This window comes from Plectropomus leopardus, chromosome 8 (genome assembly GCF_008729295.1).
Source record: "Plectropomus leopardus isolate mb chromosome 8, YSFRI_Pleo_2.0, whole genome shotgun sequence".
Classification (NCBI taxonomy): domain Eukaryota; kingdom Metazoa; phylum Chordata; class Actinopteri; order Perciformes; family Serranidae; genus Plectropomus; species Plectropomus leopardus.
Genome location: NC_056470.1, coordinates 29160579 through 29304757, shown reverse-complemented (window position 1 = coordinate 29304757; position 144179 = coordinate 29160579). Strand labels below are relative to the sequence as shown.

The following is a 144179-nucleotide window of genomic DNA, read 5'->3' as shown; positions in this document are numbered from 1 at the left end:
GCATGCATGTTGGTAGAGATAACCTTTCTTTGCAGCATGTGATCTTTTTATTTATGTGTCCTAATGAAATGTTCACTAATCATTTACCACAGTTTGGCATTGTGGAGGAGTGTTGATATTCCTGTCGCTCTTTTGAATCCAGGTGGCTTCCAAAAACAAAAACAGAAATCCTGATGTTTCATTCACAGAGCCCCTCCTCCAGCTTGACTAAACCGCAGATGACTCATTGATTTCCACAAACAAACTAAATTGCCAGGAGTGGTACACTCCAGTGTGACTCCGAGAAAACCTCATCACTCAGCAGTTATATTGTTGTGCACCCGGCGACCTCCTTTTTTCAACCCCAGCTAGTGTGACGATAACGTGCGTGAAATGAGCGCCGAGGCCTGCCAGCGGTGCCTGAGCCCTCGCAGGGCCCGACACCTGCCTCTGCTCAGCTGTTCCTGCCACGCTTGACCGCATGTGGCTAATAAACAGACCTGTCCTTATCACTGGAACTCCATTAACGGGGGTCGCAGTCACCTGAATCCCTCGCTGAGGCGACAGCAAATTACAAGGCAAATGTAATGGGTTTTGCTATATTGCCACACACTGAGATAGTGAATTACACCAAAGGCCTGATGTTATTACATGTCCCCAGGACGCTGGCTCTGTGTTTTATGATGACTACAGTGAAAACCAGGTCAGTGCTCAAATTGTCATGGTCTTCGCCTCCATTGCTCCAGTTCTATCTATCATGTCCATTCAAAGAGGGAACAAAGGCATGCAGCAGGTTACACACTTCACATGTCGGCCACTTCAGACGAGTGTCTCACAGAGACATGAAACTGCTCTCTTCATTATTATCTGTATGAGACAACAATTTGTTGAAAGAGATACAAAAGCAAAGTGATTCATGTGGGATCCAGGGACCTTAAGGTGCTCTCGAATATGAGAAAACCTGATGACAGGACCAGAAAGAAACAGTGTTAATGGGGCTACCAGAGGCTCAGTTGGTAGAGCTGCAATCCCATGTATAGAGGTCCTTGCTGCAGCAGCCGCAGGTTCGATACCAGTCCTCACTCTTTGCTGCATGTCATTTCCTCTCTCTCCCCTTTTCACGTTTGTACTGTCCTATCACAATAAAGGTAAAAGTCTAAAAAAAATCTTTACAAAAAAAAAAAAGATGTTTAGCTAATCAGGCTTGATTGTTGTCAAAAAAAAAACCAACCCAGTCAGCGATTTTAAACCAATACATTTTATTTGTCAAATTCAGCAAATATCCCCTCACAGTCCGCTGTATGTACTGCATGTGCACTGAAAAAAAAATCTGATGTTCAACACACCCATGTTTCTGTAAATGTTAAACCAAACAAACAAAGTGGTTTAATAATACAATTAGCCAACATGTTCGTGCACGGGGAAAGGCAGTGGGGGCAAGTGGGACGGTAATCGCTGAATCACTGACTCTGCCTTGAAGGCTTGGTCACTCTAGCATCAAAACAGAACAAAATTTAATTGTGAAATCATTTTGTTTCAGTGAAAGCACTCATTTTGTAAACTTTTACATATAATATCTCACAACTCTTTTAGCCATCTGGCTTTCAATGGGGTGGTTCTCACTATTGTATATAATATCTTGTACATAGGGTTGCCCCCTAAAAGTTGAAGATTTGAATTATCAGTCAGAGACTCCTTAGTCCACTGAGAATCTTCAACCTGCAAACTTGTTTTTGTAGTTGTTGGGTACTTCTGGGGATGTTCTTGTCCCCAGATTTTGCTGCAGTCTTTTCTGCAAAAGATGTCAATTGTTAGCGTGGTTAACACACATTAACTAAGAGGGCTAACTTGGCTTGATTAGTAGCGGGGAAATCGACACAGCGTAGTATTGTCGTATTTTTGTGTGGCAATATCGTATCATTACAAAGACACCATATATTGGTTATTCTCTCATATAAATGATTGATATTACAAATACAAATTCAAATTCTTGTTTAGATAAGGACAATCTAATGTTGTTTATTTAATGTTTATTTTTTATGATTTTTAATTATATTCATTAAAAAACACTATCTCATATGTAGGTGCCAGCTTTCTATTAAAATCAGCTACCAAATCACAAACACATTAGAGCTGGCCATATGGTACATTGTATATGAAGTAAAAAAAAGCATTAAACTTTTATCCATTGCTTCTTTGATGCATCTTTCCTGTTTGCTGGAGCCAGCAGTTATTAAATGCAGCCTCTCTATGCTCGACAGGAGGAAGGGCAGCATGTAACGGTAACAGTCAAAGACAAGGGGTTTGTTTTTGATTATTGAACCCTGTATCTTTTCTCTGGCCATACATCTTCCTCTGCCAGGCCTCCCAGGGGCTTTAAGCCATCCAACACCGCAGGCCAGCTCTTGAGAAGGAGGCAGGGACAATGGTACCTGCAGGTCCCTATCCAGGCTCAGGAGATACCGCTGGGGCCTCATTGACAAATTGTCCTTGTCTGGCCGCATGAGAGAGTGGGGACTGCGGTAATTGCATATTTCCCTCTAATTGCATTTGTCACATGTGGGGTCCGCTGCTGCGGAGCCAGGTCTGAGGCCCATCTCAGTGATGTGTTAAACCAAACAGCTGAACTCTCACCTGCACCGCAAGAAGGGGATGTGCAGGAAGAGGCCTGCAAAGAGGGCAATAAATTATGCAGTGGCACAAAACATCAGCAGAACAGCAGTGGAGCCGGGCACACAGGCTACTGGCCAGACGGAGACATGCTGCAGGTCCATTAAAGCCTTGGACGTGGCCACGAAGGACTCGACTTGACTTAAGGACAATGAAGGGCTTCTACCTGCATGAAGCCCATAATGCAGTTATACATTTTTTTAAAAAGTCCCCAGAAATTCAGCGTAACATTTTCTTACTTGTATTGTAACACAACTATTTTCATCTTTTAATATGATTGTCAGATAGGTACCCTAATAGAAAATAAATAAATAATAGAAGATAAAACCTTTATATTGCCTATTGCCAAAATTTCTCAAAATGCAATTGTTCTGAAAAATATTGTAGAGGAAAAGGCTTTCTCATCTGAAAATAATAAGATACATTCGATGTTTTTTTCAGCAAGAGTTGCAACTCCTTTTACCCGCAACCAGGGGCTCTGTAGGTTGCTCTGTTGGTTTGTCAGTCGATTGGTCAGTTTGTTGGTTGGAAAAAATGTCGTGTGTGTTTGTGTTTGTGAAGGTGTGTGTTTGATGCAACTTGGTAAAGGGGGTTTAACCTCACAACCAGGGTCCAGCAACCTGGGGCAGGCATGCCACCATTAGCATGCTGTAGCTTGACTCATGGCAATAAGTATGCAAAAGAGTTTTTTTTTGGGGGGGGGGTTATGTTTAAGGGCAGAGTTTCATTTATTCGTGGCAGCCCAGTGTGATAACATCTATCAGCATTGTTGGAATATATATATAGCCTACCATCCGGTTATCTATTATACACGTACTCTGTGCACAGACAGAGCTGCAGAACATTAGGGGACAATAAAAGTGAAACTTAACCGTTTATTCTGTTGGGTCTAAAAGTTTGCTTTCATTCCTTTTGCAGCAGCTGCTCCTCTCTTCCATCGATTGGGTCTGATCAGCTTTGATCTGATCGACAGATCAATTATCCACCCCGTGACTCAAACTCCACCAATTGCTGCAGAGGAAGAGAAAGTCATGAGGAGCTCCGCCAAGGCTGTGTTCACGCACCCGCAAAAAGAATCGGATTTAGAGAGGGAACACACAATCATACAAAGGTACAGACACGCACACGCACACACACAAAAACAAAGTTTGCAAATTTAGCATTGCACTTATTGAGAGCAAGGATGCAAATGACATGCCACAGTTTGCGGTCATAGCAAGATACTGTGATTTGACTTTATAACTTCCTTCAAATCAATACCTCAAACATGAAAAGGTGAGGACATAGCCAAAGTTTTTATGGGGCATTTTTAGAAGGACAATATATTGACATTATATTTATATAACACACTGATTTACAAGAAAATTTATATATGGCACCTCATATCAAAAAGATTGATGCACAAACACAACCAACCTCATAGAGACACACACACAAACACACATATACACACACACACACACACCATTTTGCCATGTTCCCTCATAACTCATGGGCCAGTTGTCATAGAGAAGCATACTTGTACAGATGACAAGTGTTTGTTAGGTGGTGTAAATGGTAAATAGACCTGCACTTATATAGTGCTTTTCTTGTCTTTCGACCACTCATCGCGCTCTTACACCACTTATCACATTCACCTATTTATACAGTGGTGGCCGAGGCTACTGTAAGGTGCCAGTAAATCATTCACACACACTCACACACTGATGTTGTGAGCCATCGGGAGCAATTTGGGGTTCAGTATCTTGCCCAAGAATGCTTTATGCAGACTGGCGGAGCAAGGGATCAAACCACCAATCTTTGGATTAGTGGATTTAACTTTACCTCCTGAGCCACAGCCGCCCCCAGTGTGTCTGAAACCTAGAATTTATAAATAAAAGGTGTGGCTACTGTGACGTCACCCACTGGTTTGTGGACTGCAGTTTTGAAGCCTAGAGTTTGGCATTTTGGCCATCGTCGTCTTAGTTTTTTGGAGCCAGAAGTGACCATATTTGGATCAGAGGCTATGGAAGAGCGAGGAAATAATCTGACTGGAGCCACTATTGGCAGTCTGCCTGTCACTCAAGTGGCCGCACCCTTTAATATGCATAACTTTGGGCCTTAATAGAAGTTAAATAGACATTTGTCATGAGTGTTGAACTGTTTATAGTTGTCATGAGTGTTAAAATAAGCTATAGAGACCAAAACATTTTTTGTACCAAGCTGTGAACATGTTTGTTTCTGCTGCGAAGTTGGGCATTTTAACATGTGGGTCTATGGGGATTGGCTCACTTTTGGAGCCAGCCTCAAATGGCCATTAGAGGAACTGCAGTTATTGGTACTTCCGCACTGGCCTTATCTTTCAGCCTCGGAGGTTGCCACTTGTAACTATTGCAAATTTGCGCTTGTTTGTAATGTCAAAAAATATTGAAATATGCACATGATAATTTCTCAGTTATTCGTGTGACGAGGAGTGATATTATATTGATTCTTTGGATAGCAATACAATATTTGCTGATATCAGGCGCTTGGACGGAAATGGTGAAAAAGATGTGCCATTGGAATTTCAAAATAAAGGCGAATCTTGTATTGATATTTGAATTTGCAATGATAATATTGGATTGGGCATCATCAACCTTGAGACCTGGAGCAACGTCACTTTCTTTGTACTGCTTTCAGGTGCCTTTCACAATATTTACAATTTGAACCCTGAGCAAAATGATGTTGTTTCTTTCAAAAACATGGGGAAAAGGCAAAGAGCAACTTGGTGAAAAATGTTCCCCAAATTGCAAGAAATTAATATATTTAGAAAGTTATTTGTAAAAAGCTAGGAAAAACATCTGTGAAGAAAAGAAAAAAGCCTCAGGAATATTTATGTCATAATAACATATTTAAAATCATGTTATAGAATTTCTGGCATTTTTTCAGTAGTTTTATCAGGTTATTTTCTTGTATGTTTGTTTTTTACTTTCTTTTTTATCTTTTTTTTTTAATAATTCTTGATCGTAATTTCCTAGTACTTTTTACCAATTTCTTGTGAACTTTTGGGTCATTTCTTCTTTCATTGCTCATCACCTTCTTTCCATGTTTTTTAGAGAAATCAAGCTAATTTGCTCAAGCTTTAAAGGGTTAAATAGATAATCAGTACGGAATGTATCGTTACAAACTCAAAGGTGCCATCTTAAAATATCTTGTATTGTCCAATCAGCAGTCCAAATCTCAACGATGTTCAGTAATTAAATATTGAACAGGGAAAAGCAGCTATTTAAGAGCACATTTAAGATGCTGAAACCAGTGAATGTTTGGTATTTTTAGCTTGAAAAAAGGTTCCAGATTAACGTTCTGTCCATCAACTACTCGTTTCATTTCTATTTTCAGGGCTGTTTACATGTTTCAGCCCTGTTTTCTGTGCTTCAGCAAAGTTTTATGTTGTGGGTTGAGGGGTGGGGGCAATAATAACGAGCAGCTCTCATCTTGGCTTCTGGTGCCTCGTGATATGCGGCCAGGCTGCTGCATTATACAGAGGGGTTGTACAACTACATTTTAATCCACTCGTGTTTCTGGCCTGATAAAAGGATTCTCTCCATCTCTTTCTGTTTAATTCACACTATCATCAATCAAATGTGTCCCTGCTCCCCCAACCCCACCCTCCCCTCCTTCTGGGTTTTGGGGGTCTGCAGCAGATAGGTTGGGGGTCCCCCGAGGGGGTTAGGGACATGACGGACTGGTCACAGATGCCACAGAAATTAAAATGCAAGAGTCTGTGCAAGGTGTTACATTTCTCAGACATGCTCATTTGCAGTAATATCTGAGCAACATAAAGAGGCTTATCTGTGATTCCACATACGACTCTCACAAGATTATCTGAATATGATTAAAAAAACACGCTATTTGGGAGCGCTGTCTCCATAGTGTGGCTACAAGTGTGGAAGATTCCCTGTGTGGTAGATGCACGTTTTTGTCCCCCACTATTGTCTGCACATGACAGTCGCCACAGGCTACTTAGTAATGAATATGTGCCTGTAGCATGTGTGCTGCGTGGAGCCTGTGAATAGAGTAAATATGCACATCTCTGCACAACAGGTCAGCTTCTGAACACAGACAGAAGAGAATATGATCAACCGCAGAATGAGCTCCTGAAACTACAAAGGAATTATGTATAAACAACTGCTCAGTCTGTGACTAAAGTGTCACGCAATGATGTCTGATATCCCAGCAAACCCTTTTTGTCTAAATAAGGCTACAGTTCTGTGTTCTTCATTGTCTTTCATGGATAAACCTCTGATGGTAGCTCTCTTTATGTGACACATGAATGTACACTCCTCTGACAGGTAATACAGGCTGTGACAAAAATAGCATGTTTGTAAAAAGCTTATGTTGAACTGTTTCATGACATTTTTATACATGTAATTTTTTCTAGCAGATTTGTGAATGTAACATGTAACTTAGTGTAACAGCTAATTTTGTTTGTAATAAAAGCTAAGCAATAATAATTAAAATGTTTATTTATATAAAACTTATATAAGCAGAAATTACAACATTTTTTTTTTTTAAATGACTTCTGGCAGAAATATGTTGTGTGTTTTTTTTTTTAAAGACTGCTGATTTTGTTCTACAGTTTTGGTGCCCCGATAGTATAAGCTGGATTTCCTTTGGTTTTACACCTTTCTTAACACAGTTTCTCTCTAACCTCTTCAGACTATATGCAGGTTAAAAAGGACACAAATATATTCAGATATATGGTAAGGGGCCAGATTATGAAGTGGTTTAAAGGTAATGGGTCAAATATTTGAATTAATTCTTTAATAAATAGGTAGGCAATGTAAAGACATCAGAGCAGGAGTAAAATCTCTTTTCTTGGTTTGTTGGTTGTCTAGCTGTTGCAGTCCGCACAGTTTGGAGTCTGTGAATTGTTGCCATTACAGTTATCTAAATGTGAGGAAATTAAAGCGTGTATGAAAGAGTTTGTGTCTTTGAAGCTCGGGAATAAATAGATTTGGTCAATATTGCTTAGATGATGAAAAAAAAAACAGCTTCATTAATATGCAGTCCAATATTAAGGTTGGCATTAAACAACAGACAGAGAGCTGGAAATAATATCAAATGAGGACTATAATCTTGTACATAGATTGACAGCCAATGATAAGAATTTGGGATTGATCGGAAATTAAATTGAAGAGCAAATAACCATCCAGTTTTTAATTTCATTCAACAATGTTGTGGTGGTTGTGGTGGCAGAAGTAGTCTGGTGTTAGTTATCAAAATGTGTATCTGTGTATCATCAGCATAAGGGTTGTGAATACCATGCCTATCAAAATATGATTTAGTTGCATCATAAATAATGAAAATAAAATTGCCCCCAGATGGATCCCTGTTGCACTCCAAAAGTGAAATATGGTCACAGATAGAAACAGAGCATTTTCTGTTAAAGAAGCTGAGATAAACTACTTCAAGGGACAGATCATATCACTCTATCTAAAACTGACCTGTGGAAAACCTTCGAATTAGACGTGCATAAATTAATATACAAAAAAGAGAAACCGACCTAAAGGAAGTTATCTTCATGTGTATTAAATTTCAAACATTAATTGTTATGTGTGGGCATGCATGTTTCACATAGGCAGCACAATTCATACATTTAAAATTAATTAGATTATCAGCCCAGTCACCAGAAGAACTTGTTTGCATTGTACGTTCCTGCAAACCACAAATATCTTATATTTGTGTATGTCATTTCATATGAATGTTTCTAACGTGACGTAATATATGAGATAACTTTTGTCATGGGGAGATGGAGGGGATGGTGGATGGCATGTCACTATAGGTGACACGCCGCCCAAGCTGTAAAACACTATTTGAGACCAACAGCACCTGTTGTTTTTATAGAACCTTGGTGGGTTTTTTTGGCACATTGCGGCATTTCTCAGCTGTGTTTGTGGCACCGAAAATGGGTTTTTTATTGGCACATTGCAACATTTTCCAGGAGCGCTTGTGGCAACGAACTTGAATGCTTTTAATGGCACACTGTGGCGTTTCCCATTTTCATTTGTGGCAACAACCATGGGTATTTTTCACTGACACAGGGGCATTACCAAGTGGCTTTTTTGCCACCAAACATCATTAAATTTAATGTGTTAACAAAACACATTAAATTTAAACTTATCTGCTACAAAATAATGTACATTTGTAATTGTGAGGTAAAATATAGAAATAAGGTCTTAAGGTTACAAAGTAATCCACCAGTAATGTTTGTTTGCATGTGGCTTATTGCAGATCCATTCAGATATTAGACATGTTGACACTCAGACCTTAGACCTGTGGCATGAAAACAAGACCCTAACCTGCCTTGACGTAGTATAATTTAACCTGGTCTGATTTGGATATGGGGTCAAGTCTTAGACCCTTGAAGACCTCTACTTCCAGAATTTAAATGGAGTCACTCTCTTGTTCCATCCATAAATTTCCTGACTATCGATCGTGTTTTTCATCCCGTAGTTCAGCTTTGCACTGAGGCTACAGGAGCTTATCACATAAAGGTCCCTGACTGACTTAGTATGCTGTCAACATTTTTATCTGTATGAAAGTGAAACACCTGCGCTACATGGCATTTCTGAAAGGACATGCATGATGTGGTTGTTTAGTTTTACAGGCTGTTTTTCAGCACAGCAGCTCTGTAACAGGACAGCAGGTGGGAGGTGTTGAAAGAAGAGAAAGTGAACATCTTGTCTCCCCTGCTACAATGCTTCTTGAACAGCCCAATTTGAACAAAGGATTAGTTGCCCATCATTAATCATAGGCTAATCTTGTAGATTTAGGCAAGTGGCTCCCAAAAGTCAATACTGCTATAATTTAATCAGAGAATGCCATCACAGTTTATGGAGCAAAGTGGAGAGCTTACAGACAAGGTCTTGTACAATCTGCTTTTAGATGATCACCTCTGTGCACAATAGGCTCAGTTTAAAGACACACAGTGGGTTTACACATTTTATGTTTTATGTTTATAGTTAAATAAATCAGTTTAGTATAAAAGAGAGGCTGGAAATGTTGCATATTGGCTCCAATACAGACTTCAGACAGTTAAAACTGATGCTTATTTTGCACAACAAATAATAAAGTAAGGTAGTGCCTCAACTGTATTGCACACATTATACTGTATAAGGAACAGCTATATGTTTTTGATTTTGTCACATATTATTGTCCTCATTTAAACGGGTTTAAAAGAGATGTAGCTGTGATGGGCAGGTATAGGCGTTATGAAATATGAATTGAAGTCATGTTATTCAAATGTATTATTGATAAATGTCAGTGAAGCATGCATTAAATTTACTATATACATTAACTGAAATACAAATTACCTTTTCCATCTGTATTATGACTTAAAAGGGACAGTTCACCCCAAAATCAAAAATATACATTTCCTCTCATCTGTAGTACTATTTATCAATCTATCTTGTTGTTATATTGTTCACAACAAAGTCTGTGGATTATCTTGAGTAACTGAGTAGTGATTTCTGGAAAGAGACATGGCTATTTTAAACATTTTTTTTTTTTGCACCACAAGCCGAGTGCTATCTGGTTCCATTATTTTCTAAAGAAGCCAAACATCTCTGGCTGATATCTCCAACACTTGGCAGCTCACACCAAGACAGTCTGGATAGATAAAAGGCACTACAGGTGAGAAGAAAAATATGATGTTTTTTTTTTTTGTTTTCGTGTGAACTGTCTTTTTAAGTTAATTCAGGTTCAGTGACTTTAAACAGCGACTTTATATTTTTTCAGTAAAACATTCGTAACACACAGTTAGTATGATTCACTGATATGATTCTTGCTCTCTCTGTCAGTGTAACTGCAGCCCTACTTCATACTTGTAGTTAGTAGTTTGTGGGACAAAAGTATAAATATTTTATCGAGAGTAAATAATTCAGCACCTGTGTATTCCTCTGCGGTTCACTACCAGCTCTGATCCAGTCACTTCAAGACATCTTTTGTGGATGGAGAGCCCTTCAGCCTAAATGACACTTGGCCAAATAGCATTTAAGTACATGCTCAATATTTTAACAGGGCCATGCAAGGAAGCTGTGGAGTGGCTGAGCTGTTCCTGTAAAGTAGAGGAGGTGGATTGTTTTTGGGTGGAGAGGCACAAGCATAAAGCTCTTATTAGTGACTGTAGAGCTTCTCTGCTCAGGTCTAATAATTGACCCAGAAATTCTCTAAGTGCTGTAATGTGGTTACACAAGAAAACTGTTATTTTTATTATGGAACAATAATCTGTGGGCCTAAGCATTTTAAAGAATTCATTTACACTTTTCTTAATGTCAACAATGAAAAAGATTGAAACCAGCAGTATCTTCAATATGTAAAACTTGATTTAAAGCGCAAAATAATGACTTCCATGTGGAAACCATTTATTTATGTAATTATTTAACTATTATCAATTTAATATATTTTGTTGCCTGGTTTCTTTACTGAAACCAGGCAGCTGAATATCTTTGGGTTGTGGTAAAAACAAGACTTTTGTGAAAAGTGATTGACTTCTTTTTTTGTGTGTTTGTTTGTTTTTAAATTTGAGACATTTTATTTATTTTAAACAAATAATCAAGAAAATAACTAAGCGACTCTTTGACAATGGAAATAATTGTTAGTTGCAGACCTGCAATCAACTTGATTTCTGGCAAAGGATATGAAATGTTTACATTGAACTCTTTGTGTGTTCATCCCCTACTAATGACGGAATACTTTAAAAAGGGTAACAATTATGTATTTGAATCCTTTAAACAATCCCATACTACTTTCCTAAAACAGCTGTATTTCTCCAGATCAAACAAGAGTAAATATTGTATTTATTTAGGACTATCAGCAGCAGGATGATGCATGTTGGATTTAGTCAAAATTAACAACAGTTTGTGTCCGTGTTGATGACGGGACATGTCTCCCAGTGCATCAGTGGAGCTCTGGGACAGAGAGGAATAATATATATCAGGCTTTCGATACACAGTTAATGGGATAAATGAATTACTGGTTTCAGGCTACTTCCAGACATAAAAAGTTAAAGGAAGAATTGTAAACAGGTTATTTTTTTTAATAAAAGGTACACTGTACATCAGCAGGTTCAGTTAATCAAATTTACCCAAACAGTTTTGTGAACTATCTCCAGATAAGTGCTGAAACGGCCATTGAGGAACCTCTGATTAACGCTCTTGATGAGAAAATTAACTTATATACACTTCATTATAAACCCGGTAGACCTCAAGGACCCAGACTTTTATGAAGCTGGGACCAGATGTCATCCAGCCACAGCCCCAATTAATCTCCGGGCCTTGTAACACGCCCCTAGAAACAAAAAAAAACCTGATTGGGTGTGGAGGGCAGAGACAGTGAGTAGAAAGCGAGGGTGAGAGATGCTATCCGGGGAGCAGCCGGCCCTGGCGAGTCTGCAGAGGGTAAGATAAGAGGGGGGTGGCTGCGGCGTAGCCCGGGTCTCAGAGAGGAGGCTGAGGTTATTCATTGCTCTGCCGTGAAAGCTTGAGAAGATTACCCAGAGCCTGGTTGGCAGTGATACAAGGGGGACAGGCAGAGGGGGCCCCCCTCTCACCCCTTTGTTCCCCATCCATCTGCTTGAATCTCACAATGGCTCATCAGGACCAAGTAGGGTGGAGGGGTGGAGCAGCAGAGGCTTGCAGAATGGGAGGAAGTGAGCGGGTGGGGTGGGGCTGAAGGGGGTGGGAGGAAACCTGCAAGACACTGGGAGGTAATGCGAGGCGGCGTAGGGAGAGTGAAGCTAAAAGGAGGGAGAGATAGTGCAGGACGGGGAATGAATCCTGGAGCACGGTGCTTGTTGAGATTGAATGAATGGTGCTGCAGCTGACAAGCTCTGACAGACTACATCGGGAAAGGCCAGGGAGGCGGGTGTTCACATTGTTATTTTCTGGGAGGTAATGGGCTGGCAGCTCCTCTTCACTCTGAATAATCAGTACTTTGGTTAGACTCAGACACCACTTCAAACCATGATAAATACACCACTCCAAACCCTCGCCACCAAGAGGATAGCATTTGTCTCTAAATGCCTTGACCACCATATTTATCTTGTTGAGGAATGATCAGATGATGAAGGGTGCTTTCTTCCATTACACAGGTAATTATAGGTGTTTTTACACAGGAAAAAACATCAGCGGCAACTTACCTTTAGAGCAGGGGGCTTTCCAGAAGTCCCAGTGCACTGATGGTGGTGAGAAATGGTGTTAATGGTGAAATAGATCCGGTTTATTGTTGTTGTGTTCTGTGGCTGATGGGGAAATGTTTATGTGCAAATACAGTAAGCATTGGGCTTGGGTGGTATGTTATATTTCATACTGTCATAGCTTTCTGAAATTTCACCTAGTATACGGTATATGACAGTATATATGACCCCCATCCTCAGCCGCGAGTGTGCAACTTATTTTCAGCTTTTCAGACGAATAAATACACAGAACACAGAACAAAAACAGAAAAGTTATATTCTCAGACCTGTTTTCCTTATTAAACAAATAAATACAATTGTACTCCTTTTGAATTAAACTTTCTCTTGGTCATGGAAGACTTAACCTCCTTTAAATTATCATAAAGCACACTTCCTTTAAACTTGACAGAAACAAAATAAAACTCACCCAAAGCTTCTTGGTTACTCTTGTTAGATCTAAACCAGCTCTGGTTTGGTTGAAATAAATCCTTAATTCACCAGGTTAGATGTAAAAGAAAAACATGTGGTTGCCAGCCAACGGCTGTTTACAGTCCTGTAACTTTCCCTCACGCATAAGGTGTTGTGCTTTCTTTTGCCTCAGCTGCCTGTTTCAGCAGCAGAGACTAGAGACTGAGCTCTGGTGGTGCATGCTGTGCACTTCCTACAACAAGTTTTTTACCACCCGTTACATGTTTTTTGGGGGGAGTTTTTCCTTAGTCGATATGAGGGTCTAAGGACAGAGGCATGTTGTACACTGTAAAGCCCTCTGAGGCAAACTGTGATTTGTGATGATGGGCTTTATAAATAAAATTGACTTGACTTGAAATTGACTAATGGAAAGGAGCACCTGTATTCATGACAGTTTTGAAAAACATACCTTTGGGATTTCTAAATACTCTGGTATACAGTAATACTGCGATACCGCCCAAGATTAGTCAACATGTTATTGTGCATGGCATCACAAGCACTCTTGTACTTTAGCATAATTACTTATTTAACATGATAATAATTCACTGTAAGCTGCCACTGTAATTGTTGATTCACTGCATACAGTTCAGAGTGCAAGACTGCTACAGGCCTCTCTCGGGGAAAAGAGGGCAAATCTTTTTATTCAAAGAGCAGCAGGCTCTATAAATGGCAGTTCATCATAATGCAAGAATCACCTCCATCATCCAAGACTGAGCATAATCTAAAGCCTCATTCCCACTGCACAAAAAACCTGTTAACACCCCCTAACGTCAGGCTGGCAAAGGTTACAATTGGCATTCACACCTGGGTCAAATGATTCTGCAGTAGTTACGGGTATTTATCGCCTCCACCTCCAATCGGCATTGATGGAATACAACGCACGGGTGAACAGGCTAATTTCAGCTCCTTAACTGGCTAGATATAATGATGTGCCACCACTAAATACTGTCCACCTCCGCCAAAGCAGTACTCAAACCTTAATCCAAATTAGTCTGCACTGAATTTGAAAGAGAGACTGAACAGGTACAAGATGTATAAAGAAAAGTAACCACTGGAAAGTTTTCCCAGACCTCCGTCCATGCCGCCATCCACTGTTTACCTGTTCTCTGACATGTCCATGACGTCAAATGGACACACACAAAAAAAACCCACTAATTGAGAAGCATACTTGTCTACTGCAGTGTTGTATACACAGCTCTGCTCCACTGGCACTGGAAAAGCAGTCTATAGCTTATTTCTAGCAGTATTTAAAAAAAAAAAAAAAAACTGCATGCACACACCAATTTTGGTGGAATAGGGGTATAACAATGTTTCTGCATCGAAAAAAATAAAAATCTGTAAATCTTATGCTAAATTTTGCAGACTGGAAGTCTTTGCATAATGTTTGACAGATTTAATCAGAAAAGGATCAAACTAGGATAGATTTTCTCTAACTGTTGTTTCAGGGAGCCCTCCTTAAAAACTGACACTTGGGTCACCCCATCTTTTGATTGTTCTCAGTGTAACTAGTTCACGTGTGACTGTATGAATAGCTAGAGGCTATTACACTGCTGAATATGAATAGCAGACCAATTACTTTGGCCCAGATGGAGCTGCATTCTCCTCGGAGAACGCCCCATCCTTGCCCGACACCCTGCACTCTCTTGATAGTGTATGTAAAGGGGACATGAAGAGAACTAATGAGGTACACAAATATAAAATTCAAACTGATATCACATTTTGGATCAACTGACGCTCTCTCACGGTCCCAGCAAAAATGACTCACCAGCTCCAACAACGTTTTGATTGTGATTATCAGCTAATTGCTTAGCGGTGACAGATAACGCTCAGCTAAATTGTCATTTTAATACATCCAAACCTCAGAGGAGACAAGTGCACTGTTTGAGCATTTCAGGCGACCAAAATTGAGTGAATGGATGTTGAATCCCTGTCCGTCCCAGAGGAGCATTTACTGGGACGTTCCCAAATGAATCCTATCTCAAACCAAGCCAGTGTAGCTGGCGCTCACACACACAGTGGACATATGGCCAATCTCCCATCGTCTGCTGTGCTATTTACGGCTCAGTAGCCTGTCATTTGTTTTGCCTCTCAGAAAACAGTATGACACCTGTTTGAATTCTCAATAAAAGGCTTTTTTATGTCTGGGAGAAGGCTGTTGTCACTTAATCTTTCCCTCTATATCACTAATTATTGGTAGTGTGCTTTTCTCAGGAGATTGACAGTAATGTTTCTGTTTTTGTTGATGAAAATTTGGACTCTCAATTACTGTCAAGTCAGCTATCAAAAGTCAGAGAATCAAAGAATTGTTGAGGCATCCATGTGCATCGAGACATTAATTAAAGTAATGCTCCATTTACTCTCTACACAATGACAGCATACTGTTGCTAAAATCAAATTTTTAGTGGCACTATAGAACAGATATCTAGGTGGCAGTATCACCAGTGTGCATCCATTATCTCATCGTCTTGCTACACTAAAGCCTTCACCAGCATGCATCGAGCAAAAGGCAGGGAAACTGCTGCAGTGTCTGTCTGACATCATTTGACATGCACAATGTATAATAACAGAAAATGTATGCTCTTTAAATCACAAAACGTATTAGATTAAAACTACTGCTCATTTAAAGTGCCATATTCGTCCTGTGATTGGTTGGACCTTGTCCAGTGTGTACTCCGCCTCTCGCCAAGTGTGAGCTGGGATACGCTCCAGCCCCCTCTGACTCTGCTGCTTATGATAAGCAGGTATACATAATGGATGGATGGAGAGATGGAAATTAAACGTGGTCTGATTAACACAAGCAGTGATGGCTTTCTCATGGAATATGATTATGTTGTTATTGATTTTATTCAAAACAGGGAAAATGGAAATGATGTCAATTTCAAGGTTGTTCCTTAAATAAGAGCTGCACTACTTAATTTGAACAACCGTTAGAGCGACTTTATATTCTGTTATGTGACATATTTGGAGGCGCGGTAGTTATAGGACAGGGATTTGTTCTCCTCCCTCACACACGTTGTTAGTTCAGGAGGTGAAGGATGAGGAACAAGATTTTTTTTACTTTTATTGCTATTTGTTGATGGTGCAGCAGGAGACAGACAGGAGAGGGAGAGAAGGAGAGAGGGAATGACATGCAGCAAAGTCTTGTGGGTCAGAATCAAATTTGGGCCGCTGCAAAGGCCTCATCCTATGTACGGCACACAATATGCCGTGCTAGAGGTCACCCCAGGGCATGTTAAGCAAGTTTTTTCTGACTGAGGTCAAACACACACCTCTTACCTATAAGGCCTCTCAACAAGGTACCCACTAACTGTCCACTGCAGTTTTGTGCATAAAACAACAAATTTGGCTTTTCTTACCAAATCGCAATTGATTAGATACGTTTTTGTATACATCCCCAGTATTTTGAACAGGAAAAGAAAATAGTTGCCTGACTCCAGACCTTTGAATCTGCTCACTGTTGGATGTAATGTGAGCGTTTGTGAACAGGAAGTGTGTGCAATGCTGCTTCCTGTATCATATAAATGGAGGCAAGATTGTGTTTAGTTGCCTAATTCTCACCTGTAATGTTTTAAGAAACATATCACCCTACTGTTTAACTGTAATACAAGATTGTGTGTTTCCAGCAAACTACCATATTTTCTTTCAGACAAGTAACTTACATTACGTCACCCACCATCGGGAGCATTTATTGGTCCAGTGCAGCACAGTGCATTCTGGTATTTGTAGGGTTTTTTATCTCTTGAGCAAAAGCAAATGCTACTACTCTTTTTCTGTTTTTACTGTAATGTAGCACCAATTTTCATAATTTTGCTGCAAAGACAGCCTAGTTTAAGGAAGAGGCCATCTTTCAAGGAGCGAAATACTTTATAACGCCCAGGAGACCAAATTTTTCTAATACATAAAAAGCATCATGATATGTTTAGTACAAGCGAATACAGCAGTGAAGAACTGTCATTCCCGTATATTTGAGATTTATTGACTGAAATGACAACTGTGATAGAGTTACTTCAGATTTTAATTAGTACATAATCAATGCTTACGGACGCTGAGGTCATGTTCTTTGTATACTTTCTGGGATTTCAAGGGATTTAGCACCCTGGGGGGAATTTAAAATCGGAGGTCAAAAACCTGCAGTTTTTTATTGCTGCTTCCAGTACTTTTTACATTTTAGCATATTTAAATTCCTGGCACTGTGGAGCATTTAAACCTCCATGTAGGGGAATAAAACACTTTATTTTATGGGTCACTAATTTCCTCATAATTTCCTTGAAAGTGTCCTGGAAAGAACAATATAATTTGGTGCTACTTAAAGAGAAAATAGAGAATTTTCTGTGATGGTTATTTTAGTTGGTGCCATTTATGAGCAGTAAATGATAAACATGTAAGAAGAGCTTTATTTAAATAAAACTACTATTTAACATCTAAGTAGATACAGTTTAGTTGAAACATCTAAAAATGAAAAAGACTTTCTTGTTAGTATGTGTTGAATATTGAAGCCCCGCACACAATCTGTACACGTGTGAAAGTGTGCTCAGGTTTAATGGATTCATGGTGGGTCATGCTATCTAATATTTTCTCTGTGACACATATTTTCTCTGAGTTTATATCTAACCTAAAATGCAATTGATCAAATGTGATAAGCTCACCAGCAGAGGCTAAATACATGAATCATCCTTAGCCTCACCTGTACACACCTGATCAATAACAGCAAAACAGACCTCGCTGTTTCACTTTCAGTGTTGGTAATGATCCTTTTCTTGATTATTTCTGACAAAAAGTCTTCGTTCTGAGATCAAAGGTTGTTTCCAGAGACAAACAGATGTTTGCTTAGAGCTCTGTGGACCATAGGAGGTAAATGCACTGGGCCCAGGGGGGCTCCAGTGCCCTGGATGTGAAATCATCTTTTGTAACTGCACTGAAATGCCTTCTTCCTCCACTGGCTATGAATGCAGGAGACAGCCAGAGGCATGATGCACCCAATAGAAAGAGAGGAAGGACAGAAATACACTCTGGAGTAAAGATTTATGTGAGAAATGAGGGTAAATAGATGGAAGGAAAGATGAGTCTGACATGGGCCCAGAGATGTGTGTGGAAAAAGGCATATTTTGTATTTTGTTTGTAATTTCCTGCATGTTAGGATTATTATAATTACAAATTTGCAGTCATGCTACCTCTAGTGTTGCTTTGAGCTAAATGCTAACATCAACACGCTAACAGGTTCACAATGAAAATGCTAATGTGTTGATGTGTAGCAGATATAGTTTCATCATCATAACGTAGTGTGTTAGGTTGGGGTTTGACAAATTATCGGACTAGCAGATTAGCGGGGCCAATATTTGGCATTTTGACGATTATCTGTATTTTATTTTAATGATTGCCGATAAAATTAATTGATTAAAAAATGCAAAAAAAGTGTGAGCATGGGAGGAACTTTTACATTGAGAAGCCTCAGGGAGCTATTTAAATGTTCTCATTTTTATTTAAATTTTCACTTGACTATTAAAAAAGTTGCTGGGAACTTGCTGTATATAATGTTGAAAGTTTCAGTTTTGATTAAACATTCGCTAAAGGCATTTAAACAAGTGATGTGTTTTAGTCTAAATCAAAGTGGTGGACTTACCGACTTTGACAGACACAGAGTCAGTCTGTTGGCGCGGCTAAAAAGTGCTTTGACGACCAACAAACTCTCTTGCGCTGCAGAACTTTTATGGGAGCATAATGATGGGTAGATCCATACTAAACGAAACTTCCTCTCCTCCTCTCCATTTCCTGTGCACTTGGAAGATCATGTGGCCACCAACACAGGAGACATACTGTAGCACCACTACCTGTTATGGAGGGAACAGGATGCGATGCTCGGGTTTAGAGTGTCACCCTCAGGCCACAGAGTGCTGAGTCAGTCGCCACTGACAAGGTCTCCTCGCCCTGCTTTCACCCTGACAGCTGAATTATTCATTAAAGGAGAGAAAAGCACAGGGGACCCTGCTAATTTCTCAATGGGATTGTTGGCTGTCCTCACACTGGGCTGTCCAATGAAAAGAGAAGCGTCAGAGCGTCAGTTTGAAATGATCTGTGAGTATTTTACTCAGTATATTTATGAAATGGACATCACCCGCTCTCCACACAATTAAAAGTGCTCTCAGTGACTCATTGACTTGTGGCAGAGCGGACAGATCTTATGTTTCCTGAACCGATACGGCATTAGCTGCTTTCAAGGACACTGAACGGCAATGTGTGGGAGTCTGATTCAGACCCTTGCAGATTTATTGAGTGCACTCACACCATTGGATACATCCAGAAAGCAGCTCGAGTTGTTTTAAAGGTTGGGAACTTTGCCAGTTGTCGTCATCACAGAGGGTGTGTCTATGTTGGTGTCCTTTCATAACTGGCAGCGTGCCAGTGAGGCATGCAGAGGTTAACTTAGCATATGACATTCTCTCCAGCACCAAATCCCCATAATGAACTAAATCATGTTAAAGTGAGAGCATACAGAGAGGGAGGCTACCGGTTTGAACATGACACATTACTGTTTTTCATCTGCGACTATTCTACTTACAGTGCAGCAGTGCAGGCAACAGAGAGAGATCAATAATCTGCATGAGATAATGAAATAAATCATTAAAGCTTAAGAAACTACACAGGTTACTACCGACCAACTGCTGAATCCTCCGATACCATAAAGGATATGCAAAGAGTACATTGCAAATTGGATATATATTTTAATCAGAATACAGAACAGCGCAACACACATCTTTTCCACTTATCAATGAATCATTTATCCGTTTCTTATGACCAGAACCTGAAGTTCTGGTCAGTCCACATCTATCAAAACTTTTCAGTATCAATCAGTATCTTCAGTATATTCAGTATCTGTTAATGGAATCAAAAATCATGATCTCATGAGATAGATAGTAGAGGCAGATATTCTTCACTGTATATTCAGATACATTATGTTTCATCAAATTCAGACAATAAAGGAAAAGTTTCAGCTTTTATCCTCAAAAAAAAGGTTTAAAAGGACAGGTCAGCCCCAAATCAAAAATACATATTTTTCCTCTTACCTGTAGTGGTATTTATCATTCTAGGTCGTTTTGATGTGAGTTACCAAGTGTTTGAGATATCGGTCATAGATATGTCTGCCTTCTCTTGAGTATAAAGGAAGTAAATGGCACTTCTTGTTGTAAGCAGCTTTATGTAGAAACTATCTTCTGTCCACAAACTACACATGCCAACCCTATCACCATGCAGAAGGAAGAGTGCATCTACTCATGGATGAAAGGCTCGTGCTTTTGACAGTGTGAGATGTAAACATTCAAATAGTGGTTGGTGGGTATAGTTCACTTTAGAAAATAATGCATATAAAGTATAAAGTAAATCTTTTACATTTGCAAACTTGTTGTCCGTTAAAGTCGTGTCGTCGGTGAGGGCCTGTCGCCCAAGTGTTTGCGGCGTGTCCTGCAGCACTGGCACAAGTCGGCCGTTGTCAGCTTTTTTTTTTTTTTTGCCAATTCAGCATGTTGAATCGGCATCAGAGAGGGCGGAGCCCATCCATGAATGAAATCACTGATTGGCAGTTCAGCTCAGCACGCAAGAAGAAAAACAGATGTTAGGTTATTAAACAAATGGTTGAAGTGGGCATGAGATCAACACAAACTTTTTATATGAGGTACGTTTTGGGGTTTTTTCCCCAGAGTTTTTCCTTAGTTGATGTGAGGGTCTAAGGACAGAGGGCTGTCGTATGCTGCAAAGCCCTCTGAGGCAAACTGTGAGTTGCGATAATGGGCTTTATAAATAAAACTGACTTGACTTGACTTTTTTTTTAGCCATTGAGCTCTTAAGCAAAAGTTGTTTGTAATTGTTTTTTATTGTTTGCTAGTGTGCACTAAATATCTTTCTTATATCTTTAAATATCTTCTTTCAACATTGGTTTGTGTTGCTGTTGTGCTAAATGGTACTAGTGTCTTGGATCCATCCTAGTCCTCTGGTTTCCCTTTTTAAATTACAAATACAAACTGCCATACAGACTTCCACACTGTTGGTATGGAGAGTTATTTCCTCTCACGCAGGCGCAGAACATTTGTAGTTGGCCGTTGGCTGTAGTCTTTGCGTTGTGTTCAAGTTCAACTTTTATGCCGAGACAGGCGACGTGAGGCAACACAACAGTTATTTGTTCTTTCAGTTTATAATATAGATATTTTATGGCTTTAGAGACCGTATGAAAATTATTGGGTTGGGGAATGTTATTTTTCACTTGATGAAAAAGCAAGACCCTCTCCAGCATTATTAATATTTTCTTTGGACCCTCTTACAGCTGCAACACTCTCCCACAAATATTTCAAAATAATATGCAATGGTACAATTTGTGGTGACATTTTACAGTACAGCCAGTGTGTTACAGGGTGTATTCATTTAAATCAGACACCAATAAAATACTTCATATTTAAATGAAGGTACTGTGGAATAAAACAAGACTATTCTGAGACAAAATGCCATTTAAAATCAGTCAGTGTTCAAGGACATTTAGTCTCTCTGTCATGATCGTTTACATTTTACCCTCTTCACTGATTCTCTTATTGAATTTCACCGAAATAAGACACTATGGATTGAAAGTCGGCATTTTCACTCACAAACACAAACATACACAGGAGTATTTAACGCTAAAGGCATTCAACACCACCTTCCAAAGCCGTTTTTAATGTTCTCAGTGAAGATAAGGTGTTCCTGAACAGCAGTATAATGCAGACTCAGCAGGAAATAAAAATCTGTTGTTACAGTACGCTAGAGAGACTGCATCTATTTGTCCTTTTTACCCCAGGTTTCTTCACTCTGCGCATATCTTTACATCTGTTTATGGGGAAGATAAAGGGCGCAATATGCTCATTGCATTAGGATGTATGGAAACTCCCCCCCAGCTCCCTAATGCTACCTCTGTTTGTACTAATTACACACCGAGCGTCTTGCCACATTTGTTTGTCACCTCTTTCCGCTTTAAATACCGGTTTCATGACTACAGAGAGAGCTGCACCTCTGGGAGCAGCAGTGTCAACAGGCACAAAACCACAAATCACATATTTTCTGCAACCTCCCACTCCCAACACACACGTGCAGCATCAGATAAATGCCAACCTGTGCACAGGCACATTCACCCACAGCCTTGCAGCAACAGATGGACGGCCTTGAGGCAGAGCCTGAGAGACTTGTGTGAGGGTAGAGCTGCCAATTGATTGCTAAGATCAGGTGTGCGTCTACACAAAGACACCTCCTGCTCTTTTCAAGTATCGGGGCTACACTCGCCTCAGGACAAATGGAGACACAAAACAACAGTGGCATCTGTGGCAGGTAATGATCCCTTCACCAAAAATCTGGATAATGACATACCTCGACCATTTGTTGCAGTTAAAATCACTGTTGCTCACTCTGAGCTCCACGTGTGTCCTCCAGCAACATGTGCCGGAGCTGTGAGAGCGGCTTGGTCCAGTTACAGCCATAGATCAGCAGTCAGCCGGTGTTGGAGTGGAGCCAGTGAGAGCGAGGCCGGATGAAACGGTGTCAGCTTTTATCTGTTGCTGTTCCAACCTGCATCCATAAATTGGACTGCGCACATTGCATAAGGTCAAAGGTGGATGAGAGCACACTACATCAGCTAATGAGCACATTACTCTTTTTCTGAACCCTGTTTCAGTTCTCAAAACAATGAGAGCAAACACCACAGCATTTTATATTCCTAAATTTGTCCTGCAAAAGGCTGTCACTCACTCAAAACATTTAATTTGTGTCAAATGCGCATAGATTAGTCCAATAAAGCTACCAAAATAATGCCCCTTTATCATAGCTGCTATAAAAAAAATATTATTTTAATTGAAAAGATGAAGACATAAATCAAGACAGAAAAACTTAAAAGTACAATCACACACACTCAGACACAGACCCAGACATACACACACATCCAGGAGGAGTAACTATACAGTTCATCATAATCATGTGTCAAAAGGACGCAAGCACCTTTTGTGCACAGGTTTGTGTAGATAAAATGAAAAAAGAAATATAGGATCAGAATACAGAAAGGAAAGTCTTGATCCATACATCCATAAAGGTGGAATCAGACTGAGTCCAAGTGTTGCAAGAAGGAGGATTTAAATGCTAACTCTCTTCCGAGTTTTAGGACTCATTCCTGGAGCACTTAATTGTTTAGCCGTTCAGCCCAAAACTTCACTGTCTATCCTCACTCTCACCGCTCTCAGAAGCTGTTTTCAAAGTAGCAAAGTGGCAGAATAAGTTTTGCGGTGGCCCCCGTTCACATTGCACAACTAACGGTAGATTTGGTTAATCAACGACATGTTACAGTTACGACTGAAATAGAAATCAACAAGCTAGTTGATTTCACATATCTCCTCCACTACCTATTGTCCACCTGGAAGTGATTGTTATAAGCGTAACATCATGCTTATTCGGTCTATAAACCTTTTTTTTTTTTTGCTCTTCTGTTGTACGAGGAACATTTTTCGTCCCTGTTTATTAACTGTCAGCTTATGAATTAACAAACATTTCAACAGGAAATACAAAGGGAATCATTTATAATGCTGTCAGTTAGAAGCAGTGCTTATCTGACTAAAACAGGCGTTTGAATAGTAATCACACCGTACCAAGAAAAAAAAAAAAATTTTAAAAGCACGAGACAAACAAATCATAACACCACCTGTTCACTAAAAGCTCGACTGACATGTTGAAACACAATCTCCACCTGGCTGTGAGTGATCCCATGTCATGTTTCCCCACAATGCCACTGTGGCGTGGCTCAGATGAGCACCCCGCTACCCCTGGACTCAAACATCAACCAACAGGGTCTCCCCTTGATCCCCTCTCGTCTCCTCTTGCTTTAGTAAACACGATAATAGCAGTGCTGTGTTCGTGTGGGCTCCATGTTAACACTGTGGCTGTCAAAGGCCATCATGCCCCTTCAAAGGATGATGGCTCTCTAAAGTGGGCTCTCTCGGTAGCAGCCATTTTCCACTTGACTGGCCCCACACACGAGGGGGACTGGTAGCCCCTAGCAGCTGGGCTAGACTGGTCACTGGGGGTGGGGAGAAAGAGATGAATGGGCTGGGATGTAAGGGGAGGGGGCTAATAGCAAGAAAGGAAGGGCGTCTATGTGCATCAAGAGGTGTGTTTGCTATTTTCTCCTAAAATATACCCTTTATTTTACCCTCCAAAACAGTCCTGATAATGCACTTCATGCTCAGGTGTGTTTACAGCATGAATACTCTGCTTGCTTTGCTTGGGGGCCACTTTCTGCAAAATGACAGGAGGCCAGGGGCCAGTCACAGCAGCCCCATATGTTTATAGGATTTTAGGGCATTTATCTTATTTTAGGATGTTTTAAGGATTTTGGAACGTGTCACTTATTTTAGGGCGTTACCAGGATTTTAGGAGATTTGTTGGATTTTCGGATGTTTTTAGGATTTTTGGACGTCTTTTGAATATTAGGACATTTCTCAGATTTTAGGACTTTTCTAGGATTTTAGGACATTTCAGGGCTTTTAACACTTTCTAGGACTTAAGAATGTTGGGACATGTCTAGCATTTAAAGGACACTTCTAGGATTTTGGGAAGTTTATCTTACTGTAGGAAGTTTCCAGGATTTTAGGACATTTCTTGGATTTTTCAGATGTGCAGGTCACTTCTGTCAGAGGTGCAGGCGATCCTCCACTGGCACTTTTGATAAACAAACTCTATTCTGATGCTGTTTTATGCACTCTGGCACTTTATATATACTAAAAGTACCAAAACAATACTCAGTGTGAATCACTAACTTTTTATTGTGAGTTAGAAAATGGTTTGGGGGCAACCTGGCACCCTGTCAGGGCCCAGATTTGGCCCACAGGCCGTAAGTTGGATACCACTGGCTTACACATTTAGGTCGACCTGCTAGTTACTTTTCATCACATACTCACATCTCTGCTCACTGGCATCAGGGTAAAGCTTGATTTTGTACATCAGCTGAAACATTTTGTTGCTTGGTGAAAACCTTGGCAGATCTCTTGCACTCCTTGATGAGAAACAGACTGCCAATATCTCATCAGGATCTGGGAACAAAAGCCCATTGAGATGTTATGATATGAATGATAATTCGGCGTGTGTGTGTGTGTGTGTGTGTGTGTGTGTGTTTGCTCGGCCATATGGGCTTTGTGTCAACACTCCGGGTCCAGCCAGGTCTCGCTCGGGACCGGCAGAGCAGGATGCATTTTCATAAATCATTTCTTGACACCACATCAAGGTTATGTGGTTGGCAGTCTGTAGCCTGTAAATTGCCTTTGCATTGACAATGCAAAGGAGCTCCGCTGGGATTTGAGTAGTTCAGTAGCTATTTATGGCCTGAAAATTAGGATGACCTTTTCCCAAACTGTGATAATGGTGCCGTTAATATAACCAATTCAATGAAGTGAAATGTATTCTCATTTACTGGAAACCATTTTCGCAGACGCTGTACGTATACAGACAAGCTAGCTTTTGTTACCCATCAATGATGCACTGGCTGCATGCTACTCACAGTGTGGAGGTAATAATTAGCTCACTACAGCAGGGTAACAAGTTAGCACCCCCGTCCTGCTGTGCGGCTCTGTAATTGGTCCCCTCATGTGGCACAGTCGGGCCCCAGAACAAAGGGTTCCCAGAGGGGGAATCTATGCTGACCCATGCTGAACCCTCCACAACAATGACAGGCAGGAAGCATTTACATATGCTGACAGACTTGTCTCTTCCTAGGGTGGAGTGCTAGGCACTTCATTAAAGCAACATCAATACCTGCTGATAGAAAACGAGGAGTGGGCCCGTGTGCATCGCTGTCTGCTCCAGAGACACCATAGTGAAATGACATAGGGCTGTCACATCCAATCTCAAGTAAATGGACGGCGTTTATTAGATGGCGTGTGTGTGGAAATTGATGGGAGAGAGACTTTGAGATGCTGTCTGAGCTGCGCCTGTCTATGAATTGTCTGCATGCATCAGCAATTGGTTTACCCGCAAGCTGTTCACCTGAACATCAGCTGCCAAAATCTGTCGGCCTGCGGGTTCACCTGAGCAAATTTTATACACTTTCTGAGTGTTGTTTTGTTGTTTCCGTCAACAACGGAGAAAAAACAGCTATTTTTTTTTACCCTTTTTTTAGGCTTTATATGTTTAGGCACCCCAATATCTCTCTGATATGCTTGTGAACTATGAGCCAGCTTGACCCCTAAAATAAAATGGAACAGGTCGCCTGGTTATTTCCAGGGTCTCCACGAAAACGGGTTAAAGTGCCTTTAGCTGTTGTGTTCCAAGCCGCTGGAACATGTTAGCTGATGGCATTAGAAGTACCCCAGCAATATCATCTTTTAAAGTTAAAATGAAGACATTTCTTTTCAGCCATGCATTCCAGTTGTCTGTTTTATTATCCTCCACTAATGGTCTAATTTTAGTATTTATTTTATTGATTTTAACATTTTTTATCAGTTCTGACTGTATTTGTGTATTTTATTATGTTATTCTTCATAATAATTATTATTTTATGAGTTTTTAATTTTTAATGGATTTTATTTGCTTTGTGGTCAGCTGACGGCTTTGTTATGTGCCTGCCAACTTGTACCTCGCACTTTGTGCAGCACGTTGTGCTTCCACCTGGAATTAAATCTGCTACATATATATATATATATATATATATATAAGTTTTGTTTACTTCCTTTCTTTTTTGTGTCCAAATGTTAACATGCTACTTTGCATTCGTGCCTCAGAACAAGAAGATCGTGCAAAGTCAGACACAGGTGACATATCTGTCGATTCAGCAGGAGTGCAGGTGGGCTTATTCATTGCATCATGGTGCTGTGGATTCATTCTCTTATCCAGTTAAAGGAAGGGTAAATCCTCCTTCCATTTGACACGCTGCTCATTTAGCTGAGAGTGGCTGGCTGCAGGGAGGGGAGCTGTGGGTGGGGGAGCAGTGGTGATGGGGGTGGTGGGGGGGCTGTTTGGGAGGTGTCGTCCTGAGCAGATGGACCTCTCAGTGGCGTAGTAAGTGGAGTCTTCACATGGCAGAGGAGACTGCAGGATCTCACAGGACTGGGACACAGCATCCAGGTGGCCTCGGCCCCTCCTGACCAGCTGGAGGAGCGATGGGACCATCTGACGCTCGCAGGAAAATGATACACTTTTCTTTGCTGCTTTGTTTTGTCTCGACACAAAAGCCCTGAGCCAATCAAGGAATTTAGCTAATGAAGCTTAGAGAAAATCCTTTTGATTACATATTCAATGTCACAGTGACAACAGAAGAGCAGCGTTTACATGCAGTCTGCAGGTGAACGCTCCCAGTTTAATGACCACAAAAATAATAAATCTGGTGTATTCCTTGAGGTGATTTCATTCTTCAAATCTGCATCAACAACCGACTGCAGTGATTTCCGTGCAGCTCACACACGCCGCAATGTAGATTCAACAAATCCAAGTGAGAAAGTCCCATCTGTGCTTCTCCTCCACTGATCCCAGGCCCTGGAGGCTACACTGGGCTAATTGTGGCCCCATTTTCCTTTTCCTTATCTTTTTGTTTTTACTCAGTGGCGGGGTCAGGGAAGCTCCCAAGTGACCAGCGGCAGGAGCAACAGCCATCGGCCCCCGCTGAGCATCAGTAATTAGAGCCCTCCTCCTCCTCCTCCCGGCCGGGGAACCTCTCGCTCTCCCTTTGAAGGGCAAGGGGGCAGAGAGGAGGAACAGCTGCTGATGGGAAACCACTCTGCGGTTCCCATGGATGACCAGCGTCCCTGCATCCTCCTCTTAGGATGTGCAGCAGCATCATAGATAAGGATGATGGGGGCTCGGACCAGACGTATTATAGGATCTGTCTGGTTTCTTGTGGCTGTTAATCTTTCCTCTTTCTTTTTGGTTGTTGTCACCATTTCCATGACTAGTTGCTGATTTATTAACCCTTTAGAACCTGGATTGACATCAGATTTGCTGTGTTAAGACGAAGCATTGAAACCTTTGCAACGTGAGAAAATTTGTTTGTTTTCTTCTAAAAATATGGGAAAAGGAGATGAGGAACATGGCAAAAAAATGGTCTGGAAATTTGAAAAAAAAAAAATTGTTAAAAGACGACAAGAAAATGACTTGAAAATTAGCTGTGGGAGGATTAATAAATATTATATTAAAAAAGGAAAAAATATCCAGAAAACTACATATATAATTTTTATAATTATATATTTAAAATTATGAAACACAAAAAATATATTTTAAATGTCAGATTTTTTTTTTGCACTTATATGATGCAATACAATATGACGTGATACGATACGATACGATACGATACGATACGATACGATACGATACGATACGACACGACACGACACGACACGACACGACACGACACGACACGATGTCCCCATAGGGAGATTTGTCTTGGACTCAGATGCTGCACCTATAAAAGCCTTCAAAGTCACAATTAAAAAAAAACACACATTTGAACAAAACAGCACTAGCTGCACCAGATCACACAGATAAATTGCAGTGCTTAATTGCAATGCCTTCCTCCCATATTTTTAAAAGAAATCAAGTCAATTTGCTTAGGTTTCAAAGGGTTAATCAGCTGGTGCATTATCATTGAGAGCATTTTGTCTGTATTTGAACGCTGGTAAGACTCACACATGCATCACGTGAGCAATAAATTATAATAAGTGGAAAATTACATTAACATGGCCTTTGTGGAGCTTATAATAGTCACTTTATTAAAAAAATGAAACTATGCACTGGACTACATAAAGGTCCGTTTTCACAGGTAGTGAGAAAATATTAGGTACACCCAGGGGTGGAAGAAGTTTTTAAATCCTCCACTCAAAGATACGCAGGATTTTCCTAAACAACAATGTATAGACTAATACAGAAGTAATCCCTCAGTTTCCCCTTATGACCTTAAAGAAGTGTGTGGCTGGGTAGACTTTGACCTCTGCCTGTATTTTCTTATTTTCCTCTTATTGTCTTTATTTCAGGATGTTTATGTACCTCCACAGGTGAGGTCAGGGCTTTATAAAAAGGCAACCACCAGGTGCCAGAACGTAACAAACAAACAAGAGTGGATGTGGGGAATCTGGGCTTTTACTTTCACGTTTATTGGCGAGCATGTTTACCCATGTGCAACCGCTAAGGCTGAAAAATGAAGACAACAAGGAAGTGCCAAAAACTGCAGTTCCAGCAGTGAGTTAATCCCCATAGACCCCCGTGTTAAAATGCCCAACTTTACAGCAGACAGAAACAGCTTGGTACAAAAAAAACGGTTTTGTTGTCTGTAGCTAATTTCAACATTCAAGACAACTGTATGTTGTAATTCACTCTTGAGTGACAGGCTGTCTGGCCATAGTGTCCTCGGCTTCTAATTCCTCCACAGCTTCAACCTTTCGTCCAAATATAGTCACATCTGACTCAAAAAAACATACAAAAAAAAGGATGGCAAGGGTTAAAATGCCAAACTCAAGGTTTCAAAATGGCAGTCCATAAACCAACAGATGAGGTCATGGTAACTACGTCCATTATTTATAAAATCTATGGTGTTTACAAACTGTAACTGACAATTTTGCAAAGTGCCTTCATAACAAAGCAATGTAAAAATTATTCCATTTCAAGAATAAGTCCTGCATTCAAAATCAACAAAGTATTATCAGCAGTTTGCACCAAAAGCATAAAAACTACTTGTTCCTCAGAAAAATGTCACCTATGACTGATATATTCAAACTTTTATTTTAAAATTGATGCAACAATGTTTCAGCAATTTTTCTTGGTGTAGCTTGTCGAAATGAAGTTATTTGTAATTGTTGATATACTTCTGGACTTTTTTAATGTAAAATCTTAATCTGTAAAGTAATATTTGTCAGGTAAGTCAGATAAGTCTAAGTGATATAAAACTTACAATATTAGCCTCGAGCATAAGCTTAATCTAACATAAAATAAAAATACTCAAGTACAAGTGCCTCAAAATTGTACTTAAGAACGAGTAAATCTACTACCCACCACAGGTTACACCCAAATACAATAAATACAGTCCAAAATAACAACAAATCAATATGAACTAAACTTTAAGCTTTACATACATTATTAATACATTTCAGGACTTATGTTGTGCTGTGTAATATTGTCCACTCCCCACTTGTTACTGCTTAGCTGGAGCTGGTAGTTTAACACTACAGGTAGCTAACCATGTCCTGACTGTCTCTCTGTCATATTCACAGTAATGAAATGCAATTCCATGCATGTTTAAATTTAGAGACATCCCATATAATAGGCAAATAAAAGTCAGCATTAAATCTTTAGCTTACATACATTTGAACACCTTTATTTATCATGTGCACAGTATAAATGTATTTCATGGTCAAGGACTGCAGTGTGGAGTGACAGGTTTTTAATAAATAGAAGTGTGCTTGTGCCATCTAGTGGGCAAAACAGATGAAAGTTTCATGATTGGCGTAATGTACATTTTGGCTTGAAAAGAGCTTTGTCCCAGTGTTGAACTTATTATACTTATAAAGAATTAACAGTATTTCCCATCATAGTGTATAAAATGACTTTAACACAAACACTGATAAAGTTAAGTGCAAACATCGTGTAAAAATCAGAAGGCTGTAAAATAAAATAAAAAATAAATGCAAAAACATCACTGTTTTAAACACAAAGCTGATGACAGACTTGTAGAAGAATCTCACAGGAATAGTTTGATCTTTAACTCGGCATAAAAACTAGAAACAACAGGAAACAGATAAACTGACTCTGACCCTTAAAAAATATGGTTAGCAGCACCTCTAAAGTTCAATAATTTAAATGTTTTTGTCTTCTATCTTTTATCTGTAAATAACCAAAGTGTAAAAATGACGCTTCAAATAACTCCCTGTAAAACCACAACTTTTTTACATTTTGGTTTGTGCATGGATTAACCCTTTCAAGCATGAAATATGACTGCCTTAGTCAAGTATTTTTATTCCTCTTTAGGCATGAAAAAACAAGCTCACTTTATTCAAACCTGCTTTTTTTAATCAATTATATGTCCATGGGTGGACAACATGCATTTAAGTATTCAACCGATGAAATATAAACCAGTGAAAAATATGATATATTATGTGAAGCTATAAAAATATCTTAAATCCTGTTAGGATAATATTTTCACATATGTTAACATATTCTAATACTGTTCAATGTTCAATGCAGTGCAAAAGTTGAAACGCCAAAAAAAATTGCTGCACATCAACTACTTTCAGGAACATCAGAGTTGCAGAAATGGTATTAACTGTAGTTGAAATATAATCACCTTACAAGATAGCCAGATTAGTGGACAGATGTATAATTGTAATTTCTTCTTTGTCTGAGATTTGTTGCAAACACAACAAATGGCCAGTGTGTGGCAGTGTATGGCATGAGGGTCACTGAAGCACCTTATATGCAACTATAGCATAAAAACCCATGCATATACGCTAAAATGTCTTTTAAATAGTTGTCCACTGTTGTGACCTCAATGCGTGAAAGGGTTGAGAGAAACAGGTTAATTAATGAGCTTTAAAGGTGCCTGTAAGCAGTTTTTTAAACTTTGGACAGACCTAGGCTAACAGTTTCCCCCTGCATCAAGTCTTTGTGCTAAGCTAAGCTAATTTACGCCCGCCTGTTGCTCTGTAATAAACACACAGATGTGAAAGTGGTATCGATATATTCATCAGACTCTGCAGGAATTTGAACAAGCAGGAAATGTTCTTCTAACAAAGACTGTCTCCAGCCTCCTCAGTGCCACTGTTTTCAGATTTACTGTCATAAAGGACATTTAGTGTTGCAGTAGTCTCCTGACTTAAACAGATGGTAGACGTTCACCAGCGGGAACATGGTGACCGAGCCGACTAGTGAGCCGATCTGTACTGCAGCTCCGCACCAGACCAGGGCGCTGTGGCTCCGGTCTCTCAGGATGACTCCCACCATGACTTTGACATACGACATCGTCCCAGTGAAAAGGAGCCAAGAGAGCACCTACAGAGAGCAAAAAACAATGAAGACTCATTCGGATCATAATCCGGGATACGTTTAACACCATTTGTTTCCAAATTTTAACACTAACAACCCAAACATGTTTCGACCACCTCATCATTGGTTTAAGAGTGAGCAGCAGCAGAGTTGCTCAACACTCAGGTGTTTTGTAAAGGAGGGGTTGAACTTTACCACAGGTATTTCCCTGATAAATTGTGTTTCACTTACAATGATTATCTCTCCCACCACAGACCCTTGAAGCAGAGGACATGGACTCATAGCTGCCATGGCCATGTTGTAGCTGCCAAATCCTGTCCCCAACGCTGTCATCATGCCAAGAAACACCAGTGACCTGGAGACAGCACAGGTTTGTTATCAGTTTTTTTAAGTAATCCACTTAGAGATAAAAGACTTCTGCTCTTATAAAAGGATAGTTTGATTAACTTTTATTATCCCACATAAACAATATGTCCAAGAAGTTTATCTTGGATGCCTTTGTTGCGATAGCTTCTGTGACTCATTGCATCTTCTCATTCAGCATTTGTTTCATCGCCCTTTCTGAAAAAATGAAGTGTTCCTGTGATTTATATATTTTATCAATTACAGCAGTTACTATGAAACCAAAACCTTTGTGATTTTATTGAAGTTGAACAATTAGTTTGTGTGCACAGAAAAATCTACATGATTGGCAACTGCGTTAGAGACTCCTCGGCTCTGATTGGTTGTTTTCCGTGAGCTGGGGTTCTCTCTCTATGTATATCGAGGCCATAGAAGGAGGAGGGACATGATTTTTTTTTTTTTATACCATTGGTCTGCAACAGTGCAGACCAACAGTGTGTAAAAAAAAATAGTAACTGTACTTTGCTGCACACTTAAGGTGCACTGAGTAGGTAGAGTCTGCATGCCATTTGACAGTTACTCTAGCCATGAGAGACACATATCTGTTGCTAAATTTTAACAATGAGAGAAGTATTTACGTCACCACGACCACATGGCCCATGTAAATAAAAAGAGTTATGGATGGAGAATTGATGAAAATTACATCACGTTATGTACATTAAGTACTTGTCAACTTCGAAAGCTACCATGGCTTTTGTCTTGTAGACCAAAGTTGTTTGTTTTGTCAGCTAACAAAATAATCGGTATGAAATGGAGCATCATTTTACCTGTTTTGGAAGAACATTGCAATAGTGCAAGCCACAGGGTTGGCCACTGATGCCAGAGAAGCGGAGAGGTGATAGGCCAGGTTCCCGTAGGGCTTACAGGAGTACGTCTGCACGGAGGGCAGCAGGCCGTTGGTTGCCCCATTAACCCACACCACCATAAAGTAGATGAAGGTCAGCTGGTACACAGAGTGTTTTGAGCCAGTCAGCAGAGGCTTGCTCTGGGCTGCCCCCTCAGCCTGGCATTTTACACCCTCACCATCAGTCTCTGCTGCGGGGTTGTCCAGGCCAGAGCTGACAGATGCCACAGTGTCTGGCACGAGGTTTTCAGTGGACAGTTCGTACGTCCGACGAAGCCTGTTCAGTGCAATAAAAGCAGCCAAGCTTATGCACATCATGGCTGCTAGGAAGACAAAAAACACCTCTGTGGAAAAATTTGGAGGAAGATACTCTGTTTGTAAAGTCCACTTGTTCGCGTCTGTCTGGTTTCCTGCAGTCTGAGTGGAGTTGACACACTTGGAGAAGCCCACACTTTGTGCCAGAGCGACCACTGCAGGTACGAAACCACTGAGCCCCTCTCCTATAAAGTATGTGGTGATGTATTTTGCTGGCAGCTGCATCATGAAAGGCAGGAAGGTGACTGAGGAGGTGCAGTCCACCAGAGAGAGGAAGAAGGTGATGATGAAGAAGGCTGTGCTATGTGGTGCCCCGGCCACTATCGTCGTCTTGTCCCAGAAGAAGACGAGCAGGATGCAGGAGACGATGCCTATGGAGAGGATGCAGTAGATCACAGCGCGTTCGTTAAGACGACCTGGGCACAGTTTGTGCATGACGGTGACCAGCAGAGGTCCCAGGTTGGCGAGCTGGATGATAACTGTCAGGTAGGAGGGGAGCTCCCAGCCCTCCGGGAGAGTGTTGACGATGAGCGGCAGCTCCACCCACAGACCGTTCACTGCCACCCACGAGCCCAGGCCGAAGGCACAGGCCAGTATGTGGACGAGCACAGCCATGGTGCAACCGGGTCAGTCTGAGCGAAGTTTTGAAGAAGAAGCCGCCTCTCCAAATGGTCCCACCTCTGCTGTGTGTCATACCTATAGCAAAAAGTCAGCAACATTGACCCTTTAAAACCTGGATCGACATCTTTTTTTTCACAGCATTTAGATGCCATTTGCAAGTATATAAACCTCTGAAATTTAAATTTTTTTTTTTTTTTTTCAAAAACATGAAAATGGCCTAAAACGTAGCTTAAAATTTTGACCAGGTAAAAATATCAAATAAATTATATTTATGTTTATAATAATAAATTAATCATTATTTATTTAAAACTAGATTATGGAAAATATTATATGTATTATTTAATTTTATTCTAGCACTTTATTCAGGCCATTTTCTGTTTTTGCTGTGTTACTTTTCTTTCCTTTTTTTCTAATTTGAGGTAATTTTTCTGCTAGGTTTTGGGACATTTCTGGAAAAGTTTTCTCCTTGCCTTCTTTAAATGTTTTTTAAGGAAATAAAACCAATTTGCTCAGGTTTCAGAGGGTTAACCTCAACATATTGTGCCAAAATAATTAGTTAGTGTTTCAATGTCCAAGAAATGCCTTGTAAAATAGTTTAATTAAAGCAGTATGAGGCTCAGAGGCGGGTCATCTCCGGTCAGCGGTTTGATCCCTGGCTCATCCACTCTGCATGTCAAGGTATCCTTGGGCAAGCTAATGAACCCCAAATTGCTCCTGGTGACCGTACCGTCGGTGAGTGAATGTGTATGAAGTAGCAGTTGGTGTGTCAACAATGCATGACTGTGTGTATGACTGGGACATGTAGTCTTTCTTGCTTTGAGTGGTCGCAAGACTAGAAAGGCACATGTGCAAGTTCATTTGCCATCCATCAGTTTACCAACTCACTTACATCAAGTACATCTGCCAAAAAGTTTGGTTTTCACTTTGGCAGCCATGTTTTGATCATAAACAGACATTCCCCTGCATTATACTGGGTTGGAGACAGAAATCTCAGAGATAAATGACTAAAACATGCAATAAACTCAAACCATTGACACACTGTGTCTTGTATAAAAAAGGAGGGGCGGCTCCTTTTTATCCGTAGCCAAGTCACCAGAAGAAAGCAGTCCTAAAACGAGTCCTAAAACTTGATAATGAGTAACCATTTCAGCACCCCTGGTACCCTCGTCTCGAAATCAATGTTTTTTTTTAACAAGCTTAAGAGACTTTCATGTTTTGTTCTATGACATAAAATACATAGATAAATACCTCACTCATGAACTTTAAAGCTTTTATGTGTCTATAAAAAAAGCAGATAGTAACAAGCAGCTAAATGGGACTACAGAACATCACTCACCTGAACCGCACCGAACGTGGCTTTTTATGGTGGGGACGTTAAGCCATGCGACCATAGTGTGGTTTGTTTATAGCCTAATGTTAGCTTTTTACTTATGACAATTGCATTTTAGCCTCAAAACTCCTAAAAGTGTTGTTCATTTGTGAAGATTATCTCGCTGAACAAAACTTGTATCAATATTTTCTCCAATTATTCAAAATCCAATGAAAAAATCCTATAGGCTTTTAACTAAGGGAAGGGCATTGCTTACGTCCACGTTGGCCTACAGAAAAACTCTAATCCCTGGAGAACTTTGTTTTGGCATTGTAAGTTTCTGCAAACCACGAAAACACTACAGTTGCACATTTAATAGCTATCATATTTACGTTTTTTTAAAGTGATGTAATATATGAGGTGATTTTGTCATTGAGAAGTAGAGGGGTAGTAACCATGTGCTGTTTTTCCAGCAGTGATAGTAGCGCAAAAAGCGATGTGCCCAAATTGACCCGCATGTCAATCACAATGTTGTCAAAACATCAAGTTTTAACCTATTGAATATAAATAATGTACAAATGTTACATATCCATGGTTTGCAGAAATGTACAATGCCAACATTTTTTTCTGGCTATTGATTCTTTGAAGCTCTACTGCCAAACTATCTGCTCCCTGATCACATATAAATACAGTCATCATAATTTAAGATCACAAAGAGTCCTATACCTAATTCATTTAAATTTATTAGAGCCGTGACAGCACGTGTGCTGTGGAGGTAAAGGAGAAGGTGTAAAAGGAAGTGATGCAGGATGGAGGTCAGCTGAAAAAAGAGAGAAGTCTGAGGAACCACATGGGCCGGCTTCTACAGCCAAAGGGGCCCCAGGTGACCTTAATCAGCTGACGATCCTCCGCTGTCAACCAACAGGCCTTTTTTTTGTCTTTGTCACAGAAGGAAAAGCACATGTATAAATAATAAAATCACTAATGGATGATCACTGTCTTTCTGTCATGGGACACTTGAATACAACAGAGCCACTCTTCTGTTATAAGTCACATCTGTGTTTTTCCTATGATGACAAGTCAAAATGTCTGCTATAAAAAGGCCTATTGTTTACTGAGGTTGTCTAAAAACAAATAAAATGTCAACAGTTATGTAATAAATTTATTTATGTACTACAAAGTGCAACATTTCCCTCTGAAATGTAGTGAAGTAAAACTACAAGTTAACATAAAATGGAAACATTTAAGTTTCTCAAAATCCCTGGCTGTTTTCAGAGACAGTAAACATCTCTAATCTGTGATAATTCACGAGAGCAAATGTCAGTTGAGGCCAGTTGAGTTACTGAGTCATTTATCAGTAAACGATTACAACCTTGTGTGTATTAAACTCACAATGCAAGTCAAGGACAAGAGTCCTTCTTCATAGATAAAGCCGGTGGGAATTCGAGTCTCTCTTGACAAAAACTAACAGCAGTATCATTTTGGTTCACACCCACAGTGCGCTACTCATGCCTCAAGCAGCTGATACAATTTTCACATCCCTTTTCACACGTTGTGGAGGAATCCGACAAACCATATGGGCCTCCACGCTCCGTCTCTTGGCACGCTCGTAGCTTTCACACTGATCTCATGATGATGAACAAAAAACAAGTCAGAAAATGTGCAAATGATCACATGGTGTGTTCATGCTGGTTCTAGAAAATGTCTCAAAGTCTCCTGAGAAAAACAGTGTCATGCCATTAGATAACAGAAAGAAACCGTGGTCTTAGTACAGATCCTCATTTAAAAGAAAAAAACAATGTTTATCAAACGCTCACAGCTGATCCCACAAGCAGATAAGCTCCTTTTAAACATGCAAGTGTACTTACAAGTTCCTTCAGTCCCTGGAGGCGTTGAATACGACTTGCTGTCATCTTATATAGAGGTTAGTGACAGACCTCCTTTGGTTGTTCTTACATACACACACTGATGAGAATCACATGGGGCTTCTGGGTAGGTCAGAGTCCACTCCAGCTGTTGATCAGCTCCACTGGATAACAGAGGGCAGTGACTGAATCCACTGAGCTCTCTCCACTGCACCCACCTCTTATTTAGGTCAAGATAATGCTGAAGCACTTTGAGGTGCCCTTGACATTTTATGTGACATATGTACATTTGCCAGGAAAAGAAAATGTGCTGTTTTAGCTGTTTTGAACTGTGCACGCCTGCAGCGCCCCCTACATGCTTCTGCTGTGACCTGCCACTGAGATCTGAAGAAGATCACTTGTTCACATCAGACCGCGAGGAGGAAGTTTGTAGTCTTGTGTAACAGATAGTTGCAAAATGACTCTTGGAAGCAGACGTTTTTACATTACTGTTTAGTAATAAGACAACAATATAAAAGGTTGCAACAACTGCCTCTGAAGCTCTCTGAAATGTGGTCATAAATCAAAGTGTTGGACAAAAAATTTGACACAGTGATGGCACAAAATTAAAAAATTAAGAGATCACCAAAGTTCTTACAAAAGGCTGTTTGCAGGTGCATAGAAAGTCTCAAAACGTCTTAAATTACATAAGAATATTAGGCCCTAAGAATAATAGCCACAAACATTTTATTTAATATCATTAATCAATCTTTTATTTTATTTTTGTCAAAATAAGTCAGGTTCTTCTGTGTGAAAGTCCACATTTATAAATTGCAAATTTTAGCCTGCCACTCAACCAAGTGCTGTCTTTTTCACTTTTTAGTTAAACTTAGCTAATGGCAAAATGTAAATTAACATAACTCCCTTTAATCACCGTATTGCTACATAAAACCTACCTCTGCACAAGACCGCATAATATTACCTTAAATTATATTTATGTAGCACCTTTCAAAAAAAGTTGAATACATATTTACTACTCACTTTTATATTAATCTGTGATGCTTGACTAAAATGGTTTAAAATGGTCTTAAAAAGTGTTAAAATTAAGAGTTTGAACCCTGTAGACTCCCTGTACAATTCATCCTCAGGGAAATGAAAGTGTGGACCAGTCCAGCCAGTAATTGTCGTGACATTTCACTTTAAACCACAAATGTAAACCTCATGGTGGTGCAACAGGAAAAGTCAGTGGAATCGCTAAAGTCAATAGGATATGTCCTCTGCTGAACTTGGATGTCTGTATAAAAATATATATATATATATATATATATATATATATATATATATATATATATATATATATATATATATATATATATATATATATATATATATATATATATATATATATATATATATATATATATATATATATAATAACAAAAAGAACCTTTCTATATATTGATATACCTATTATTTTTGACTTGTCCTAGTCAGAGAAGCAGAGATGTAATTAATAATTTTAACAATGGCTTTGCGACCCAGTAAATGTCACAGTAAACCAGCATGAACTGGAGTCCAGAACTGGCTCACCTACAAGAAATGCAGTCATTATTGATGTTATTAGTTACACCTGCGACATGTGGAAATGTCATGAAATCTAACATTACTTTCAACCTTTTGCATGATGTGAAATTTTTTGTGCTCATTATCTGGTCAGGCAGACAGGTGTTAATGTCTACCTGTTCTTTGCCTCACAGCTGGAACAAGTTCTCAGTTCTGCTTTTTACTTTAATTTAGCTTCAGGCTCACCGACTATTACAATTTTTTCACCACCTAACTGGTTTTCTTGCCTGTGGACTTTTACAACTGTAAGTAAACTTCAAATAAGTTGAGTGTATCTACAGGAGGGTTCTCTTGTTCTGATTTCAGTGTACATCAGTGACATTCAGCGCTACAATAATCTCATAAAGTTTATTAATATAGCACCAATCAAATCAGATTAAAACAGGCAAGAGTCAATATAATGATTAAAAAGGACACAATGTAATGTCAAATACATATATTTACTGTCAGGTCTTAAAAAAGTCATCAAATTAGTAAAATCATAGAAAGTTGTGGAAAAGTCACAGAATTTTGATGTGTGTAATGACATTGTCACAGTAATCGTCACAGTTGATAACATATTGTAATGTAACGGCAAATTTATTTTCTGTAGCTGTTGACGTAACTCTGATATGCTTCAATGCGTAACGTTTTGTTTACCATCATGTACGTTTCTTCATTTTCTCCCCACTTTCTGTCTCTCCCTTCATTTATGCCTCAATCAAGTGTTTGAAAAGTCATGGAAAAGTTTGGAAATTTTGTACATGAAAATGTGTGGGAGCCCTGTACTCAGGGCTTAAAAGGCATTGAATCGATTAATCTAAAAATAAGGCCTTAATTGTTATTAAAATATCTTAAATAGATCTTTCAAAAGTCTTAAAAAAGATAAGATATGGGCAGTCAAATTTTCTGAATTATTTTCCTGATGTTGCATTGTAAAAATTCGCATTAACATAATCAAAAAGACATGTTTTATGTTACAATTAATATTTAGGCAATAGTCTCCCCTATCTTAAGGATTGGTGGTGGTGAGGATTTACATCCTGTACCAGAAAGTTTTTCAATACATTTCAATAAATAAAAAGTACAATATTGGCTTCCAAAATATAGCATAAGTAATAAAGTGGCATAAAATGGAATGTTTAAGTAAAGTACAAGTACCTCACAACTGTGCTTAGATGCAGTACTTGGGTCATTGTACTTTGTTATATTCCACCACTGCTATAAATAGCCACACCATGACAGCTGCTGCTGCACTGCTGGAAATGCTAAAATTTCACTTCCTCTTTGCCCTTCCTTTCATTTGCAGGTCTCTGTAGTGGTGGAGCAGGAAGACATTTTACTAAAGTATTTCTAAAACAAGGCTGTTACAGGGAGCACAACACAGCAGAGAGACACGGAGACTAGCTGGTAAACATATGGAGCATTTAGCAGCTAAAGAGATTATCAGTCCCCTCAGGATTTGGTAGAGACTAAAAACAGAGTGAAAAGATAGTGAATAGTGGACTAACCGTCGTCAGGTTGACACAAATACGACTCCAAAGTTATGATTATGTGACTCTTAAACTGCTGGATGTATATAAGCTACTGTTTGCTTAGTTTGTGTAACATAAGGCTACAGCTTAAATGTTTCTGCTGCCTCCAAGTGAAAAAATCCAATATTGCAGGTTCAAAGGTTCTGAATGAACAGAACATTAATGTTCATGTGCTTTGGGGTCATAAAGTGGGAACAACATGTAAGCTACAAATAAGATGGGTTGCATTTTAATGCTAAGGGCATTTAAACAAGAGGTTGATAGCTGTTTCCTGTTTATTTATATTTTTATACATTATTTTTATATGTACTTTCTATATTATATATTATTATTTCATCTAGATCACTCTACTTGGACAGCAGTTAACATTCATACAATATTTAAATGTGATCAAAGATTGATATTTAATACGTGAATCAATTAAAAAAAGTTTCTAACCATTGACTAAACATTGACTTTTGCCTGCCATGTTTATGCATTTATGACGATAAGTTGGAAATTCATGTTGTACAATAACGTTGTTACCAATGTTAGTATACTCGCCTGGCATGCTTTATAGTTGAAAGTTTGCTTTCTATACAAAAACGTGCTAGTACTAACAGTAAACGATACCTACTAGGAACATATATATACTTTTGAATGAATATATTTTTTAAAATTTACCATCAATTGTTGACACTGTTTTTACGCTTTTCGTCATTTCTGCTGCCCTGAAACGTCACGCAAACGTCACAACTTGGACACTCGGCATCTTCAATTTTCCAAATATCCAATACAACTTTGAGCCATCCATGTGCTCGTAACTCATAAAAACGTTAAATATGATATTTTCGTGAAGCACATGAATGCAGCATTAGTGCATGTGAGGCACTAATGGTTAGGGTAAAGGTGACCCACTGGCTGGCTTATTGCAACGGCTCTGCATTATGTTCATACTGCAGTTACAGCTGCTATCATTGTCTCAGCAGAAGAAGTGCAGCAGCTGCTGACTGTGAGTGATTGGGGTAATGAACATTTAGGTTAACTGTATTGTACTGACATGTATGTTGTTAGTTGTGTCCACACAAACCTTTGCTAAATATAGATGTTTTACCAATAAGTAGTATTTCTTATCTAAGTACACTTAAACAATATACAACAGGCTGTTTTTATTACATTAGGACAGAGCCAGGCTCATTAATACCATCCTTTTTATTCTAAACTAAGCTGAACTAAGCACATGCTGGCTCTTTATTCTGTATATAAACATGAGAGTGGTGTCAAGTTTCTTATTTGACTCTAGGCCAGAGAGTAAATAAACACAGTGGCCTCTGAGAGAGCTTGCATCATGCCCGAGCTGAATCTGCAAAGGTCATTTAAGAGCAGCAGTTATGTAAATAAACACTGTTTTAAATTAAAGTCATTATGTAGAAACTCTCCTTATAAACTATCATAACTAAGACGCAGTGATCTGCAACAACACAAATGCATGAATTAAGATTTATGAAAGAAGTGGAGAGAGTAAAACAAATTGTCACATGAAGTAGCAAAGACAGTTTCACAAGTCAGATGCACTCCTCTGACGTTACACAGGACCAAAAGAGGTAGCTGATTTCACTTCTATTTTCAAGCATGGTTTAAAACCGGGACTTCTGCAGACCTACAGTAGATTTGCATACTATGCTACAGATAATAGTGGTATAGATACACATTGTTCACTTTGGACAATTCTTACAGAGAAGAGAAGAAAAAAAGCCATGTGTGACGAAGGTGATCACTCCCAGGCACCTTGCTGAGCTGCAGTCGGGACTGCTTGAGAACATTTAACTCTGTGCAAGCCAAAATATTTCACTGGACATGTGGCCACATGACAGTACATACAAACGTGTTTCAGGGCTTTATATGCACACCTTGAAATAAGATTATCTCATCACTAACGGCACGTTTAGTGAGCGGAAATGTTAAGTGGCCGTTTTTCAATGTTACAAAAAGGCAACACACAAAAAGAGGTACACTCAATAAGATTATTTATGTTATTGTACAATCTGCATTTTTTAACAAATAATAATAAAAAAAGATTAGTAACATGTACAGTATTCGAATGATCGTATCTGGTGTGGACTGAGGACTCCGCCTTTCCTCGTCACATCGAGTCCACCCAGAGCTCCAGTGATGGGAGGGGGAGGGGGCCTGGAATGACTTTCATGAACGCTCAATGAGTGTGTGTTTACAGATATATGTTTATGTACGTTTTGCATGTATCAGTTATTGTGTCCTTCAGTCTTCTACAGTGTGTTTGCAAATATGTGAGCATATGTTTGCATGTATCTGTGATTGTGTACTTCAGTCTTCTGTGTGTGCAGATATATGTGTATGTGTGTTTGCATCTATCAGTTATAATGTACTTCAGTCCTGTGTGTGCAGATATATATGTATGTGTGTTTGCATTTATCACTTATTATGTACTTCAGTCCTCTGCAGATATGTGTATGTTTGCATGTAGAGTGTGTACTTCAGTCTTCTCTCTGTGTGCGGTTTTATGTGTATGTACGTTTTGCATGTATCAATTATTGTGTACTTCAGTCTTCAGCTGTGTGCGTGTGCTCAGTCAAGGTATTTGAGGTGGAATGTCACATATGGCGGAGAGGATGGGGATAAAGGGATGAAAGCAAAACAGAAGAGTTGGGAGGGTTTTGGGGGAGGGAGGTGGAGGGAGAAAAAGATGGAGGCAAAAGTAGCAGGGGGCTCAGTTGCTGTAGATCTGGCCCTCAGGTGGCTGAGGAAGCTTCATATTCTCCTTGCAGGTCATGAGCCGTCGCAGCTCCAGCAGCACCATCCGGATACTGTAGGAGTTCTGCCACTTGGCCAGTGCAGTCACCGCATGCATGTCAACCTGCAGGACCGACAACAGGTAGGGATGAAGTCTACATCACACACGCAACAGAAATTGTCTCCTTTCTAAATGACCAAAATGTTAGAAGTTAAGATAGTTTTATGATATCAGGGGATCACGCATGACTTGAATTTCAGTTTATTTTCTTGTGAAGGACGATTTAACATAGTTCTCATTTAGAGCATCAAACTGATGTGCTGCACACAGTATCATGGATCATTTTTAACTCATGTCCTTGGTAGGATTGTGCGATATGACTCAATATATCGCCTGACAATACAAATACGTCTTTTGTCTTACGTTATATTGTTTATTTCGTTTATTTCATCTGATACTGCTTTGCGTTCAATTGCGTGGCCGAGGGGACATCTGCATAATGCACGGCACCAAAACATACAAACATGGAAGAGCTGGAAAGTGATACTGATCTTTACTATAAAGGTGTATTTAATATTGTAATGGTACTTAATTCAACTTTATTATAACAGTAGCTTATGTAACTTTCTTTTAAGGCAGCAGCTACTTTGTATGACTGTAGTTAATTTAATAGTTTTGTATTTTATTGGTTTACAGAAGTTTAGAGGAGATTGCAAACTAGAGATCAATTTTGTGTATTGTGATATAGCCTAAAAATATCATTGTGAACACAACTGTTCATAAGAACATATTTGGCCGAGACACAGACGACGTGAGGCAACGCATCAGTTGTCTTTGTTCTCTCATGTCGGTCTAGTGTGTCTTGGTCTCAACCCACCCATCCCAAAAAATTTCAATTTCCTCTGATTGTACATTGTTTCCGTGTTTTCATCTCAACACCTTTTTACTGTCACTGCAGTCAGGGACCGACAGTGACAGAGAATAGCAGCACTCTCTACCATGAAAGTTACCAAATAAAAACATCTAAACAACTGGATATATTCCAGCGTCAGTATGATGAAATGATGATAAAATAGGTCCCCTTTGAGGTATTTTATATCATTAGATATCAGGTGACTTTCTTTATTTTTGGTACATTTTGACATAAGCTTTTTTTGTTTGTTTTTTAAATTCGAGTCCAAACCTGAGTTCAACTGTCATCAGTGTGTGATATGCTGCTGTAATAAGCTCATTTTAACACAGCCTAGGAAAATGGAGAACAATGAATGATTGGGCGTTGCTGCATTTGACCAATCAAAGGGAGTAAAACCAGTTACAAAGACATGATAAAACAAGTGCTAGGTCTCCACCACCCTTCCAGAGAAAACAGTGTCATCATCATGTTGACCTTGCATGATATTTTTTGTGCTACTAAATCAAGAAAAACAGACATACTACAGTTTGGATGTAATAAATCAAAGACCACCTGCTTCAGGTGAATGCAGTACAGTTTCTTTGTCCACTTCCAAGTTTTTAGGTAAACAACAATCAGATTTGGACTAAACTGCTAATGTGAAAACATCTTAAAATGTCTAAATGAAGATACAGATGTAGACGACTTACACCACCTATTATTCCCTTGTGACAGAAGTAATGCAATGATTGCAGTAGCAGTCGGATGATTCAGGCACTTAGAATAGGAACTTGTTTATCTGTACTGACCAGTCTTAAGAGCAAGCATGATAAATCCTCCTTTTACTGTGTGCACCTTAGTTTTTTTTATATATATATGTCATGCCACTCTAATGAGTTAATATGCAAGTTAACAAGTATGACAAAATATACATGAGCCAAATGCTGTTTGCTCTTTGCTCTTTCCCCAAATATATCTATCAGTGTAGCAGGATCAAACACATTATCTATATCAAAATGACTACTGACAACTAAGGCATCCAAAGATGAGTCACTGAGCTAGAATTATTACGACTGGTTCAGAAGATTTACATACCACACCGCTGGAGGTGTGCACGCCATTCAAGTTTATCTTTGTCACAAATCTGACAAACGGCGGTGACTCTGGGTATTCTGGCCCACATTCAACCTTCAGATTGTACATCCTGTTTTCATAGCTTGTCTGTGGACAGAGAGAGGTAGAAAGAGGTGACTGAACAGCATACTAAACATCAACAAACAGCACTCTGAGTTTAATGTATTCTGCACTATCACCTTTTTAAAATCCATGGGTGAATGCTCCCTAAATCCTGATTATTATGACAGTTAAAATGTATCTGTATTCTTATCCCGTTGGATAGGAACAGTAAATATGATGGTTTAAACTCTGCAAGAACACAAATCAGCTGAGCCAGCTGAAGTCTGACATATATTAATGCCCTCTGATAAAGGTCCCTGAGGTACTGAGCTGTTCTCTGGCTCTATGTATTACTGCTGCATATTGAGCTGCACTTGTACTAACCCATCCTCCAAAAGCAACCAACCAAAACAAAATAAAAACTATAAACATTTCAAAAAATGTCTTACCACATACAGGAGAGTTATCCCTAAGTTAGTATCTAACAGGGTTCTTACAGCTTAAGGAAATTAGATTTAAGGCTCTTTTAATGCCATTTGGAATGGATAAAACATCAAATGACATCAATTACTCATGGTTAAGGACACTTTTTTACCGAAATGTTAATTATAACATAAAACATCTAAAATCTACTTATGATGCTTAAAAAATGTAAAGCTTGTTTAGAGCAGGGCACATTAAAAAAAGAACAATGAACATATTATATTATGAAAAATATCCAAATGGTTTGCTTTGTCATTTGTTTGGAAATAAATATGATTGCTGTTGGTTGGTTTCTCTATCTTGATCTGCCCCAATGCAATAGGTATTCAATACATGTTTTTTTAAAAATAGATATTAAATATCAATGTGCAACATCAGAAAAACAATAATTCATAAAATCCTAGTTCTGATGTCATTTTAAGACTTCTGAAAGACTGATTTAGGAAACTGAAACACTTTATTTTTAGATTATTGAGTTTAGTGCCTTTTAAGGATCTGCAGGAACCCTGATCTGAAGAATCAATGCTAAAATAGAGATTTTTTTAAAAAATGAATTAAGTCTGCAATGTTTGCTCTGAGGACTGTGCTTTAAGATGCGTTACCTGTTGCTTCCTGTCATGTTGTGACATTATAGTATGTGATATTTTATCTTTATTAACATGTTTCATTGTGCCTCACATTCACTTTCACAATTAATGTAGCATCAGTCATCGCACCCCACGCATTTGCATCTGCCTTTAGATGTAAGTTCTGATTGCTACACTAACATGTCTGTCTGAGCCACTTAAAGGGGAACCGAATAACAAATTCCAATGTGTTATATTCATGTCTTATGAAACTGCAATCGGCACCTGACAACATGAGCTACTCTCTCTAAAAGCCAGAAACCAGAGAAGTCTCAAATATATCATCACGTATGAAGTCTGGAGCTGCTCCATAGAACTAATTTAAGACTGATATTGTGGACCCACAGGATCAGGGTTCTGCATATCCTTAAAAAGCCTATAAAGGCATTGAATCCATCGATCTAAAACCAAGGCCTTAATTGACATTGAAATGTCTTAAATCAGTCTTACAGAGGTCTTAAAATTGCTTAGACATTGGAGATAGGATTTTTATAATTTACTTTGCTTTGCAAAAGCTCAAAATAACGAATAATTTAAAAATAATAAACGTTTTCCCAATGCCTCTTGTATTAACATCACCAGGAGTCATGTTTTATGTTATAATAAATATTTGAAAAATAAATTAGAAGTCACCCTAAGCTTAAGTTATTGATGTTGATACATGTTGTTTTCCACCAGTACTGGCTTTTGTAAAATTGATCATCAATTTCATTTCAAGTGGCATAAAAAAAGTCTTAAATCACACTTGCCTTATACTGTAGGAAACTGGCAGAAAGTTTTTCTTTTCTATACCTAACTGTGCTTTATTCTATTGTTGTGTTCTCAGATTTGAAATAGAAAATGTTCCCATATACTTAGAGCATTCCCCTGGCTGTTTTCAGTGTCGCCTATAAGGTCCTTTCCAATTCATTGTCAATGCAGCAGCTGCAGACTTTTTCCTCACTCCAATTTTCCATTTTTGTTTAGTAATATTTTTGACTGTCTTTGGCTATAGGAGTAATATGCATGAATTTTTGTATGCATATTTTCACTTGACATGCTTATTGCACAGTCCTTATTTACGTGTTAAAGAGTGTCACCACTCACCCTTGGAGGGCCGAGGATCACCCCTCTCCACCGTGATAAGGTCATGTCCTCGTCATCCTCCAGACCCCAACTCACTGTGCCATCTCCCACACCTTTCTGGCCTTCCTCCAGCTCCTCCAGGAGCCGGAAATTGCGAGGGACTTTAACGCCTGTTTGTGGACAAAACACACCAAAGCCAGACTGTCATATTCACCCAGGCAGACTTACACTTTAGGTCCCACCAAGGCGCCCAAACTGCAAATAATACAAGAACTTCAGCCACAGCAATGACTTGCAGTTATAAAGGTGTGAGCTGCGCGCGGGGCATGACTCATCCAGACACACACAACGTGACAGGAAAACAAGAAACGCCTCAGTTCAGCGGCTTTCAACAGCCTTGTGATAATGCTAGACGTTATTCATGTCCTCGAGTTTAGCATCTGGCTCCGACGATGCTGCATCATGTGGCCTCTGCAGTGAGATGTGATGGTGCTGCACCGTTAAACTGAGCTGTGCAAACAAACACTGTCACGCTGCCAGCCGGTGCAGCAGGTTAGATCAGATCATCTGGAGAGCCGCTGCACTAAAACTCAACATACATCATGTTTTCCTCATTAATAAGTGTCAGAAAAACGTACCGTCATTGTTGACGCTAAACGGTTTCGGGTTAAACATGCACGAAGGCTGAATGCTGATGCACAAACATCTAATAACCACGTCTAACGGTAACGACTCGAAATGTGCCACAACCGTTGACAGAATTAATAAAAGTATTTTTATACCACAAATCAGCTAATGCAGAGCAGACCGTTGGGTTAGCGGTGCTGTGGTTCACTAGCATCGGCGCTGCACACTATTGCCATGCTAAATTACGATATAAAACGACAACCAACAAGTTATGTACTGTTATATACGCACGTGACAGGTGTGAAATGGCTATATAACGACGTGAAATCGTATGATCGGCAGTCATAACGCATCTCGTTGCCCTTCCATCTAACTTCAGTTGCGTTAGCTTAGCTAATAGCATCGCTTCCTATTCATTCCCTTCAGCAGCTCCAGCTCTGCGCTAGCTTGCATCTTTTCGCACGGCGCGCGCGTCAGTAGACAATCAACCTCATTAGGAAACTAAATCACTACATCTTCAAAAGTCATTCAGCCGATTATTCAGCTTCTGATTGTGATGTATTGGTCTCGTACATTTACCTAATCCGGCGGCGACCGCCATCTTGTCGCTACACAGCGGAGGCGCGCACGCACGTAGTCTTGCCATTGTGGCCAACTGTGCGTGCGCGTGAACCAAACGCAAAGCATCGCTTCCTTTGTTGCTCCCTGGAGCTGACGGCCAGAGCAACAGACGTGATGCAGCTGGTTACATGATGCGCACCTTAAAACTTCAATTAATAGCCCAGGCTATCATTTAATTATTATTTGTTAAGGGCGATTTAATCATCGACCTCAGCAGGCTTGTATTTGGGACAGGCGTCCATGTGGTGTCTTTCACACAAAACTGTTGCTCAGCCAAGATGGGAAATAAAATTAAATCATTCATTTAACCTCTTGAAACCTGGGCAAATTGGCTTTTTTCAAAACACGAGAAGAAGGTCATGAGCAACAAAAGAAGAAATGACCCAAATACAAGAAAATTACTTATAACCTCCCACCAAACAAAAATAATATATATATATATATATAATATATTCAAAGCGAGAAAAGCGAGAAAGTACCTTTAAATAAGTTAATTAAATCGGCTATGTAATTATGATAATCATGAATGTAGTTCACTGGACATTTTTCCTTAGTTTTTTTTTTTGTTTTTTTTTTTTTAAATAGTCTTCTACATCCATTATCTCTTTTTTCTTGCACCTCTCTTATTTACAATGCCAGTAACACCATCTTCTTTGGTGCTCATGGTGTCAGTAAAATTAAAATGAATGAGATGTGGAGAATCTTACCAAGCTAATATTGTCAGTAGTATGTGCATTTTGACAAAAGTTTATTCTTTTATATATACTTATTGTATGTGTGATCTAAGCAGTTTGTAAAGGTTATCTCCAGCAGGGAGCCAACAACCCAGTTTTATACATCCAAAGAACTGCTATAAAAAATTAACTGCAATTTGTCAAAATGTGTCGTCACATGGGGCAAGGGACTGGATTTTTTTTCTTGGTACAAAGCTCTGTCCTTTGAATTATATATTTAGACAATTTTTAAGATCGTCATGGAAGACATTTTTCAAAAAAAAGAAAACAACCAAGCATTTCATTCAAGGACTAACACTTAAAAACTATAACAAACAATAGTGATATTGGTTATATAACACTCATATTACATTTCCAATTTTTAATAGGTTAACAGAAGGAATTAGCCTCGGTTGCATAAAGATATATATGCAGTATTCAATGTGAAGTAAAGGTAGTGTAAGAGTGCATGATCTCAGAATATGTATGGTTATACCATGATTTTGCCCTTAATTTCCAACAATAGAATAAGAATTACAAAACAACATTAAAAAAGTCTCAGTAATCCATGAGAGATAGTAACCAGTGGAAAATATATAGAGTTCTTCAAGTTTAAGGCCAATTAGATTCAAAAATTTTTCAGACTTTAAATGTCACTTGGAATTTTACAATAACCAAAATTGGATTAAAAAAAAAAAACTGTAAATTTTATATTAAAGATGTTACCAATAATATTGAGATTTTATAATTCAGCATTAGAGAGAACAGTTCATAAAGTCCTACTTATCATGTCTCAAGATTCTTAAGACGTATTTAAGAGTGATTTAAGTTATTTTTATACCAAAATATGCCTTACTTTTAGATTATTTAATTAAATGCCGTCTAAGACTTTCTAATGATCAGCAGTTGTGACATCTTTAATGTGAAAATAGACAAAAACTAAGAAATGAATCTGAGGAAACAAGTAGCCGTAATTATCAACAGTTTATTTAGTTTATTTATAAATACAGTTTAATATATACATTGTAAGTCTCCCAAAGGGAAGACAACAAAAAGGCATCAAGGCATTATTCTGATATCTAAAACTCCATCACCACCAGCATACATAACCAACTACGACATCCACATAGGTCTCGCCTCAGAAGACGTGAGAGGCAAGTGAAGGGTGATTTAAAGTCAGTCAATAAAATGTTTTCCCACATCGCTGTCAAGATTTACAGTAAATCAATCAGGGAGAGGATAAGGCAATTCAATAAAAACTCCAAGAATCATTACAAAAGTCATTTCAACACAGCATGTCAAACATACCAACAACTGCCCACCCCAGTTACAAACCACTTAATTTGCTTTTACGATTTCCCATGGGTAAATATTTAGTTAACCACACATTGTCACAAAATACCCTTCAAATCCACTAATGCCTGTCTCTAAATCAATAACAAGTTTTACCTCAATAACAAGAGGGCAAGTTAACTGCACGGATATATGGCTACAATAGAACCTATAGTTTATTAAAAAACTACTTTGGCCAACAGAATCTGATGGAAACAGTGACTTAATCAACTTTTATCTATTAAATAAAGGCCTTAACTTCAACAACGTTTTTTCTTTTTTCCACAAATTCATAACCTATTTAAATCACTATAACCACAATCCTGAGATCATCTGGAGAATAAGAATGAAGAATAAGTCAATGACAACAATAAACAGCAATTATAGCCACTCTGTCTCCAAGTTAAGAGTATTATGGTCTGGATTCCTTCTGAGCTCACCCATCTATTTTTATTGCAAGGTTGTCAGTTTTGTCAATCTCCAAGCTAATTATGGCATGTACTTCTAACCACTATCCATAGCTATTTTGCAGTATTACAAAAACACAAAACGTCCTCAAAATTGTCATTACTTTTATATTATCACAAAAAGCAATTCGCTAAAGCGCCAAAACATCCAGTAGAGCCACCGCCAAAAACCCTATTCATGAAGCAAGTCCGTCAAAGCTGAAATGTGTCTACTGTCTGCAGTTAGCAGCACTCAAAACTATATTGTGCCTAATACTGATCAAAAAGAGCTACAGGAGCAGAACTTCTACACAGGCCTTAAACTGTAATGCAGTGACATCAGTTTACCAGCATATATTACACTACCTAGCGCACACAAAACTGCTTCTCACAATACTCTACAAGCACTATGCAATCTGCAGTGTACGTCTGCTGTTGACCTATGGTGAATAATTTCATATAATCAAGTATGAAGGATTCAAAAACTGGAATATTTCATCATAAAAAGCATAATTGTGCCTTTAAATTCAACTAATACTATTGTTATATTGTCTACTTTACAAAGTAGTTCAGCCTTTATCCTGGTCAACCCAAGTACAAAGCAAAGCTAGCTCCTTTATGATTTAACAAATAACATTTTGGAAATTCAAACCTGGGACTTTTTGGTCAAAGTTTTGGGGTCATCTTTTCAAAGCAGCACAATTAATTTAATCTGGAGCGAGCGCAATCCTCCGCAATCAGTGTCTGCTTTTCACAAACTCAAAGAAAAGCTGGTGACCCAGTATATCGCTCGCACAAGCCGACATGCTGTATGCATGCACGCATTCTTACGTCTGTGTAAGTGACATCTTAATTAGTAAAAGTAATTTTGTCATGCAGTTTAAGTAGCTACTTTTTTAAGCTCCAGTTTTCCAACTCAAATAGCAAATATGTGTAAACTAGTAGAAAAAGAAAGGCATTTTAACCTAATCAGATGAGTTAAGACGTATGGTTAAGGGCCTCTGATTACACTGCATAGTTATTTGCTGTACAATACATTTATACAGTTACCGACTAAAGCGTTAAAAAAAAACTTTCAACCAATCAACTAACTACATAATCTCATCTATAAGAGTGAAGAAATTCCTGGATCGTAAAGCCTTCACTGAAGCCCTTGTAACTTCACCAGGTCTGCTTGTCACAGTTACCAAGACGGTACACGGTGGCAGCGTTACTCACGGAGAATGTTACGCTCTGAAACGGACAGTTTTTTCTCACAACACAAAAGAATAGCAAGATGTGAGGAGTGAAAACAATGTTGGCACACAACTTTGGATTATCTGTGTCTGATTAACTGAGACACAAATCCCAGAAAGACAGAATAATTAACACAAAGGAGTACTGCGAAATAAACAAAACAACAAAAAAGACACTAGTAAGTACTGCATGTGCGGCGTGTAAGGCAGCTTGACAAAACTGTGTCCGCCTCTGTCCTGCCAGACTGTTTACCAGGAGTCCAAAAAAGGCTTTTCACAGAGGACAAAAGATCATCTGAAAAGATGTGTTTAGTCAGGCCAGACAGACTCAGCAGAACAACAGCATGACACAAGAGTATTCTCCCAGATTTTCTAATGGCCAAGCATCAACACTGACTACAGTTACACACATTTCAATGTGACTTTTTCAGATCAAATTGCACATCTTCTGTATTTCCACTATCATCAAAGATAAAATACCAAGTGTTTCAATTAGGGCTGAGTATTCTGCACTCAAAACCTTTAAGGTATCACCAAAACAATCCAGTACCAAGTAGTACCCAAACATTTGCAGTTAAACAATACCTACATTTAATCCTTTTTGCGCTCAGATCTAGAAAACAAAAAGATTATTTGTAAGTTTGTTTTGTCATACAGTAACTGCAAGCCCTCTTTGATTTAATGCGATGTGATTGGCTCACTACTGCAGCAGCTACAACTCATGCCGTCTGTTGTGTGGTAAAGTTGAGCACTGTGTATTTGAAAAAGTTAGCAGTTCAGCGTGCCAAGATGCCACCAAAAGTTTCAAAGTGCTGTTATACTACAGGGCTGTCACGTCTGGTGGCATTTTAAAACTGAGTGCTTCCATTCACACGATGGTTATCGAATAAAGTAGATAAGCGGCATTAAAGTAAGTACTGTATTATCTTGGGCTTCACAATTAATCGAGATATTACTGAAAATAGCCAAGTGCAATATCCAAACGCAGGCAACAGTAAAAGTAAAATGTGCCTTCAAATTATATTCCTGACATAAGCGATCATGCTTGTTTGGTACAGACCAAAAGTGGTAAAGTTAAAGTTAAAGTTAAGTTTTTTTAAATTACGATTTCTAATAATATCACAACGCATATCACAATTGCAATAGCTGTCCAAAAAAAACCTGCAATATGACTTTTTTCCCATATCATGCAGCCCTGGTGGTATCACTTTAAGGGCGCTGGTATTAGTACTGGTATCGTAATAAAAATAACTACAGAGCCTTGGTTTCAATGGCCGGATAACACATCCCAATCAAATGCCAGCTCAGGATCTGACAGGAATAAGAACAATTTGGTTATTTATTTTTGGTTTGTTTACTTTAAAACTTGTTTTCTGAGCTGTCAGATCTGTTGTTTAGCATCCTGGAGGGATGATTTTGGTTTTAAAGTAGCACAGACTTTTCCACTGCAACTGTAGTCATTGTTTCAGACTGACAAATCCACGACTATAAAATATGGCTGTCTTGATTTGTGGCAAGTTAAAATGAACAACAATGGGTTAGTATTAATAAAAATAAAATCTTATTCATTGACACCTCTGTTTAAACAGTCCCAGAACTGTGCAGCTGAACCGAAATGTGCCATAAAGCAACAAATGTAACAGTAATTAACCAGTTTGTTCTTTAGCTATCAACATTGGTAAAGCATCCAAAAATCTTTAATCAACCCCGCCCCACCACTTACCATGGCCTAAATCCAAATTTGTTACTTGCACATCAAGTAGACCCTTGATGAAGTGGAGATGCAAAAAGTGATCCAGAGAAAATAAAAAGCAGTGCTAAATATAACGTGATTTATCCACTCTGCAAATGAACAGCTGTGTCTCTGGAGGAGAAAAAAAGTGAGCGTTCACTCTTTCAAGTATTCTTTCCTGGGAGTGTTTGAATTTTCTGACGTGAGGGAAATCTTTTAATCTCCTTGGAAAGCGAAATTATCTCTATCTGACCACAAAGTATCTGATCATACTTTCTTAGCAAAAGCATTTTATAAATCGCCTCAAAAAATGATGAGTTGTGTTAAGACACACAGTTTAGGATATATTGCAATTTCAGATGATGATCCACGAGAGTGAGATGAATGAATGAAATATCCCATCAACCGAGCCCTCCTCTTGAAAAACAGACAAAATGTGCAAGACTTAAAGCTATGGCTTCAGAAAGTGTTAGTCTGTCTTCTATGGATTACAGTTTGTGTGAGGCAAAAAGGGGATGAGAAGCCTGGACGGAGCCAGCGTCTTCTGAGGTAGGGTGCAGTTAGCCTGCAGCGTTACTTCACTTTTTGAGCCCATTTCAGATCGTCCGCTCTCGGCTTCTCTCCTGTCACACCCTGGATAAGATCCTCCAGGTACTTCCAGAAACCCAACTTCTCCAGAGGGTAGTTCAGCCAGCCTGGAGAGAAAAAGCTCAATGAAAAACCCGCCTCATGCCGCGCTCACACCAAGGCTGCAGCTAATAATTATTTTCTGTATTGCTTAATCTGCCAATTATTTTCATGAATAATAATTGATTGCTTAGTTTAAAAAATGTCAAAAAAGGGGAAAATGCCAACAACTCCAAACCCAAAGGCTCTAACATTTACAGTCGTAAAAGACAAAGAAAAGTAGCAAATTCTCACATTAAAAAACTGGAGCCAGCAAATGTTGGTCAATTTTGCTTTAAAAAAAAAAAAGATAAATGAGTACAGTTGCAGATTAATCTTTTTTTCTTTCTTATTGACAAATCAATGCAGCTTTAGTTCACACGACACCACTTAAGCCCGGATTTTCCCCTCACCAACAGTTTTTGGAGATCCCCAATAAATGGTGAGTGAGTGTAAGGAGTTGACAATTCTGTCTCGTCTCTGTTAGTACACAGAAAAAAGGCACTGTGGTGCTCTCCAGTGTGTGTATATGTGATTGTGTGTGTGTGTGTTTGAAAAGGAAAGAAAGTGACAGAGAGAGGAGAAAAAAAGTAGAGGGTGGACTATTGCACAAAATGTTTCTGTAAGTTACCGGCCCAATAACTTACGCAAAATGCTCCTTTGTCACTTCTTTACTTGAATATTTTATAGTACGCAGCCTGAGTTTTGGATTCAGCCTGCTCATCACATGATACTCATCGGGGATTCCTCCTAGTGAAGATCTTGTAGTGTGTGACCCCCTGTCGCCATCAGCTATTTAGTGCCAGCTATGGAGGTAGTAAAAGCAGCACATTGAGGTCTATGTAAAAGCGACAGCAGTATGAGACCATGATTGGTGTGACGTTTTGATGCTGTGTATACTGTACGTGCAACCCACTGTGGGAGACTTAAAAAGTAGCTAGCAGCGGCTCACACAAAGAGAAACAGCTGCCGAAAATGTCTGCAAATCAAGGAGACAATAAGCAAAGGACAAGATCAGCTGCCATGTTACAGAGATAGTAAATTATTGTTATTGCCCTTGTTAGTGTTTAGAAAGCACCACTGACACATAAATGTCACACAAGAGGCTGACGCTGTTGTGTTAAACGTCACACCTCTTGATTCCGCATTGCTGGCATGCTATATAAAATCACACACTGGAGCAGTGTGATGCTGCTGTTGTTGTTTGGTTGGTGTAGAAGTGCAAAGAAGGGACATTTCAGCGGCCCTAGAGCGTGATCGCTGTGTAAGAAGGGCTAAAGACAAACCTGTAGTGATGCAGAAGTATGTCTCATGAGGGGAGACGTGATGGATGCGGTGGTGCTTGCGCGGGAGGATGATGTGGCAGTCCTGCAGGAACACGACCCACCGAGGCAGGCCGAAATACGTGTGCGACCACTTGTGAATCTGGTTGGTAAGAGTCACAAAGATGCCTAGTGCGAACAGGTAGCAGTACCAGGGGTAGATATGGTAAATCTCCGCTGCAAAAAGAGACAGAAACTGGTGGGTTTTTTCTCTGTGGCATGGTTATTGTGAAGAAAAAAATCAGATGGATGTAAATGTCAGACTTGGTTTGTTGATATAAAACTCACCAGGGGAGAGAGTGAGGAAGCTGAAGGCCATGTGTGCTAGAGGGATTATGGTCAGCATGCAGTTGTCACCATTGGTCTCTATGAAGTCGTGACGGGTTATGGCTGTGGGGTCGATGTGGTGCTCTCTAAATGGTCGTATAAAGGCCTGAAAAATAACAATGTGCACAGTGAATTCAAGAAAATATTCCTTTTAGATCAGATTATTTGGAGTACAAACAATGGACTCCTTACCTTTCCAAAGATAGGTAGATCCACTGATCCCCACGTATCAGCCCCCCAGTGAACAAGTCCTGACGCAAAGTCTGCGGTGAGGATTCCTGCCACTGAAAAAGAGTTGGGATGAGACAACAATTCGAATACAGAGAGAACAAAACACACTTTGATCTGCAGCAGAACCAGTGACAATAGCACATTATATAATTTGAGTCAGCACTTACCAATACTCAACGGGATGTACCACAAATGTCCCAGGTGGAAATTGGCAAGAAGGTGAATGAAATTGAAGGCCATGAGAGAGAAGCAGAGCAGGACACATAACCATTCTTGACATCTTTTGCCTTAAAGGAAAACCGGAGCATATCACATATTAGTATGATCCAACACACTGGGAGCACAGCGTTCTTGATAAGATTATCAGTCACATTGTGTCTCCAGTTCATAGCAACTGGACATGATGTAAGATGATGCAATAGTCTTAACTAAGACGTCCAAAGGTTACAACATAATGAACCTTCAGTTGCTTCTCTACATCAGTGACATTTTTCTGCACTTTGCTCTTACATGACAGGTGAGCAGCTGGGCCTGAAATACCTGTCCACATCTTTCAACTCAAAGCAGGCTGCGGTCTCTGAGTGGCTAAAATAAACTCACTGGCAGGCAGAAGTCCAGTCAACATAGGGTGAAGTCAAGTAATTTGGGACACTTTTTGGTAGATTACCAAGAAAATAACGTAACACTCGGTAGACCACCTTAAATGTTACTTGTATCACTTGTTATGGTTTAGTATATTTCTAGAAAAATTATGTTAAATAAAATAATTTAGCAACTTGCAACCCCCTACCTCACTCTGGGGACATGTTCAGGGAAATTTCTTAAGGTAAAATGGTACAATCATGTTTGTTTGTTTTTTAAATGATTTAATCCATTTATCCATTCAGTCACAAATCCATTAAATCATTCGTGCAACCTCTGGCAATTCAAAAAAAAAGATTTTTCCAACATATGTGCCATGTTTCTCACGTCTGTTGTTTTGTCTACAATAGACGCGTGCGTGCGTGTGTGTGTGTGTGTAACTATTTTTGGCTAATTCAGGGGTTTTGTGGCTGACATTGACTCACAGCATCATATTTAGTTTTTTTTTTTAATTGACAAAAATACTAAAAATGTCTGAAATATGTTAGTGTGATGCAAATTAGCTTTAGTCATGATTTTAAGACACCTTGACACATAAAACATGCTGGTTTTCCTTCAGAAAAAATGTTGCATTTTACCTTATTTTTTGGTCCCATTTTACCTGAATGCATTTAGCATTCACTCAAAAGCCGTTACTATAAAGACTAAAGTGTATTGTGAAAATATCTTGTTCATACGTCAGTGAATAAAAAGTAACGCCCTATAACCATTTTTGTTTTTATACCCTTATTGTTTTAGCTGCATAATTCTTATTAACAACTTGAGAAAATTAACTTTCCTCAGACTGGTGATTTTTGACTATTTGCTCTGCCGATATCTCAGACCAATAAATACGACTGCTTCATGTTGACCCAAAAAGGAAGGAAAGGGGAAATGATGAATCAAGTGCTTAAAAATTACAGTAATTTAGATTTAAAATATGTATTGACGATAGCTGTATCTATGTTTTCTGGAAAATTTCCCCCTGCTTTTTAGAAACGAATTTCTACTAATTTCTTGATTTTTTTGGAAAATTTCTTGTCAAGTTGCTCAACGTCTTTTCTTCCCCATGTTTTCAGAAGAAATCAACCCAGTTTGCTCAGGGTCAAAAGGTGTGTGAAATGTGTCTTAACGCAGCACAAGAAAACTAATGTCAATCCAGGTTTCAAAGGGTTAAGCACATTTATAACAAGAACATGTTCGGTGACTGGCTGCTAATATCTAAGGAGCCTAAGCTGTCCCACACTGACTTCAACCTACAGGAGAAACAGCTAATATGAGCAGCTCAAAAAGCTTTAAGTATTTGCACATTGGGCGTGAAAGCCTTTCAGATAAATGCAAGTCCAAATGGTATGAATGTTAGTGGGAGGACTGGAACAGAGGACTGGCCAAGCTCTCAAAACTATCCAGACCATCAGTTTTTGGTTATGCATAGCTTTCTGGTGCTAGTGTTATGAAAGGTCACGGCAGCTCCGTGAACAAATAAGGCTGCTGAGCCTAAAACAGAAGCGGTGGATTCTTCTAACCTCTGCCTGATGCTCGAAATGTCAAAGGACAAACACAAAATCAACCAATCTCACATGATTCCTGTTGTGTAACAAACAAAAGTCTGACTGTGGCAATCACAGCGCTGTCGCTCAGTGTCGGGCGTCTTTTACTCGCCGCAGTTAAACATAAACCGGTGCTCTTGTTTGTGATTTAAGTAGTTTTTCACCAGTTTGTTACTTGGTAACTACGATATGTAAAGCTTGCCATTATGTCACGCCACTCGTGGACACTTAAACCGGGGGAACAAGCCCGTGAGACGGAGCTACTGAGGGGATCGACTCACCTGGTGAGTATAAATTGGCCAGTTCTCGGGCACCGGCGTGTTGTGGACCCCATCTGGCCGAGCCCCGGCCCGGTCCCTGCGGCTCCGGGCTTTGTGTTTCCACTCCACACCCGTTCTCGTTAACCATTCTCGCCATTTCTCCTCTGTGGGCCCAGCCCCTTCAATCTCTCTACTCTCAGTCAGGAACCAACGGAATCATCAAGTTCTCAGCCCACAGACAGCGTAACGATTCCAGCCAATCAGGGGCAAGTCGTTGAGCGCAGTAGCCAATCACAAGGCGGGAGAATGTTCCACGAATAGCCGAGTAGCCAATGGGGGTTTGCGAGGGGAAAGACCGCATTTCCTGACCCCACCCGTCCTGTGTGCTGTCCGCTGTGCTCGCAGCCCTCTGCTGGATGTACAGTAGATGGAGCTCTGTGTGTGTGTGTGTGTGTGTGTGTGTGTGTTTATACATGATATAAAACAACCGGAGCAGGTGTTACAGCGACATCTGTCACCCGTCACACTCCGGGATGCTAATGTAACAACCGTGGGAAAGACCGAAAGTACAGCATGTCGGCAGGTGAGGTGCTAACGGCTCTGAAATAGTTTAAGAATAAAGTAAGAAGTTTTACTTAAAGCGAAATTATTTAACTTAAAGGTAAACAGAAACTCAGAAACAGTATAGCGTTCAGTTCAGTACAGTGAGGAGTTTTTCTGCTACAGCCTTTTCTGCTTGGCCTCATGTGAGCAGTTGTTTTTGGTGGCTAATGTTAGCTAGCGTTAATGCTAACTGCCACTTGTTGCCTGTTGACCTTTTTCACAGCAGGTTTTTGGACTGAGGAGAAGCACAGGTGAGACTGACAACATTAACCATGCCTCCGTTTCACTAAGTGCCCAAGTGAGCAATAATGCATAATACCAGGGCCTCCCTTAAGTGGAATGCAGCTATCATTAATTTTATTAAACACACCTGTGTTTTTCCTATCATGACATGCCCAAATGTCTGCTGGGAAAAAGGTCAGTAGTTCCTGCTGTTATGCAATAGTTTAATAGAACCGAAGTTAGCAAAATATTTTACGCACAAGTACTACATTACAAGTAGGCTAAACATTTCTACATTTTTAATTTCACTGAAGTCGACACGTGTTGTCAGTAAAATATCACAAAAATATCAGAAGTGAAAGTTCAAAATTGACAGAATGGTCCCTATTAGAGTGATACACTGTAAAACTTTTTAATAGGAACAATTAATGGGCCGGGCTAGTATTTACTGAAATCATGGAGCTCAACAAGCTTATATATGGACCAGGCTTTTTATTCCTTTCACACAAAACTGGCTTAGCAAAGATGGAATACAATCACAATATTTATTTAACCCTTTGAAGCTAGGGCAAAGAAGCTTAAATGTAATCAAAAACATGGGAAGAAGGGAATGAGCAACAGAAGAAGAAATTATGTAGAAGTTGGCAAAAAAATTGTAAAAAAAAAAAAAAAAAAAAAAAAAAAAATAAAATAATAACTTGAAAAAAAGCCCAAACAAAAACAACAACAAAAAAACAAATTAGAATTTAAAACAAAAATACCAAATGAGAATTGACCTGGGGAAAAACAAGCTCAGAACTTATAATAATTCTGTCATTTTGAATATATAATTATGAATATAGTTCACTGGACATATACCTACACTTAAAATCAAATAGTCTGCTACATCTACTGATCTCTTTTTTTGTGTCTCTCTTGTTTACTACGCCAGTAATACTGTATTCTTTGGTGCTCGTGGTTTCAGTAAGATTAACTGAATAATTTTCGAGTTGTGGAGAATCTTACCAAGCTAACATTTTATGTAGTCCATCCATACTGACAAAAGCTAACTAACGTTATCTCCAGCTGGTAGCCAGCAACTCGTTTTTTTAGAGAGTTGCTCATATTTCCAGATATTTCCGGACTGTCTTAGACTGTAGGGATGACATTTATTTATTTTGAAAATGGGCCCAATTTCCCTTTAAAGGAATACTTCCCAAACAAAATGACCATTTGCTTATCAGTTAGTCACACCTTTTTAGCTTGAATTCCTAAAGAAAACATCTGTTGGTCATTTTGTGGATGAAGTATTCCTTTAAGCACAGCAGACGTACATATTTGATGTCACCATTGCTCAACATACACAATACTTCTACTCCATCAAATTCTTTTAGATAAATATAGTACTTGTTGCTCTAGTCGTTTTATCATACTCACTTACATTCAAACCTTTAAAACAGCTTTTAAGATATGGTGCACATTTAAAGATTTAATCCTACAACAATTATTATAAAGGAGTTTTACGTAAAACATAAGCATTGTGTGTGTGTGTGTGTGTGTGTGTGTGTGTGTGTGTGTGTAAAAACATACTTATGGAATAAAACACACTATTTAAAGCCAGGAAAGTGGACAAGAGACAGCTATCAGTGTTGACCAGTGGTGGAAAGTAACAGTACATATATGAAACTATTGTAGCAAAGTAACATTTTGAGATACTTTATGTAATATTTTCATTTTGCCATGGAGTCACCAATGTGGTTGACAGTGTATCACATTTTTTCCATACCCAGCAGAAAAAAATCACCTACGGCAACAAGTCACAAACATGAATGAGTCACAGAATTAACTGTAACACCGTTGCATAGTTACGTATGCTGGGAATCCACTTGGTCAAAGGGGAGTTTATATTCCTGGGAAAGCCAGGCGATGTTTTGAAGACATCATTGGTTTTGGCTGCACACTAGTGAAACAGTTTATGTGGAGAGACTCATGGCCAAACATTTATATGAACTCTGTTGCTGTTGTGTCACGTCCGCATATTCTTGCAGCTCCACCACAAGGTGGCAGCAAGCTCTTATATTAAATCCAAACCACTCAGCTCTGATTACAAACTGAAAAGCGAAAGAAGAGCTGAGTGAAGTTATGAACAGGCCGTGTGTTTTAAAGGCTCATTAGACCGGCTCAGTGTTTATAATGCCAGCACCTGTTTTGCACTTGAGCCAAGTATCTGTTTCCTGTTATTATTACATATTTGTAAGCTGTTTTAATGTAATTTTGTAAAAGCAAAACTATCATGGCTCTTGAGACATTTACAGAAAATCTTCTTGGACACATTGAAGTGTTTTAGACTTGAACCAGGCTGACCAAATGTCTCACAACACCCACTCTGACCCTTGAAGTGGATGCATCATCTTGCAGTCTGACCACAACAACAGACTAGATTAAGTCTTTGTGTGTGTGTGTGTGTGTGTGTGTGTGTGTGTGTGTGTTTGTTTTGTGGGGAAACAGCTGTCTGGATACGTCTGTTTATAAGTATCGTTCTTACTGTTAGAGGTTGATTACTCGCAGTGGTGGGGTGTAACAAAGTAAAATTACACAAGTACTGTACTTTTTTTTTTTTTAAAAAAGTATCTTTAATAGGGAAGGGCATATAAAAATGACAGAATAGCACCATCAACAAAAAATGTATTTGCTTTCCAGGTTTTGCGTATAAAGTCCATAAATTGAGCATCATCCAAACCAAGGCAGAAGAGTTCAAAGAGTATGTGCTTGTCGGCCTTTGCTTTAATTCCTGTTGGTCAAATGTGGAATGAACTACGTTCACATTCGTGCTGTTAGAGCAGAAACATAATACAGTGTACTCATTAGGGCATAGTAATGCAGTGCCTTTGGAAAATAGCCTTCATAAATACTCTTATTTACAGATTGCACACACACTTAGATACCACTCTGATACAATTAAACAACAGCAGAAAGAACTATTTGCCAGAACCAAGAAAAAAGACCAAAAAAACCCAGAGGCAGTCATCTGCTGCCGCTGTCATCAAAATAATAACAATCATCAAAAAAGTATTTTCTTTATCCTCTCTGTCTGGGGTATTTTTTAAAAATGATTTCTTCTTTTTTAAAACAATTTTAAGTGTTTGGGTGTTTATATATTTTTTTATTATTTATATATTTTTAAATATAATTATTTTTTGATCATTTTTGACATTTTGGGGTGTGGTTTTTTGTTTTTTGTTTTTTGTTTTTTTTTTTAGATTTGACTTCCTTGGTTACTTTTACTTTCAATACTTTGAGTACATTTTCCTGATTATACTTAAGAACTTTTACTGAAACATTTTCAATGCAGGACTTTTACTTGTAACAGATTATTTTTGCAGGTGGTATTTGTACTTTAACTAAAGTAAAGGATCTGAATACTTCTTCCACCACTGATAACATATGAACTGAGAAAATGGTTGCCTCTGAGTGGGATTTTTCCATTATTATTGAGTTGATGAGATGTGACTGTAGGGGGCGTGAATGGACGTGTTGTCAACAAATGCTAGTTGAAAGTATTCACCACATTTTGTTTGACAGTCACAGTCTGGGTTTTAGGGACTGTGTTTGGATTTTCACTTTTTGTTTTTGTTGTAACAATTTCATATGAAAACCACCAAAGTTGCATTTCCTCTCTTTATTATGCTGCAACCAAATTTCTATGCCACAACTGAACATCACACACAAAAAAAGTTTTAATTATGTCCAGACACAAATAGTTGAATGCAGAAAGCTCCCATGCACTGTAAAATCTGACAAATTGACTTTAATTTTAAAAATCCAGGTAAGCCATAGCCTCTGAAAATGAAATTAAATATAACATTAGTCATAATGTATGTTTATTGTTTATCTTATTGTTAAGTTTACTTTATACTTACATACTTTTGTGAAGCTGTTTCAACCTGTATATGACACGTTTATTTAAATCAGTCTTTCTAAGTTTTAGCAACTTCAGTACACCAAGTTTTCTTTGCTATATGCTGTATGTGTATTCTGCTGGTTGCAAACTAGATAGTTATATTTGTATTTTTTTTAACATTGTAACAAAACAGAACTTGCACATCTCATGGAAATGACCAAAAGACTATAACTATAATTTTCTTATATAATCAAATTATTTTTAAGCACTTAATTTGGTCATGTCCTTGTTCTTTTTTAAAATTCTTTTGGGGTTTTATTTTTTCTAATTTTTAGGTTATTTTCTTGTTGTTTTTCCTACTGTTGGGGTCTCATTCATTTCTCCTGAAGTCTCTCGTTGCTTTTTTACCCCTTTTTTTGAAAGAAACCAATCCAAATTGTCCAGGTTTCAGAGTTAAGTAAGAACAACTTGTCAGATTTTACAGTGTGAGAGCAGCACAGGTTGTCCGGTTGGCTCATCGCTGCGCGTCACACACCTGCCCAGCTGAAGCCCCGCCCCTCGCGTCTAATAAAACCCCCCCGAGACAGGAAGACCTGTCAATTCCTCCCAATCCAAGAGCGCAACCTCTTCAAAGTAGTTTCACCGAGTGTTGTCACAGACAGTGACACGGCGGATTTAAACTCATTACATCCCGACACTTGAGCCATTTCACAACTGAAGCAACTGAACCCAAAAACCACTCTGGGCGTCTCAGATCAGCGCTCCATGCTCCTGCAATCCGGCGGGTGTTAAGATCCATGGAAGTGGCCGGCTTCTACGACGAGGGCGGCTTTGCTATCCACAGTAGAGACAGCATTATCAGCCCCATCAGCTCATACTGGAGGCTCGGCGACTCGATGACGGAGCTGGGCATTGAAGAGCGGGAGAGAGCGATAGACTTCAGCGCGTACCTGGATTCAGCTTTGCACTGCCCGCAGCTGGCGGCGCAGACGCACCACCAGCAGCAGCAGCAGGGGGACGTTTACCCAGATTTCCTGGCGGGTGACAAGATCAAGAGAGTTTCAGCCCTACAGAACTACAAGAACTACTCGTTGCTGAACGAGCTGGAGACGAGTCAGTGCGACAACCTGAGGGACCCCAGGGAGCCTTACGCGCTGGGTTACACTGAGCTGCAGGAGACCCGTGTGGATAGTGTGCTCAGCCCTGAACTCCGCTACAGAGCCGCCGCTGCTGCTGCTGCTGCTGAGAGAGACGACAGTCAAGAAGACGTAAAGATGGAGAACGGGTCGTCTGGTTTTGACATGAGGTACCTTCATTACCAGTCCACCAGCGGCAGTCTTGGAAACATCTCCACCGCGTCCTCGACTTGCTCCAGCCCGCCCAGCACACCTGCCCCGTCAGGTAAAAGCAGGTCGCCGTCACACGGTGGCAAAATGTCCAGCGGCAAGGCAAAGAAACGCTTGGACAAGGACAGTGAAGAGTACAGGGTGAGGCGGGAGAGGAACAACCTTGCCGTGAGGAAGAGCAGGGACAAAGCCAAAATGCGCAACTTGGAGACTCAACATAAAGTGCTGGAACTGGCCGCAGAAAACGATCGTTTACAAAAGCGCGTGGAGCAGCTGTCCAGAGAGCTGGCCACCCTGCGCAACCTGCTCTCTGCCACCGGACAATGTTAGAAAACCTCCTCCAGAGAGTCCACACGGACCTCCGGAGCTGCTTCTCTAATCATCGATGGACTTTAGAGCCGGAGGTGATCCACTGAACAGGTGTTGGAAAAAAAACGGTACGCTTTCACATGTGAAGACAGCGACCACCAGTTTACAGGGACACTTTGAATGGGACTGAAGGAGTGGGTGCATGGATTGCGCAATCATTCTTCACATGTCACCGTAGCTTTATTCTCAGATGTAATTTTTTGTGTGTGTATGCAGTATTTCGGTGCAGATTTTACATACATGCGAGTGAATTTCTACATTTTGTGTATCTGGAGCAATGGTTGTCAAGGGAAGAGTTGTGCTGCAGTGAAATGATGCAACTCTTTGTAATAGTATTGGCAATGAATGAAATAAGTCTAATTATTTAATATTAAAAGGGGAAATGCTTTAATTGTACTTGATATTTTATTGAATTAAACAGATTTATACTTTGTCTAAAGAATTTTGTTTCTAATTTCTTCCTTTTCTGTCCTTTTCAAGCAGGTGCAGACAGGGGTGTTAATACACGCCTTAAATATTCACACTCATAGTGAGACGATGTGTTTCTATTACAACATATTGCGGATAAAAAAAATTGGCTCGACAGCGAGGAAAATTTGCAATATTTTAGTTCAAGCTAATATGACAAAATTGGAAGGGACATCAACATGACACAGGAATTTGATGTTTCTTTGGGGTCATATAGAGCACATTTTACATTTGTAGTCATCGCCAGCAAGGCTACAGACATTTAAATAATGCATCAGATCAGCATTCATTCATTATTATTTATTGTTTCCACAAAGCAGAAAATGGCGTTCAGTGTAGTTACACAGCGAAAGAAACCTCCTGTTACTAAATATAAAATGAGGCCTAGTATGTGAAATTGTGTTTTTTATTGCCACCAAATACAGCAGAAAAGAGAGGCGAATCCTCTTAATAACAGACTCTCCACATCATTATTGTGTAACTCTTTGCATGTCTGTTTAATCATTGATTGACACAAAAGTCCACAGATCCTGAAATACTTCCAACCAATTTATACTGAAATGATACTGCTGAGAGCAGCAGAAAAAAAAAAGACTTGGTCACACTGCACGCAGCACAGAAATGCTAGCTTTATCTTTAGCACACGGCTCTGTCAATAGTCTGCTGAGTCCACTGGCCCAGTGAGGGGTTCAAGGTTGCATAGAAATTAATAAGCAACTAACCTCCTCACACCACCTCAGGTCACGCTTCAACAGCCAAAAGGCCTGGCTGTGTGTCAGTACAACCAACAATCCTGAGCAAACCTCCTTTAACCCACAAGTGGACAACATTCAGCAGAAAATGAAGAAGTTAAAAAATGGGAGTGACAAAGTAGGTTACACCAGACATGATAGATAAGTGGACTATTTGTTTGCAGTGGAATTTACCAAGCCCTCTGACTGCTTTTCACTGTGTGCACAGTATGAATCGTATCTGTCTCGAGCAAGCAAACCCCAGACAGAGAGGATAAAGAAAGAGGCATAGTGGGATTTGTAGGTGATCCGTGACAATTCAGGGTGGAGAGTGTTTTTCTAACAACAGAATTTTTTAAACAACAGAGAAGAAGAAAACCCCGCTCTGCTTGTTTTTCAGTGGGGGTAAAGTCTATTTTATTGTTCCTGAAAAGTTATATTCTCTAAATAAAGCATAAAAACTTGTTTTGTGCAGTGGGAGATGACATTTTGAACACTAAATGTTTCAACACACTCAATGATGGAACAGTTTAGCTTTTAACTGTTGTGCAATATCCTCCCTTTCCAACACATCACCACTTGAAGAATGCTACACCCACATTTCAATAAGACAATTGTTATCCTCCATGAACATGACAATAGCTTTAAGTAGTTGTGGCTTGGCTTTAAGTCTCACTTGGTACAAAAAAGCACTAGCAACATTATCATCTTACAGATTTTATGAAAAGTTGTGGTTTTTTTACAACATAATCACCAAAACCGCGAAACAGAGTAATGTTTCATATAATGTGTTAATGATTTACATCCATACACTTCACTGTTGTGACTTTCTCCGCACATTTTCTCCTCTTGCTGCTCTCGTCGTAGCTGTCAGTGCTGGCACAGATTCATTCAAACATTCTAGGCATTCTTTCTTCGATGACCCCTCGTTTCCTACTGGAGCCCCACGCAGTCTTTCCCTGCTCCTGGCTCACATGCTGACAGGAGAGAGGGAAATTCCCACACAGGATGACCTCTTTTTTGAAAGTTTAGCTCGGCCCATTTTCCTCTTTTTACCGTCAATGGGCAGTGTCTGTCCGTAAAGCCGTTGCATCATAGCCCCTCCATAGGCCAACTGGCCTCCTAAAAAACTCCTCTGATAAAGCAATACAAACACACACACATACACACACACACACACACACACACACACACACACACACACACACACACCTGTCATTGTAATGTCCACTCTGTATCAGTTGTTAAGAAATGAAAGAATTTTTTGAACCTATTAGTCACGTTAGTTTGTTCTTTTGGTGCTTGTTAGCAAGTTTTTGGTACTAAGCCACATTTTTGCAATGTTGTACCTGACTGTGTTTCCCAAATTAATCACAAAAGCAGAAAAATTGAAACTTGCCCTTCTTTTTTTTAAGGTCCGAAATTAATTAATTTGGCTTTAACCTCTTTTTTTCTTTTTTTTTTTTTTTTTTATTTGACGGGGTCCAGCTTTCTCGCTTGTTCAGTTTGACAGTGGATATATAGAATAATCTGTTGCATTACATCCACTTTCCATAATGTCTGATGTTATTTGTCGTGTTAGTAGATTAGTTTCGTTGCCTGGTTGCTTTTTATTCTCATAGTTTTTTGTATTTATGTGAAACAGTTAATGTCCTGGGATGCAAGACAAATTACTTTATTTTTTTTCTGACAATGAAGTGAAACCCTATGTTATCTTATCTTATACACAACACATTTGGTGCTGTTTACATCATAAATACCCACAGAAGTGTGTCAAAGTTAAAATATAATGTGAATGTGGAGCAAAACAGATAAATTAGACTTTTGTTGCAGCTCCACAGATAATGTAATTTGGAAACAGGTATGAAGTAAACTAACATAATTTCTACCAATTAGGAAATTGTCAACTGTTTTCATAATCAATAAACATTTTTTTTTCATTTTTAAGCAAAATAATGTCAAATATTTTCCTTTTTGAGCTTCTCGGATATGACTTGATACATTTCTTTATCACATGATATTAAACTGAGTGCTATCACTTAGTATGTGGGAAATTACAATTGGCATTATTTATTATTTTCTGGCATTTTATACACAAAATGATTGATTGAAAAATAAGCAGCAGATTAGTGTATAGTAAAAATAATTCTTAGTTGCAGCCCACAGCTGGCCACTGTGGTTTTTAGCAAACTTCCTGCAAACAAGAATAAAAAGTGCATTTGCTAGGGACTATCCTCAGCCATATTTGGGGCTCGAGTGAGTATTTTTGGCAACAGGACATATGTGGAATTGACTTAAAATAAAGTGCCCATGTTCATCCTAATGAAGGCGCAGTGAGGCTCATTGATGTGTTTTTAATAGTTTTTGGACAGCAGTGGGGCTATATGACACATAGAATTAACATATATCAGCCTTTGGTTACACATACATTACTGGTAAATAGATCAGTTCATTCAAGCCATCCAGTTTATTGTCATTTTACCATACATCTCTATGCATGGCAGATGGAGAGTGTGTTTCTCAAGCGGCAATGTAAATAACACTTTATAGAAAAAACACAACCCCTTAACCTGCATACCTAAGATGTTTTTTTTAAGTGTGGGATTTGTCTACAGGGACATATAGAAGAATAGCAGTTATCCTTTTATTGCTAATCTATTTCTGACAGACTCAATTAGTGTCAACTTATCCTCCCAGATAGACAGATCTTTTCTTGGTGTTTGTTATCCTACATCCACCTTAACACCATTAAGCCATGGAGTCCCCCAAGGTTCTATCCTGGGTCCTGTTTTGTTTTCTATTTATTTATTTATTTTTGTGCATTTCTTCATTGAATGTCTCAAATTACCTTTTGACAAATGCAGATATAATATAGTTGGTTGTTTTTAGCACATTTATACTCTTAATTACTCCTCTAGAATGTTTAATTATCGAGCTTTTGAAAGCAGTTTGCAGTTGTGTGGTTTTTACCATTTTGGGATTCATGCCCTCGGACTGTAAATTTCATAGTCATGTTTCATCTCACAGAGTGACCTATGACCAGAGCTTAAATGAGTGATTACATGACCTCCAGTATAGAGAACTTACATTGAGTCACAGTTGACTTTTAAGTAATTAAGGGCACTCAGATGCTGATTTGGTTTGTGTAAAAGTATTGAAGCTGTAGATAATCTGTTTTATAATCTGAGTTATTGTTAGTTATTGTTTATATCTTCATAGTTGTAGTGCCACATCATCCTAAATCAGCCATCATTATTATATATACACCTTTTTTTGTAAGAAATGTGCAGACTTCTAACACAAATGATTGACCGATGTAAACCAGATTGTGATCTTAAGTCTAGGCCAAAGACAAAATGTGGTCAAGATGTCTGGGCCCTCTGAAACTTTGAAATACTCCAGCAAAATTAGCCAAACCTGTGACATCTTGCTAACCACAATTAAAACAGCTATTTATAAATGTGATTTCAAGTATTGGTCATTTTGACACTGTGATTTTGCGTGTTTAATTGCAGTTCCTCCTCTATGCGAAAGGGACACCGGATATCCGTACCATGGGGTGTAACGGGAAGCCAGACCGCCTGAGATACGGTAAACGGACCAGAACATGATCTGTCTTGAAGTGCACCAAGATTTCAACATCTTAGTTCACTTCTGCTATTTCTGCTGTAGATGACTGTGAAAACACTAAACTGACGTGCAGAAGTGACTTGCGGTCACTACACAGGATCAAGTATCACTGCCCAGATCTTGTGTAACATTTGACCATACTTGCAAAACAAGCAATGGCTTAATTATTAGAGACACATTTCTACGTGAGAAGCGTTAATATCCATTCGCTCACAGTGAATTAAGGGTTAATCGATGCTTTATGCAGAGTGATCAGTAGATGTTATTTATTGCTTACAGAATGTTGAATTATTCTATCGTTAATAAATCAACTTTTAGATTATTATGTATATTTAGCCTGATATAACTTGACTTTCCACTGAGTTTTTACAAAACATGGAATCTCATGGGAAAATTGTTAAAATTGAAAAAAAAATGTTAAGTACTATTTGGGAATACATTGTGATGGTTTAGCACCATTTTAAAAGTGACACCTGCTCTTACAAAATTTTGTATTTGTAGTGTATGACCAAATAATGATTATTTTCCAGTGGTAGTAAGTCATTTATTCACAACATTTTCTTTAAAGCAACGATACTGCAATTTAAATTGTGATTGAAAATCCTGCATTTAAAAGTTAACTCAAGGAAAAGCACATAAATACAACCACCAAAACGTAGGAAAAAATGCCAACTTTGAAAGCGATATTACAGATGCATTAATAGGAGGATATGATTTTGATGTTGTATTTGGTTGCAGTTGAGCAAAAGTTTAACTTCATAGACTGTTAGGTAATTTCATCTATAAGAATGAATCTGATTATTACAAGCTGACCGTATGATCTTTATTTAAAGTCTTTATTTTTTAAGTATCAAGTACAAGAAGTAACTATAGCTGTCAAATAACTGTAATGTAATACCTCTCACAGTACTAAAATTTCTAATTTTGATGCAATACCATGAAATGATATTTGATACTATTTTGTATGGTCTTTTTTAATGGACGGTAAGCGCATGCATTTAAAAAAATATGTATATTTCAATAAGTTAATGTTATGAAATATTGTTATTATTTTAACAACAACTTTCATTTTCTTGGTTAGTAACAGAGGACAGCAGAATGACTGTAGCAGACATTAACAGTAATTAAGCGTGAGAAAGAAAGACTGGTACCAGTTACTGATACTGCCAGAATTAATAGAAATCGTTTATATTTAAAATCGTTTCAAATATTCAGAATTGATGTGCTAGATCTGCTTCATGCACCAGCCAAAAAAAACCCAAAAAAAACAAAAAACAATGGTAATCTATTGAGTGGCTGGTAGATTTTGAAGCCACCAGTCACAGTGGCAGATGGACGAAAAAGTTCATTTCCAACTGTGACACTACTATAAAAGTATCACATTTTCTCTGACATGTAGTGGAGTAGAAGTATAAAGTGGCATAAAAGGTTAAATAATAATAAAAAATACTCACATAAACACAGTGCAAGTACTTGAAATTTGTTCTGAAAGTTCAGCAGTGCATTAACCTATCTACTCTCTACCGCTGAACAAAAGGTGGCATTTCAGACAGTATTTCATATATACATACTTTGTTACATATTAAATAACAAAGTGCGAACATTTTCCAGTAATCAATATTCAGAAGAACTGGTGGTCATTTAGGGTCTTGTTACATGAAAAAAACATTCACAGTCGACAAATTACTTCTCAACAGATACGATATAACACTGATTAACTCAATTGTCATTCTGGCTCTGTCGCACACACAGAAAGGCTTCAGTAATGTAAGGACCTGATAAAAAGGAAAACACCCAACTAGTATTAGGAGGTGCAGCGGTTTCTATCTGTGTTGAAAGTTCAGCCCATTGCACTATTCCTCAAAGCGCTCCTCTAAAACTTTCCTAGATTACTAGACACTTTGACATGCTGCTCAGTGCAACTGACATCCTGTTTTATTTTGACAACTGGGCTTTGGAAACTGCGAATATTATGGAAGTGAAAATTTGGCTTCTAACACATTCAAGAGATGCCACAAATTATTGCGCAAAACATAGGCATAAAAAGGGCACTTGCTGTAAGTTGTGAATTGTACGTGTAAATTAATCTTTTGAAACCTGAGCAAACTGGCTTTATTTCTTTCAAAAAATATGGGGAGAAGGCAGCGAAAGAAGACAGGACCCAAAATTAGCAAGAAAGTAGTAAAAATTGCAACAAAATTTTTTTTGCTGTTTTTGTTGTTGCTTTTTTTTTAAAAAAAAAAAAAAAAGAAGGAAGGAAAGAAAGAAGTAAGGAAGGAAATTAAATTAAAAAAAGCTTTAAAATATATTTTTTTAAAAAAGATTAGATAAATGAGCTGGAAAAAGTGCTTAAAAATTATAATAATTTTGTAATATAATTTTAAATTTTGTTATTACAATAGATATACATATAGCTTTCCCTAGACAATTTTCCTAGCTTTTCACATTAATTTTCTAAATCTAATTTCTTGCAATTTGTGGGACATTTCTTGCCAAGTTACTCAGTGCCTTTTTTTCCATGTATTTTAAAGAAATTGCACCAATTTGCTCAGACTTCAAAGGGTTAAATCCTTGTCGGAGACGTTTAAAAGCAGCACAAGAAAAGTGAGGTCCCTCCAGTTTTTTAATAGTTAAATCCGGGACTGAAGGAAGAACACAGTTTAATCAAACCAGCTCTGCAGGAGGTTTAAAATCCAGCTGTTATAGCAGCTACTGGCTGATTTTTCACAGGTTTGTGTGAAACGTCACTGATAATTATGCAAGTAAAAAGTTTATTTTGAGGTCTTAAATTCCACTTTAATCAAAGAAAGCACCACAAAGCAGGGGCAAGAATATGATATGCATTAAGAGAGGTTAGATGTGAATTTAGATCAGTAATTTTCAAGAAAAAACAGCAGTAGGATTGTTCCCTCTTTTCTGATCTTGTGACAGCATGCATGACAGATTGAATATTTAAAAATGAAACTCAACTCTGTTGACAAGCTGCTGCAAAGAAAAACAACAAAATGTACGGTAAATTCTCTGTTTTTTTTTTTGTTCATGAAATCACAGACACCTTGATATAACAGTAGTAGACGTTTGGGCTTTGACATTTTCACATTACTCAACAGGAAGTAGGGCGTGTTGACAGTGGTGGCAGCCATGAAAACATTCCACCTACACGAGCTCAACTATGTGACCATCCTCACGTTCACTGTGCCTTACCTTTCACCTCATTCCCAAAAGTTGTTTTCACATGCACGCGGTCACTGACATGCATGCGTGTGCTTATGGCAGATTCTGCAGTGCATCAAAATCACACTCAGATGAAACACATTGTCGTCTTTTTTTCCACAGTTGCTATGAAGAAAACATAAACATTAACCAAAAAGAACACGGTGGTGACATCTGCGGTGAGGCAGGCAGGTCAGCCAACTTTTTTTTACATGTGGACCATATGTTGTCAACGTCATCACTCCATGCTGCGTTCGACAAGAGGAAGGATGCGGAGCTTTGAAGCGCGCCCAAGGGGGAAGCACCAGCTCCAACCTCTAAGTATTTACGCTATGACCTACATGCATGAACTCAGCCTATGACTGCTGAGGTACTATATGTCACATCGATGCCTGCGTCTTGACGGTTGGTCCTCAGCAGCAGCAGCCAGGGGGGACAGGAACAGGAAGAGGAACTGCTCACGGGTGAGTGTCTCAACAGACGTAACAAAAGACATCAGCCTCTGACAGAGAGGATGCAGTTTATGAGAACAACAACACAGAGTTTTTTTCCACAAAAACAATCACACTGCCTGTTTTGGAATAACCGTTTTATACTACATGATACAACACGAATGAAGGGTGAGCTGATCACAAGAGGTACTCTGATACTTTACATAAGTACCAATACCACAAAAATACTCCATTGCAAGTAAGACTGCTTTAGAAATCATACTGAGATACAGAGATATAATCACCAAAATGTACTGACATCAAAGTGAAAGTCACAAGTCTCAAGTCTTCGCACTTAAGTTCCAAGTCAGAACAGGCAAGTCTCAAGGGTGGGTCAGGCAAGGTCCAAGTGGAGTCTCAAGTCAAGTTATGCAAGTCTTAAGTCAGGTCCCAAGTTTCTGGCTTTTTAATGCAATGAGAATGCACACACCTGGGTCAAATGACTCTGCAGTAGACACGGGTATTTATTCCCTCCGGCTCCAATCAGCATTGATGAGAACACAACACCCGGGTGAATGTGGTAATTTCAGCTCCTTAACCAGCAAGATGCAATGACGCACCGTCACTAATTACTGTCTGTCTCCTCCCAAGCTGCGCTCAAACATTATTCCAAGTTAGTCTCCACCAAATTTGAAAGAAAGACTAAATAAGTAAGACATATATAAAGAGAAGAAACCACTGAAAAGTTTTTAAAGACCTCAGTTCCTACTGCTGTCCACTGTTTACCTGTTCCCCAGCCTGTCCATGATGTCCTGTGGACACACCAACAAAACAACCCACACACACATGCCAGCTGACAGAAAGGCAGACTTGTGTGCTGCAGTGCTGTGTTCACTGACAGTGGGAATGTAGCCAATTGCCCATATTAAGCGGGTTTACCAGTGTCTGGAAAACCCTGAGTGCACTCGCTAATTTTGATGGGAAAGGGGTATTTGTTTCTCCAAAATTCTGTGGTAACATGTTGCAGGTGAAATGTTATTCACTATGAGGAGAGTGTTATGTGAGACAGCTCCAGATTATGCACAAGGTGTTTTTACAGTGAACTGCTTCAGCAGCTAATGTTACATAAAGTATATGATGAGGTTCGTCTCCTTCTCCACAATGTAGTCTACTAGGATGTGTGCACTGTCAGGGCACACATGTTATGAAACACCCAGTTTTTTTGTAAAATAGTTCTTAAACTTTATTCAGAGTGGCTTGAAAAATGTCTTAAAAAGTCTTAAACCCCACTTTCTTAGGTTGTAGGAACCCTGTTTACTTAGGTACAGTACTTGTACAGATATGTGCTGAGTTACATTACACCACTGGTCGATACTGAGAGCTGTCTATGTCTCACTCCCCCACCTGTCTTTTGTCAGTTTTGAAATGATAAGGGCATGAAGAGACATGGCACACCTGACTGTACACACACTTCCTTGTATCAGACTTCTATTGTACAGTGCTGGTGTGTGTGGTGACTCAGATTTGCAGAGTCACACTTGGAAAGATCTGACTCCCCTCGCATTCAGGAATTTCCTGATGCCTGTTCGGCTTCCAAACGATCCGCAGGCTAGAGGAGAGACTTACAGTCAATGATCATCCCACCCACCCTTCGTAGCTGGCCAGCTATTGGGAAGTTCCAGGTTAATAACTAAACTGAGGACACATGCTGGAGGAGTCAGCAGGGCAGGGCAGATATCCTTTTTGGTCGATTGGTAATGTGGAGTCAGCATTATGCGTAGACAGGCTGACTAAGGAGGCACTTTAGGACAACATAGTGCACTTTTGACACTTTTTTTCTCAGAACTGTCACAATCTGATCTGAGAGCTCAAATTTCTCACCCAAATCACAAACATTAAATTGTGTAGGCTGACATAGATGACACTCATAGATACAATTTACATTCACAATGACAATTCGTAGTATAATTAGTAAAGTAGCAAAATGACAATACTCTTCATGAAAAACAGCATGAGTCATGACAGCACTGTCAGATCTGTGGGTCTGTAGTTTCAATAGAAACATCTGTGACTTTAAGTCGTCTTCCGGTTACACCTTGATTGTAGTTTTCCTACAGCGTACGAGTGCAGCGTGTTCCATCTTGTCTGCTCGCTTGACGTCAGCAGAGCGTGGTGGTTGGGAGTGCTATTACTCACTGTTTAAGTTGCATTCCTGCACAAAGTGTACGAGTGCCTGCCTTATTTCCCAAACAGGAAGTTCTAGCCAAGAGTGTTGCCAAATCATCTGCACTACATCAGAGCGGTGGAGTTTACTCAAGCAATGCATGTGTCCCAAGACATGTTCTGCCTTACTTTAGCATTCACTGACCATCGTTGTTGTGGTCTTTTAAACTAAAATTAACTCATCATCAATCAACCTTAAAGTGTGTGTCTCATGTGTACTAAAAGGAATTGAGTGTGTTGAAAAATACTTTTATATCAGCAGTGCCTGTGGTGAGAGTAATCAGATAAACATTGTAATTTAAAGTATCTTAAGTATTATAGTAGAAATGCTCTTTGTGTATTTGGAAGCAATCGTACTTTGAATAAAATTAGAGCAATATGTGTGGCATGCAGCACCACTGTCGCATTAAAATCCAGAGGCGGCTTTTGTTTTGACAATAGAGGAAGATTCCCGATTCCGATTACTACAAAATAAAAGTAAGAAAGCAATTAAAAAGTAATTGATGTGCAAACTGCAGTTAAACACAGAAAACAGGAAAGAGTGGGCTGTAAGAAAAGCCAAGCCTCCCTTCTCAGAGGCTGCAGAGTTTACAGTCTAACAGCGTCTCCTGGTGGTGGTTTTAAAACTCAGACGCTGTGGAAACTGAGAATTATCAGTTCTCCAAGCAATGGAAGTACATTTGCATAAGAAAAATGAGTAATACCACAGTTTAAAAATGTCCGGTATTCTAAATCGTACAAAGACAATGCAAATTTATTTATACAGCACATTTCCTACCCAAAGGCGCTCACAACACTAGCCTCAAGGGCTGTGCCAATAATAATTTAAATTAAATCTAAATTTTATCAATAAAGCCCATTATCACAAATCCCAATTTGCCTCAGAGGGCTTTGAAAAATACAACATCCCCCTTGTCTGTCCCCCAAATTAAATAAAAGAACAAAAGTTAAGAATTAAAATATATATAAAGTATCAAAAATAAAAGTTGTCATTATGCAGTATGGTTCATTTCAGAATCATTTATATTATACTGCTGGATTATAAGTAGCAGCAGTAGTTATATGGATTAATTATAACTTAAATGTTGCAGCTTGTCAAGGTGGAGCTAATTTCAGGAACTTTATATACTGCTAGGTAGCTTAATCAGTATAAAATACATCATAATTTTTTTTAACTCTTTTTATTATGCATGATGTAAATGTCAATTATATGAATGTACCTAAAACCACCAAGTGAATTTGGAGTAAAAAGTACAATGTTGGCTTTCAAAATGTACTGGTAGGACACAAGTATAAAGTAGCATAAAATAGAAGTATTTAAGTAAAGAACAAGTACCTCAAAATTGTACTTATGTACAGTACCTGAATAATATTAAGTGAGTACAAAAGACTTATGCTACATCACTGGAGATATTCTGCACCTTTATTAAAGGTTTTAAAGTAGCTAGTGTTGGCTTTATTAATTCTTACGAAATAATTTTCTAATGTTTCACAGCTCAGTTATAAACCATCAATAAGTATATACTTATACTGTGTTTACTTTTTAAACTGCTTCATCACATATTTCTACAAAAGCTGCAGACAATGGACCAAAATCTTTTTATTAATAACTTATTACTACTTGTAACTACAGAGTTAGTCCATAAAGCCCATTAGCAGTGGCTTACTAAACTATACAACAACTATACAACACTTAGTTTCGACTAAGTAATTAGATCACACAATTGGCATTCGATATAGAGTATAACAGTACTTGGACTTTAAACGATGCGTGTATTTTTACGGGTGTTCTAAACCGTTAATGGCATTAACCGTTAATTCGCAATATTAACTGTTATTGTATCAATGTGTCACAAAAATTAAACTATTTGTCCATAGACCCGAGGGACGGCATTTCACTGAAATTGTATTGTTACAATTTCATGCGACACATAAATTGATTTATTGATTGAAACCTGCAGGTCTGCTCATATGACATCAGCCAGTGTCGCAACAACACTGTCAGATCAAGCTGCTAACTCATCAGATCCACACATGCCACCGAAGCGTCCGTAAACAGACTCTTATTTCACTGGTTGCACAATAAATGGATGCCTGGGGGGGAATAAGTAGACCGACAAATTGACAAGCAAGTGTGCAGGAATGGTAATGTTTTTCTTGGCAACAGTCTAATTCCAAGGAAACTAGATAACAGATATGACGTCAGTGACAACGTTCGAGCAGAATGCCCCATGGATGACATTTTTCTGTACACCGACGCAAAAGTTAGCTGCACCTGGGTTCAAAGCCCATGGGAGCTTTCCATTGAAATTTGGATCATTGTAGAAAAAAAGCTCTGTGATAAACAGTTATGATACTTACACGTTTTGTACAACCAAATTCACAATACTTTTATGATTTTTGAGGCCTAAATGCAATCCCCAGAAGTAAAAAGCTCATGTTAGGAACAAAACAAACGGTCATATGATTTCATGTCACCACCACAAGAAGACTGTGTGTGATGATGTGCTGTAGTCTCATTTAAACACTTGTAAGCAACCAACTTTTTTAAGACAAATGAGGGCTGTAAAGTTTGCAAGTGGAGTATCTACTGACATTTTATGCCATAGAACAAAACTTGAAAGTCTCCTCAGCCAAAAACCCATTCAAAAAACCCTCTGACTTTGAGATGAGGGAACCAGAGGTGCTAAAATGCTAACTCATTTCCGGGTTTTAGGACTCATTACTGGTTCCTCTATTTTGCATTGAAATCAATGGGGCGTCCACTGCAAATCAAACTATAATCCATCACATTTGTGCTGTATCACCTTCGACTGAAAAAAACCTTCCACAAAATAGAAAAAAATGTACATTATGTGATGTTGACAGACGTTTTTTGTTTTTTTTTATCTTAATGTGCACATTTGTTTCACTTGTTATTGGTCCCCAGAGACATCACAGATCTGTCTCAAACCCATTTTGTCCACAATAGCCAACATTATATCAGGATACATGACCAAATAAGGAAAGTTCGTCCTGTTATCGCTGACCAGACTGCACTTATAAACAGATCATTTTATTAATGGCTCTGATTATTATTCTGGCTGGACTCAATGATGTGGTCTTGTCAAAAAAAGGAAACAACTGCCAATGTAGGACTTGACCCTATGCTACGATGGCTTGCAATTGGCCTCAGTGATTTACATTCACACTAACATTAGTCATCAAATGTTAGCCAATATTAGAAGTTAGCACAGCTTCCTCCTTTTACAGTTTCCGTGATCCAGTTGTGGTACTATTTGTGTTTGCCACATAAACAATTACATAAACATAATCATAAGCAGTTGCCGCTTATTGCTGTTGTTACCTCATAAAGCTTTCTGTGGAACCGTTATATAAAAGCAGTATCACACTCGAGGGAGTACTGATGAGTATAAACAGTCTGTGATTTGGTCGTAGGCAGGAGTGTGAGTGTGATACTGCCAAATAATAACCGCAGACATGAGGACTTGTTAAGAGACTGAGGACCTCTTAAGAAAGTATGAATGAATAACTGACATTTATGACTGCATGATTAACAATGATGAGGATAAACACTTACCAGAGGGATTTTTCACATTCTGGTTTTCCAGACTTGTTCTAATAAATGGTTTATAACTGACCTTTAAAACAGCACATTTTTATGAAAAATCAAGGAAGCCAACATATAAAAGGTGCTTCATCAGAACACGGTACCAATATTTCTGAGCTTTCAAATGTGAATATGTTGGAGCGCCCGGTGCTCAGTGAATAGAGCAGGAGCCCCACGTACAGAGGTTGTGTCCTCGCCACAGCAGCCGCGGGTTTGATTCCGGCCTCGGCCCTTTGCTGCCCGTCGCCCCCCCCTCTTTGTTTTTCCCACTTTCATGCTTAAGCTTTCCTATCAGTTAAAGGCATACAAGCACCTAAAAATATCTTTAAAAAATGAATATGTCGTTACAGCCTCTCGTAGATTTAGCCTCTGCACTTTTATTTATACTAATGAATTTGGGGCAGTTCATCAACTGTTCTTATGGTATATTATTTAATGTCCAATAATTACTTAATTTCTCTTTTTCTGAATAATGTAAAGCATTTTGAATTGTCTCTGGTTTTGAAAGTATAAATATTTGCTTGCCTTGCTCTCCTTCTATACATTATTCAATGGTAGCTGCAACAGTTAAGATTTAAATAATACAAAATGTAGTTTAGGTTTTTTAGTCAGTTTTTGAATATGATTCAGTTTCATTAGATATGTATCTATCTCCTCTTAGAGGCAACTTGTGATGGCAAACTGTAGTACCGTTTTAAGCGGGACTGAGCAGCTTCCCTGTTTAATTACAGTTATGAAAAGTGTTACAAGTGTTTTCTTAAAATTAGCTTTCAGTGTTTCATCAGCCTTTTTTATACATACGACTGACTTAACGAGATAAAAACGCAGTGATGTGTAGGGCTGGGTCGCGTGTAAAAAAAAAAAAAAACCTTCTGGGTTGTAGCTGATGTGGTACCGGACCAATCCCATATTGAATTAAATCAAATAATGCTTTCAGTAATTGGCCGCGAGAAAAAACATAAAACCATACCATATCAGTCCCGTTTTTTTCTCTAGATCTTAGTACAAAAAGGATTAAATGCAGGCATCATCGGATTGGAGAAGTTTTGAGACTTCTTGGGTTATTTCAGCCGATACCTTTAAGGTATTGACTATCGATACCTAACCCTAGTCATGTGTGACCTTTTATCACCAGTCTTTATTCTGGGGGATTTATTGAGGTTATAGACGTAAATCTGTTCTAAAAACCAGACCGAATCAACAGTATACTTTTTTTATTTAAAAAGGAAAACAACAAATGTAAATAAAAAAATACATGTTTTTGAGCTCAGCATAAGTATAGAAAAACAGGAAAACCTGGTGCAATGGCTGCACAGGTGCTGAGATTTAATCCCTTGCTAAAGCAGAACAAAAAAAAAACTCAGCACACTGAAACCTGATTTGAAAAAAATATATATTTCTAATAAGGGTGCGTCCCTGCGGAGGACGTTTATACATTCTAAAGAAAAGTACAGCTGTCAGACTCAAGTACTGAACTTTGTCGAGTCACAAAGGTAAATTGAATGCTAGCAGCTCCGCTAATCTCTTCTTAGGACAAACCTGTTGATTCACAAATGCAGCATGCTAAAACTAACAAATAATCATACAAAACAATATTGCCAGCTCAGGGCCACGCCATGATACAACGGATCATCACTACAGTGTATTGTTTTCATCCCTGTGCTGGTGTTTGATATTTGGTTTGTTCAAAATCCCTGTTTCCCTGTTTGAAACTCAAGAGTTTGATAAAGGGTGACACGTTAAGTATTTGTATTGCTGGCGAAGAGAGTTGGGCGTTAGCTACTTTATGTCTCAGTAAGCTGGCATTCAGGTGTGTGTAAATTCACGTTATGTCACACATTCTCTCAGCATGAAAAGCACATCCATTGGCTAAAAAGATTTTCCCTAAAAACGTTAAAGGGACAGTTTGGATTTTTTAAGTGGGTTGTGCAGGGTAACTGTTCACAAAGAGTGTTTTGCATACAGTAGATGTCAGCACGCCCCCACTTTGGAGAAGCAGGCTGGAGTCCGACACAGAAACTAAGCAGTGTATGGCTGTGGATGGGTGTCTGCAACAAAATGTGCTCTAGCCACCTACAAAAATCAGTATCAGTTTATGTGTTTGCTAGACTGAGATAGTGTCACCGCTTTACTTTCTTTCAGGCAGCCTCTTCTGATTGGAAAACCGTTTGCAGCTTCAGTTTCCATCTATGCTCTTGTCAAAGCTGCCAGACTCCAATGACAAAAGCAGTCATTGCAGCACACTGAACACAGCAGCTGCTGGTCTACTGTTGCCTCAGTCAGTTAGTTTGTGTTATTGTGTGACTTCTGTGATTACGAACTAACCCTTTAAATACAAAAGTCACACAATAACACAAACTAACTAACGGATCTAGGCAGCAGTAGACCAGCAGCTCCTCTCTTCAGCGATGTTAAATCACTGTTTTTATCAATGGTCTGGCTGTGAAGAGAATAAAATAACAACTTCATTTTCCCATTAGAAATCACTGTCTGACATTAAGGTAAAGCAGTGAAAATATTCTAAATAGAGTGTGCATTTAACCCTTTGAAACCTGAGCAAATTGGCTTGATTTCTTCGAAAATGGGAAGAAGGCAATGAGCTATTTATGTGAATGAATGACTCAAAAATTAGCATCAAAAAAGAATAAAGAACAAACATGGAAATTATCTGAAAACGGTGCTTACAATAAATATATTATTTATCTATAATATATTTATTAATTAATAATTGTGAATATAGTTTTTAAAAAATTCCAATTTCCAATTCTTGTCAAGTTGCTCGTTGCCTTTTTTCCATGTTTTTGAAAGAAATCAAAACAATTTGCTCAGAGTTTAGAGGGTTTAAATACTTGAAGATAAAAGGCATCTGGACACAGCACAAGAAAACTAATGTCCAATCAAGGATTAAACTGATAATGATTTTTTTTTAGGTGGCTAAAATACATTTTGTTGCAGACCCCTCCACAGCAGTATCTTGCTTGGCTTCCCTGTCGGACTCCTGCCTGCTTCTCCAAACTGGGGGCGTGTCAACAGACGTCTACTGTATGTAATAAACTGTGCATGGGTACGTACCTCACACAACCCCACTTAAAAAAGAAATCTACACTATCCCTTTAAAGCAAACACAAAAGTAAATTTGAGAATGCCAGGTGAATGGAGAATGAGACATGCCACCCTGTCTCTGCACCATTTTGTTTCCAAAGACATTTCTGTGTCACTGTGACGATAACATAAACTTCATTGATCCCACGTCGGGGAACCTCACTTAGCCCCCGCAGAGCCACCGGGGAGAGAGAACGCAGAGGGAATCAGTCACCAGACGGCAACTCAGTCTACAGCTCACATTGTTCTGTAAATGTTATATTAATAATTTCTCACTGAGTAGATTTAACTCGAGCATCAGTAGAAAACTCCACTAACTACCACTCGTGTAAATACACACTAACACACACACATACTGTATGTACTCAACTAGCGTGCCTCCTGCAGCCCTACACAGGCCACCAGTGAGGACAGATAATTCAATGCCCATCCCAGCATGCATCTCTTATCTAGTGGGCATGGGGTTGTTTCCCTCTTACATACTTCACTTTACTATTGGGTTTAATATTGACCCATTACGTTTTATAAAAGTGTCTCCCTTATCGGCATGTTTTCAAACAAGTCAAAAATCTGGCTCTGATTTCTGACCGTTTGTGAAACCAAAAGAAAGAGAAAATCCTAACACCTTCATAAAGGATGAAATGGAAGAACACATACGAGTGTCATTTGGTAAATAAGAGAGGAGACACGTGTAAAATGAGCTGACAGGGTGTTCAGCCTGGTTCACAGAACAAGGGAGCTAAAACAAAACCCTTTTCCTCGACAGACGTGTCGTCTGTGGAGTCTGTGTTTAGGCCGGGACACGCATTTGCGATGTGACACCTGAAAAACTGAGGCCCTGAGCATCCATGATGAATTATTCAAAGAACATTTGGGTGAGTTATGAAGACTGGCAGCCTGTTATTCCCAAAACTTCTTTGCACTGCATTTGTAAAATAAACGAGTGAACCTGAATCTGCTGAAGTCCAAATAATCCACTCACTCGCAGAGTAAACTCAGAGTCAAAGCAGGCTGTTTGGGCAGCCTTGTCCACTTTGCAACGTCAGTGGAGAGACAGAGGAACAAAAAGGAGGAGGAAGGATAGACATCAGTGGAAACAGGCTCGATAACAGACGTAAGCACTGAGAGCCAGGGCCGTGCACAGGCACACGTTGGTTAGTAGAGGGGACCAAGTCCCCGGCACAGGAGAGCTTTCATTTGGCTGCTGCGTCGGCTCTGGCACCTCCCCCGTCTCCTGCTGCTGCTGGGATACGGGCGGAGCTTTGGAGGAATGATCTCCGATTCCCATGTGGCCATCGAGCAGCTCAGCACCTTCAGCAGGAAGCTGGGGGGCAGCAATGTTCCTTCTACGCAGCTCAGACTCTTGTGAGGACCTGAGAGGAGTAAAGGATAGTTTTAATGCCCCCAAGCAATTTGGCTTACAGGGTTTTTGACATATTCATTTATTTGTGGGGACCTGCCACATCAACTTTTTCTGCCACATATTGAGTTTCTATTTATGGAGTTGCGCACCCAGCTCGCTCTCTATCTGTCTGTCTTAAATACATTTGGTGCGCTCGTAAAAAGTCCCTCTGAGCACCAAAGCACACTCTGGACGTTTGATTATTCAGACTACTGTTAGAATACCGTCGGGTCATTCAGAGCACCGCACTCTGGAAGCAGCTGATCGTACTCCGGGCACAACTGGAACAGCAAAGCACCCGGCTCAGTGAAAGCGAAATTTGACCGTTTGTTTGGACACAGAACTCTTTCTTAGCAGTTTTCATTTAGTGTATTGCGACAGATTGGATGCACGTCCACAATGACCTTTATCTATAGTTTTTCAACCTACACAGGATGAAACGTACTGCATTCCCATGAGAACCAAGCACCCCACATTCAGCGCTGAGTGCGACCACTACAGCAGAGAGTTTGCTGATTTGGCGAACCCCCCAACCGCTCAGTTACCGCCGCAAAGAGAATCTAACTCTGCTGGAAACACTGATTTGATTTTATTTCATTAGATGGACATATTGGTTGGATTTTTCCTTGACCAACAGTCCTGGAGCTGGTTGCACCAGCTCTTCAGAGTTCAAACATAGCCTCATCATAGTTTATATAATTTAAAACTATATTAAAACTGGTTAAACCATAAAAACTACATCTACAACTACAATCTCTTTGTAGAGATTAATTGTTATTAAAATTTACGCCCAGTAAGTGTCAAGTATAAGAGCAGTGTAGCTAACTGACAGAGCTTAGCGTGCTAATAAAAGACATTCAGAAAAGATAATATAGAATATGGTCGACACGTCCACCCCAACACTTGAAAAGATACTATTTAAATCGTTTTAACTGACAAATCAATTAAAAAACATTTATGCAAACATTAGACTAACTGACCAAATGAAACCAGGAGGGTGAGTATTATCAAATGTTTTCTCCCTTCGTGCACATAGAAATAAAACTAATGCCTGGTATTCTTCATCAAGCTGTTTTACAAATAGCCGGTGCAGCCAAATCATTTTCCTTTTTAAATATTTTCAAGTAATTATAATAAACAAGCTGAAACCAGATCTTTCAAACAAATTACTTGGGTGATTACCCCAGACTGCGGGTCTCCATTTGTTGGATGATCTCATCATTTTCGGGAAAAAAGGATGGCTGAACTCTGCCATTGTGAGGGTCTCTGGGAGGAGGACGAGGAGGCGGAGGAGTGAACTCTGGGGGATCATCCTCCTCGTTTGAGAGCTCTTTCCACGACTCCTTTAGAAAACAGAAAATTCCCCGTGAGTATTTGCAAAATAACTACATTTTAAATAAAAACAAACTGTGAGTTTTGCAACAGGTCTTACAGCACACGGAGCCAAATCTGAAATGAATTGCGTGAAATGACTTGCCTGCAGAGATGTATCTCCTTTAATGTACTTGGCACCTTCAATGACAGCAAGGTAGGAGAAACGGAGTTGATCTGCTGTCTGAATCAAGCCCATTCGGTAGCGTCGCATCTCAAGCAGCACGTCACGAATGCGCACTGAAGACGGGTCCTTACGGATCGACATCTGCATAATCAAGCAAAAACATTCAGTATGTAAGCGTCTTGAATCTTAAACTTCTAAATATAACTGTAGACGGACAGTTAACGTCATGATTACTGAACAGCAGAGCTCGGTACAAACCAATAAGAGGCAGGTGTCCACAAGACAAAAGGTCCCAGAGCGTCCGATGCCGGCACTGCAATGCACCACCACCGGTCCCTGGTCCGAATTCAGGCAGCCCGACTCCCGCACTTTGAACAGGAAGTTAAGGAAAGAGGCGGGGGACTCTGGTACCCCAAAGTCAGGCCAGGTGGTGTAGTGAAAATGTAGAATCTCACGAGTCTCATGTGTCTGTAGAAGAAGATCAGACATGCAAAGACTATTAAAAGACCTCAGAAGAGACCAGGATTTAGAAATAACTTCAATCCTAATCTGAAACCATGTCAACGTTTAAATTAGAGCTTATATTGGGTCCAGTCTCTTCCACTGCTGGGGAGGAAAAAGCAGAAACTGCCAACCAGTTCGCCTTGCAGCTCCCCTTACTCTTTCTCATCTGCGCTCTCCCTCTCTTCCCCTGGGTCTCCCCTCTCGCTCTCCATCCTGTTTCTCTCTTTACCTCTCGATTCAGTCCATTAAAACTCCTGCCAAAGTGCCATTTGAACATGAGACAGTTTGCATCAGTTTCATTTATAAAAAAATCAAATAAATATACGTTAATTTGGCAAGAACCTGACCCGATTAAAGTGTGAGGGAACAGTGAGAAATTCCAGCCCAGCTAGGCCCGGACGGAGAATTAAAGCTCTAGTTTAAATCCAAAGAAAAAAACAACTCCAGAGGAAAAGAAACGTACAGACAGATTCTCCAACTCCAGCTGACGGACTGTGTAGTAAGACTTGATGTCTTCTGAGACAAAGGTGAGCTTGAAATTGGTATCTTCAAAGATGACATCTCTCTCTTCTCTATGTGGCCAATATTGGGCACATTTAACCTAAAACCAAACAAAGGTGCACATTAAACACAACACAAAGAGAAAAGCAGTGAGGTTACTGACACTGTCACACATTGAGACGTTACACTGCGAGGAAAGGAGCCAGTGCTTACAGATCCTTTCTCTATGACTCGGTTCAGCATCACTACACCGCGGGTCCTCTGCTCCCACACCATCTCCCAAAAGTGTCCGCATGTATGTGGAAGGGGTCCCTGAAAAAGAAAGCGTCTTGTTAGAGAGGATTTTATTCTTAGTATAACTAAATAAGAACAGTGCATCTATTTAGAGATCTCTGTGAAGCATCTGATATTGTGAAAAAAGACGACTTTAGAAGAAACGGATGTGCTGAATCTTCTGGCTCAACAGTAAAATCTAAACTTCAGCTGTACTGGCAGCTCCCGTGGGGATCTCACTACTCTTACTGTCAAGCTGCCAAAATCCAGATGAGACACCAGAATAGCTGATTCAAAAAATGTTCATACACTATTCTGAGTCACTGACAGAAACAACAAGCTTCATGAGCAACAGCGAGTGATTTGTGGACTTTGTTATCCACCCTTTCCCCCTCTCAGGATACACACAGTAGAGGGCTCCCTAAAGACGCATTTTACCCAGATGGACATGGTTTTGCAGGACATTGCAGTGCATGCTTGTGCAAGCTCCGTGGCTATCTTAGCCCTTGAGTGCACGCTGAAACTGTGTGTGCTATCATGCGTGCATCTTTGTAAGAATGCAGAACAAAAATCTTGACTTGTTCTGGTTTGATAAAAATGTGGACTGAGTGGTAATGTTGAGTGGTTGTTGTCTTTTTTGCTTTTGTGTTGCATTTTTATTGTGAAGCACTTTGAGCTGCATCCCGTGTATAAAAAGTGTTAGCAGTAGTAGTATTAAATCTGTCTATTTATCTGTTTATATATGCATTTATTTTTTAGAAAAAAAACTCAAACTTCATCGTGAAGTCACAGCATAGCACCTCACCCCGACCAACTTCCTTGCTAATTCATAATAATAGTTCCCAAGTATAAATATTATGCAATAGCGCATAAATAACAGGTTTGAATCTGTGTGAGGGAGGATCATTACTGTCAGAGGAGTGTACTGAATCTTGTTTACCTGAGTGAGGATATAGTTCCTCTGAGCCTCTTCTGCTGTTATGAGGCTGGCGTTAATGTAGTCATTCGTACCCTGCTGCAGACATATTCTGCTGTGGTCAACTGAGGAGAAGAAGAAAAGAAGAATCGTGAAAATATGCCTGAGTGTTTTTAACATGTCACAACCCTCAGGGGACTAAAAATGTACTTCTCATGAGCGACACAGCTGCTGGGAACATACGACCAGTCTGTCTTCAAAGATAACACAGCTGGTAGCCTTTTAATACTGAAATAGATCAACTCTTCTCGATGCATCCACTGAAGGAACGTGTCCGTTAAAAAGTAAACAGCATGAGCAAGTTTCAGGTTACTGTTTGTCACATTTTCACATGCTTGATGACACATATACAGTAACTGCACTATTTGCATAACTTATTCAGTGTGAAAAAGAGGAAACCACATAGTTCAGCTGTTCGATTGTGACATTACAGGAAAAGAAAATAATAATTTATACAAAAACACTTTTCTACACTTATTAGTTGTTCTTGATCGAAAAGACACTTTTCAAGCAGTGTGTTTGCGAGGATGATGAACATATATAAAAACAAATAAATGTACTGATATGTTGCCTTTCTAAGACAATGTTTACAATGGGCTTTAACCCTTTGTAAACAAAAAAGTGGGCTTGATTTCTTTCAAAGGCCACAAGAAACTTAACAAGAAATGGTCTAATCCACTATATTCTGTAACATAATTTTAAATGTATATATTTAAAATAATTTGAAGCTTTTTTTTGGTCATGTTTCACTCATTTTTTTGCATTTTGCAGGACATTTCTTCCAAGTTGCTCATTATGTTTTTTGCCATGTTTTTGAAAGAAGTCAAACCCGTTTTCCCAGGGTTCACAGGTTTATATGCATCTGAACACAGCACAAGAAAACTGCTGTCCATCCAGGTGTTTACGGTTTATAGAGTAAAATGTTTGATTAGTAAGTTCAAAATATTTCTTTTTTTTAAGTCAAACTTCACACGTGAAGACAGTCTACCAAGATATGAATCATGATGATTTCATGTATTTATAGATCAACTGTGATGTGTCTAAAGTGTGTCAGATAGTTTGGTTTAAGATAACTAAGACAAAATGGTTTGATCCATTTCCTACAGTTTCTTTTCTCTCTTGTTTCCATTTCAACTTTACTCTGTACGTTTTTTCATCGTTTGTCGTGTCGGAAAAACAGGTGCAAATTAGCTGTCGAGTTCACCCTGATGTTGTTAAATGTCTATAAATGGTTTTTTTTCCAGCCTCCTGCAGCTGCAACATGTGCTTTCACCATACAGACAACATTAACACGAGTACATTTGCTGTTCCTCAACAAAAGAGCAAAAGTTATTTAATGTGAAATCACATCCTTTCATACGTGCGCCCACGGCGATGCAGCGCTCTGCCCATTGTGTAATACTGACATTGTGTTATTTCTAATGACTGAGGTCAAACAGCAGTGAGCAGACGTGCTTGTATAACATTCAACTCATGATGCCGCAGCAGCTTTAAAGAATAAGTCATCTCAAGCTGATGTTTGAACATCAATAACCGATTACAGAGCTGTCACATGGACAAAAGAGCAACTCACACGGGCTGACATCTCTGTAACGATTCCGATTCTTGTTTTCAGGTAATTTGGCAACCTTGCAAGGGAGTTCACATGACTGCTGGCGAATCTCCTGTGACAGAATACAAAAATGGGATTACATTAACATCACATTTACATGGCATTAAGGTCTGATGTAACATGAATGGTGCAGGTCGTGTCTTAGTGGCTTTTACACGCTTTAAAACAGAATCTAAACATTTACAGAGACTTTTGAAAGAGGGGTTGTTCTTCCCTTTATTTGATTCTGTAGAAAAATATCTCAGTCTGAAAATGTAATAATAACAGCTGATTCACACTGAGCTGTTCTTAATGAAAACATTCTGCAGGAAACTGTGGAAAAACCAACAAAAACAGTTTAATCTGAGGCAGTGGTGGAATATAACAGAGTATATTTACTCAAGTATTGTACTTAGGTAATTAGGTTTACTTGACTACTTCCATTTTACTACTTACACTTATTTGGAAGCCAACATTGTGCTTTTTACTCAGCTACAGTTGACAGCATCTACTTTGCAGATTCAGATTATTAAAATATGAGCCAACTAATATATTATGATAAAATTTGTGGATTAAGCTGCACAGCAGTACATAAAGCAGATGGAATCAGCTCCACCTTTACCAGCAGCAACATTAGTGATGCTTTCACATGATCGATTACTGATTATAATCCAGCGATTGATTCTGAATCAATCATTCTGCAGAATAAGTTTTGGTAATTAGTACATTTACATTTTACAAGTACATTTTGATGCAAACACGTTTGTTCTTTTACTTAAATTAGATTTTGGGTGCAGGATTTAGGGACTATTAGGGAATTGTTCAGTTTTCACATTTCTGTTGGTCCTTGGAGATGTTTTATGGGACATTCGCTTCCTTCAAGGAAGAAAAACAAAAAATCTTAACTTCAAAATTGAAACATTTCATCAAAATCACTTCATACTACATCTTACTCAAAATTTGGCCAAAAATAAACCGTTTGCACAAGCTAACCAGCATGCACAACAAGACTGAAAACTGTTTTTTTCATTATTAGTAATTAATGAGACCAATAACCAATATGAATTTACATTAAAAATTAAAAATCTTTCTGTCAATATTTAAAATTTGGAATATAACAAACGCCAACAAAAAGCTTTGTTTAAATGCCTTTATCAAATGTTTAGTCAAAACTGAACTATTCACATCATATACAGCAAGTTACCAGCAAATTTTGTTATACTCAATTGAAAATTTAAATGAATAAATAAAAATGGCTCCCTTAGGTTTTAAAAAGTAAAAAATTCCTCCCATGCTGACACTTTGTTTGCTTTTTTTAATTGATTAATTTTATCGGCAATCATTACAATAAAGTACTGATACAGATAATCGTCAAAATGCAAAATATCAGTCTCAATAATCGGCCAGGCCGATAATTTCCTCATCTTTTAATAAAAATTAAAGAAAAAAAACAAGGTCACTTCCCCTTCCTCTAAGAAATAAACAACAGTCCCTTATTGTAACAGAGTATTTTTTACAATGTAGTGCTGCTGCTGCAATATTTACGTCAAAACAAAAAGTGACACTAAACGTAAAATCTGTATATAATATAAATAATAATATAACAGTATATTGGTAGGAGGTGCTGCTTGTTGGAGACTCAGGCAGACGCATCAATCATCGCATTGATCCGACCAAACTAAACCGGCGGATAACCGCAGCAGATCGTAGCTCCGCCGCTGCAGACTCATCGTGCATTAAAGCTGTGATCTGGCCTAAAACCAGCAGCTTCACTATCAGTGCATTTCCACCTTGACTGCGCCGGAGAGCTCCTACCTGATAAATGGCGCTCCAACTCCCGTTTTCATCGATTTCCCGAAACTCGGCTTCCATCGCTGACAGTCCAGCTGCCACTCCTTCCTCTTCCTCCGCAGATACTGACCCCCGCAGCTCCCCGCCGATCCGATCGTTTTTACTCTACTGTCCCGCAATCGCCGACAACTGTCCCGCCGATATCCTGTAATTGTCAGCACGGCGGCATAGATTACCGTGTTACCTCTCTGCTCCGGTTAGCGGAAACACGCCGGTGACTCCTCCTACACGGTGTAGCCGCCGTCCTCCGGGGGCTAAAAAAGAGCGGAATGTGTTTTTAAAGAGATTATTATCTACCCCGGGTTCTCCGGGTGTGAATCTGGATTTTAGTATGTTTATCAGACCAGATTATTTGGCTAATCTGTGTGAAATAGTCAGTTTACCTTTTCAACGGCCGCTGTAGAGACAGAGCAGCGAGGACGCGCGGAAGGCATCTTGTGTCTGGAACGTGACGCGTTCGGCTCCATGAGCGCGCACGTACACTCACGTAACGGTCTGTTTACGTACGACGCTGAAGTTAGCTTTCGATTCGTGGCTTCCAAATCCGATTCAGCAGTTAAGGGGGAGAGTTAAGGGGATTTAATTTGCGATGCTTGCCGACCGATTCACGGCTGTTTGCATTTCATACTGCGGTGAAAGTATCATAGACGTTTTATGTAAAGCCTCAGCGTTGTTTGTGAAAATGCAAATAAGGGAGATTTTACTGCTTTTTTATTTTTTTTTTTAAACATGTAGCCTACATCAGATTACACCAGGAACCTATTCACAAAGTTTCCTAGCACAAGGAGTTGCTCTTAGTGATGACAAAAAAGCAACCAATTTTTAGACTATTACACTTATTTGGAAAAACCCATTGATGTGATATGAATATGAATTATTTTTGTTTACTTACTTCTTTTTTAAAAAATACTTTTATCAATTCATGCATTGATATTATGATTTTTTATGTTCTGTGTAAAATGCCAGTTATCTGTGCTCTGGTGTATGTTTGTGTTTTCGTTTGCCTGGCACATTTTGGACATATTTTTGTTAAATTAAGCTGTAAAAAAAAGAAGTTTTCTAAGAATTTCCTCATGAAGTTTAGACAGTGACCTGGCAAAGATAAAAGTTAGTCAAAAAGCATCTTAGTCCGTAAGAGTGCTTGTAAGGCGAAAAACTTTTAGGAGTAGAGAGGACTTCCAGCAGCTGAGGCGTTTCTTAAGCAGAGGAGAAAATGGAAAAAAGACAAAGAGGTCACTGAATGACAGTGAGTTAATGAAACACTACAGATCATCATGCAGGGATAATGTTTATGACTAATCTTATTAGAGATGCATTTACCTAACATCAGAAATAACAGAATCACAACACAATGATAACTGGAAACTGGAAAATATACAAAAGTGCAGCAGTGTAACCAAACAAAAAGTGCCTTCACAGTCTATTGTTTTGATGTAGTTAATTTCATTTCCATTGGATGTCCAAATCATGCAGGCTCACAAAAGGGTGTTTCTGTGAGAACCAATCACATCTGAAAAATGTATCATACCTACCAACATAGTCATCCACACTTCTCCAAGGAAACAGTGTCTGTCACTTCGTGTTCAGAGTTATTCTAAGATCTTTCCTAAATCACTCCAAATCTAGGACTCCTTGTTGGACGTTTTAGGCTATGTTAGGAGCTCTCAAGAGTTTTCTCAGACTATTTCTGAATACGGCCCCAGGTCTCTATTTTAAACCACGTCATTTAAATAGGTCAAATCTGGACTAGATTATGTCAAAGAGGTTTTAGATTATTTAAAACACAATTTCAGGTTTGTGAAACCTTTATTGTATTTGTGAAAATGCAAAAAAGGAAAACATCACAAAAAAATCCAGTAATCTCCTTTTCTTTCTTTTTTTTTGCATTTTCATAAGAAGAATGAAGGTTTTACAAATATTAAACTGTGTTTTACAGAACATTTAGCCTCTCTGAGATAATCTTGTTTGACCCATCTGAGTATAGTGGTTTTTGATCTGAAGTGGTCTAGATGTAAAAACACAGTATAATCTCCTCTCTATTTTTTGCATTTTCCCAGAATACACGTGTCACAAATTTGGAAGTGGGTGTCAGACCATGGAGGTGCAAAAAGCCGAGAATCGGTCGGTAAGCATTTCAAATTACATTCCCCTTAACTCTCCCCTTAACTCTCCCCTTAACTTCTGAATCAGAAGACACCAATCTGAAGCTAACTTCAGCTCCGTTGTTTACGTCCAATCTGTGGAGTCTGTGCCGCTGTGACCTGCTGCAGTTCAGTCAACGAAATATTCTCGCTGGTTAAAACTCGCACCAGTGATGATATGAGATTATTTGGCATATTTTAAACACACATGTCTTCAAAGAGGCGGTTCGTAGTGTGACCTAACAGAGGTCACGATGGATTAGCGATAGTTGAGTGGCTTTTCTCCAGACAGTGTGACTGTCAGCAGGAACTGGGACAAGGGACTTTGGTGCTACTAACGTTAGCTAGCAGCGCAACTTAGCTAGACGTTTTGAATCAGCTTTACTGCTGCGACAGGTATTACACAAATTTTTGACAAGTTCTTCTGTGTGTGTCGCTTCATGTGTTGTCCTCCTCCAGTCTTCGGCTCACTTTATATGCCTGTTTGTTTTCCTGGTTGTTGTGTAGCGTTGGCGTTAGCCCTCAGCTGTCGTTGGCTGCTGCTTGCTAATGTGTAGCTATAGTTATTGCCTCCCAGTGGTGGAAAAAGTATTCAAATCTTTTAACGGTAAGTTGCATTAGCTAAACCACAATGCAAAATTACTCAGTAAAAAAAGTGAAAGTCCTGCTTGCAGTTTTTCACAAAATATATATTCAATTATTAGCACAAAATGCATAATTATTCATGTACCAAACTGTAAGGCAATGCAAGTCATTTATGTTTTGCATGAAAAAAATTGTTATCTGCTGACTAGAGCTATCACATAAGTGACAAAACTGAGTGTAAACTAGAACATTATCCTCTTTATTCACCTGCAAATCTCACCAAATGGGCCAGTTATAGAGAGAGGTCAGATTTTCTGATGGGGGGTTGAATGGGGCTCTGATCCAAAGTCATTATGTGACTTAAAGTCGATGTCAGTCGAAAGGCCCCCAGTTTGGACAAGCAGGCTGGAGTCCACATGAAAGCGGAGCAATCTACTGATGTGGATGGGGGACAGTGACAAAATGTATCTGAGCTTCCTAAAACTAAGAGAACTGGTCTCTCTGCCTCATTTGAAAGCTCTCATAAGTACAAGGTTAAATGAATCTGTTGGTACTTATCTTTGTTCATAACTGTTTTTAATATTTCCACATGTAACTGTCTATTCTGTAGTGTTTTTGGGGGGTTAGCGTAGTTTGTGACTTTTTCTTGTGCAGCTGTCTTGGATAGGGATCATTTATCGCAACAGGACTTACCTGGTTAAGTATGGGTTTAATAAATAAATTAATTCAAATTTTTAGAAAGTCCTATCCAAACAAAAAAATCACTATCAGTTTTAGTGTACGCTATATTGAGATTATTTTTCACCACTTTACCTTAATGTCAGACAGCGATTTCCAGTGGAAAACTGAAGCCATTATGTTCCTCCCTTCAAAGCCAGACTCCATTGAGAAAAATGGTAATTTAACTTTGTGTTATTGTGTGACTTTGGCATTCAAAGAGTTAGTTCGGATTCCCCAAAGTCAAACAGAAACACAAACTAACTACCTCATCGAAACAGCAGCGGCACTATTGACTGTTTTTGTCAATAGTCTGGTGGCTTTGACAAGAGCACAGAGGGGAACTGAAGCTGTTAGTGGCTTTTCTGTCAGAATGAGCAATCTGACCGAAAATTAAGTGCTGAGAATACTCTCAACATCGTGTACACTTAAACTGGTATTATTTTTTAGGTGGCTAAAATGTTGCTGACCCCTCCACAGCAGCACATTTCTTTGCTTCCATGTCAGACCTCAGCCTGCTTCTCCAAACTGAGGGCGTGCCGTCTAACATCGACTGTATGCAAAACACCAACGACAAGCCTCGTGCAACCCCACTTTAAAAAAATCGGACCTATTTTTTTAGGCACTAACACCTCGAAGCACTACTAAAGTACAATACTTGAAAACATTTTACATCTTTGTCTCTTTGGCTCTAACTTTTCACACATCAACTATAGATGACAAACACTCACAGAATAATAACACACAGTAAGTGCTGCATGAACAAATAATGCCATGAAGGATGTCTTTGAATAAGTGTCTCCTTCTGAAGGTCGTTCTCAACAAAGCTTATCCTGTTTCAGACTCCTGGAGTAGTTTGAGATCCTTGGGAGATTCTCAAGGCAACATGGCGCCCAAAGACATCATGACCAACTCCCACGCCAAATCCATCCTCAATGCCATGAACTCGCTACGCAAGAGCAACACGCTCTGTGATATCACGCTGAGGGTGGAGAACACAGATTTCCCAGCTCACCGGATTGTCCTGGCGGCCTGCAGTGATTACTTTTGTGCCATGTTCACCAGTGAGGTAACGCTGAAAACATTACAGTGCTCGGAAACACCTGAAACTGTAACTATTAAGCATATCACATAGGATTGTTTTTTTGGCAATATGATACATATGATGCAAAGGTTATGATTTAATGTATTGCAATACTGTAAGCAACTTTATGCATTATGATCTAATTTTGAGATTTTACATTTGAGTCAAAGTCTGAAGACAGATAACAGCTCTACTGTCCGGGGTTTAATTACAACAAAAAATGAAGCACTAAATCTCTACATGTAAATATCAATTAAAAATCTATTCAGTGTTTTTAGAAGCGATACAGTTCGGTATTGTGATTCTCATATATCGATATTTTCTCACACCCCTAATGTTACATACGGCTTTACAGAATGAAAAGGTTTCTATTATCAGGGACAAAGATGAAGAGATCTGAATATGACCTGTTGATATTTTACTCCTTTTTTGGCTTTTCTAAGAGTCTCTTAATCAAGTTAGTGAAGTAAATTAATTTTATTTATTTATAAAGCCCAAAATCGCCTCAAAGGCATTTACATTCTGTACAGCGTATGGCACACTCTGTCCTTAGACCCTCGGTTTGGACGAGGAAAAACTCCCCCGAAATAAACATATAATGGGGGAAAATGTAAGAAGAGCAAATGAGGAGGAAACCGTCCTCCACAACAGGTACATATGCAGTAGATGTCAAGTGCTCAGAAGAGACCAATATGTAAAATTATTGTATAGACAATGAGGTGAAAATTAAAGATGGATATATATGATAAGTGTCCGATCATACTCGTATCTTCTTTTCTTGACCAAAGTTAGCAGAGCTTTGGTCTTCCTTCTTTAACACATTAAGTAAAGTCCTTTCTGTCGCTCCTGACTGCAGCCCCTCTGATGGCTGTATTTGGGGTACCCTCTGCACCGGTCAGTCTGTCTAAGAAACACTCAGAAGTTGTTGCTTTTGCCTTACTCATCGCCTGTAGACGTGTTCTGTTAGACTGGAAAAGACCCGGTCCTCCCTCCGCCACACTCTTGTTGTCTGATCTAATGTCCTTTTTATCATTAGAAAAGATGAAATATTCCCTGAGAGGCTCATCTGCCAGTTTCTACAAAAGATGGCAGCCAATCATTTCCCATGTAAATACTCTTACCTCTCTGGACCCCACCTGATTCTCATTGCATCTCATTTCTTTGTGTAAGCATCTTGACTGTCTCTCTTATGGCATTTTTCTCTGTTTTTTTCTTCCTTTTTCTTCCTTTTTCTCAATTATTATTATTAATATTAATTTATTTATTATTATTATTATCATTATTATTATTATTATTATTATTATTATAATTATTATATTATATTATTATTATATTATTAATAACATTCACCTTTTATTATTGTTATTAATATTAATAATAATTTCTGTTATTTTTGCTTTAAATATGTACAGTGGTTTGAAATTTTAGGGCGTGGTGTTAATATAAGGTGGCGTTTTGTCGTTCTACCACACCACAGAGAGGGTTGGGAGGGAGGAAAAAAATGGAATATATGTTTATACTGTTATACTATTTATATTTATATACTGCTGGTTCCTAATAAATAAAATTAAAAAACACTCAGTAAACCAATTTTATGTTAAAACAAAAACAGATGGATAGTAAATGTGTGTGTATGAAGAATAAGACAGTGTTTAACTTTACTAAATAAGACATGACTGACTGACACGGCGATTATAGGAATTGCTACTGGATAATACTCGGTGCTTCGAACTAATCCCTTGGTATTATGTTTCTTGTCATTGCATCTCATGTTGTCTGTTTTTGTTGTTGTTTTTGTGGTTCTGCAGCTCGCAGAGAAGGGGAAATCTTTTGTCGACATCCAGGGGCTCACTGCAGCGACGATGGAGATCCTGTTGGACTTTGTGTACACAGAGACGGTGCTGGTCACAGTGGAGAACGTACAGGAGCTGCTCCCCGCGGCGTGCTTACTGCAGCTCAAAGGTGAGCTCAGGAGTGTCCACGTACTTTGATTTATGAAGCGTGTGCTTAGTCAGCTGATAGCTCTGTGAGTGTTATCAGAGGTATCTGCTGGTCTTTTGAAGTGTGCTGTTAAACAGTCTCACACTGAATTTACAAAAGTCTCAAATATTTCTTCCTGTGAACTCCAGACAGTTAATGTTAGTTATTAAATGTGTGATTTCGGATTTTGGGAGCCATTTTAAACTTAAAAGTAAAAGTGGGATTGTTGTGACAGTAGATTGTTGTGAAGGAGGCTGTTCAGTCCTTTTTTTCAGTTTCAGTCAACACCATCAGACCTGCAGTAAACACTACCGCTAGTTACTGTACACAGGAAGCGTGCTGTCAAATGGCAAATTTATTTTAATTTATTTTTATTATTTTTATTTTTTTTAATGAATTAATTTTAATTTAATTTTAATTAATTTTTATTATTTTATTGTTTTTTTTTAAAAAAAATGAATTAATCAATTTAAACTGGTTAATCCATTCAACCGATTCATTTCAAGTCACATCAATAAAAGTAATAATTTAATCAGGAATTATTCTTAAATACTGCTGAATATTACTAAAATTGTGATGTATATTTATTTATTTTTAATCCTTTGCACTTTTGTTGCATCAAACTTTTAAATTTTGGCCGGTATGAACTATCACATTTCATTAAATGTGGTATTAAAAAGGTCATAAAAAGTTTTAAATTGAACTCAGTGAACTATACAGAAACTCTGACGCATGGCAACAATTTGTAAAATAGTTTGCATCAGCATTTTTCAAATTTAGAGTTGTCGAGTAGCAGGAAAGTGGTGTCTATAAGAATTTGGCTGAATTTGGATGATTCATGTGTGCAAATTGATACAAATGCATCTTTGTTTCCCTCAGGGGTGAAAAGAGCATGCTGCGATTTTTTGGAGAGTCAGCTCGATCCCTCCAACTGTCTGGGTATTCGTGACTTTGCCGAAACTCACAACTGCCTGGACCTGATGCAGGCCGCCGAGCTCTTCTCCCAGAAGCATTTCAGCGAGGTGGTTCAGCACGAGGAGTTCATGCTGCTCAGCCAGACAGAAGTCGAGAAACTCATAAAATGTGATGAAATCCAGGTAAGAAAAGGGAAGTTTGGTCAGTTACTGTTTGATCTGTAGTCGCTGAATATCATAAATGGATAACTTAGTATGTCATTAGAAATACCTGAAACCATAATGACACATCTGCTCACAATACATGTGACGGTTTCTGTGAATCCTTAAACAGTCTTAAAGACATTAAATTCTTGAATGTAAAAAAAAACAAGGCCTTAAATGGTATTAAAATGTCTTAAATCAACCTTTCAAAAGTCAAAAAAATGCTGAGGCAAGTAAGATTTTATGAGTTTTTTCTTTTCTGATGTTGCAATTTGTGGGACATTTTTTGTGAAGTTGCTCATAAAACTTGGCACGATGGGAATTAAGTGAAATCCTACATGCAGAGTAAGATACACAAATTTTTCAAGAAAAACTGCCAACGTTCACCAGGTGTTTCACTGTTCTGTTACACCTTTGTCCCGAGATAAAAAGTCGTGTATTACGTCACAAAAAACTTGTCCCTATCTCTAAATTATTTATGTTTTTTCACGTTTTTTCCCTCCAACTTTGGCTAATGTAACACCGTTGTTGCATTTAAGTTGCATTTAAAAAGTTGCATTTCGAATTTGCTTCCAGCTGCAGGAGCCCTGTCTGCGGATACATCTGCAGTACTGTAATGGTTTGAATTAGTGTTAAGGTGCCTGAAAAGCAGCTTGACTAAAATAGTATAGTGTCACCTGACTTTCACAACTTTATTATGGAGTGTGAAAACAGAAAAACAAGCTCCAGCCTGCTGTACTCTCCGTCAGTAACACCCACCACCCCTTAATTCCACTCAGTTTTGCGGATTTTTCTGACAATTAAATTGCAGAGAAGAAAACCTGATTTAAGTTTGCTCAGGAAATTCCTGTTCTGAACCGCAAACACCCTGCTTTGTGAAAACAGTCATTATCACAAAATGATTTATACATCATCAAATCCTTCAAATGCTCCTTCCTGTCATTTTTGTTGTTTTTAAAATAAAACTAGACCATACATGTAAATTACAGTCACGCATAATTTGCCCTCAGTGAAACTATGTGTCATCACTTTCACGTTCAGGAATTTATGACGTGTTTCACCGTCAGCAGACCGCGTTGTTGTGCATTGTCTTTTGCAATTACACGTCCGTTAATGGTAACAGTTAAAGATGGATGGCTCAATCAGACTGATGAAAATTTTACTGCAGTTGTCAGCTAATTGTTTAATAAAATGTGGATTTAAGAGCTGTAATTCTTAGCTGTGTGCTGTGTGTGTGTAGGTGGACTCAGAGGAGCCTGTATTTGAAGCCGTGTTAAACTGGGTCAAACACAACCGCAAAGAGCGAGAGCCGTACCTGCCAGACATGCTCGAGTTTGTCCGCCTGCCGCTCCTGACCCCCCGCTACATTACAGATGTCATTGATGCCGAGGTGAGCCAGACGACTCGCAGCAGGTTGTTCTGAAATCACACGCCACGGTTGGATTGTGTGTTGAAGTATTTATCACAGCTTCCACCATAATTAAGCACGTTTTGACACGTTTCAGCCCCTCATTCGGTGTAGCCTGCCCTGTCGAGACCTCGTCGACGAAGCCAAGAAATTCCACTTAAGACCGGAGCTGCGGAGTGAGATGCAGGGCCCACGCACACAAGCAAGATTAGGTGGGAATTTGTTTATTCAATAGCAATTTAGCTATAATCTTGTTTCTTTTATTCTAACTTTGTAATCCCAGCGAGTCTACAGGTCCTGAAAAGCCTAAAAATAAATGTAATTTATTAAATAGTCTCAAATTTGAATTTGTGAGGTCTTCGTCGCCACAAGAATTTTATATTAATTACTGTATCCTGTTTTAACAATCCATCCTAAAGATAAAATATTTAACTTTTATGTATTAAAATGTCTAAAAACGATTAGACAAATGTGATACATATCTTTTGAGATATTTACTTACATTATCCCAAACATTTGTAACACATTTCAAACCCAGAGGAATCTGTAATCTTAATTAAGGACACGGTTCATTTTGTCACTGTCGCCTGCAAGAAGCTGTCATGAATGTGCATTTTATCCTGTTTTATGCCACATCTATATGATACACTTTTTAGATCTTTGTCATTTTTAACTTTGTATTTTAATTGTTTGAAGGATTTTAGTTATTGGATTTCTGGATCTTGAGTTTTCAGAGAAATAAGCCGAGCGAACGTTCAGCTCAGCCCTCTGCAGTGAGCTCAACCACATTGTAGAAACACTGATTTGTGATGTAAAATCGCTTTATTCAGTGTTTTTACTGAATTAAATCACAGGTTCTGTTTGCAAAAACCTCCTGAGTTATCTAAGAAAAAATGTGAGCAAATATCAGCAGGTGCTGCACTAGCGGCCTCTGCACGACGAGCCGACCAGTGAGAAACACCGGTTTGCTTTATTCAGTGTTTTGACCAGATTTAGTCACGTTTTTTTTTTTTGTTTTGGAGAGACTGGCTGTAATTACGGCATTGCTTTGTCTTCTGTTTTTGTTTTGATTGAGAGACCCCTAGGTGACAGAAAATTACATATTATACGTTTAATTTCTTTCTGTCAAAATGAGTCAAGCTCTTCTACATTTAAGACCACTTTTCAGTAGTTCCTCATTTTTAAACCTTCTACTGAACCCAGTTCTTTCCTTTTATTTTATACGTCCACTTACCTGTATGTAAAATGTAGAGACTCACCTAATAACCGTATAACCACATAAAACGTACCTCTGCACAGGCTACATATACACTGCTTACCTCTACACCTGCCTGCAATTATCGAACAAGAAAAGAAGATTCGTCCAAAGATTAAATCTTAAATTTGGTTGAAAATTATATTGAAAAGTGGTTAAAAAACATTAAATGTAAATGTCTGATGACTGAAGACGCCTTAAATTCACTCTGATAGTAAAAATGATTTCTGGGTTTTTTTTCAGGTGCCAAAGAAGTGCTGTTGGTTATTGGCGGGTTTGGCAGCCAACAATCACCGATAGACATAGTTGAGAAATATGATCCGAAAACACAAGAGTGGAGCTTCCTTCCTGTGAGTATTGAGTCTTTAAAAGGTTGTGTTGTTTTTTTATCTCATTGGATTTGACTCATGCAGACAGATGTGTTTCTAACAGAACATTGCACGGAAAAGGCGTTACGTCGCCACAGTGTCGCTCCACGATCGAGTTTACGTAATCGGAGGCTACGACGGTCGGTCGAGGCTCAGCTCTGTGGAGTGTCTGGACTACACAGCAGACGAGGACGGGGTTTGGTACACTGTCGCCACCATGAATGTGCGTCGTGGCCTCGCTGGAGCCACGACACTCGGAGGTGAGCGTGACTTCACTGCTGAATCTGTGAAACCTGTCGTCTCTCTCAGAAAGATATACAGCACGTAATTCCTTCTGATTTGGCTCTCCACAGACATGATCTATGTGGCCGGTGGCTTCGATGGCAGCCGGCGTCACACCAGCATGGAGCGATACGACCCCAACATTGACCAGTGGAGCATGCTGGGAGATATGCAGACAGCTAGAGAAGGAGCTGGTCTGGTGGTGGCCAGCGGACTCATCTACTGTCTCGGTATAATCTTTGATGAGTTTGACGCACACGGTGGTACAGTATTCAGGCTATAACTAATGATGATTTTTATTTTGCTGATAATTTTCTCACCTTATCTGTTGATCATTTTGTTATTAAAATGCGTGCCGTGTTTAAATTGCATTTTCTTTTTGACTATCAGTCCTTAAGACATTCAGTTTTCCATCATCGGGAGAAAAAAAAGCAGCAAATTCAAGCATTTGAGGAGCTGGAACCAGCAAATGTTTGTATTTTTGCTTCAAAAAAATAACTGAAATTATACATTTTTGAATTAGTTGGCAAGTAATTTTCTCACCTTCACTAACTGATTACTGTTTGGGCACAAATAATTGGAAAAATATACAACACTTTCACATGAGTGCTGTTGGAAAAGTTTCCCTGAGGTAATATTTCTCCAAAGAGAAGCCAGTTTTCACCTCGAAGCTTTTTCAAAAAAAAAAAAAAAACAGAAAAATTAAACAGGAAATAATTCCATTAAAGCACCATGAATCCCACATCTGTGTATCTTGTCCATGAGTCACAAACACACACTTCCCCCTCCTCTCGACTCGTCGAGGCGGTTGAATTTATTTCTCCAGATGTAAGCGTTTGTCAAGACTTCTTGTCTCTCTGAGCTTTGGTCCCTCGTGGTATTTCTTGGCTGTTTGATTGATGATTCAGACGTTTCTGTTGTGACGTTTATACACGACTCATTTTCACTTTATGGGTTTGTTTCCTCTGTGGCACGACCACCAACAAAGGACTTGGAGGTTTTGATAGTTGACTAACTGTCGAAGACTCGGAATCTAACAGACTTGAAGACACTCGTTAACCCAGAAATATGAGTGCTGCAAACAACCCATAATGCAACACTCTCTGCAAGACCTGGAGTTAGACCAAGACGTTCAAAAACAACATCTGATGTTGTGAATATGTCTCTAGAATAATACAATCCCACTAATTTAAATGCAATGCAAATGTGGTTTGTTGTTTTCAGGCCAATAGGGTAACTGATTAACCATTTCAGCTCCTAACAGCTGAGAAAGTGGGAAAGTGTTGTATTTTTGTTCGAAAAATTACTCAGAAAATATTCGCCAGGGTGCAAAATTAAGTATTTTGTCAGCTGGCCAAAGGGCTAGTGAATGTTTCCAGTCACTCAATAGACTTTTGGGATTTTTGCGTAAAACAAAGCTAACGGCCACTTGCATAGTTTACCAGCATTGAGACGATGTTTTGTTCTCAGGTGGTGTTTTTGTACTCCGATATTGGCCGTTTTATTTTTCTGTCAGTTCAGTTTATAGTTTCATTGACTGATGGTTGCAGCTCTGCATTTGCTGTTTCTTCCTCACAGGTGGATATGATGGCCTAAATATCCTGAATTCAGTGGAGCGGTACGATCCACACACGGGCCACTGGACCAGCGTGACACCGATGGCCACCAAGCGCTCAGGTGGGTAAGAAAAGAGAATGAAGTAAATCTCGCTGTGTGTGTATCTGTGTGTGTATCTGTGTGTGTATCTGAGACGTTTCTGCTGTTTTCAGGCGCCGGCGTTGCTTTGCTCAACGACCACATCTACGTGGTGGGAGGCTTTGATGGTGTTTCACACCTCGACTCTGTGGAGGTTTACAACATCAGAACAGACTATTGGACCACTGTAGCCAGTATGACGACGCCTCGATGCTACGTAGGTGCAACCGTCCTCAGAGGACGACTCTACGCCATCGCTGGGTAAGACAGAGTCCTAATGTCCTCCTGTCTGCGACTGTGAGTTTAAAGGTTTAAATTTCTGGTGAAAAATGTGACTCAGTGTTACCTAAAACCCAAGATGACGTTCTCAAACGTCTTGTTTTGTCCACAACCTGAATATTTTAATATTACTGTCATAGGAGTAAAGAAACCAGAAAATATTCACATATAAGATGCTGGAATCAGAGCATTTTACCTTTTTTTCTTTTTAAAAAATAACTCAAACAAATGAGTCGATTGTCAAATTAGTTGGTGATTAATTTAATAGCTGACAGCTAAAACAATGAAGTGATAACCTTGTAGTGTGACCATGCTGTAAGAAATCAGGTGCAGAATCCACAGTTCTTGTTCCTGCATGCTGGAGTTTTGCCAAATCAAGTGCAGGTTTTATTGCCGAATTTTAGTCCCGGCAGTTCAACTAACTGTGTGTCCCTTCGGCAAGTCTTAGCAAAGACACGCTGTAGTAAATAGATAATACATAACATCTTCACATAACAAAAACGACTTACAGTAAGTTAATTTAACCATGTGGGCACAAACCCAAAACCCAAACTTCATCAAATATGTTGATCTGCCTCAAGTGCCTCATTTAGAGACAATAACTGATGCATATTTGTTTGTTGTTTTATTTTCTTTTATTGGCCACGATGCCGTCTAATTAAACGAGTTTTCAGTTTACCTGACATTAGTTGTGTTTAAAGGTAAAATTGATAATTAACTGCTGTTGAAGCGACGGTCAGAATAAACAGGAGGAATGATTACAGCAACGTTTAACATTTCTGTGTGCATCTGAATTTTGTTTTAAGACGAACCTGAAACATGTTGAACTTATCTTTTAAAGGGTTTAACACTTAAATTAGCTGCAACTGTATTTGAACACTTTTGTCTTATTTTCTCTTGTTATCTGATAAGTTATCACATTTATCTCGGTAATTATAATAGTGAAGCATCACTATCGTGCTGATTGTTGTGGTTAAAACGCTCAGTTCCTCTCTGTTTGTTTCACATCTCTCTCTGTAGATATGACGGGAACTCTCTCCTCAGCAGCATCGAATGTTACGACCCGGTCATCGACTCCTGGGAGGTCGTCACCTCGATGGCGACGCAGCGGTGCGACGCGGGCGTCTGCGTTCTACGTGAAAAGTGATTTTTGCCAAGAAGAACCACAGGAGGAAAAGCAGTCGGGAGGACAGGCAGCTAGACTGAAATGCCACAGAACCAGAACCACACAAAGGGAGAAGATTGTTCGCTAGTATGCAAATAGGTAATAGGAAAAAAAAAGTGCAGCAGTTCGAGCTGCTTCCGTTACTGGACGGTCAACCCTTCGACAGTCAGACTGTGCAACAGAGATTCAGCTTCGCCGTGGTCGACTTCACCTCCGAGGAGCCCATCGCCACTTGCATGACTGTCCTCAGTGGTACTCGTTGCTGTCGTTACCTGTGAGATTATTTTTTCAGTTTGTCTTCAAAGTGCAATATATTTCTACTCATCATAAGAAAACAGACGGAGTTGGTTCAGACTCCGGTTGCTGCTATATGCCTTATAACTTTGGCCTACATCAAACCGTGAACATCCGTGTTGCCTCCCATTTGACTTTGACGATAGTTACAGTTCATTGGCTTCTTATCGATTGCACTCATTCGGCATTTGCGAGGTCATTAATGGGGCAGTAACTCAACCCTTTTTGTAATTCTTCCTGTAAACAGTGCTTTTAGATCCAAATCACTTTAATACAGAATGTTTAATACTTATCGTTGCTCTCGGAAGATATATTTAGAGATCAATATTGTTTTAGAAAATGACTGAATTGTACCAGTTGACTTTATTTTGTCCCTGACAAATCACAGAGTAATAAGTATGAGGTGCATGTGTTTTTTCTTTTTTCCTCAGCTTATAAATCTGGACATGTACGTGTAGGACACAGAGTCCTAACATCACTGTTGCCTGGGAAGTGAATAAACACTAAGAACTGACGCGTTTTATCTTCTCGGTCTGTGAACACCTGATAAGTGATGCAGAGAGACAAAACGCGGGATGTTCGCTTCACACGTCGTCAGCTGAGTCAGAGGCATCATCGTTCACATCCGCAGAGAAAATGTGAGGAATCATCCGGCCATTCGAAGCAGTTTGATTTCTCAAACTCAACAAACTACCAAAGCATCAATTTTATCCCTATTAAACTCAATGTGTCCATTTTAAAGGAACAGTTCACCCCAAAATTAACATATTTTCCTCCTGCCTGCAGTGCTGTTTATCAGTAGGTTGGTGCAGAAGTTGCAGAGTGTCGGAGATATCGGCCGTGCAGATGTCGGCTTTCTCTCCAGTAAAGTGGAACTAGATGGCACTCGGCTTGTGGGGCTTAAAGCGCCAAAAAATACATTTGAAAAACTCAACAGCAGTGTCTCTTTCCAGAAATCATGACCCGTTACTCAAGATAATCCGCAGACCTTGTTGTGAGCAGTTTTATGTCGAAACTATTTTCTTTCGACCGAACTACATCCGTCAATGGAGTCAGCGTGCAGAAGGAAGCGTCTCCTGCTCGCTCACCTCGCACTGAGACGGCTAACGTTACAGCGCAGCCGAGGAAAACGGCGTTAATCTTTACATCGCACACGGTCAAGAGAATGAGCCTCTTACTTAAGTATTTTAACTTTATATTACTTTGTACTTCTACTCCACTACATTTCAGAGCAAAATATTGTACTTTTTAACTCCACATCCATTTGACCACTCAGTTAATTTACAGATTAAGATTTTACAACAAACTTGGGTCATAATAAAAGATTTGCTCTACCCAAACATATTTAAAATATTAAAAATTATTTCACCCCAACCAGCTATAACATTAAAGTACTGATCACATGTACGTCATCAATAATGCACCAGTTGTAAAGTTCCTTTCTACATTCTTACAAATACTTATAATACTTTTGTACTTTCGCTGAAGTGAATTTCTAATGCAGGGCTTTTACTTATAATTGCATATTTCTATAGTGTGGTATCACTTTTTATTTTCGTGAATTATTGGAATACTTCTTCCACCACTGGTATTAAAATTAAAAGTACTTATTCCACAAGAAAATGGCTCCTGCTACAGATAAATTATTGTTATTAAATTATTAATATTTCACTAAAAGGTGACTATAAAGGTCATAAAACAAAACAATTTTTTTCTTGCAATTATAATCTGAACCTGCAATTAGTCACTAAATAATGGAGTAGAAGTGTAAAGCAATAGAAAATTATCTGAGGGTTAAATTAACCCTTTGAAACCTGGATTGACATCTCTTTTCTTGTGCTGCGTTCAGACACCTCTCACAGGGATTTAACCCTTTGAACCATACGCAAATTGGTTTGATTTATTTTGAAAACTGGGGGAAAAGACAACAAGCAACTTGGCAAGAAATGTCAAGCAAATTGAAAAAAAATAGTAAATTTAGAAAATTAGTGACATCCCTGTATTTGTATATTTTCAGAATTATACATTTAGAATTTTATTACAGAATTAAAATGATTTTTTAGCACATTTTACAGGTCATTTTTGTGTTTGTTTTTGTTTTGGCCTTGTTTTTTGGTTTGTTTGTTTTTTCATTTTCTTGCTGATTTTGGGGCTATTTCTTCATAAATTGGTCATTGCCTTCTCGTGTTTTTGAAAGAAATCAAGCCAGTTTTCTCAGGGTTCAAAGAGTTAAGTTGTTGGATAAGATATCTGATGGTTCTTGAAAAACAAACATCTCGTGGTTACCAAACTAATAATGCTGCCAAATTATTTCACCATAACAGGAAGGTTTCCTCGTTATCAGGTAGAAGTTTCGTCTGAAACAGGATCCTGTCGATTCGTCTTAATAAACATCCAGAGTAAATAAAAGGTAAGTTTGCATGTTCACCAAATAAAACATCTTAGCATAAGCAGGTTTTAGCATCCTTTGTACAGTTTTAAAGACATTATTATGACGTTAAACTTGTATGATGTCAGTGCTGGAAAGTAAAGTAAAGTATTTACATCTACTTCAGTACTGTTCTTAAAGTACGATTTAAAGTACTTTACCTGAGTATTTCCATTTTCTGCCACTTCATACTTGTTCTCTACTACAGCCATGAGCATCAGTTTGGTTTCAACATTTGGGGGCACACATATAAAACAGGGTTTAAGGGTCCTCCGCCAAAAAATTTGTAGCATCAAAAACTCAGTTTCTTGCATTCTGATGAATTCTTGTGCAGCGATTTATGATATAAATGTCACATCAAAATAAAAGTCCTCTGCTATTTTTCTGTTTTTCTTTGGGGTGGGACAAATGCACGTTCTGAAAACCTCTCCCAAATCACACAGCTCATTAATCTGACTTCCTTATTAACCCTTAAAAACCTGAATCACTGTTCTTGTGCTGTGTTCAGACGCCTTTCACGAGTGTTGGTTGGAGCATATTGGTTTGATTCTGTTTGAAAAGATGCAACTGAAAGAGCAACTTTAAAAGAAATTTCCTTCAAATTGCAAGAAATTAGCAGATCTAAAAAAAATGATATTTTTTAGAAAAAGCAAGGGAAAGATTTTCCAAAACTGTTTTTATATTTATCCTAATTAAATATTTAAAATTGTCACATAATGATTGTTGTTTTTAAGCACTTTTTCCAAGTCATTGCCTCATTTTTGGGTTTTTTTTTTTTTTGTTTCTTCTTCTTTCTTTTCCATCCCTCTTTTTGTGGGTTTTAGGTAATTTTGTTGTGCTTTTTACTAATTTTTTGTCATGTCTTCTTAAAATGCCTTCTTTTCATGTTTTTGAAAGAAATCTAGTCCATTTGCTCAGGTTTCAAAGAGTTAAATTAATTGGTCTGAAATCTTTTTCTTCCACTTCATGCTGTTTTAAAACGAGTAAGAACAACTGTGAAATAACTAGTGACACAAAGCTAAACTGACTCAGATTGGATTTGAATATGATTATGTATATATTATTTTTTTCTCTCTAAAAGTTCTTTCTTGAGCAGAAAAGTAACTAAATAACATTTTTAGGGAGAGTAGCTTCATGTGGGAGGGAAGTCTTCCTCCCTTCAGCCTGATTAAACACTGTCAGACACACACACACACACACACACACGCACGCACGCACGCACGTACACCATCCTAACAGTAACCCAGGTGAGCCTGTCTGTCTGTGTGTCTGTCTGCAGGTATAAAGAGGTGTTGCAGCAGGCGGGACAGAGCAGTTCTGTGTCTGCGGAGACTCGTTACTCGTCCCGGATCAGTGCAGAGGAGCTACTCAGTCTGTCTGGAGTTTGGGGACAGATAAACTCGCAGCAACCTGCAGCTAAATCTACTTCTTTAATCTGCAGCAGCATGGTAAGTAATTGCAATTTATTCAAGAAGCGGAAACTTATCGTTGTTGACAAAGTTTGAAGTTTGCACCACTTAGTGTCTTACTTTTTCTGACATCACCAATGTGACTGTGTTGCCTGCAAGGGAAATCTTTAAAAGATATGATTTTTTTTTTTTCATCCCCAAAACTCTGGCTGCGTGGACACTGTATTCTGTTTTTTAACTTACTTGTGTTGTAGGCGTCAGTGATTAGGCTGCTGTCTGCACATTTAGTGCTTTATGAGTTGACAGTCACCATGTGGAGCTTCAAGCTTCATCTTCAGCCTCAGGCCCTTAGACGAAAAGCCACTTTTTTGGTGAATATTCATCTTTTTGGATGTATTTTTTCAATGTTCATGCTACAATGGGCTACAGTTTATATAAATGTCATACAAATTCAAATCACTCAGCAGCAGGAAAATCATCTTGGGGGATTTTCTCCCTCCAGGGAAAACAAAATTCTCAACATGTTGAAACACGACTGCAGAAAGCACTTAGCAAATGAAAAACAGTAAAGTGCTGGATTAAGATGGGCCTGTTTTCGACTTTGTTTACTTTATAACTAATGGAAAAGCAGAACTCAAAGACAACGAATGACAGCGTCAGCAGATCTTTTTGTTTCATTTTTGCACACTGAGCTGATGTGTGTAGAAACAGAGAAAGACTCATCATTTCAAATGTCTTCATATGAGCCATTAGATAGACTGCCAGGACATTTAGTGCAGGTATTCATGGTGCCAAGAGAATCAGCCCTAATGACTCTGGTGACTGCTTAAAGGGACAGTTCACCCTCAAATAAAAACATGCTGTTCTTCTTACTTGTAGAGCTGTTTATCAATCTAGACTGAAAATGGATGACTCACACTGATGTTTCGTTCTTGCATATTGACGTCGGTGACATATGTCGTAGCCAGCGATTCAGTAGGCGTTGTCATCGTACAGTCTGCATACGTCAAACTTGATGTTGTACCCGAGTTTATGAGATCCACGTTCACAGTGTGGCTGCACTAAACTTATAAGATTGTTCAAATCTCACAGTCTGCAGGATGCTGCAGATTCACTGTACCGCCGTCACTATAAGTCACTACTTTAATGCTGTCAGTTGATAAATTGTTAGTATAAAAATGTTGATTTCAGCACCTTTAATTTCAATGGTAAAATAATTTCACAGTTAGGTGTTAAATTTTGTTTTGCTTTTTAAAAAATTCACATCCTTTTGGCATTTCTTTGCTTCCATACCTTTGTATTTTTATCTATTTTTAATAATGTGTGACCTCCCCAAACTACGCATCCACCTTTATTTTCAACCTGCAGTTTTAAAATTTGGAATCTAAAGAGATATTAAACAGTAGATATTATTTATGAATGGCAAAAATACAGATTTCAAACTGAATCAAATGATGAAAAAAATAATACAATAGATGCTTAAGTTAAGCTTTTTTAGGTCATATGTTGAGATAAAGTACAACGTGGGTTGTTCTACTTTAAATTTTGTGTTGAGAAGACGTCTGAACCTCCACCTGTGTTGTTTCGTTGTGTTCAGAGAGAGTGCATCTCCATCCACGTGGGTCAGGCAGGCGTCCAGACAGGAAACGCCTGCTGGGAGCTCTTCTGCCTCGAGCACGGTGTCGGTCCTGATGGCGTCTTCCTGGAAAGTCCTGCAGAGCCAAACTCTCGTGAAGACCCATTCAACACTTTCTTCAACACTGGGAGCTCTGGGCGCCACGTTCCCAGAGCGATCTACGTGGACCTGGAGCCCACGGTGGTCGGTGAGTCGTCCTGTGGTTATTTTTATCCTTCTTATCTCTGTTTTATCATCGTTCCCGTCATTGCATTAAGCGTGGTTATACGCGTCTAGTGTGTGTGCATCTCCATCCTCACGGGTCATGCAGGTAACTGCTGATGGGAACACTGGTATCCAGGCAACAGGTGCAGCGGTGCCTCCTTTGCCTTTTATTCAGTGCTGGTTAACATTTACAGAAGTGCTTTGTGTAAATAGAAAATTGCAGAGTGCAGCATTAGATTGATTGTAGACATGAAAACCCTCAAGTGTCCCCAGTGTGTCCCTTTGATTCATGCTGGAGATGCTTTAACAGACAAAACATTTTTACCACAATTTTTTGTAACATTGTTACACAATCTAAAGGTGGATTTTTGGGATATAATGTCAGTGAAGTGCTACAGCTATGGAGACCACAATCTGACAAAATGTAGTAAAATCAATAATACGTTACCTTGTTTACATATTTGCGATTGTGTATATATTGGATGTTGTGGATTTCGGAAATCTTTTTATTGATATTTTATATTTACATACTTTCCTACTTTGTACTCAACTTAATCGCCAGAAAAATGTTGGCATTGGCAAATCACAGATGTGTTTCTTTTGTATTTTATAATGTAGCAGACACGTTGAAACGTCATGTTTTAACGACCCTGTGGTTACCGTGTGTTTAGGTTTAGGCACAAAAAAACACTTGGTTCTGTTCAGGAAAAGATCATGTTTGGACTTAAATAACAATACAATAATAACAATAATAAGAAGAAAAGGAGGAATCTTTTTATATATATACATATGTTCATACATGTACCTGACTGCTGTTTTAAGGCAGACTTGAAAAAATGTAAACACATCCTTTGTTTATTGTTCCACTTTACCTTTTTTCCAAACAATATTTCACGTTTTCTGTGTATGATGAATGATGTGCAGGGATCAGCGTGTATGTTAGGAATTATTTCTAATGTATTTTGAATGATGTTCATAGTTTTGGAGCTTCAGACTACATGAAATAAAACATAAACACACTTCATGACTAATACAAATACATAATTTTTAAAAACCTTTCCCTTCAGATGAAGTGAGGGTTGGAAAGTACCGAGAGCTTTTCCACCCGGAGCAGCTGATCTCTGGAAAGGAGGATGCAGCCAACAACTACGCCCGAGGCCATTACACCGTCGGGAAAGAAATCATTGACGGAGTCATGGAACGCATTCGGAAAATGGTCAGTAATGGTGATAAAATGTAAAAAAACAATTGTTATTATTGATTATTATTATTATTAGAATATTAATAATAATTGAATGTATTTTTGGGGGAGTGGCCAGCAACGCTTACTTTGGGCGCTGTATCTAAATCTCTGCAAGAAAGCAAATACGTGCATTTTGCAAAACTATTTTTGACGGACTCCGTCCTTCTGTCCCATCAGTCGGACCAGTGCACCGGCCTGCAGGGGTTCCTCGTCTTTCGCAGTTTTGGAGGTGGAACCGGCTCCGGCTTCACCTCTCTGCTGATGGAGCGTCTGTCTGTCGACTACGGCAAGAAGTCAAAGCTGGAGTTCGCCGTGTATCCAGCTCCGCAGGTGTCCACCGCCGTGGTGGAGCCCTACAACGCCATCCTGACCACCCACACCACCCTGGAGCACTCCGACTGCGCCTTCATGGTGGACAACGAGGCCATCTACGACATATGTCGGCGCAACATGGACATCGAGAGTCCTGGTTACATCAACCTCAACCGACTGATCGGTCAGATCGTTTCCTCCATCACCGCCTCCCTACGTTTCGATGGCGCCCTCAATGTGGACCTGATGGAGTTCCAGACCAACCTGGTCCCGTTTCCACGAATCCACTTCCCTCTGGTTACTTACTCGCCCATCATCTCTGCTGAGAAGGCGTACCACGAGCAGCTGACCGTGTCCGAGATCACGAGCGCCTGCTTCGAGCCAACCAATCAGATGGTGAAATGTGACCCTCGTCACGGCAAGTATATGGCGTGCTGCCTGCTGTACCGCGGCGATGTCGTCCCTAAGGACGTAAACGCAGCCATCGCAAACATAAAGACCAGACGATCCATTCAGTTTGTCGACTGGTGTCCAACTGGCTTCAAGGTGAGTGACATCATGAAGGCGAGACGCTTGAGATGCTTCATCGCTCTGATCGTTCTTTGTCTCATCAGGTCGGCATCAACTACCAACCTCCGACCGCGGTTCCCGGTGGAGATCTGGCCAAAGTCCAGAGAGCCGTCTGCATGCTGAGCAACACCACGGCCATCGCTGAGGCCTGGTCGCGTCTCGACCACAAGTTCGACCTCATGTACGCTAAGCGTGCGTTCGTCCACTGGTACGTGGGCGAAGGTATGGAGGAGGGAGAGTTTGCAGAGGCCAGAGAGGACCTGGCCTGTCTGGAGAGGGATTACGAGGAGCTGGGTCAAATTAACCCAGATTCTGAAAATGACGACGACGGTCAGGAGTACTGAGCCACGTGAGGCGGTGACGGCCGCACGGCATTTTATCCAGTACTGAGTCGGAAATGATGTCATTTCTTTACTGTGTATCTAGAGTAAACCAAAGATCATCTTTCTGACTGCTGTGTTTTTAAAATGTCCGAAGAAGACAAACTACAAGTAAAGCTGTGTTTGAATTGTGCTGTAAAATAAAGTTTGTCTGGATTATTATGTGTGGAATTTGTTATAGATGTGCAAATAGCAGAGCTGGATATTAGTGCTTGATATCTTTAACTCTTTGGTACCTGCGCAAATTGGTTTGATTTCTTACAAAAAAAACCCAAAAAACACACTTTGTAAGGCCCAAAAAATAGCAAGAAAATACTAAGAAATAGCAAGAAAATTACCTAAAAATAAGGAGAAAAAAAAAGAAAGAAATGTAAAAAAAACAAAAAAAAAAACAAAACAAAACAAAACAAAACACACACACACACAAAAGAAAATTACCTCTAAGAAGTGCTAAAATAAAAATTAACATTTTTTTCCTGTGACATAATTTTAAATACATAATTATGAGAATTAAATATATTAAATATAGTTTCTGGTTTTGTTTTGTTTGTTTATTTGGGTTTTCTTTTTTTTTTTGCAAATAAGTCTTTATGGAACCACGTTTGTCCCAAAGATTTTTATTTTTTACAAGGAAGACCTGGCCAAGAATAGCAGCAATAAAATTTCAACATTTAACATAAAAGCACAAAGATTTAATAACATTTAAATTATCAGTACCTTTTCTTGGATACACTTAAGTACATTTTGTTGCTAAAATTCGAACCTTTACTTCAGTAAAATTTAGATTGGAGAACTTTTACTTGTAATTGAGACATTTTATAGTGTGCTACTTTTACTGCAGTAATGTGAGTACTTCTCCCACCTCTTATTATCTACAATAAAACCATTAATAATCCAAACATCAAGAAAGAAAAAAGCCTTCTTAAACTGTGACCTGTTTTTGATATATATCCTATTTGGATCCCACCGTTTTTGCACCTTACCGTTACTTATTTTTTAAATATTTTGCATCCTGTGTTATGTTATTTTAGTCTTTTGTAGGCTATTATTTACACTGTTCCAACCTGCAGCTGCTGCACAGTAATTTCCCTCTGGATGAATAAAAATTCATCTTAGCCACAATGTAGACTAAGTTAGGCCAATTTCCTAAAACTGTTGCGGGTACTTGAACATCCAGTAATATAAGTTTGATTAAGTTTGTGGCTTAAATGGGCTGACACAGCGTGTGATCGTGCAGCAGCAGATGTTATAAAACGATTATAAGAGAATCGTCCAATCAGACTGCACAGGCTGGCTATTTAAACAACGAGTCCCGGCGGCCGTGAAGGTGTCACCTGAACATATCCTTCCGCGTATCAAGTGTAAACACAAGATAGTCTCCAAAGAAGAGAAGAGTTTCACAACTCTCAGTGTCGTGTTTCTGAATAACACTGACAGAGGATTCATCTTCAGTGTTTTCCATAATTTGATGCATTCATCGTTCTGCAGTGATGAGGTGAAAAATATCGAGACTCTTTGAACTTGATGCAGATTTCATGCTGCAGCCTGTTGAGCAGACATCATATTTGCCTACGCCAGGCACTACTTTAACATGGACATGCGTGTGCATTTATTAACCACACGGCATTGTTTACTCTGAAGTACATTTACTCAAGTACTGTTTCTTAAGTAAGTAGTTCTATCTTTATATTACTTTATTCCTTCACAACATTTCAAAGGGAAATATTGTACTTTTTCCTCTGTAGCCTGCGTTCACTTTATAAACTAGTTACTTTGCAAATTCAGATTATTTATAAAAATATACAATTACCAAAGTAGTAATTATGTATTACTATAACTTCAACAATGGCAGTATATAAATTTGATAAGTGATGCTTACTCATAAACACATCAATAACTATAATCTGATTACATAATATACATTATTCTAAGAAGTGGCTTTCTATATAAGTACTTTTACTTTTATAATGATGGTTAATAATGATTCTAACACGTTTGTACTACTTCAGTAAAAAATTGAATGCAGGACTTTTACAGTATGATATTGCTACTTTTATCTGTTTAAGTAAAATATCTGAGTACTGATGAATAGCTCTATTATCCCTAAACAGCTATATTGTACATATTTGTTATGTTGTATTACTTTTTTGATCTTTGTCATATTGTTTGGTATTTTTTTTTTGTTTTAGATTTGCATTTTTGAGTGGTGCAGTACTTTGATGTATTATTTATTACTCTTGATATCTTGATATGTATGTATATGTATGTTTAATGTATGTACCAAAAAAATGAATGACTTTTACATGTAGCAGAGTATTTCTACACTTTGGTTCTGTTACATTCAGCTTCTTGAGTAAAAGATTTTGGAACTTTTTCCATCACTGATGAATTGTGTGGTTTAGGGTTGGAATATCCCAATTTAATTTTTGTAACATGGCATTATTTATTATTATTTTAAATTAAATTAGCAGTTTTTAAGACTTGTTTTTTTGCCTTAGCACATACTATTTGCTGATTTAGACACAGATACTTTAAGTATTTTATTTCTTTTAAAACTTAGTACTTTTACTTAAATAAAATTTGGAATGAAGGACTTTTACTTGTAATGGAGTATTTTTATTGTTTGGTATTTCTACTTTTGCTCAAGTGATATAAATACTTCCATCACTATTAAACCATTACAAATCAGTTATCTCAAGTCTTAGGGACTTTTTTTTATAATCACAGGAGGGTGGCTAGGCTGTGAATTTTTATTTCTTCTTCTTCTCTTTATTTTATCTTGACCCTCTCCAAAGCTACAAATATTCTCCTGTGAGCGTCCCTGAGTGACTGGGGGAAAAGCTCTCCCTCCACCATAAATAGGCCCAAACCATTTGTTTTTTTAAATTTACATCAAATGTATTTATTGCATATTGGAGCCGATGTAACAAACAAACAAACATGAGAACAGGACTTATTACCAAAACAGTCAGCAAAGATAATTTCAGTTTTTACAGTTTTTGGCTATAATATATGGTTAAATTTCAGCATGTTTTTTTTTTTCTAGTTGAACAGCTTTGACTGAAGTTTCATTTGACAGCATATGAATGTATTACTGAACCCAAGACAGATGCACTACACAAATGAGTTTATATATGAGGATAAGAATTTTGGCACTTTTTAAAAAAAAGAAAAGAAAAAAAAAGAAAGATTGAAAAAACATGCCTTTTAAACCTGTCGGCAGGTTTGGGGTTTCAGATGGTATTTTAAATAGATACAACATACAACTATTTAAAGTTGAACGCCCCTTTCCTAAAACAAACTGAAAAACTTAAGTGCCTTTCCAGTGCTTAAAAATTATTCAACATGCCTTCTCCATTTTGCACCTCCCCCTGCTCCATCAAAAGTATTTTTGTTGCTTTTTTGTTGTTTTTTTCTCTTATATTTTGTATTTTGGACTTACTTTTCTGGCATTTTAGTCATTTGTATATTTGCAACTTTGCATTGCAACTTCTGCACAGCAATTTTCATCAGGATAAATAGAATTTTGATCCTATTTAATCTTAATTCAACAGTAAACTAGGCTCATTCAGGTCTGGATTGTGTGGTCACATAAGTCTGTGACAAAACAAGAAAACAAATATGATGTCTTGCATAAAATGAGATGCTTTAAAAAAAAAACTGTCAATTGTACTACAACACTGACAAAAATATGAATCATATTCAGCTCTAGCTGCTTACTAAGAAGTAGATTTAACGTCAAGCATTGTGCAGAGTGATGAATCCCTCCCGCATCAGTAAGAACTGAGCGGTGTCTAGTTTTTTCAGCGGACGTGCTCACTGCCTTGGAACATTCTCCTCACTGTGCATGGATGTGTGTGTGTGAGTGTATGTTTGTGTGTGTATGTGTGTAAGCTGTCTCCTCTCGTGCTGGTGACGACTGACTGCTACCGACGGTGAACAAACCGGATTATATAAAAAAAATAAAAATTTAAAAAAAAAATCCTCCAGAGCCGGAGCGCGGCGGTACTTTGCGTGTGACCCGTCCTGTCTGAGCCTCCACCGGGTCGGTCCGAAACGATGAGCCAGCCTCGGCCGGACGAGTTCAAGCCTCCTCCGGAGTGCCCGGTCTTCGAGCCAAGCTGGGAAGAATTCAAAGATCCGTTTGCCTTTATCAACAAGATCCGTCCCATCGCCGAAAAAACTGGCATCTGCAAAGTCCGCCCGCCGCCGGTGAGTGAGATTGAAGCCGCGGTTGACGGTTGACGGTTGACCGTTGAGACAGACTGTAGATGGACCGAAGCGATGGGATTTAAAGGGACTGTTCAACATGGCGGCTCTAACGTTCGGCTATCTTCATTCTTTGTGCTGCTCACCGCTAGCTACCCCTCATTTGTCCTCTCAAACACCACAAAATCACCGTTTTCATCGATCGTACGCTCATTAGAAGCAAAATCTTCGCGTCTTTGTGTTAAATTTGGATTATAATCGCGGGTCATTGTGTGTCAACAAAGCCTCGGTGCTGCCTTCATTGAGCCGCTGTGCTAGCAGGCTAACGGCAGCTAACAGCTCAACCTGTCATAATTCAGCACTCGGGTTTGACATATACGCGGAAGCCATTCTCCCTTTTTTCTGCGTAGAAGACGACAAAAACAAGATACAGTTGAGTCAGTTTGGACGCTTGTTTTCTCATTTTTGTCCTTTAGTGTCCTCTCAGTCTTTCAGTGGAGGTTAATCGTGGATTATTTGTTGAGGAGCATCATGATGCAGTTGGGTCAGTCAGTGGACTTCATCCATCACTTCTTCATCATCTTCAGTTTCTGATCAAAATATGAAACTATTTATTGCATAAGTCACATTAAACAAGTGTCCCATTTAGTGATGTCACAGAAATCACCACACAATGACAAAAAAGTACATTTGGTTATGTAGATATAAAGATAATGGTTAAAGTCCAAGTTTTGAAGTTAAGGTTCAACTCGCCATATTACACAATAACACCACAGCTGTTTTGCGTGTTATGATGATTTGTGGGGAGATGAGCTTGTGTTCATGTATGAGCTTGTGTTCATGTATGAGCCTGTGTTGTAAGGGTGTTGTCCTCCATGTTGGCTTTGTGGTAAGCTGGGCTGGTGAGTGTGTCTTCCATCTGGCCATTTTGTGAGCCAGTGGGGGATGTTGGCTACTTAAAACAAGAACTTGAGTCCCTGCTTATTTGATGGGATATTGTTTTTCTTTATTCTAATCTGTGTCTGGTATTGACCTGAATATTGATTGGTGTTGCAAACTGAAAAGGATCACTGTGTACCCGGCAGGCCTTGCTTTTCTGACAAAGTTTATTCCAAAACCTGCAACCACGTGACGCTTTTATTTGCCGATGTTAAGTTAATTTTGGTTGAAAATATATAATTTTTAAAAAAAAAATTAAAAAATGGGTCAGTGCTTTGAAAAACAATGGTCACAAAGGGCCGCCTTCAAAGGGAAAACAAAAGGACATAGAGAAATAACATATCACTGCAAAAACTACCAGCTGCATAAATATCCAGGCTACATGTTATGAAGACCTTCATGTGCTGTTGTGTGTGTTTTTGTTGCTGTTTAGGGTTGGCAGCCTCCGTTTGCTTGTGATGTTGACAGACTTCACTTTGTTCCCCGGATCCAGAGGCTTAACGAACTAGAGGTGAGTTTTCCTTGTCTCATTATATTATCAAATATTTAATAACATCTGTGTTTGTGTAGATATCTCTTATTTTACCTTTGATTTGCATGATTTTACCTTGTTTATGTAACTGCTCTGCCCATACAGGCCACGCTGATAATAAACAAAGAACAGTAATGTCATTGATGCCTTGTAATAATGTTACGTAACAAAGGATGAATTGGAAATTTAGACTGAAAATTGCAATGCATGATTGTTACTTAATCCATATTAAAAAAATAAACTAAAAGCTGATTTATTTATTTATTTGCTTTAAACAGTAGGATGCACCACCTGTGTTGTTGCATAAATAGCCTGTTTGGGATTATTTTTAAGCCCCATGTTATTTCCCCCACTGATTGCCTTAGTTTTCCTTGAAAGCCTTGTCTCAGTTGATTTCCCTGAATTTAATTAATTTGTGTCAGACTGTTATCATTTACTATATTTTATTCCCAGGCACAGACCAGAGTCAAGCTCAACTTCTTGGACCAGATTGCCAAATTTTGGGATTTGCAGGGAGTTGCCCTGAAGATTCCTCATGTGGAGAGGAAAATTTTGGATCTATATAAACTAAATAAGGTTGCTAAATGACGTCTCTGCACATTATGTTTGCATTTATTTTAAAATGCAATGAAACAACTCACACTAATGATGTATCTCACTGGGTTTTCAGCTGGTAGCAGATGAGGGTGGATTTGACATTGTCTGTCGGGACAGGCGATGGACCAAGATTGCACTACAAATGGGTTTCGCCCCCGGCAAAGCCGTCGGCTCACACCTGCGAGGGCATTATGAGAAAACGCTCTATCCCTACAATCTGTTTCAGAGTGGAGCAAACCTGCTGGTGAGTTGGACACATGCATCATTATGACAGCGTATCTTGAGCCTGATGTTACGCACAAAGAGAAGCTGTCATACATATTAAACAGAGTGTGGCCCGTCGGTAAACAAAACCCTAATAATGCTCATCCATATCTTTCATTTATGAGTTGAATCACAGATCTATTTTGTTAAATTTTTTGTCTTTCCCTTTGAACAAGAGGCAACACGAGACAACGATTTGAAAGAATATGGATTACATTAAGAGCATGTCATATATATATATATAATGGAAACAAATGCATTATTAGGATACGCATGTTCTGTGTTGGACTACAAGTTATACAAACTGTGTTTTGTGTTGTATTTTTTAGAGATAAAAGTTTTATATTCCCAGTATTTTTTTTGAAAAGTTAACTCTGTTTGATGAATTACAGTCTGGTGTCAGGCCATTAGTAGAGCGGCGGATTGCATTCACTTGAGGGAAAAAATGTTTTTTGTTTTTTTAATCAAGAAAGTCAAAATTATACGATAACTACTCATAAAATAAAGAGATAATTTTGTACATTCCCATTTTTTTTATAATAACAAGATCATTATTATTATTATTATTAAAAATTTAGAGCTGATTTTTTTTACCATGAAAACTTTTCTCATAATTCTGGGATAATAATCTTCTTAATTCATAAAAACAAAGAATGTTTTTTTTGTGTCAAATGAATGCGTTATGCTTCCATAGTAATGTCATGTAATAGCTCTTGCTCCCCAAAGTTTCCATAACATGTTGCAAGAGAGCTTATCCAAGGTCATTGGATTGGCCCGGTGTGACCTCGCTGAGAGGTCACTTTAAATTGTTTAATTACCCGAGCTCTCTCTTGCCTCAGGCACCAGAGCCAGCTTCCAAACTGATGCGTTTGGAGGCTGATCCTGAACTTGAAAAGGTATGTTTGTGTCACGGTTAGAAGCCACTCGGCCTCACATTTAACAAAATGCATGTTTACCTGTGGCTGGACACTGTACTGCATTTCCAGCATGTTCTAATGTTTGTAGGCATGATATTCTGACTTTAACCCTTCTTAAAACAGCAATCGGCTGATTTTACAGCAAAAGGGTCACTTCAAACTAATGACCTTCACTTCTACAAGTCAATCTACACTTTAAGGGATAATTTGGATCTTTTGAAGCTGGGCTGTATGACGAACCGATCCATGGTATAAATGGAAAATTTTCTTAATATAGTGCACACTTAAACTGATAGTTGTTTTTTTTTTTTGCTGGACTTTTTGGGTGGCTAATATACATTTTGCTGCTGCCCCCCCCATTCACAGCAGTACATTGCTTTGTTTCCATATTTATACTCCTTCCTGCTTCTCCGAAATGGGGACGTGCTGATCTCCATCTACTGTATGACATAGACTTGCATACAGCCCCATTTCAAAAGATCCAAACTATTCCTTAAACATGCATCTTAAGACAAATTTAAAATACAGTTCTGTTAGGCAGCAATTAGGTGCTGATTATTCCTCAGTTTAAATATTATAGTTTCTTTTTATCTGTCCCTTTTAAGTGCTACAATAATTAATTCAGCTGCCAGCTCACAGGCAGCTCCTTAAAGTCTGATATTCGTTACCTGAACACCCTCAGCTCCAATCTGTCTCTCGTCTTCTGATTTGGCATGCTCCACCTGAGTTTCTGCGCTCCCTGTTTTAGATGACAAATTGTAACTAACCACATTCTTCTCATGGCATCTTTCGCCATGAAAATAATTATACCAAATATTGTCTTTAATACCAGTCTTTCAATCATGTTTGGTAGCAGACGATACTTCCAACTATTCGTTTCATTACAGCTGGTAAACACAATAATAATCATGTAAGGAAATACCTTTAAAATGCAGGCTGTGATACTCTCAAACTTACTGTTCCAGACCCTGAAATCTATCCTCTCTGTGTTTGCATAGTCATATTAGGCACTGTATCTCGTATTTCGTGTGTATCTTGTCAATTAAAGCATTAGAACATACAGGTATTTCCAGTTAGGCGTACACGTGTATTTTTATTTTGTCACCAGTGAGCTGTGGTTTTAACTGGCATGCTATTTCCCTCAGTGTGTTCAGAAGCCAGTCCAGCCAGTGGAAAACACAGGAAGCATGGAGAGCGTGGACACCAAGGAGCTCAAGCTGCTGGAGCAGGCTCAGAGGCAGACTGCCCAGACGCCAGACACCGGCCCAACTGCTCGCAGAGCCAAGCGCATGAAGTGTGAGGTGGGTGTTGTTGAAGACAGCTACAAACACCTGACCAAAACAAACAGCACACACTCCATTCTTCACTGTTCTCCACATATCTCACTATTTTAGTAGTTTTAAGTTGCCTGCAGTTTTAACTTATTACGTCTTCTGCAGGTCGCCTGCGTGAAGACCGAACCAGGCGAGAGCAGGCCGAACCTGAGGAGAAGGATGGGATCTTTCGTCGCCAAGCAAGAACAAGGTCAGGCTCTACAACCGCGAGTGAAAAATGGATGCACTAATAACATTTACAGTATTTATGGTAACACTTAAGTTAAATCCTCCCTATTTAGCACTCATAAGCAGTATGTAAACATTTCATCAGTGGTGTCTAACACACTGTAGGGTCGTTAACAGCAGAGACTGGTGTTTATTAAATGAGCTTATTTTGGTGTTGCAGTTTGGGACAAGACAAAAGTCAAATTCGATCTATGATTGAGTAAAACAATAAAGGTATGTTTTGATGAGTATAGTCAGTTTTTAATTCTATATAGCATAACAACTGTTTTTCCGACATTTGACGGTGATTTCTCATCACAATAGGCCAAATGAAATAAAGTAAGTAATAAATGTTATTTACCAAAACAAACGCACAGTGAAGCTTGTCCTTCGTAACCTTAACAGTAGCTCTGATCCTGCACACAGACTACAACTCATCACTTTTGTCCGTTATCTTGAGGGGAAAATGATGCCCATATTTCCAGGACAGCAAGTTCAATGTGCCTGAGCCGTCGGAGATTGTGTGCCGTGAAAGTATCGTGCAGATTGATTTTTGCCATTTATTGTGCCGCTGTAAGATCCAGTGAGTCACTCGTGTGCAGTATATGTGCACGGATCGACCCACAGCGTTGCAAGTAACCTTAAGTTATTGATAGCATAAAGAAACACTCTCGATATAAACACGCAAAATAGAGCGACTGAACGCTGCTCACCTGATCTGTGCATCTCTAAGGATGACGTTAGATCATAATAATTAGTAACTTTCATTTCGGTATTTAATGTAAAAGTATTAAGTTACTGCCAAAAGTAGTAGAATTCCCTAACAGTGGTTGTGAATAATTTATTTGTGAAATGCCTAAATCCTGTTTGTTCATGTTGAATAGGGGATGTTAAAGTGTACATGGAGAAGTTCTACATGGAAAAGTACTCCTTTTTGTAATTATGTTTTAATAATGTTTCCTGTTGTCTTGCAGAAAAAGAGATTCCCATTCAAGTGAAGCAGGAACCAGTTGAAATTAAAGAGCCAATAATTGAAGCTGACAAATTTAAGTCACGGTACAAGAAAATCCTCCCTCCTGTTATTACCAGTCCAGTAAGTACAAATGTCTTGTGTCTCATCTTTTGGATGCACATGTATGAGATATCAAGTTTCTTAATCACAAGTTAATAGGCTTGCTGGCTTAATGCATCTCTTCATCAGTGATCTTTGTCTTTTGTTGATTTAACCCTTTCAAACCCCAAGCGACATTGTTTCTTGTGCTGCTTTCAGATGCATTTCACAAGCTATTTGACCCTTGGAAACCCGAGCAAATTGGTTTGATTTCGTTTGATAACGTGGGGAATAAAAGCCACAATTAACTTGGCAAGAAATGCCCCAAAAATTGCAAGAAATTAGTCAAATTAAAAAAAAATTAAAAGGAAGGGAATGTTATTACAAACTAAGTGTTAACTTTTGGGTCATGTCTTGTTAAGGTGCTCGTTACCTTCTCCCATGTTTTTAAGGGAAATTAAACCAGTTTGTTCAGGTTTCAAGGGGTCTAAGTTTGTTGAAAGAAGTCACGTTTGCTTCTGCTAATGAAGCTACTTTTACAGTCTTCACAGCTCTAGATCAGGTTCTTTACAGGCTCCTCCTTTGTTGTGCAGGTGGATCTGGTTGTGTGTCTGGTGTGTGGCAGCGGGGGAGATGAAGAACGTCTGTTGCTGTGTGACGGCTGCGACGACAGCTACCACACCTTCTGTCTGATCCCTCCTTTACCCGACATCCCCAAAGGAGACTGGAGGTGCCCCAAGTGTCTGGCTCAGGTGAGGATAAACTGCAAAGTCTGATGAATATGATGCACATTGACTCTTGGTAAATGAAGATATTAAAACTAGTCAGTCTACTCCCAAAAGAGAATTCATACAAGCATTTATAACATTAAAAAAGGGAATATAGTAATGGTGCCAAAACACATTTAAAATATTGTTTAATTATGGCTTTTTTTTAACCCGCAGGAATGCAACAAACCTCACGAGGCATTCGGCTTTGAACAAGCGTACAGAGACTATTCTCTGCGCGCATTTGGGCAAATGGCTGATGCATTTAAATCTGATTACTTCAACATGCCAGTTCATGTAAGTACAAACAGTTTCAGAATAAGTCTGCTCTTGCTGTGAGGTTGTTTTTTTTTAATGTTGACATGTATTTATCACAGATGGTACCCACAGAGCTGGTGGAGAAAGAGTTCTGGCGTTTGGTGGGAGCCATCGAAGAGGACGTTACTGTAGAATACGGAGCAGATATCGCCTCAAAGGAGTTTGGGAGTGGATTCCCCATTCCCAACGGAAAATTTAAAGTTTCGCCAGCTGATGAGGTAAACTCATGAAACAAGCCACCCAAAAGCCCTCGAGATACATTATGTTTGTGGAGTTAAAATGTGGCTGCAGTATAAAAGATTGTGTCTGTGTGAGTCAATCCTCTCAGTCAGCATCGTCGGACCTGTACTACTGCTGGTAACAGTAGCTTAGTTCATTAGCTTATAATGTTTATGTGAAGAATTTAATTAAAATTTGAAATTAATTAAAAATAATTAATCATTTAAAATTGGTTAATTAATCAATTTCATGCTCCTACAAAGGTCCAGGTTGCATTAATTTAATAGATTATATCATTAGAAATTCTATGTATGTACTGCTGGAAAGTATTTAAAAAAGTGATGTGTTCATAAATACTTTTAGGCTTTATCACCCCAACCATATAATCACTTAACAGGTATTAAATTACATTCAATGAGGTATTAAAAAGGTCTTAAATTCAACTTTAAGACTTAACAAACAGAAACCCTGCATCAGTCTTATTGCCAAAATACATGAGACATGGTTACGTCTCATTTACGCAGCAGAGCGTTTCTATTATTATCAAGTGAAGCTGCTCTACTGAGCACTGAAGCAAGCTTGCCTACATGAGCATTCATTTTAAATGTTTAAATGGCTCTGTGTCCCTCCAACGGGTAAAAACTACAAAGAATTGTTTAAAATGATTTTAACAAAATGAATAATTTATTGTACCAGAGGCAATGCAAAGCAGCAGACCAACCTTTATGTATACTTTTACATTTCACATTCAAATAAATGAGCCAAATCAATGCATCTATAAAACAATAGTGATAATGAATTCAGTACTACTCAGTATAGCATACACTTCCACTTCCTCCATAACCAGCTGCGTTATCATTTGCTAAAGCTCAGTACACATAAAGAGAAGCTGGCAGCAACCACATGCTGCACAAACAGAGTCAGGTAAAAACAAACAAACAAAAAACGCTCTGCTCCACTTATTTGATGAGTCGCATCAATGCCCGTGAATTTTATCTGTGTGGTAAATTTAAAGGTGCAGTATACAACATTCAGATTCTGGGGCGGGGTTGCCTACACACAGCTCTCGCCTCTGATGTCTGAAGCAAATATGGAGGTGGTTGAGTTGAAATAGCGCCAGCTAGCAATGCTATCCATGCTAACAGTGCTAACATCGTCACCAGTGTCCCGCAACAGTGTTTTCAGAATGGTGTTATCAGCTGAAACCGCATGTGTTAGCGTACAGCAGAGCAGTGGCGCACATCTATCAAGTGGGACTTACACAGGGAACCACATGCACTGACATGAATGCACAGCTGGACCAGCAACAAACACAAAGAACAGAGAAGCTCAGATTACAACACACAGAGGACGCCATCGCTCCGCAAAATCTTTACATAGCAAATAGTTGTATGCTGTTGAATATTTTGAATGTTGTAAACAAAACCTTTAAATGTTATGAACAGTTTATTTGTGTGTTATTACATTTTGCATGTCGTCTTTCTTGCAGAAATACCTCAAGTGTGGCTGGAACCTGAACAACCTGGCGATGATGAACCCGTCTGTACTGACTCACGTAACAGCTGACATCTGTGGGATGACGCTGCCGTGGCTTTATGTTGGCATGTGCTTCTCCTCCTTCTGCTGGCACATCGAGGATCACTGGAGCTACTCCATCAACTACCTGCACTGGTACTTAACAATTAGAGCTTTTCTTGCTGAGAGCGAAGACATTGTTTGTGTGGGCATGTAATGATAAACATCGAGACTTTATTTTTGTTTTATTTCAAGTTGAATCTTATATTTATCTTATTCACTACAAGGGGGGAGCCTAAAACCTGGTACGGAGCTCCTGGTTTTGCTGCAGAACAACTGGAGGCGGTGATGAGGAAACTGGCCCCAGAGCTGTTTGAGTCTCAGCCTGACCTGCTGCACCAGCTGGTCACCATCATGAACCCCAACACCCTGATGGCCCACGGAGTCCCAGTACGTATTTACACAGCTTCTTTGACATGCACAGATTCCCTCTGTCTATAATCAGCAGTAATGCACAGCTGGCACGTTTCAAAAAACAAGCAGCTGGTCTTTCTAACAGGAACGTAAATCATCTTTTGTCTCCTGCTGTCCTTCAGATTTACAGAACAAACCAGTGTGCTGGCGAGTTTGTCATCACGTTTCCCAGAGCCTATCACAGCGGCTTCAATCAGGGCTTCAACTTCGCTGAGGCAGTCAACTTCTGCACCGTGGACTGGGTTTGTTTCACTTTACAACTTGTTGTTTGTAAGAGCAACCAAAATACAACAATCTGAGTGGTTTCAACTAACATATAAGTACTGGTGGAGTTTTTTTTTTTTTAATAGGCTAATGCATCAGTGTTTAGATTAGCTTCAGTATTCATTAGTTTTGATCATTTTTTTGCAAAGGTTATCAATAAAAAATTGAGGAAAAAAACTGGCGGTTTTTGCATACATTTTTATTTATTTAAACTTTTACATTTGAAAACCTATAAACTGACAATTTGGCTTTTCCCCCCCTTTTTTTCAGACAATACATAATGGATGAATCAGTTATCAAAATTGTAGCAGATTAAATTCACGTGAATTTCATGCATTAGAAAAGCCAGTCCTTTGACGCGTTTTTTTTTTAAATTCAACACAACATGAATGAACCGTCCTTAAAACGAATTTCTTTCCTCTCTATATCTCCAGATGCCTCTTGGCAGGCAGTGTGTTGACCACTATCGTACGCTGCACCGGTATAATGTGTTCTCACATGATGAGATGGTGTGCAACATGGCCTCGAAAGCAGGCACACTTGACGTTGTCCTGGCGTCAGCTGTCCACAAGGACATGGTCGCGATGATCCGAGAAGAGCAGATACTGAGAGAGAAAGTGAAGAAAATGGTAAGATAGTCTCTGTTTTAAGAAATTTTATTACACCATAACACTGTGTGTTGTGTAGATTGTCTGTAGATTAATTTTCGTCATGGTGTGCACACAATTACCCTTCTGCAGAATAAAATTTCTTTTCAGTGTGTAAAAACATATTATAGCGTGTCACTTTTACTGTGAACACTTTGTTGATAGCTAACATGGTTTCAGGCTCTCTTAACGACAATTACATGTTAAATAAAGTGTAAAAAGAGATATCACGTTCCCTCGAGCGAACATGCTCACTGTGTTGATTTGCTTTTAACACTTCAGTTGTTGTCTCACACCTTCAGGGGGTGTTGCATCACCAGGAGGCAAAATACGATCACCTCCAGGACGACGAGCGGCAGTGTGCCAGGTGCAGGACCACCTGCTACCTGTCTGCCATCACCTGTCCCTGCAGCCCGGGAGTGCTGGTCTGTCTGTACCACATCAACGACCTCTGTTCCTGCCCCATCACCAACTACACACTGAAGTAAGTCCCTCAGGAGCCGATACAGATGCAGTTAACAGGGTTTGGATCAGAGTACACGGTCTCTGTCAGACGTGCAGATTTAATGAGTACAGTAGGTCAGGAAAAAATATATTTTATGTCTGAGTATTCTGGGCCTCCTGGAGTAGATTTGTGTCTTATTTTTACCTCTACCTCACGAACTCAGTGTTTGCTCCTGCAGTTTCAGATACACACTGGACGAGCTGTATCCCATGATGAATGCTGTGAAGCAGCGAGCTGAGCTGTATGATGAATGGGCCTCCCTTGTGACAGAGACTCTAGAGGCTAAACTGGAGAAGAAGAAAGGTAAGCAGCACGAGCAAAGAACAAAACAAAGCATGGAAGGACTGTGCCATTGAAATCTGCATATTTTCTCCAGTCATTCCTCAAAGCATGCAGCCATATTTTAGCTTTTGTATTACAATACTGCAGAATTTGTAATATCTTTAAAATAAGATGTTCCAGTGATACACCCTCCTTTGAAACTATAAACTATAGAAAATATTTGTAACACACAGTAATTATGATTAAGCTCACTAAACAATCTTTTGTCCTCTGGCTAATTTTCCTGGTGGAGATAACATCCTCCTTGAGTGGTTTCTTGGCAGGCTTACATGTTATTCTGATTGGACAGGCTTTGCTCAGTGAAGCACAACAAGCTTCTCTTTGATAAGTTGTGGTTAATTTGAGGGATGAACAACTTTGTCAACTGCACGTGCGATAGAGCGCTAACATCTGTAGGGCTATTCACACATTTAGGTTCGTTCGCTGCGTCGCAGCCTCGCTTGAACTCCAGCAGCACTTCCAAAATGTCCCAGTCAATGTTCAAATTACACCGGTGCTATCAGGGGAACCCTATTTTCGGGTGTGCATCGATCGCCAACACCTGTCTGCCCCGAGTGCATCCTCTCTTTCTCTCGCTCGGCCACGCACTGCGCTACTCTTATAACATATGCATTAAACTCTGTCAGCACCCAACACGTATAGGATTGAAACGCCACGTTTGAAATACATACTATGTACAGCAAAATAAGAATTTATAAAGGTAAAACAGTGGCACCAAAAATATAAATATTGTAGAGCTCCTAAATTTCTAGCTGTATTTTGAAACCCGGTCTCAGTCATTGCAGCAAACAGATTGTTGTTGTTTGCATAGCTTGCCATCTGTTGGTTCCAGAGGCAGGTATTCTGCACATCTCTGCACCATTTACTCCTCAAAATGCTCAAAATGATTAAATACAAAAGTCATAACCGTCTTCTTGTCTGAGGTCCCTTGATAGATACCGTATTGTTTTTTTGGGAAAATTGGTTTTCAGCATATCACAAGGGCATTTTAGCACACAAACAGAAGGTCGACATACCATACATGTACTGAAATGATAAAAATCACACATACCAAAAAGTTATCAGTAGACATACATAACGACAACAGACATACTTATACATAGATTTATTCAAGTACTACGTGGTGGGGAACAGACCAGCTGGAAATCTAAGTCTAACAAAAACTAGTGCTGACTGGTGTGTCATAGATTATCTGTGTTGTGTCTGCGAGTCGATTCTGATGAGGCACTAAAATGAACTGAGAACAACAGACCCCTGAAAGGAAAAAAAACATTGAAAAATCATAGCGCCACTTGCATAAATTGGGAAATAGTTGTCTGTAATGTAATTATTGGCATATAGGATTTAATGTGCTGAAACTACTGGTATGATTCTCTTAAGCAAACGTTACAAAACACTATTACTGTGGCCAAAACGATGAAAAACAAGCAGAGGAAATGTGTTTATTATTTATGTGTGTTTATTGTAATTTAAACTGTGAATGTGTTAGGCTGTTATTAACCAGGTGTTCTCTCCTCAGGCCTGCCAGTGTTTCGCTTGCTTCTTGCTGAATCAGAGTCCAAGCTGTTCCCCGACAACGACCTGCTGCGTCGGCTACGTCTGGTCACACAGGATGCGGAGAAGTGCTCCTCAGTGGCTCAGCAGCTTTTGAACGGCAAGAGGCAGACCAGGTAGCATTAATACACTCGGCTCCATCGGATGAAATTTATAGATTATCTGTCTTCACATTTCTCTACACGTTTCTTCAAGTTAGAAAGTAGCATTAATGCCTTAATGGAGTTCTTTTCTTTAACTGACTGGACGCTCTCTTTTAGGTATCGGTGTGGAAATGGGAAATCGTGCAGCCAGCTGTCTGTGGAGGAGCTGAGATCCTTTGTGAGGCAGCTCTATAACCTGTCCTGCAGTCTCCCTCAGGCCCCCAAGTTGAAGGTAACTGACGAGGATAAATTCGTCCTGTGTTTTTCCTCAGAAAAATAACATGAATTTAAATTCAGGCTGGACAGTGCACATTGAGTTAACTCACACTGCACATTTGAAGTCGTATGGCCAGAACCTGTGACTTAAATGTTCCCACTGTGCGGATCAACCGACCCGGCAAGACATGAAGCTCACACTGAACTTATAAACACAAGTGAATTCAGTACTAATATCACTTTGGGAGATATTCATTTGATTTAGCAGCATCAGACTGCTGAAGCATCATATTACCTTTACATATTACCTCCAGTTAACGATTTACTGAGATCTGAATAAATTGTTACCCAGAATGAGGACAGCAAATCTTGTCTCTTACATTGGAAGCACTGAACAGATCTCTTTGATAACGCGTAGTAAAACCTCTTTCAGTATTCATACGAGCATGTGACGGATGTTTTAAAACAAATTTAGAAAATTGTGAGCCTATCCTTAAATCCGAACAGTGTCCTGGCTTCAAATATCTGCATGGATGGCTAAAGGAATGTGACTTTGATCAACACTGAAATCAGTAGAGCTGTATCAGTTTCGTGTATTCGTGCTGAACCTTCATGGTACAGGGCTCACGGTCCAGTCTGGTCTGGTGCATGCAGCTGCACTTCGAATGCACAGTATGTTGACTGATACACAGATTTTAAAATTTAATTTAAAAGCTTAAGTTCTTCACAAAAACTATTAGCTGTACACCGTTAGCAGCAAATGCTGAGGTTAAAACAAACAGTTGATTTTGTTATGAGTCAGTTACACTATAGTGAGTGGAAATGAAACACAGCTGCTGGAAGACCCTGTAGCACCCAATAACGTAATTATACCCTGAAAATAAAAAACGCCAGGTCAGCTACACCAGCGAGGGAGAGCGAGGGAGAGAGAGAGAGAGAGAGAGAGAGAGAGAGAGAGAGATGTGCATAAGAGGAGGGCGGCGTGTTGCCGTTGCTCCACCGTTGTAGGGTCGGTGAATGTAAAAACATCCAACATGCTGATGCACATTTAACAGCATCACTCGGATTTGCTAATCACCATGACAAGAAAAAAAAATCAAAGCGGAGCAGAACTGCTTATCTCTACTGCCTTTAGGCAGGATAATATTGTAACACTCCTTCTAATGCATGATTTATATTTTATAATTCTGTGTGTTTTGGGTATTTTCGATTTCATGTCATAAAGGATCATACAGATGTTCAAACAATGTTATTTATGATGAAAATAGTTTATCAAAGTTGCCACAATATTACTTCAGTTCCCAGCATGAAGATTTTGTCTGTCTTTGATGCTTGTACTTACGCCTGTTCAGAATAAATGAAAAGAAAGGGATCCTTATTTGGGCTGGGTTTTTCCGATGTAACAAACTTGCACAAAAACCATGACTTTTAAACCGAACTGTGACTTTTGTGCACTGTTACCCCGAGAAATCATTAATGCAGAGGTACTGAATTTTACTTCGCGTGTGTTTGAATTGATCTTTTGCTTTAGGAACTCTTGAATCGCATCGAAGACTTCCAGCAGCACAGTGAGAAGGTCCTTGCAGATGAAGTTCCCAGCGTCGCTGAGATCCAGAGCCTGTTGGACATCAGCTTTGACTTTGACGTGGAGCTGCCCGAGCTGCCTCGCCTCAGAGTGAGGCTGGAGCAGGCGCGCTGGCTGGAGGGCGTGCAGCAGGCCAGCGCTCAGCCCGCCAGCCTGACCCTGGAGACCATGAGGAGGCTCATTGACCAGGGAGTCGGCCTGTCACCTCATCCGTCTGTGGAGAAAGCCATGGCACGCCTGCAGGAGCTGCTCACTGTGTCCGAGCACTGGGAGGACAAGGCCAGCAGTCTGCTGAAAGCCAGGTGAGCGCAGCACCGACCCATCCGTGTCAGAGTTAATGTAAGCCACAGGGTGGAGACACATCCAAATCATCACCAAATGATACCTGTAACTTTCTGTCCAGGTATTTGCACTGATTGTACCTGTGATTACTGTAATATTACGTCAGTGCTCCTGATTTTGCTTCGTTTTAATTACAGCTAGTGCAAAATGCTGCTGCTAGAATATTCAACAAGACCAACAAAAAGTGAGCATCATATTTAGTTCTGCCCTCATTCCATTGGTTCTCAGTGCTTTTCAGCATTAACTGTCACAAGTGCTTTTCAAAGGCTTTAATGGCATGGCTGTCATCTTTTCTCTCTATGATCAGAAAAACTAATTTCAAGTCAGGGATTAAATTTTTTGCATTTTTCAGAAGTGTTATGTTCCCTCACCGTGCTTAGTTCACCGCAGCCTTGAAGTTTGGGTTTCACAATGTTAAATTTAATGTTTATAATTATATTTTCTAGTGTTTTGCCGAAGGTCCAAAGCAGTGATACTCAACTTACGGCCCGTGGGCCTAATTTGGCCCCTTATAGGGTCCTGGCTTGCCCTACAACCATTTTCTAATTCACAATTAAAATAAAGTGATTTGCACTGGACATTGTTTTTGTACTTTTCGTATACATAAGGTGCCAGAGTGCATAAAACAGCATCAAAATAGAGCTTGTTTATTTTTTTTAAAAAGTGCCAGTAGAGGATCCCCCCACCCCTCAACAGAGGTCCTAGCTAAGCCCCTAAAATCCTAGAAACATCCAAAAATCCTAGAAACATCCAAAAATCCTAGAAATGTCATAAAATCCTAAACATCCTAAAATCTTAGAAATATATATGGGGCTGCTGCAACTGGCCCCTGGCTTCCTGTCATTTTGCAAAAGTGGCCCCCAAGCAAAGCAGGTTGAGTATCGCTGGTCTAAAGAGTCTTGATTTTAAACATCTTATAAAAACTGTAGGTACCAAATATTGTAGTGATAGTCACAAAAATATTAGAAAGCTTCCTGTCAAGATTTTGGAAGAAAATGCAACGACAGTTCTTGTTAAAGTGAGATATTAACTTGCAGGTCTTTTACCTTCAGTGTATCATTTGTGTTTTTCTGCCGTTCAGACCACCACACTCCATAGAGACCCTCAGTGCTGCTGCTGAGAAGGCGTCCGGCATCCCAGCTTACCTCCCAAACTGTCTCCTCCTGAAAGACACCATCAGAAAAGCCCGAGAGTGGTTTCAGGAAGCCGAGGAGCTTCAGGTTAGCACACGCTGTGCATTTCGTTACTTTGTAGGGTATATATCGATGTTATTCTTTTTGATTTGACTCTGATTGAAACCTTGTAATCTCCTGCTTTCTTCAGGCCAGCGGTTGCTCACCGATGATGGACAACCTCTCTGACATGGTGCTCCGAGGACAAGCCATTCAAGTCCACCTGGAGCCTTTAGACAGGCTCGAGTCTTTAATGGCTGAAGTACAAGAATGGAGAGAATCTGCAGCTACAACTTTTCTACCCAGAGACTCAACCCTCACTTTACTGGAGGTAAAAACCCACAAGTTTAAAATGAATAATAAGTCCATCATCTCACACACTCGTCATGTCCACTGGATAGGATTTAATAACAGCTGCCATCCACTGAAAACATTTCCACACTTTTAATGTAGTTTTGAGCTTAATATGTTATTGACTACACATTTGTCGGTCATTTAGATGAGATAAAAGATGCTTTGTGGCTGAACTTTTAGAAGAGAACCTAACTTTCTCTGCAGTTACTTATTTGAAGTGTCAATATCGACAATCAGCAGCGCAGCAGCTACAGAATGACTGCGTGGTTAATATGTAGCATATATGAGTCATGATTAAACCCTTTGTGTAACAGCAGATACTGAAACATTTATAAAAGACACCATCTTAATAATGTGTTTTGGTGTATCCAAAATATGTAACATTACAGAGCAGGAGTGGATATAATGGAGGTTTTGCCTTTTTCCTCCTCTCTCAAATTTTGCCCTATATGATTTAAGACGAAGAAAGTAACAAATTTAATGTATCATTATACATATACAATTAAGTAAAGTGCCAGGGAATACAGGCATATGTGTATGTATACTGATATATATGTTTAAAAGTGAATTTCACACTCCAGAGATGTGAGCTGCTCTGGTGCAGAAAGAAAGAGCTGGTGAATAGCGGCCTTTACTCCGCCCTGACGCACACAGTCGATATCAAAGAGCTAGTGGCAATTTAGGCCAACTGTTGCATCACCTCACGTTGCCAGTGTCTCTGCCAAAAAGTTGTGCTTGAACACACAGCAAAGACTACAGCTGACGGCCGATAGCACGTACGTCCTGTACTTGGCTGAGAGGAAATAACTCCATTGCAGCAGGTGGAGTTAATGTGTATTCATCAATCAAAAACTGGAAACCAACAGAATGAACTCAAGGTGCTAGTCAGCCATTAACAACACAACCTGATGTTATAACAGCAAAGGATATTTACTGTCTGCTATAAAAAATAACACAAATTATAAAAAACTGTTTCAGCTAAAGACCTCGATAGCTAAAAACATCATCTGAACTTATACTCTGACTTTGTTTTGAGGTCACGCCGTCTTGACTTTGAGTGTTTACTGCCCTTGTTTCTGTTTCTCTTCTTGTGCACTGAGCTGAAGTGCCAATCAGATATCAGGGGGAATTTTATAACCGATGGCCTCCACCAACCTTAAAAAACAGCCGCCAAAGGCAGATTAGTGCCAACGGTGCAAGGCACACCGCAAAAACGAGGGCGACAGACGTTGACCAGTGGTTGACAGTCTGCCTGGGGTGTCAGGGCCCTCTGTGCAAAAATACTGACTGGTATTTTGTTCCTCACAGGTTTTGTGTCCAAGGTGTGAAGTTGGGAATGTAGGTTCTCCAAAGAGGAAGGCCAAGAAAGGGAAAGACTCTCCGAAAAGTAACAAAAAGAAAACACCAAGGCTCAACACTCTCAGCGATGTGGAAAAAGCTCTTTCAGAGACCAGGGACTCTACCTCTGCAGTAAGTTCAGAGACTGTGGTCGGTGGGATTAACGGACTCTCACTGTCAGGAGATGTTGTGACTCAGTCTGTGTTTTATTCACCAGATGGCGACTCTGGAGGAGCTGCGAGCGAGGGAGATGGAGGCTTTCTCTCATCTCAGGGAAGCAAACGAGTCAAAGCTCCTTCCCACAGCAGACTGCATGGACCTGAAGGTGTGTGTCTGCCAGAAGGCGCCCATGGGTGCGATGTTACAGTGTGAACTCTGCAGGGACGCTTTCCACAGCGTGTGTGTCAGAGACCCGTCAGACTCCTGCGAAACACAGCCGTGGCTCTGTCCGCAGTGCCAGCGATCAGAAAAGCCCCCGTTGAACAAAGTCGTCTCTCTGCTCGCATCTCTGCGGCGCACCGGGGTGCGTCTGCCGGAGGGTGACGCACTGCACTATCTGGTGGAGAGGACAGTTAACTGGCAGCAACGAGCGCAGGAGATCTCACAGTCTTGTAAACTACCAGCACTGGAAGAGAGACCAGGAACTCCTCCCACTTTAACCCGCTGGGCATCAGGCAGCAGTGACGCCCACAACAACACTCAGGTCTCTCTTCTTCTCCCTGTGCCACATTTTGTTGCAGTTAGCTGTAAAAGTATTTTGTGCAAATGTTAAGTTTGGAGTTTGATGTTTTTTTCACAGGCTCCTTGTTTGACTCCAGAGTGGAATAGGACAAGCCATGCTCAGACCGTTTTCTACACCGAGCAGAGATGCATCCCGCTGCAGGGTCAGTGTCATCTTACTGTTAACTGCAGCGACTAAATGAAGAAGTCAGTTTTCAACATGAGTCATGATGGAGGCCACAGTCACACAGAGCACGTTTTAGCAAAGTGGCTTTTTGTAACCGTTAGTTAGTCAAGTGTTTTTCTTGCTGCTTCTGCATTGTTGAGCGCCCCACATTTTTCTGTACTGTGTTTTTGCACGAGTGCCCTGAACGCCTCAAGTTGAAAAAAAAAAAAATCGTAAAACTTTTTGTTCTTTTTTTGGGTTTTTTTTTTGTTCTCTGCTTTTACACAACAGAGCGTAACAAATATGCAGTATACAATTAAACTTAAACAGACAGAACAATAACAAACAGCCATGGAGATTTCACATTAAACAAAGATATTGTACAGATATCAAGTGTCTTTAAAGCCTTTTTGTTCATCGAATCAATGAATAGTATCATGTTATGTTCAATATCCGTCAAAAAAGGAACAATATTTTTTTTTTATTGCTAAACTTCCATTTATAGATAAAGTACTCTGCTTAAATCATTAAAAAAAGAGCAGAAAAAGGCCAGTCATTGGTGTTTTTCTCCCCCAGTGTCCAATCAGATGAATTGAGAAGTGAGCTTTCTGGGGTGGCGATGTCAACAGTCAGTAGTGTACATGGTTTATGTGAAGCTAACGTTAGCTCACGTCCTAAATGGCTAAAAAAAGAGGAGAGACGTAGGCCTTTCCGATTGTAACCTCAACTACTGCTAATGTTTTACCAACCGTCATCAGTGCGCCACGCATTTTGTAACGTCCAGAGCATGCTCTGTCTGATCTGGGCCCAGTAGCTCGTCATAGGTTATGATTGTTTGTATTCTGGGTGTTTCTGTGTGACAGGCCTGAGTCAGGATCTGGAGGAGCTGATGGTGGAGGGCCTCCTGCTGCAGGTGTCTCTGCCGGAGGTCCAGAGCCTCTTCCACGTTTTATTGGAAAGAGCCAGCAGCCAGCACACAAGCAGATGCATGTCGCCGCCACAGGACGAGTCCGCAGACTGTGACAAACACATGCAGTTTAACTCTCAGGGAAATAATCTGCCACTGAACCAGGTACAAACGCCTTCCTCGTAACAAAGTGATTAAAACACTCCTCAAAACCAGGGTCCCGCAGATCCTTAAAAAGTCTTAAAAGGCATTGAATTCATTCATCTAAAAAGAAGGCCCTCATTAGTATTAAAATGTCTAAAATCAGTCTTTCAAAAGTCTCAAAAAATGCTTAGACACAGGAAGTATGTTATGAGTCATTTTTTCCCTGACGTTGTATTGTAAACTCATTAGACTTCCTAAATTTACCAGAAAGGTTATACTTTAAGATACAATAAACATTTGGGTAAAATTGTCCCCAATCATAAGTAATTTATGTTTTTTTTCCTTCAATTGAAGTCGTTTTAAAATTGGTCTTAGGTTTAATTCTGAATGGTATTTAAAACATCTTAAAAAGTCTAACTTTCCTTTAGCTGTAGGAACCCTGCTCGAAACTGCCTCAGTATCGGTTTTAATATGTTTTCATTTTCAGGACGGCGGTAACAGTGTGAGGGAAACTTCGACCGGCTCAGAAAAGAAAGCAAAGCGGCACCTGGAGAGAGAAGGATCAGACGCAGAGCGCCGGATGAAGGACAGAAAGCACTCTCACAAAAGACAGAAGATGAATAAAAAAAGGCCGGCCTCGACCTCGTCCTCTCCGCGCTCTGATTTCTCTCAGTCTGATGACTCTGATGAGGAAATGGCCGTGTGTCCGGCGGAGAGGTGTCAGCTGCCAGAGGGAGACGAGGTGAGAAAAACTTCTGTCAAGTCACAATGCAGCATCATCAGCACAGCTGACCGTTTCTCTGCAGAGGTCAGTTCACCATCTACTTCATATTTAAATGTAGACAACACTAAATGAGTGCAGTTTTAATTAGTTAGGCAGCAGAGAAAGACTTTTGTGATTGGACTCTTATCAGTGGGAAACTTTTTTTATTAGATGTAGGCCACAAACATAGAACAGTGCAGGTAAAGGTACAGTTTCTCTGCATATCCTAAAAAGATGCTGGCGGCAGAGGAGGAGGTAACTTACAGAGCAGAAGATCTGAAAGACAGAATTTAAGGATCCTAATGTTTTTTTTAAGTGCAGCATCTAAAGAAAAACTGACTCATAGTTAGAATAAAATTCCCACTTTGTGTTTCTCCCACGAAAATAGTCACAAAAAGAGGGAATTTTGTATTAAAAAGTTTGCAAACTTTGGAAGATATCCACTTGATTTGTCAAGCCTCATAAAGGTTTTAGTTGAATACATGAAAATATTTTGAGGGGAAAAAAGGATTGTAATTTTTTTTTACTTCCACTTGAGGCGTGACAGGAAGGTAATATTTTACCGGCCAGTGTGAACCTGACAGATGATTACAGCAACATCCATGCACACATGGGCATGTTTGTAATGCTTTAAGACAGACTTGTAAAATGTATTTTTGGATCATTTTTGACTGCGTTCATGCATATGGCAAACATTTTGGCAAGATTGTGTATTTTTGCTTAATCCTGAAATTTCCAGCTCAGCTCTTACAATAACTCTAAAACACACTGTAAACTTGTTACATTCAGAGAGTTATGTGTAGAAAAATTACACCATTTAAACCCATTCAAACTGCAGTTTTTGACCCCACAGCCATTTAAGTATAAAACAGGCATTGTGTTATTTCTGGGTGTCATTCTGGGCTTTTGCCGTGGAATTTGTGAAATTTTTATCATTTTCCACCTGATGTCTTTTTTTTTTTTTTACCATATTTGGCATGTGGAGAAATGCTGTTTCCACACGGTGCTGTTGAAAGCTGAGTTGAAATTGCCAGGAAAAGAGCTAGATTGCTAAAAAAAACGAGGTTGCATCAGGTTTCATTTCAGTAAAACGACTTTTAGGCAAAGGTAAATAAAAGGTCATCATGATGAGTTCAAATGTAACATCAAAAAAAAAGGAAAATTAAGTTTTGGCGAGAAACTTGAATAATAAAGCTGTTTGGGTGAGAAATGTGTTTTACCCAGCATTATAAAAACATAGTCACTTGTTAAGCAATAAAAGCAAAACCAGTTCTGTTAAAAAACGTTGTATCGCCTCATCTTTCCATGAAATGATAGAAAAGTATCGACAGTGGTATCGATAAAGTCTCGGATCGGTAAGGAGTCTCGATAACTGTATTAATATCAGTAAAATTAACGATCCCGTCCCTCGTGGTGGACATACAAAAACACAAATGAGAAATTGGTAGTTGAAGCAGCAGCCCGAGAGCCAGCAGATTTGAGCAGAGAGAAGCAGGGAGATCTGACACTGGTGAGATGAAAGTTTTACACAGTTCATTTATACTGTAAACATCCTTTTTAAGACTAGCTAGAGAACAGAGAAGAGAATTTAGCAGCTAAATAGACAGATATTATTCTCAGGAGTTTGTGGAGAACAAAAACGGCTAAAAAAAGAGTAAATTTTGTGCTTTAATTCATCAGGTGGACACAAACAGACTTTAAAAAGGTGATAATGTTGCTCTGTAACTGCTCAATGTGTAAATAAACTGTAAGTTCACCATGTCAACTTAAATAAGTCAGTGTCGTGTTTAAAGCCAAATCAGTTACTGCAGGTGTCGTGTTGAGTAATGTCCGTCTTGCCTGCAGGTAAACTGGGTCCAGTGTGACGGCAGCTGTAACCAGTGGTTCCACCAAGTCTGCGTCGGCGTCACGGCCGAGATGGCAGAGAAGGAGGACTACATTTGTGTCAGGTGTACACTGAGCGATGGCCACATGAGAAAATGAAGAGATTTTTCTGAGGGTTGGCTGACGAGCTCTCTGTGTGTCATCAGTCCGTTTATTCGAGCCACCAGTCTGGATGTGTCACTGATCCTGCCCCCCTCCCCCCTCCTCCTCCTCCCTCACCTCCGTCACGTCTGTCCGACCCTTTTGTAACAACGGTGCTATCTCCTCTTTGACTTGTTGTCCAGAACTATAATGTTTAGTTATTTTTTTGTATTTTTACATATATATATATATTTCTTTCTTCTTATGAATTGTTTGTGGTTGTCTAAATGAAAAAAAAAAAAAATTCACAGGATGTGAAGTGTGCTGCATGGGATTCCATTACGTCAAACGGAGTCTTACATCAGTGAAGAGGGTTAATTAAGGGTTAATATTATCTTCTCTGGAACCTCCTTGCATGTTAAACCAGAGCTAAGGGGACACAAGTCACAGTTTTCATCCCCCATCCCCCCAAAAAATGACTATTACAATTCTTTTCTTTGAATCCAGTGTTTAGTACATGCATCTTAATATAATTATTCCCCTTTTTTTGTAGAATAGGTTTATTTATCTGAGCAATAATTTTTTTGTCTGAATCGACTTAAATGGCTTGATCTCTGCTGAGTTGTGTTGGTGCTTTAGCGATGGTGTGATGTACAGAGAGCTACACAGATGGAAGGATTACATCTGTGGAGCGGCGACGCAGCGCCGCTGACATGTTACCGCCACAGCATGTAACCCGGCGTAGGATACTGCGGGGAGGACGCAGGGTAGCTGAAGATGTTACAAGTTTATATTGTGGAATAAAGCCCTTTTGTTCTATGGAGAAGTCTCGTCATTTTACTTGCAGACGTGGAAGAAAAGAAACCACTAGATGTCCTCGTAAACATGATTCAAAAGAGAGCGACAGTCAGAGAGCAGCTTGTTTGTTGTTCTTCAACTCTTTGAAACTTAAACAAATTGGTTTGATTTCTTAAAGAAAACACTGGAAGAAGGTAGTGAGCAACCTCAGAACATATGACCCCAAAATAGTGAGAAAGTAGTAAAAATCTGCAAAATTACCTGAATATAAGCAAAAAAAATAGAGAAAAAGATCTTTAAAAAGTGCAGAAATGTAAAATAATTGTATAATTTATTTCTGTCACATAATTTTAAACATATAATTACAAATATTGTAAATGAAGTTTTCTGGGTGTTTTTTCTGTAGTTTTTTAATAGTGTTGTAATAATTGTTATCCCTTTTTTAAAAGCTAATTTTCAGGTCATTTTTTCATCTCCTCTGACTAATTGTTTTGCAATTTGTGAGACATCAAGATTTTAAAAGAAATCAAATGAGTTCGCCCAGATTTTAAAGAGTTAAAATGCTTGCGAAAGACATTTGAAGGCAAGAAAACTGATATCCGACAAGGTCTTAAGGGGTTAAATCTGATGTACTTGAACCACAGTTATTTTCAGTATTATTGTTGGTAACCGAAGTGTTGAAACACACAAACAAAAGGCAGGGATTATTTCCAAGCAAAGACTTTTTTCTTCCTCTGGGTGTCAACAGTTATTAAAATAAAGACAAATTTAAAAACACCAAACACATTTTACAAAACAAGTTTGAGGTTTGCTAAACCATAATTAACTTTAAAGGCGTCTTCTGCAGGACTGTGAGGTCACACGTGTCTTTATTTTTCCACTCTGACTTCAAATTATAATAAAATGCATCTGGATTTGAGCAACTAAAGCTCTGCATGTTTTGCAAGACCTCAGCCGCCGTCCTGCTCTTTAAAAATGAATGTTCAGGACACAGAATAAGTTATGACAGCAGGTACAGCCGGGAGGAGATCCATTAGTGTGTGACCGTAAAGAATCTGCGGCAGGCGTTAAAAATACATCCCATGAACCGTGTCGGCTGTTTCCTTAAGACTGCTTGTTATCAGGCAACTCTGACAGCTGCTGAGAGCTGAAGAGCTGCAGAATGAAGTGATTATCGGCTGTAGGAGTATTCTCAATCATTATTTTTGGCATTTTTACCAGTCGAAACAAATGTTGTGATGGCTAGTATTGTTTTCACCTATTGCAGGGTTTGTCTGACAGATTTTTCTCATCTGAATAGCATTACAACTTTTTAAGACGCAGTCACAAAACTACATGTATGCAGTTAAATTCTAATAATAATAATGATAATAATAAACCTTATTTGTATAGCATCTTTCATACAAGAAATGCAGCCCAATGCACTTTACAAGAATGTGCTTCACATCGAAACACATAAAAGACAAAAAGACATAATAAAACCTGCATGTAAAAATAAAATAAAATCTGAATAGAATAAAAAGAATGCATCTTAAGATGGATAAAATCCACTTGGTATTACTAGTAAAAATAAGATAAAATAAGGATAAAAACTGAGTGCACAGAATGCATAACATAAAATGGAAACTAAAATAAATAAAATATAACCCAGTGACATAATTAATAAAATAAGCATAAAAATAGAGTATATAAAAAGCATAAAATCAAGGAAAATACAACATCTTAAAGATATGCAGCAGAACACAAGGGAAAAGCAGCTGAATTAGAGCCTGTTAAAGACTTAAGTGAAGAGATAAGTGTTAAGTTTTCTTTTAAAAATATTTAGTGAGACGGCTCCTCTGATATCTAAACGCAGCGTGTGCCAGAGCTTTGGGCCATAGAGGCCGTCTAGAAACTCAACCTTGTATGCAGCAAAGGGCCCTGGACCGCTGTGGTATGGATCCAGTAAATGGTGCCCCGAGAAAAATCATTATTTTGTGATTTGTTATTAACTCTATCACTCAATAAGTGGTGCTTTATCAGGGCAAAAATCTGATTTGAAGGTTTAGTTTTTCTTGTTGCAGAGGAATATTGAGATCTCATAACACAAAGACAAACATTATGCAACTTCATCCACAGCTGAAAAACACACTGAGCAAAGAAAAGTGACGTGTTACCGAGATTAAAAGTAAATAAAATGCATCTTACAACCGTTGTAGGAGTTTTCAAAACAGCCACCAAACCACAACCACAGTGGCCTTTTAAATGTATTTAACATCACAGCAATGATAATTAACGTCACTTTTAATGGTAGTTGAAGTGAAATGTGATTAATAAACCAAGAGCACACGTTTCCTTTCCTCGTCTCACAGCAGCGGAGTGAAACTCAGGAATGGAAACGGCTCATCTGAAGACAAATTAAATTCCTTTACAGGAAGCTGCTGCCAAACCATAGAGGCCTTTTAAGGACCAGATTTACAAAGACTTCA

At 39.1% G+C, this 144179-nt stretch overlaps 7 protein-coding genes across 13 annotated transcripts; 4 read left to right on the top strand and 3 right to left on the bottom strand.

The window, feature by feature from the left end:
* Positions 1–30629: 30629 nt before the first annotated feature.
* On the bottom strand, positions 30630–37778 carry slc52a3 (solute carrier family 52 member 3). 2 transcript variants are annotated; one of them, XM_042491878.1, is made up of 4 exons: positions 37680–37778; positions 33490–34577; positions 32552–32675; positions 30630–32326 (listed from the first exon to the last, which is right to left on the bottom strand). In XM_042491878.1, exons 2-4 carry the CDS (start codon positions 34494–34496, stop codon positions 32114–32116), a joined length of 1344 nt encoding a protein of 447 aa, XP_042347812.1. In that variant the 5' UTR covers positions 34497–34577; positions 37680–37778; the 3' UTR covers positions 30630–32113. The 2 variants fall into 2 exon arrangements, with proteins under 2 accessions (XP_042347812.1, XP_042347813.1); XM_042491879.1 differs by lacking the exon at positions 37680–37778 and adding an exon at positions 37204–37266.
* Positions 37779–42781: 5003 nt separating this feature from the next.
* peds1 (plasmanylethanolamine desaturase 1) lies at positions 42782–59653 on the bottom strand. The gene is made up of 8 exons (XM_042492262.1): positions 59488–59653; positions 57203–57322; positions 56997–57088; positions 56766–56910; positions 56442–56654; positions 47805–47953; positions 45529–45654; positions 42782–43664 (listed from the first exon to the last, which is right to left on the bottom strand). Exons 1-8 carry the CDS (start codon positions 59621–59623, stop codon positions 43518–43520), a joined length of 1128 nt encoding a protein of 375 aa, XP_042348196.1. The 5' UTR covers positions 59624–59653; the 3' UTR covers positions 42782–43517.
* On the top strand, positions 59305–106775 carry LOC121947278 (kelch-like protein 12). 4 transcript variants are annotated; one of them, XM_042492257.1, is made up of 15 exons: positions 59305–59490; positions 70601–70676; positions 74052–74392; positions 93948–94015; positions 96176–96402; positions 98226–98379; positions 99277–99494; positions 100756–100905; positions 101021–101135; positions 102422–102528; positions 102611–102806; positions 102900–103058; positions 104407–104505; positions 104598–104784; positions 105823–106775. In XM_042492257.1, the coding sequence occupies exons 5-15, from the start codon at positions 96220–96222 to the stop codon at positions 105947–105949; spliced, it is 1695 nt and encodes a 564-aa protein (XP_042348191.1). In that variant the 5' UTR covers positions 59305–59490; positions 70601–70676; positions 74052–74392; positions 93948–94015; positions 96176–96219; the 3' UTR covers positions 105950–106775. The 4 variants fall into 4 exon arrangements, with proteins under 4 accessions (XP_042348191.1, XP_042348190.1, XP_042348188.1 ...); XM_042492256.1 differs by lacking the exon at positions 59305–59490 and adding an exon at positions 59945–60049; XM_042492254.1 differs by lacking the exons at positions 59305–59490; positions 70601–70676; positions 74052–74392; positions 93948–94015 and adding exons at positions 94147–94427; positions 94539–94638.
* On the top strand, positions 64753–66328 carry cebpb (CCAAT enhancer binding protein beta). The gene has a single exon (XM_042492261.1). It carries the CDS (start codon positions 64969–64971, stop codon positions 65845–65847), a length of 879 nt encoding a protein of 292 aa, XP_042348195.1. The 5' UTR covers positions 64753–64968; the 3' UTR covers positions 65848–66328.
* Positions 83131–92342, bottom strand: ptpn1 (protein tyrosine phosphatase non-receptor type 1). The gene is made up of 10 exons (XM_042492259.1): positions 92274–92342; positions 91855–92144; positions 90022–90112; positions 88413–88513; positions 87413–87511; positions 87162–87299; positions 86453–86662; positions 86174–86335; positions 85879–86039; positions 83131–84667 (listed from the first exon to the last, which is right to left on the bottom strand). Exons 2-10 carry the CDS (start codon positions 91909–91911, stop codon positions 84382–84384), a joined length of 1305 nt encoding a protein of 434 aa, XP_042348193.1. The 5' UTR covers positions 91912–92144; positions 92274–92342; the 3' UTR covers positions 83131–84381.
* tuba5 (tubulin alpha 5) lies at positions 106179–114602 on the top strand. Its single transcript, XM_042492258.1, has 7 exons — positions 106179–106241; positions 108586–108671; positions 109969–110137; positions 111696–111921; positions 113006–113154; positions 113359–114039; positions 114108–114602. The coding sequence occupies exons 3-7, from the start codon at positions 110135–110137 to the stop codon at positions 114405–114407; spliced, it is 1359 nt and encodes a 452-aa protein (XP_042348192.1). The 5' UTR covers positions 106179–106241; positions 108586–108671; positions 109969–110134; the 3' UTR covers positions 114408–114602.
* Positions 114603–118295: 3693 nt separating this feature from the next.
* Positions 118296–141732, top strand: kdm5bb (lysine (K)-specific demethylase 5Bb). 3 transcript variants are annotated; one of them, XM_042491194.1, is made up of 28 exons: positions 118296–118655; positions 120025–120102; positions 120577–120699; positions 120794–120964; positions 121824–121880; positions 123047–123202; positions 123341–123425; positions 124417–124535; positions 125087–125245; positions 125438–125557; positions 125638–125796; positions 127287–127468; positions 127600–127762; positions 127909–128028; positions 128485–128679; positions 129000–129181; positions 129381–129505; positions 131064–131214; positions 131359–131473; positions 132989–133344; positions 134466–134604; positions 134708–134887; positions 136219–136380; positions 136466–136951; positions 137048–137132; positions 137998–138206; positions 138673–138927; positions 140794–141732. In XM_042491194.1, the coding sequence occupies exons 1-28, from the start codon at positions 118503–118505 to the stop codon at positions 140929–140931; spliced, it is 4623 nt and encodes a 1540-aa protein (XP_042347128.1). In that variant the 5' UTR covers positions 118296–118502; the 3' UTR covers positions 140932–141732. The 3 variants fall into 3 exon arrangements, with proteins under 3 accessions (XP_042347128.1, XP_042347126.1, XP_042347127.1); XM_042491192.1 differs by having other exon boundaries at positions 138673–138993; XM_042491193.1 differs by lacking the exon at positions 121824–121880 and having other exon boundaries at positions 138673–138993.
* The last annotated feature ends 2447 nt before the right edge of the window (positions 141733–144179 follow it).

Coding starts and splice junctions, on each gene's coding strand:
- slc52a3 (XM_042491878.1), bottom strand. CDS start 34,496: ATGGCTGTGCTCGTCCACATACTGGCCTGTGCCTTCGGCCTGGGCTCG. Junction 32,676..33,489: donor GCAATGTTCTTCCAAAACAG/GTAAAATGATGC, acceptor TGCTGTCTCCAG/GTCACTGGTGTTTCTTGGCA. Junction 32,327..32,551: donor TGGTGGGAGAGATAATCATT/GTAAGTGAAACA, acceptor TGCTCTCTGTAG/GTGCTCTCTTGGCTCCTTTT.
- peds1 (XM_042492262.1), bottom strand. CDS start 59,623: ATGGCGAGAATGGTTAACGAGAACGGGTGTGGAGTGGAAACACAAAGC. Junction 57,323..59,487: donor GGCCAATTTATACTCACCAG/GTGAGTCGATCC, acceptor TTTTCCTTTAAG/GCAAAAGATGTCAAGAATGG. Junction 43,665..45,528: donor TGCACACCTCCAGCGGTGTG/GTATGTAAATCT, acceptor TCGGTCCTGCAG/GTTGACATGCATGCGGTGAC.
- cebpb (XM_042492261.1), top strand. CDS start 64,969: ATGGAAGTGGCCGGCTTCTACGACGAGGGCGGCTTTGCTATCCACAGT.
- ptpn1 (XM_042492259.1), bottom strand. CDS start 91,911: ATGGAAGCCGAGTTTCGGGAAATCGATGAAAACGGGAGTTGGAGCGCC. Junction 86,663..87,161: donor TGGAGTTGGAGAATCTGTCT/GTACGTTTCTTT, acceptor CTTCTTCTACAG/ACACATGAGACTCGTGAGAT. Junction 86,336..86,452: donor TGGACACCTGCCTCTTATTG/GTTTGTACCGAG, acceptor TTGATTATGCAG/ATGTCGATCCGTAAGGACCC.
- LOC121947278 (XM_042492254.1), top strand. CDS start 94,581: ATGTGTAGCTATAGTTATTGCCTCCCAGTGGTGGAAAAAGTATTCAAA. Junction 102,529..102,610: donor AAGAGTGGAGCTTCCTTCCT/GTGAGTATTGAG, acceptor TGTTTCTAACAG/AACATTGCACGGAAAAGGCG. Junction 104,506..104,597: donor GATGGCCACCAAGCGCTCAG/GTGGGTAAGAAA, acceptor TGCTGTTTTCAG/GCGCCGGCGTTGCTTTGCTC.
- tuba5 (XM_042492258.1), top strand. Junction 113,155..113,358: donor TGGAACGCATTCGGAAAATG/GTCAGTAATGGT, acceptor CTGTCCCATCAG/TCGGACCAGTGCACCGGCCT. Junction 114,040..114,107: donor GGTGTCCAACTGGCTTCAAG/GTGAGTGACATC, acceptor TTGTCTCATCAG/GTCGGCATCAACTACCAACC.
- kdm5bb (XM_042491192.1), top strand. CDS start 118,503: ATGAGCCAGCCTCGGCCGGACGAGTTCAAGCCTCCTCCGGAGTGCCCG. Junction 124,536..125,086: donor CTCCTGTTATTACCAGTCCA/GTAAGTACAAAT, acceptor TTTGTTGTGCAG/GTGGATCTGGTTGTGTGTCT. Junction 138,207..138,672: donor ATAATCTGCCACTGAACCAG/GTACAAACGCCT, acceptor TTTCATTTTCAG/GACGGCGGTAACAGTGTGAG.